Source organism: Zingiber officinale, chromosome 3A (assembly GCF_018446385.1).
Source record: "Zingiber officinale cultivar Zhangliang chromosome 3A, Zo_v1.1, whole genome shotgun sequence".
Lineage (NCBI taxonomy): Eukaryota > Viridiplantae > Streptophyta > Magnoliopsida > Zingiberales > Zingiberaceae > Zingiber > Zingiber officinale.
In genome coordinates, this window is record NC_055990.1 from 160,676,100 (window position 1) to 160,820,278 (window position 144,179).

General features: G+C 40.5%; 6 protein-coding genes across 13 annotated transcripts; 3 read left to right on the top strand and 3 right to left on the bottom strand.

Moving 5' to 3' along the window:
- Positions 1 to 11,585: 11,585 nt before the first annotated feature.
- LOC122050842 lies at positions 11,586 to 12,089 on the bottom strand. Its single transcript, XM_042611715.1, has one exon. The coding sequence runs from the start codon at positions 12,087 to 12,089 to the stop codon at positions 11,586 to 11,588; it is 504 nt and encodes a 167-aa protein (XP_042467649.1).
- Positions 12,090 to 14,219: 2,130 nt separating this feature from the next.
- On the top strand, positions 14,220 to 16,697 carry LOC122053126 (probable E3 ubiquitin-protein ligase BAH1-like 1). The gene is made up of 7 exons (XM_042615017.1): positions 14,220 to 14,312; positions 15,204 to 15,288; positions 15,394 to 15,638; positions 15,714 to 15,971; positions 16,055 to 16,189; positions 16,277 to 16,335; positions 16,415 to 16,697. Exons 1-7 carry the CDS (start codon positions 14,259 to 14,261, stop codon positions 16,521 to 16,523), a joined length of 945 nt encoding a protein of 314 aa, XP_042470951.1. The 5' UTR covers positions 14,220 to 14,258; the 3' UTR covers positions 16,524 to 16,697.
- A 711-nt stretch (positions 16,698 to 17,408) lies between these two features.
- LOC122053125 (protein RFT1 homolog) lies at positions 17,409 to 36,401 on the bottom strand. 3 transcript variants are annotated; one of them, XM_042615013.1, is made up of 12 exons: positions 36,170 to 36,401; positions 33,654 to 33,758; positions 29,840 to 29,958; positions 29,588 to 29,748; positions 29,392 to 29,466; positions 21,317 to 21,388; positions 20,427 to 20,564; positions 19,380 to 19,535; positions 18,306 to 18,358; positions 18,036 to 18,214; positions 17,811 to 17,922; positions 17,409 to 17,739 (listed from the first exon to the last, which is right to left on the bottom strand). In XM_042615013.1, exons 1-11 carry the CDS (start codon positions 36,326 to 36,328, stop codon positions 17,862 to 17,864), a joined length of 1,278 nt encoding a protein of 425 aa, XP_042470947.1. In that variant the 5' UTR covers positions 36,329 to 36,401; the 3' UTR covers positions 17,409 to 17,739; positions 17,811 to 17,861. The 3 variants fall into 3 exon arrangements, with proteins under 3 accessions (XP_042470947.1, XP_042470948.1, XP_042470950.1); XM_042615014.1 differs by having other exon boundaries at positions 33,687 to 33,758; positions 36,170 to 36,394; XM_042615016.1 differs by lacking the exon at positions 33,654 to 33,758 and having other exon boundaries at positions 36,170 to 36,360.
- A 147-nt stretch (positions 36,402 to 36,548) lies between these two features.
- LOC122053127 (probable E3 ubiquitin-protein ligase BAH1-like 1) lies at positions 36,549 to 37,450 on the top strand. 2 transcript variants are annotated; one of them, XM_042615019.1, is made up of 4 exons: positions 36,549 to 36,665; positions 36,831 to 36,883; positions 36,971 to 37,029; positions 37,109 to 37,450. In XM_042615019.1, exons 1-4 carry the CDS (start codon positions 36,650 to 36,652, stop codon positions 37,215 to 37,217), a joined length of 237 nt encoding a protein of 78 aa, XP_042470953.1. In that variant the 5' UTR covers positions 36,549 to 36,649; the 3' UTR covers positions 37,218 to 37,450. The 2 variants fall into 2 exon arrangements, with proteins under 2 accessions (XP_042470953.1, XP_042470952.1); XM_042615018.1 differs by having other exon boundaries at positions 36,765 to 36,883; positions 37,109 to 37,426.
- Positions 37,451 to 38,099: 649 nt separating this feature from the next.
- Positions 38,100 to 70,900, bottom strand: LOC122053128 (protein RFT1 homolog). Its single transcript, XM_042615020.1, has 17 exons — positions 70,669 to 70,900; positions 69,579 to 69,818; positions 69,418 to 69,497; positions 66,510 to 66,604; positions 64,251 to 64,411; positions 56,774 to 56,925; positions 50,402 to 50,520; positions 50,150 to 50,310; positions 49,954 to 50,028; positions 48,547 to 48,548; positions 42,004 to 42,073; positions 41,118 to 41,255; positions 40,071 to 40,226; positions 38,997 to 39,049; positions 38,727 to 38,905; positions 38,502 to 38,613; positions 38,100 to 38,430 (listed from the first exon to the last, which is right to left on the bottom strand). Exons 2-16 carry the CDS (start codon positions 69,685 to 69,687, stop codon positions 38,553 to 38,555), a joined length of 1,611 nt encoding a protein of 536 aa, XP_042470954.1. The 5' UTR covers positions 69,688 to 69,818; positions 70,669 to 70,900; the 3' UTR covers positions 38,100 to 38,430; positions 38,502 to 38,552.
- Positions 70,901 to 109,219: 38,319 nt separating this feature from the next.
- On the top strand, positions 109,220 to 138,325 carry LOC122053129 (thiamine pyrophosphokinase 1-like). Of its 5 annotated transcripts, none has more exons than XM_042615021.1 (5): positions 109,220 to 109,471; positions 109,578 to 109,674; positions 110,187 to 110,259; positions 110,608 to 110,709; positions 111,307 to 111,743. In XM_042615021.1, the coding sequence occupies exons 1-5, from the start codon at positions 109,342 to 109,344 to the stop codon at positions 111,379 to 111,381; spliced, it is 477 nt and encodes a 158-aa protein (XP_042470955.1). In that variant the 5' UTR covers positions 109,220 to 109,341; the 3' UTR covers positions 111,382 to 111,743. The 5 variants fall into 5 exon arrangements, with proteins under 5 accessions (XP_042470955.1, XP_042470956.1, XP_042470959.1 ...); XM_042615022.1 differs by having other exon boundaries at positions 111,310 to 111,743; XM_042615025.1 differs by lacking the exon at positions 111,307 to 111,743 and adding an exon at positions 138,266 to 138,325 and having other exon boundaries at positions 109,222 to 109,471.
- The last annotated feature ends 5,854 nt before the right edge of the window (positions 138,326 to 144,179 follow it).

Consider the following 144,179-nt stretch of genomic DNA (forward strand, 5'->3'; position numbering starts at 1 on the left):
AAAGTAACCAAAAGAAAGGGGTTGCTATTATAACTCTAAAAGAAGAAAAACTTATCATCATCAAAAAGTTATGAGTAATCATAAGTAGTCACGTTGTGAAGAAGACATTCAAAAAGAATAGAAACTTGAATTTAAGTGAGATCAAAACGATAAGGGCAAAAAAAAGTAAGAAAAGAGGTGCTTAAATGCTTTCAATATGACCAACAAGGGTACGATAGAGGCAATTGCCTAGAATTGAAGAAAGCTAAAGAAAAGAGAAAGAAGTACTATTGGAGAAGAAGAAACACCTTTCTTTGCGACCAATATAGATTCATACAACAACATCAAAAGAAAAACATAAGCAAAAACCAAGATGCAAATATGCAGCACTTGGCACTATAAATGATGTCTCTTCAAGTGACAAAGGTGATTCTAGCACAAACTAAGGTGGAGCATCGCACAACACCAATAAAGAGGTCAATCCTCCTCTTGTTGATAGATTATTAAACACAAAACCTTTAGAAAAGGCTAAGTGAAAAATAAACATTTAAAGAAATTAGTTAAAAATATCCAATCAACTAAATTGGTCCAATCAATTGGGGAGCCGACTGCATCATTCAATTGAGTGTTTGGTCGAATAAACCAAAGTTCCTAATGATATAATTACGTAGAAATCAACTAATGATATACACGTCCCTTCTAATTATTAAGGAAGTTGGATTCACTCACCCCTTTTCAATAGTTGTCACCAATTCTATTGTCAATGGTCGAAATACCCCTTTAAGTATGGTAGACTTACATCTTTTGGCATAGTCATCAACAACTTAATATTGTAGATCGTCGAATCACCCCTTTGGATGTCAACACAGACTTTTCGAGCAGGTTTATCCCTTCTGATAAAAGGCTTATGGTTAAGGCAAGGGTTGGACCCTTCTCTTTAAGATGATATTATTTGTCCATGTGCTTACTATTTCTTGACTAAGATCTCCCAATATATAACGACCTTAGACTCAAAATAGAAGCACTCAATTTTGAGTCCTGAAAAACTTTCAAAGCTTTGAAACTTTTTTGAAGAGAAGACAACAAGAGCTCAAGAGAAGAGAATCAAACTTCATCTGAAACGATCTAAGGCAAATGAGTGGCGATTTAATTTTAAGGGTAAAGAGAGGCCTTGTAATGGTGAAAAGCATTCTTAGAGTCCTTTTTGTATAAAAAATAAATTGCCATTAATAGGGATGTGATCCGGTGATAAGGACGGGGGACCCTCGTTGGCGGGAGGTCAACGGCACGTGGAGGTCAAAGGTCAAGAGATGCAACCCTGAGACATAACTGACCGGACGAAGCGGGCCGACCGACCGGACATTGCTGGCCAACCGATCGGACGAAGCAGGTCGTCCTTACATGAATCCCCCGAGCCGAATGAAAGATAACCCGACTAGGGGTCGGGTTTCCGATGCTCAAGGGAAAGAGGTTTCAGTGCCGAGCGATTGTCCGTTCGGCCACGGCACAAGGCAGCAAAGACAGGCATGAGCAATCTCATCCGAGCATACGACCGGGCAGAAGGGATGGGCCCGCCGAGTGGCCGAACCGCTCGGCCCTGGAACAGACAGGAGGCGCAAGAGGACAAAGGAGACAGGGGATAACATCATCCTCGAGACACCTGCCGCCGACAGACAGCATGGTTGGCGGTCGAGCCATACACAGGATCATACGGTGGAAGCTTCCACCGTCACATCCGGGATATGCTCGGACGATTGCGGAATGGTGTCAGGGGTGCTTTTCTGACAAAGGCGTGTTAAGGTATGTTTGGGGAAGCGTGCACGCATCGAGAAGCGTGCCCGCGCTCCCCCGGGGTCCTATATAAGGACCCCAAAGCTTCGTCGGAGGTATGCATACACATCTCTAGCTACAGTTACGCTGCCATTTTCATTCTCTCATTGCCTGACTTGAGCGTCGGAGGGCCGTCGCCGGGAAACCCCTCCCAGCTCGATTTCTTTGCAGGTTCGCCGGAGCTCCACACCAACAGTCGGAGACAGCGGAGCGTGCCACGTCCCCAGCATCCGTCGACTCAGCGCTCGGACAGGATCAAATTGGCGCCGTATGTGGAAACGCACCTGAATCCGAGCCTAGAAGATGGAAGAAGCTGGACGCCAACTCCTGGTAACGCTCTCTCCTGAGGAGCTTGAAGCGCTCATCCAGGCGCGAGCAGCAAAAATCGTGGAGCAGCAGCAGAAAGCTCAGGCTGATCGGGCAGCGCAGCCGGCAACATCAGCATCGGGGGCCGAGCGGCACCCGAAGAGCGGCCTGAGCAACTCTCAATCTGGGGGCAAAATAAAGGACCGACCGGCACCCAGATGGGGGCGTCGCCCGCCCCGATACCTTTTCATCGGGCTCTGTTCCAAACGCCCTCGGAGGTCACGCAAGCTAATCAGGACAAAGGATCTTCATCAGACGAAGCACCCGTCCGGGACGTCAAAAAAGGAAAAGCGCCCCGAGCGGACGCGTCACCCGAGCGGACCAACCGACAGTTCTCAGATGCCATCCTGCGTGATCCACTGCCGAGGCATTACGTGCCCCTTACGATCGGGGAGTACAACGGGACAACCGACCCAGACGACCATCTGGGTAAGTTCGACAGCACCACCACTCTGCATCAGTACACGGATGGTGTGAAGTGTTGAGTGTTCCTTACCACTCTCTCGGGATCGGCGCATCGGTGATTCCGGAGGCTGCCGGACGGATCCATCACCAATTTCAAGGAATTCTGAACGGCGTTCCTCTATCATTTTGCGAGCAGCAGGCGCCACCAGAAAACCAGCGTCAATCTGTTCGCCATCAAGCAAGGAGCGAGAGAGCCGCTCCGAGCGTACATCCAGCGCTTCAACCAGGTGGCCATGGACATTCCAACGGTCACCTCGGAAACAATGATGAACGCGTTCACGCAAGGGCTCGTGGACGGTGACTTCTTCCGCTCGCTCGTCCGGAAGCCGCCTCGGGACTACGACCACATGCTGCATAAGGCCAACGAATACATCAATGTGGAAGAAGCCCAGGCGGCGAGAAGAAAGGAAGCCCTGAGTGACCAACCGGCTTCCGCCGAGCGGAAACAGCCCGTCAGCCACCTGCCCCCAAGAGGACCACGAGCCGAAGTCGCCCGTCCTCATCAACACACTCGGTCGCACGCCGTCCAGCAAGTCGCGGTTGATCGACACAAGCCCAAGGGGAAGGTATGGACCCCAATGTTTTGTTCACTCCATCAGTCAGCTACTCACAACACCCGCGACTGTCGGAGCCTCCCTCCCATCGCTCATCCTGCGCCAAGAAGCTATCGCCGCCGATCACCTTCGCCATATCGGCGACGTCAACAACGAAGCCCCGTTCAAAGGATAGAAAGGAGATCCCCCAAGCGGCATCATCGTCAGCAGCCCGGAGACCAACATCGGGCGTCGCATGAACGACCTCGACCTTCTGCTCGGGAGGAGGAGAATAGAGGCAACACATCCAGAGGCGAGATCAACATCATCGCCAGAGGCCCAACCGGAGGAGACTCAAATAGGGTCAGAAAGGCACAGGCAAGGCAGCTAAGGATACATGCAGTCGGCTGCAGGCTGCAGCCAGGAGAGGGCGAGCGGACCCGAGATCAGCTTCGGGCCCAGGAACCTCGAGGGAGTCGAAGTCCCACACGATGACGCCCTGATCATCCGAGCGGTAATAGCTAACTATACTATTCACCGCATTTTCATTGACACAGGCAGCTCGGTCAACATAATATTCAAGAAGGCCTTCGACCAACTGCAAATCGACCGAGCTGAACTACTGCCAATGACGACCCCCCTCTACGGGTTCACTGGGAACGAAGTCTTGCCGGTCGACCAGGTCCGACTAGCTATCTCGATGGGCGAGGAGCCGCTCAGAAGGACAAGGACCACCACCTTCATCGTGGTTGATTGTCCTTCTGCGTACAACGTTATCTTGGGACGACCGGCTCTCAACGAGTTCCGGGCGGTCGTCTCTACCTTCTGCCAGAAGATCAAGTTCCCGGTGGAAGATCAAGTAGGGGAGGTGCGAGGAGACCAGCTGGCAGCTCGAAGGTGCTATGTGAAGAGGGTCCGAGCCGAAGCCAAGTCCGCTCGGAAAGTGCCACGAGTCGAACTAGAGTTGGACTTGATCGACGAGGAGCGAGCCAAAGCGTCCGTCCGGCTGATGGCCTACAGGCAAAGAATGAAGCAGAACTACAACCGCCACGTGATCCCCCGAGCATTCCAGGTTGGTGACATGGTCTGGAAGAAATTGAAGCCGGTCGGGGACGTGGGCAAGCTGGAGGCTCCCTGGGCAGGACCCTTCAAAGTGGTCGAGAAGCTCCGACCGGGAGCCTACTACTTGGAGGATGAGGACGGACGACGGCTACAAAGACCATGGAGCGCAAACCACCTCCCGCCCTATCGGGCCGGATGAAAGGTGTGCTGATGTAATATATTTCATGAATATTCCGTTCGGCTGTATCTTTTGGCTGCAGGAGTAAAAGTTATGAGAATAAGAAAAGGCATGAGCATTATGCGCCGAGCGGGTGGCTGCATGAAGGTAGGCGGAAGACCCCGTGCCGTTCGGCCGAGCGTATATTATCCGAGCCATCGGCTCGATGAGTAAAGACCCCGTGCTGTCCGGCCGGGCGTATATGATCCGAGCTATCGGCTCGATGATTGAAGACCCCGTGCCGTTCGGCCGGGTGTATATTATCCGAGCCATCGGCTCGATGATTGAAGACCCCGTGCCGTTCGGCCGGGTGTATATTATCCGAGTTATGCTGAATACCGTCGAGCTCCGACGTTAAAGCCTAGAGTCGAACCGGCGACTATAAACCCTCCAGCCTGAAGACCGTCGAGCAGCGACGTTAAATCTTAGAGTCGAACCGGCGACTATAAACCCTCCGGCCTGAAGACCGTCAAGCAGCGACGTTAAATCTTAGAGTCGAACCGGCGACTATAAACCCTCCGGCCGGAAGACCGTCGAGCAGCGACGTTAAATCTTAGAGTCGAACCGGCGACTATAAACCCTCCGGCCTGAAGACCGTCGAGCAGCGACATTAAATCTTAGAGTCGAACCGGCGACTATAAACCCTCCGGCCTGAAGACCGTCGAGCAGCAACGTTAAATCTTAGAGTCGAACCGGCGACTATAAACCCTCCGGCCGGGAGACCGTCGAGCAGCGACGTTAAATCTTAGAGTCGAACCGGCGACTATAAACCCTCCTGCCTGAAGACCGTCGAGCAGCGACGTTAAATCTTAGAGTCAAACCGGCGACTATAAACCCTCCGGCCGGAAGACTGTCGAGCAACGACGTTAAATCTTAGAGTCGAACCAGCAACTATAAACCCTCCGGCCTGAAGACCGTCGAGCAGCGACGTTAAGTCGAACCGGTGACTATAAACCCTCCGGCCGGGAGACCGTCGAACAGCGACGTTAAATCTTAGAGTACTCCGTAAACATCTAGCGAGAATCCCATTTACAAAAATGGATATACTCAGTCGAGCGGCTCAGCTATACAAAATAATTCATGAAAAATCCCTTTCAAACGTAAGAGAGACGGGATGAGAGGCGATTAACGAGGAGAAGCGGAGGAATGTGAACAACGGTGGTTCGTGAGCCGAGCGGACAGCACATGTATTGATAAGCAAAAGAAAAAGCAAGCAAAAGGATGACATATCATTAAAGGCCGTTAAGGCCGATCGGAACGGTTACAAAAAGGCCTTCATTCAAGGAAATCATAAAGGTCTTTCGGGATGGTACTGAGGAGTATCGCTTGGTCTTGGGCCGGGATGATGGCGGAATCGGAAAGTTGGCCCTTGGACTTCAGGTAATTTGTCGTGGCAGTCATGGCAAGCTCAAAGGCAGTGTACATCCGTTCGCAGACTTTCTCCGAAAATTCGGCCGAACGGATGTAATTTAGCCTCAAGGCGGTGACCCGGCCTGGCTCGGCCTCCTGGTATTCCTTGAGGGTCGCTCGGGAAGCATTGGCGGCCGCCTGGTGTTCTTGCAAGGCATCCTCGAGCTTCGTCACGTCATCCGATTGGGCAGTCTTCTCGCTAGCCAGCTGCTCCACCAACTCCTTAACCCGTTGCTCCAAGCCCCGAGCCTTGACATTTTTCTTCTCCAGATCGGCGATGACCGTCTTCTTCCGATCGGTGGCTAGGCTTATTTTCCGGTCGAGTGTCTTCACCTGTCTTTCGAGTTCGGCCAAAGTATAGGCCTGGTCAGCCGTCTTCTTTCGCTCCGCCTCTAACAAATCTTGGGTCTTCTTGAGCTCTTTCTGCAGCTCAGCGTATGAAGGGCCTTGGGAGCCGGACGGGCCACCCGAAGCCTTCAGTCTCTTTATTTCCTCCTCCGCCATAGCCAAGCGGTTGGCGGCAGCGATGTCCTCCACCCACCACTGATATAAGCAGGAATGTTAACAGCCGAGCGGAAAGACAGTGTTGAAGAGTTCGGAAGAGAACAAACTTACTCCCGTGGCCTGCTGCATTTGGTTGTTGGCTAGCTTCCCGAGCGGAATCAAGGCAACCCGAGCCCTAGCGTCGGCCCACATCTCGGCAAGGGGCCCCTTCATGGTGATCATATGCTCGGGCGCAGTTGGCTGATCGGACTCGGCCATAAGCTCCTCGGTAGGGAGATGCAGCGTGGCCCTAATCGTACGACTCCGGCCAGGAGTTGTGTAAGCAGACGCAGAACGATCGGAGGCTGGAGCGGAGAACTTGGATAAAATAGTCGAGCGTTGAACTCGGCGAGGCGCAGGAGGAACTGAGCTGACCGGCACTGCCTCGATGGGATCCGCGGGTAGATCCAGGTGAGATGGGGTCCGATCGGACGAGATCGCCTCAATCGCTGGGCCTTTGCCACGAGAAGCGTTTCCCTCTCGCTCAGGCGCCTGGATCGCGGAAGTGGTTGATCGAGGGGGGGTTTCCGGCCGGCGTCTTTTTCGCATGAGCGGGCGCTCTTCCTCCTGAATAGAGCCTTCCTCCCGAACGGAAGGCCCCCGGCTGGAAGTTGCGCCCACCGCTGGCTCCGGGGGAGAAGCCTGAGCGGTCGACTCCCCTACATTCGTTTCGCTCTCACGCTCGTGAGAGCCGACCGGATCTATGCCCTGCAGCTCCATCTCCTTAGCCACTGCGGCCTCGAGTGCCTCGACTTTCCTCTTCAAAATCCCAGCCATCACCGACTCCATGACAACGTTCGCTGCGAAGGAAAAAGACAAAAATCAGTTAGCAATCAAGGCAAGCGTACAAGTAAAATGCTTACCGAAGCTGCTCGGAAGAGGAGTCCGGATCGGACTCAGACCAAATATGTACAGCACGCCTTCGGGCAGAAACTTGTTGATGTCAAGCTTCAGACCGGCTACCAGATTCGCGGCCTGAAGATAGTCCGGTCGGGTCTTGAACCGCCATAACTCGGGGGAAGAAGGCGGTTCGAGAAGACGAAGATAGAAGTAATACTCCCTTCAATGTTTATTGGAAGAAGGGAGTTTATCAAAAAAGACAAGGCCGGGCCGGGCTTGGAACATATAAGTATCCGGTTCGGACTGTTTGGGGTAATAAAAATAATAGAAGATCTCCGGTCGGAGAGGAATGCGGTGTATCTTGAATAACACCACAACACCGCAAAGAAGGCGGAAAGTATTGGGAACTAAGCTTCCGAGCGGAAGGCCGAAAAAGTTACAGACATCTACGATGAAGGGGTGAAGAGGGAACCGCAGACCGGCTACGAATTGGTCGCGGAAAAAACAGATACCTCCGCGCGGCGGTTTGTTCGGCCGAGCGGAGGGTGAGGGTAAGACAAGTTCAAAATCAGAAGGAATAGCAAAATTATTAAATAAGGCCTCGGCATCACATCGATCGAACCGCGACTCCATGGTAGTATACCATGGGCCAAGAGCGGGGTCCTGGGGCTGAGAAGAACTGGCCATTGTCCGAACGGGCGAGCAAGCGAAAAGCGAAAAAAGGCCAACGACAGAGGGGAGAAGAGGATGAACAAGACAGCGACCAGAAGGCGAGAACCCGACAAAAAACACAAGGCTAAAGGTAGAAGAACCTTACAAAGAAACGGAGGATCGAAGGAAGGACGCCGGAGATCGTCGGAGAGCAGATAAAGTAGGGTCGCCGAAGTGCTGAGGGAGGAGCTGCGGAGCACGCGAAGGCAAAGATGCGGCAGGGGGAGGAGGCGAGGACTTTATAGGGTTAGGCCCGAGCGGCCTCAGCCGTGGGATGCAGGTCACAAGAACCGAGGCCTGCATCGAGCCGTCCATTTCAAACAGCATCCGTCCCATCGAAGGTAACGCCGCCGCTGTACGCTAACGGCAACGGAGATGCCACGTGGCGCCACGACAAGGGGCACATTTAATGAGCATCATTACGGCACGCAGTGCACGTGCTCGATCTTAATGGAGAGGATTTGCACGAATCCCGAGGAGATCCGAAAGGCGTCAGCGTTGACCGTCAACACGGCAGTAAAGCCAGCGCTTGGAAGGAGTTGAGCGGCCGAGGGAGGAGCATTCCAGAGTGACAGGGCGATGTCATTCATGCCGACCGGCAGTCCAATCAGTCGGACTTGGCGCCTCCTTCGACTAGACTTGAAGGGGAGGCAAGTGATCCGGTGATAAGGACGGGGGACCCTCGTTGGCGGGAGGTCAACGGCACGTGGAGGTCAAAGGTCAAGAGATGCAACCCTGAGACACAACTGACCGGACGAAGCGGGCTGACCGACCGGACATTGCTGGCCAACCGATCGGACGAAGCAGGCCGTCCTTACATGAATCCCCCGAGCCGAATGAAAGATAACCCGACTAGGGTCGGGTTTCCGATGCTCAAGGGAAAGAGGTTTCAGTGCCGAGCGATTGTCCGTTCGGCCACGGCACAAGGCAGCAAAGACAGGCATGAGCAATCTCATCCGAGCATACGACCGGGCAGAAGGGATGGGCCCGCCGAGCGGCCGAACCGCTCGGCCCTGGAACAGACAGGAGGCGCAAGAGGACAAAGGAGACAGGGGATAACATCATCCTCGAGACACCTGCCGCCGACAGATAGCATGGTTGGCGGCCGAGCCGTACACAAGATCGTACGGTGGAAGCTTCCACCGTCACATCCGGGATATGCTCGGACGATTGCGGAATGGTGTCAGGGGTGCTTTTCTGACAAAGGCGTGTTAAGGTATGTTTGGGGAAGCGTGCACGCATCGAGAAGCGTGCCCGCGCTCCCCCGGGGTCCTATATAAGGACCCCAAAGCTTCGTCGGAGGTATGCATACACATCTCTAGCTACAGTTACGCTGCCATTTTCATTCTCTCATTGCCTGACTTGAGCGTCGGAGGGCCGTCGCCGGGAAACCCCTCTCGGCTCGGTTTCTTTGCAGGTTCGCCGGAGCTCCACACCAACAGTCGGAGACAGCGGAGCGTGCCACGTCCCCAGCATCCGTTGACTCAGCGCTCGGACAAGATCAGGGATGCATAGGACCTAAGGTATTGTTCTGCTTTGGTTGACACGTACACACAAGTTCGGATTGACTAAACACGTGAACAATGTCCATTATTCTAATTCTCTTGTGGTGCTGATTTCCATTGGCTCGAGATAACATCCCCTATTTGTCTGATGGGGACATGGATCACGAGTGCAAGTGTAAGATTCAAGAGGTCGCCTGCATATCATTGCTTTTGAAACACAAGTATAATATGGAGGATGTGGTATGCAAGGGGAGCACATAGTTGTCAAGGTTTATGCAATGTCTATTGAGTGTGTGCATGCAATGCTAAACCCAGGCATGCCTTTATGTGTAGCCTTGACTCGCCTATAGGATGATAAATCCTATTGGCATCAAATTTCCACATTTTTGCATTGCATTGGCATGCTAAAAAAGGATAAAAAAGTTAGCTTTAATTAATCATTAATTGAAATTTCAATTGAGATTAAATTTGATCTATTGTTTCATCTCCATTTATCGCCCATTTTTAAGGATTTGGTCTCATGAGAATTAAAACTTACGCATACTCGAGTCAGTATTCATGTCTATGGACCACACTTTGTGTTCAACCTAATGCTTTTGTCCGATCAAATTGGAACAACCTTTATCACTCGAATAACCATGGCATTAATTTTTCATTCACAAGAAAAATTGATTTACAATAGTGTACTCCCAAAATAGTCGGTCCATGTCCTTATTTGAACAAGTTATTTCTCAATCACTCAACCATCAGATGACGTCATCTTTCATCGCTAAGTCTTTACTTATATGGATTTTTGGTCTATTTGGTTCACAAAAATAATCTACTATTCACCCAAATGTGCAGAAGGAAGCTGTTTTTCACAGATTGAAACATATTTTCTAGGATTGGCTGGTTTTGTCCCAACCCAAACTTCTCTTAGTGCTAAGCTTGAAGCATCGAGATCTACATTATATATTGACAAGGATCTATACAAATGAAGTGTATAATTTGTTTGCTACCTTGTTATTTACATCCTATATTGCTGCAGTTTTGTTATCAGTATGGATTAACTTTCAACCAGTCTGATTGTAGCTATTGTCTCCTAGTTAGTTTCTTCTCAGTTTCTTGGCACTCATGTTCTAGACTCTCTAAGTTATTTACAAAAACCTAAAGTGTCAATCCTCAACCAATTTTTGCCAGTCAAGAGAACAATAATGGGTGCACCCATTAAAAGTATAGACGCTGCTATACACGATTACTTCTTGATTCAAAATTGACAATGAGTGAGCACGTAAAGAAGCATAGAGTATGAATAGGGCCTTACAAATTTATGGGAACGGGACAAGACAACAGACAAAACTTATGCATCCTAACCAATGTTTTCCCACAGAGAGATAGTCACCATGAAAAGCCAATGTGGCAACGCCCACTTAATTCAGATAGTTCCGAAGCCACGGCCCCATCTTGAATTTGCAAATGTCTAATGCAATAGAGTTAATTGTGTAAATGCTAACCAAGTCAAAATAAAGGAATTTAATAGACAGCAATAGCATCGTGTAACAAGATAGAGAACTGGCATGAAGAAGTTTGATGCCCAGAGACTCAGGATCAGGATTAGAAAACTTCACCAACACACCCATATTTGTGTTCCCGGATGCTTGAGGAAAATGTTCCATATAGATTGAACATGTGAAGCCATCTTTATTATTAACAAAATACATATGCCATTTCACACTACTAACTAAGTTTCCCAGGTTAAACTTTCAATGTGCCTACCATACTAATAAGTTTCCCCCCTATTGATCCGTAAGCTTGGTTTACACATTAGACCTGAATTTGATGTGTTAGAATGGACCTAATAGGCACAGGGACCATACACAAGAAACAAAAGTGTGGCCGTCCTTTTGACTCCCAATACAATCCCCACAAATTCTTTCAAGTCAACCAATCATAGAAGCAATGCATAGAGAAAGATAATGAATTAGATCGAAGAAGTGAAAGAGTAATTATTATCAACAATCCGATCAAACACCTGGCCCTGTTTACTGGCTGAGATAATTGAAACTAAGAAGAAGCAAATCAATGCTCTGCCGGAGGAGATGAGTTGTCTCGATTGCGCACCTGCTTTGTTCAAAGGAGATGGTATTATCCTGTCTGTTCGACTGAAGTCCCCGCCCCCGCCGCGTACAGCCTCCTCAACCTGTCGACCACAGGGCGAAATCCCGCGCGGAGAGGCGCCACCGACGCCACTCGCAGGTGCTCCGCATTGCCCCTCCTCGACGGGTTCAGCGTCATCCGCAGCATCTCCCCTCGTAGAAGCTCGCCGGCCAGCTCCCTCGCTGAAGGTTGCGCCCCCAAGAAGGCAGCCCACTCGTCGGCGGAGCAGCCCATGAGCACCCTCGCGGCCCGGTCGAAGAACACGACCACTAAAACCTTGTCCACAGTGCCGACGGAGACGAGGATACGATACAGGCGCTTGGAACCGGGGTTAGGAGTACGGCGGCTGCAGAAGCGGCACTCGGTGTCGGAATCGAGGAGGGTTCGTTCGCAGACGGAGAAAACACGGTAGAAGAAGGAGCGAGTGTCGACGGCCACGACCGAGCAATAGGGAGGAGTCCACGGCTTATCTGCCGCCGGCGCCGATGCCATGGGAGCTTCGTGCCTGGTGCCTGTCCGGAAATTGTCCTTTTGTCCGATAAAAATAGCAAAATTTTTAAGTCGGCAAGAAGAAGGTCTTTTATACAAATTGTATTTTGCCGGGGGCAAAAATAGAAAGGGCGTCCAAATTAAAGAATTATTAAATGGGCATTTTATTTTAAAATAAAGTTAAAAGTGAAGGTAAGGTTGTAAATAAGTCGAGCCGAGCTTTGGGGTGTTCAAGTTTGTTTGATAAAATAATTAAGCTGAGCCAAATCGAACTTGAAATGAACCAAACTTTTGAAAGGAGTGTTCAAGCTTGACTTGGTATTTATTTATTTATTTTATTATATTATATTATTTATTTAGCATATTGAAAAGAGTTTTATTAATGAATATGGTTCATGAACGTTGTTCACGAATATTGTTCACGAACGTTGTTCACAAACGTTAACAAGCTGAATACATATATGTTCAAGCTTGTTTGTTTAGCTTAACGAGCTGTTCAAGTTTATTTGTTTAATTAATCTTATGTATATTGAACGAACATAAACAAGCTTGTTCACGAACGATTGATTCATTTACAACCCTAAGTGAAGGTGTAAGTTGTCACACCGACATCTGTATTTCAGATCTCCGATTACGATATATTAGTAAGAATTTTTTCTATAAATAGGATTCATAATCATATGATGTTAAATTTCTAAGTCACTCGTCATGAGTACTTTTCAATTTATACTAGCGGTTGACCAAAAATTTTCGTATGAGTAGACTGATCGTCTAGAATTTGATATTATCTGGTTCAACATTAAAATCATCCATCAACTCAGAGCTATGATGTAATGGCATACGCCTTCTTTACAATTTTTTATATTTAAAAATTAATTTTTAATTTTCGATCAATTAATAGATAAATTATTTTTAATAAATGGTTAAGGTAAGAATGTTATATTGATAGACTACCTATTAAAATGCTTCCTAATTTATTTTAATGAGGGATAGAAAATTTTTACAGGATGGATACTCCTTAAATTAATTAGCGTTGAATGTCTAGTAGCAATTAAAAATAATAATAATAATAAAATTATTCTCAAATATATTATTCGCTTAATATTCCTTATTTGAGCGTTGTAATGATAATATTCCTTATTCCAAATGCACACTTATTTACCTAATTACCCTTATTTCTTAGATAAAAAAATGAAAATGAGGTATAATTTTTTTAAATTTAGCAAATTTAAAGTAGAATCTAATATATTTTTTTATCAAATTGAGTATAATTCTTTTTTCGTTTGACCAATCGATTGATATACTCGATTCTAATTAAATGGTGTTGAACTTAGGGGTAATTATACCATTATTTTCATAGAACATAATCCCTTATTATTTTTTATAAGTATAAAAAATCTAAAATGATATATAATTACTTCTAAATTTGGCACTATTTAATTAGAATCAATTGGTCAAGCGGGAAAAAAAGTCAGACACAATTTAATTGAAAATATACTAGATAAATATGATGCATTTTGAACTTTTTATACTAAAAAAAATGAGGATAATTTGATAAATCGGTGTGTATTAGGGAGAATAAACCGAGGAGGAAGTTAAATTTACTATTAGGGATTTTAGTCCATTTACAATTAAATTTAATATGAAAAAAGAACTAAAATGTGATGTGCTATAAAAGGAAATAATTTGATTACGGAAATTGAAAACCCTTTCTCTTGTTTTTTCCATTTTCTTTTAATAATTTAAAGTGCCCACCCGACTAATTCCAGATAAACGACTTTCTCCTAATTAATTTATACCTACTTAAAAATCGACCTCCTAAATATTCGTCTTAAAATTTAAAATTTAATTTCTCATTCTTTTATTTATTTTTCTAAATATCTTACCACTCCACGTCTCCACCACAACTGTGAACCGGGCCAAAAATATTAGAATCGAAATATAAATTGCTTTCGAAAAATAAATCGGACTTTGTTGAATAGTTTAAAATTAGAAGGGGTTATTGAGAAAAAGATCAAAGTCGAGGGTGACGGTGAAGGCACGTATTCAATAAAGTGCCAAGTTTGGACCTTTCTCGTGCTGCTTTCGATGAAAGGAAAGGAAGAAGCTCTGTCGTCGTCGGAATCGGATGGTGGAGAAAAGATGATGTTTTGCAAGTGATACGAGGAGTACATGCGGGGGAGGGAGGAGGGGATGCCCTCCGTCGGACTCAAGAAGTTGAAGAAGATGTAGAAATTGAAATAGAACTAATTACTCTAATACAGTAATTTATAACTGCACCAATAAATGATGAACATGCAATAAACGTTAATAACAGTAAGGGTTAAGAAATTGTGTATCTCCGGTCGAAGCGTCGGACGTGCCGACTGTCTTTAGAGAATTGATTGTCGCCCACGGTGCAGAGGCTCTCCGGCAAAATCCTCCCAAGATCCGACAACCGCTCGCGTCGCTCGTAAGTGCACTCCAAAACGAGTGCCGCACTCGGACTCAACCTCAGATCGCGAACCAAGCCTCATAACTCAGAAAGAAGGAAGAAGAAGTAGAAAGCAAGGGAGAAGGAATGCTTTACTTTCTGGAGTGTATTGAGAAGGAGGTGAGGAAGTGTATTTATACACTTGAAGCAGCGCAGAGGAAGGGACGCACTTCCTCTTCTCACGCGCGGATGCGTTGTTTCGCATCCTCACGCGAGGTAGACAGAACCGAAGCGCTGCTTCGCTTCCTCGTGGACCAAAACCGAAGTCCGCGTTCCTTCCTCACACGCGGAACCAAACTCTGATTTGGTTTTGGTTCAGACCGAACCAGAACCGGAAACCAAACTAGTTTGGTTCAGACTAAACCAAACCAGCAAAAACAAACCGAGCCGCCCGTGAGCGCAAGGCTCACGGGCTGGGGATTTGCATCACGCACGTGACGCCCAATTTATGGATTTCTGGCTCGAACCCCCAAACTCCACTCGATTTGGGCTTGGCCCGCGCATGCGTATAGGCCCTCTTATCATTGCTAAGCAAGGATGGAAGGGCTTCCTATATAAGCCCTTCCAAGCTTCTCCACTTAGCAATGTGGAACTAAAAACACTACAAAAAATACTTTGAATTTAAAAACAAAATTCAACAGAAGATCCTCAAGAGATGCAGGATAGAATTCCACTCCCGGCTAGACCTAGACGGCGAAGGAGGCGCCGCATGCCCTAATAATTGTGCAGGTATTTATTATCCTCCGATCGATCAATCCCTTTCTAGATAAGATAAAGGCCTAGTTTGTTGTTATCTTTTGAAAATTTGATTTTGTGTTATCTATCGTGTTGTAGTTTGCGATGGCTCCTTCTTCTCCTCCCTATTGAATGAGATGTCGGCTGTTGTTGGGTGTTTTAATCAACGAGCACAAAAGCTGCTTGAATTGCATTTGGCATCAGGCTTTAAGAAGTATATATTGTGTTTTAGAGGTAAGTCTCTTCTGAGCCATGGAGAAATGATGCAAGAAGGGAAGGACCTAGTTGCTTATGGTATCATATACTCCATTGCCATGAGGAAGATATTAAAAAAGTATGACAAGGTATCACCACAATCTATCTATTAGAGTGCTTCCGACTTTCTCATCTGCAAATGAAATATTCACTTGCGATTTTAGATTCATTTCTCAAGGCAAGGACAGGCATTCAGATCTAAAGCTCCAAGTATGCATATTGAAATTCTTCAATCGCCGTGGCTCTGTGATCTGATGGCCTTTTACATTAACTTGAGGCGAAGTTCAGATAAGAACAAGTCGACGGTTGAATTATTTGATGACTGCTCTCTTACTTTTGATGATGAGGGTAAACCGACACTGTCTTGCGGTCTCTTCGACTCTTTGAAGATTGAAATTGATTTGACATGCTCGATTTGTCTGGTGAGTTGGTTGCTCTGTACGAGTTCTTTTGAAATTGAAATTGCTGATCATCATTTCCTGATATAACTTGTCTTTTATATGAGACTGTCTTTGACCCAGTTTCTCTCACATGTGGCCATCTTCTATGCTACATGTGTTGTTGTTCTGCTGCATCGGTGACAATAGTTGATGGCTTAAAGGCTGCAAACCACAAAGCAAAATGTCCTCTTTGTCGACAGGTACACATTACTCCCAATCTTTTCTTGTTATATGTATAGTAGAAAACCGAATTACTTGATGGATGTTGTTCGACTGATAAATTTCAGGAAGGAGTATATGAAGATGCAACGCACTTAAATGAGTTGAATATCTTGTTGAGCCACAGGTATGTTTCAGAAGCATGGCCTGCCTTTCTGCAATTCCTTTGCTGCTCGAGATTTTTCCCTAATTTGTATGTCAAACAGTTGCCGTGACTACTGGCAGAAGCGGCTTGAGATTGAAAGAGTTGAGCGAGTTCGTCTGACAAAGAAACACTGGCAATCTGTGAGACAGGATTTCCTTGGTTTCCAATGAACAAAACATTGTTTGTCAGTCAGTGATCAAATTGCTTTGATGGAATAACTCTTGTTCAAACCCCTTCTTACCTTCTTGTTTACAGTTGTAAGTTTTTGTAACCAGATGATTCGCGCGAAGTCCTCATAGGTCAAAGAATAATGTAAATGATGCTGTTGTGAAATTTTCTGAAAGTGTATGCTTGATAGCTAAACTTTAGGATGCTATACTGCTAAAAGGTATTTTCGTGGTTGCCTTGCTAGTAATGTTTTGTTGATGTATTACAATATAATTAAGTGCACTAACAATCCATTTTCTATCTCCTGTCGCAAAAAGTTAAATGAGGTCTCTAGCTAGGTGGTGAATGAATAAAAAATGAAAACACAAACAAACTAAACACCTGGATTTAACATGATTCGGCAGCCTCATCTTCTACGCTACTTATCGATTATTCAGTTGGATCACCTCCAAAATAGCTAATCACTTTGGAGTTTACAATGTAGCACAAAGAAAGTTAAAGAAAATTACAATGAAGTTCTGGAATGCTTGAAAATTTTCAGAGAACATTATCCTTCAATCTCACTTCATCTTCCTCTTTTATAGTTGCTAATCTCGATTGTTACCATTGTTGCCCAATGCTCGACAATCAACTGCCTAGTTGCCTCAAGTCGACATTTCTGCTCCATCAAATCCTGTAGACGTTCTATTTGAATTCCAGTTGACTGCACCAATCAACTCATATTTTCATATCAATTGGCTAGACACATTTAAGCCTGATACAAAAACTCATGGTTCATACAGATGTTCGAATTTTGAATTCTCTTGGTTCATACAAATGTTCTAATTTTGAATCCTCCTCACCTGTCAAAATCTATATTGAATGAATGCTGAAATTGACAAGACAACTAAGATATAGGCGTTGAATTTAAAATCTGAAAATTATAGACAAGACTGCCTTCAATATACAACAATAAATAGTAACTTCTCTTCCTAAAGATATCTGGCACTATGTGACACGAGAGAACATTACTGCAAGATATCAGAAATTTATCCCTCACCAGCCATATGAAGAAAACTCGGAAAGTCTGCCATTACTCTCGTTTTCTATTATTTGTCCAAGTACAAACACAACTTTACCGTGAAACTCCAAAGATCAAATGAACCTGTTGCGTTGGATCACATAGCCGATGTGATCTTACGAAGACAATCAGGAGAATCATGTCATTCATTGATAAGACTGCAAATGTAGAGTCTAACAGTTAGTATCTCATTCAAATAGAAATAAGAAGAAAGAAAACATGTACCCACATCGAAGCTACTTGAAGCAATAACCGGCAGAGCCAACATCATCTGTTTCTTTCAGTCAATATGCTTATGCATACCTATGATTTTCTTGATAAACTGCTTCTCGCGCCTATAACTGTTCCATCGATAATATTATGTATCATTCAATTACTCAAGTAGCACCACAGAAAGATGTGGTTTCTTTCAAGATCCACAGAAGGCATAAAAGGAGAAGGGGAAAACACGTACATGACTTTAGATGATATGCAGAAACATGTGAAACCAACAGCTAGGTGTGCAGGAAGAGTCTGCCAAAAGTTCTCCTTATCCAAGAGCACTCTCTCAGATACGAGTGTTATTATGCATGAAAGAAGTAAAATTTCCCATCCAGAAGGCAAGCACCGTGAAAGGGAGAATGAAGGCGAAACCTGTTCAATAAGTTACAAACGTGCATTTAATTGAAAACAAAAATTCTTACAAAAATAATGTCAGGCCAACATTTTAAAAGATCCCACAAACCTGGAAATAGTTGTTGATAAATACTAAAGAGTATATTATCCTTGAAAACATATCTTAGTGATGGTTAAGGGAAAAAAATTAATCCAGTTAATCCAAATGCACAAAGCAGTTCAATATTTTTATAGGACTAATTGGAATTAGTTGGATATTTGCTTAACATTTCATGAGTATAATGACTGAATTCCTGCATATACTTTGCAAATACAAAAAAAAATGAAAGATAACATCTTTTAGATAACATCGCTATAATGTTAGAAGCATCTTGTTACAGATCAGTCTATCCACATGATTTCACCACACTTAATAAGAAACTTATGGCTTAGGCAATATCTGCCTGGTAAAAAGAACTTGCCAGGGGATTCCTGTAGTAATGTACAAGGTTCTCAATAGCTAGTAAACTACAAAACTGAATTTTATAACTGCTACAGAATTAGAGAGGAACCTTTCTCACGCTAAGGCAATGCTGCATTATCAATCCTCTCACATCCCCCATTGGTCAAGCACCCTTTAAGTAAAACTGGCTCATTTGAGCAGTAAAAGCCTATATTCGTCTGTGCTGCCATGCAGTGCACCAGATTGCAATTTGAGCAGTATTATCTATATATATTAGTTACCATATTTGTATATATTAGTTACTATATATGCATATAATAATTACCATATTATTGGTATAAATTAGTTAATATATATGTATTAATTAGGCTAATTTGTAAATTAGCCTAATTATAGTTTCCTAATATGGTTCCTAGTTTGTATATAAATATGTCTTACTCTTCAATAAGAAATATAATCTTTTATCTCTAATTACAAGCAGAATATCCTTTTTCTAAGTCAGAACAAAAGTTTAAACTATGATCTCGGAGGGTATTCCTTCGCTCTTAAAAAACATCAGCATGGACTGCAATTGAAATTTACATGCATCATCTCCTAAACGAAAGTGGTATAGTACTGTTCAAAAAGGAACATTAACACATAATACGTAGCAACCTTTTGTCCATTTTACATTTGAATAAAAAGTAATGCATCCAAGTGAGCAAACTGTCATTGATGGAGGAAATTCGTTATGAAGGATACTTAATGAATTAGCAGCAATTAAGCCAATTGCTCCAGCAGATCGAACCATGATGATGTTTAGTGCTACATAAATACCAGAGAATACAAACATTAGATTGTTTGACTTCTGAATTTGTCTCTCATTAGCAATCGCATGAAGAAAAGCTTCCGATGTTCCTACAATATGAAAACTATAACCGTCAGCAAAATCAAGACTTAAGATACGAGTCTTAACAATATTTCATATACAGGTTACAAAATGTTGAAAGGTAAATAAAACCTTAGGTTGTGATGCTAGTACAAACTTTTGGTTAACGGTCAAGAAAAAGCACAGAAAAAAAAAAATTTTGAAACTTGAGCTGAGACATCTCTTAATAAATGCTCAATGAAGCTCACTGATGACAAAATTTAAGCAACCTTGTTATGTGCCACTGGTTTAACAAGAATTTGCATGTTTATAGTGCTTATAATTGACTTTCCAGATGTGATGATTCTTGTTGAACAAAAGCAATAGTTGTTGAACAATAATTATGGACTGTCTATCCTTGTGTGTTAATAAATATATGCTATGTGCAAATGATCATACTTTGTACTACTGGGTTCTAGAAAAAGACAAAAGAAAAGGAGTGAAAGGAATGCAAAACATTAAAGAAAAAAGTGCATAGCCACTTCATAATTAAAATAACTTAAAATTTCTATCGAAATTTGTTTATTTCAACAAGTACAATGAAGTATCAAACTAAATAAAGATGTAAATATATAACAGTCAACTCGCTAGTGTTAGGACTGTAATAGTCCCCGGTAAGTTTTGCATGTTATGATAGAGTTCCATCCAAGTGTTTAAGTTTAAATCCTTAAATATTTGTAATAGTTTCCTGTATGCATGAGAGACCTTCATCTTTCATGCTTTTGAGCTGGCAACATTTTTCTTTTTTGTTAAGTTCAGTTAAATTAGCTATCTGAGTTATGAAGAGCATAAGCGCAAGAAGTCAACGACATATAATATCACAGTCATCAGAATGTAGGAAGTGGAAACAATTTCATTTGTGTAATAAATGAATTACCAACCATTCATAGCTAAGGTAACAACATAAAGGAAATAATAACGGAGAGCAGCTGGTGCTTCTCCATCACTCCATTTGCTCCCATAGAGAAGTCTTATCAGAGTAAATGAATAGCTTGGACCAAATGCCATCACCAAAAGGCCTGCAACCATTAATAGAAAAACAAAATCGGCAGATAAGCACTACTAAGATCCAACTTAGCAGCTAAATTTGTAGTGTGGGAAAATTGAAGCACTTGACATGCAATAGATGCTAAGAGTTCGTAAAGTATGAGGATTGAGGAAGATTATATTAGCGTCCACTCTACTGTACAACAAGTGTTGTACGAAATAGGCATTCTAATTTTCAAAAAGCTTAAGTGTTGTCTTTGGAATCACTTTATGGTAAGCATTCATTTGATATTTGGACATGAAAAATGTGGTCCTTAAGCACATGGTAGAGATAAATTCACTTATTTGGATGGTTCATTTTTACAATTTCTCCTACAAATAAGGTTTCTGATTTTTTTTCTAAGACATTCAGAAAGGTTCATTCAATATCAACATTTTCAGCACTAGTATGGATGATGGCATCCACCTTAAGCTTACAAGTTGACAAAATTATATGTTCCTACGGTCTTAATATTGAATTCTTAATATTCCTTTATTTTACCTGGAAGATGAAAAAAGAATTTGATGCAAATACTAACATCAATCAGGTTAGCCTCGACTCCAGGAAGTGACAAGTTTTCCTCATTCAAAATAATAACTGCTTTAATTTGATTTTCTAAGGGAAAGGAAATTATCAACAAAAATTGGTCACAAACAGCATCAAATAAGCGTTAAACAATTAAATCCCAATACTAATCGGAGACTAGAATTCACAAAAAGTAGCTGCAAATGAACTAGACCATACCAATCAACATAACAAGCTTGAGAGCTTCCATCAGGGAATTTCCTAACCTGACAATCCTTTGAGATGACTCGCCTGTTAGTAAGGAAAGATATCTTACTGATAAAAAAATATAATCTTCTAATACAAAATTTAAATTCCTAAAAGTGCATAGAGACAATTAGATGATATGTAAATCAATTCTCTAAAAGTAGCACATTTGTAAATAGTGAAGTATGGATATAATCAATAGCATGGTTTGAAATTTCATATCATGTTGGGAAGGACAGTATTGACAAATTAACAAATTCAAATACATATCAGCATGGACAATTGCTTTGTGTTGATCATACCCAATGAGTATCATACCATATCCACATTCAGCATGCATCAAAATGCATTCAAGTAATATCTAGTATTTTTTTTTCAGCATGTTTATTCAAAATTGTTTGCATTAAAAATGAATTGTACTAGTGAAGGATGAGGAAATGAAGAAGCCATGGAAGAGCTATTTTTATTAATTTTTTAATGAAGATTTAGATGACTAACTTAACTTAGGTAATTTAAGCAAATAAGAGAAGTATTGAAATTTAAATTTTTATTAAAAAAATTCAAACTTCAAAAGTATTACATGAAAAAGTGATTGTGCTCGTTAAAAGAGAATTATCCAATACGACCGTGTTAAGCTGAATTAATATTAAGACACAATTATTAGAATAGATTTTATAAGATACTCTGCAATACAAACAGCTTCATCCCAAAATTTACACGGAACGAATGCATGATAGAGAAGAGCTAAGGCAGTTTCAACTATATGTCTATGTTTTCTCTCAGTAAAGAGTGTTAAGATAGGAGGCTCGATCAACAATTCCATAAATTTATTATTTTCATCTTTCCCTCTTTCTGTCCAATTACTTTTCTAACATGGTATCAGAGTCATAGCTCTTCTTCCTTCGCTGCATGCAACATCACCAACAATTAATCTCCTCTCTGTTTCTTTTTCTCAACATCCATCCCCTTTCCTTGCAGCCCTTCATCTCTGCACGGACATCAATCACTGCTCTCAAACTCGAGTGTGATCATCTTATCTTGGAATGGCTCAAATTTTGCTGTTGCAGTTTCCTTCACTTCTGAAAACTACTGTTTATAGTTCTTCCGTCGTCAGCAATGTTCAACAGGTTGGTGGAGTTGGTGCAGTTTTCCTTTTGACTTTTTCTCACCACATTATAACAGTCTCTATTTCTGATTTTTTTTTTTTCCCCTCTTCTTTTTCTTTCTTTTCCAGCAAGCAAAAAGGAAAAAAAAAAACTTTAGCCTTTGTTCTTTTTTGCTCTGCCTGGCTCTTCCTTTCTTCTCTCCTTTTCCTTTTGCTTTTATCTTCTCTCCTTTTCTTTTTCCCTTTTGCTTTTATTTTCGATATCAGATATTCGAAGATGTCAAATCTATCTCCAAGTTATTGGACATATTGGTATTCAATGTCCTAAAAGATTCGACACAACTTTCATCGGTGGTCCTTCAACTTTAAGACAATCAACTGTTTCATGTACTTATCCTAAAGTGCTATTGTCTATACCTATTCTTGGTAAACCACCAGAGTTTTTTATCTACTAAATCGTATATTGACACTGCAGCAACTCATCATGTCACATCACACTATAATATCCTTCCAAAAGTATTGTCGTACTATGGTTCAAATACGGTGCAAGCAGACAATGACTTAGGTTTACAAATTACTAATCTTGGAAAGACATACATTCATTTATCCAATCATACTTTTCACATGGGCAACATCTTTCATGTTCCATCTATTTCATAAAATTTGCTCTCCACACATCAGTTTTATCTTGATAACAATGTCTTTTTTAATTTCATCATAACTATTATCTTATAAAAGACAAAAGAATAAATACAACCGTATTTAATGATGGAATCAAAAATGTCCTCTACTTCAAAGTTCTTCAATTAAAGCTTTTATTGATGAACACAGAAATAAACCAACTTAGCATGCCCGACTTGGTCATCCTTCCCTTCATATTGTATAGTCAATCATAAATAAGTACGATTTACCTACTTCTTTACTTTCTCTACATCTTGTTCATGTAAGGTTTGCATAGAATCTGAAAGTCATAAATTACATTTCTCTTCATCCGACCGTGTTTCTAATTTTCCACTTGAAATAATTCATTCAAATATTTGGCGCCCTACAACTAATCTAATTGAAGTTTCCTATATTATGTTACCTTCATTGATCATTTTAGTAAATATACTTAGCTCTATTGTGATTTTCAAAAACAAGTTGAACGATATTTTAATTGCAAAATACTTTCTCTTCATTCTGATTTGAGAGGCAAATATCAAGCGCTTCATCATCATCTTGTCTCTTGTTGAATTATTCATCGAGTCTCTTACCCTCACATTCCAGAGCAAAATGCCTTAGCTCTTTTCCATCATGCATCAGTTCTACGTAAATTTTGGGATGAAGCCTACCCCATTACTCAATCACAAGTGTCCTTTGGAAAAACTACACTTTTCTTCAAATTTTTAGTTGTACATGTTATCCGTAGTTACGCTCCTATTCTAAACGCAAACTTGATTATCGTTCATCAGTATGTATTTTTCTTGGTTATAGTAATATGCATCATGGGTATCGTTGCTTACATATACCAACTAGACGGTTATATAATTCATGACATGTTACTTTTGATGAGTCTCTATTTCTTTTTTCAGCAGATTTTTCAATCTCTCCTCTAGATACAAGTGGCACATTTCTTTTAGCACCTAATATTGTACCAAATCTAAGACATCTGATTTGTTCAACTAGAAAAGATATTAAATCAGAAGTGATGACATCTTAGGTCCTACTCCAGAGCCCTATAATAATTCCCCTATACCATCCGAATCACCTCAAGTAGCGACTCCAACAAGAGCAAGATGCAACTCAGAAGCCTCACTAGTCAAAGATAATATGTTTTCCATTTCTGGATCCTCAGATAATGCAATTCCGTCGATCTACTTCATCATTGCCATTAACAAGTGACTCGGATGATGATGCTCCTTGTCGCATGGTTCCCTTAAGTGACATTTATGCATGATGTCCACCAATGGCAACCCAATATCCTCTTCCACGAGCTCTAGTAGCCTCTTCAAAATATGTTGAACCAACTTGTTTTTCACAAGCAAACAAGGATCCAAATTGGCGTAGTGCAATGACTACAGAATTTGATACACTTCTTCGTAATAGAATATGGAGTCTAGTTCCTCGCACTCCCTCTATGAATGTTGTGGACTCTAAACAGGTCTTCCGTCTTAAGCATCGAGCTGATGGTTCTCTTGAACGGTACAAAGCTCGACTTGTAGCCAAAGAATTTAGTAAACAACTAGATATTGACTTCAATGACACCTTTAGCCTAGTCATCAAAATTACATCTGTCAGATTATTGTTATCAATAGTTGTTAGTTCTAATTGACCTATACAACAATTAGATGTTTCGAATGCATTTCTTCATAGTCATCTTGACGAAATTGTATTTATTGAGCAACTACCTCGGTTTATTCATCCACAATTTTCATCTCATATTTGTCAACTAGAGAAATCTTTATATGATTTTTGATAAGCTCCTCGTGCATGGTTTTATAGGTTATCTAATTGGTTATGATCCGGATATGAAAGGGGCAGAGAAGAAATTAGGAGGAAAGTGGAGGGCATTTTGGGTAATTGGACGTTTAGGTTCTTTTTCTTGGTGATGAAGGCAAGCAGGAGGGGGGTTTTTTTTTTCTCGTGGTTGAGGAGGCCGCCGCCAGCGGAGATGAAGGGAGGTCTTCTTCCTCCCCATCGGGCACTGTTCGCCGGGGCCATCGCCGGCCGCCATCGCCTAGCCTCTTCTCCTCCTCCTCGCGTTGCCGGCTTTCGTTTTCTCTCGCCTGTAGAGATCTTCGGCCGCTGCTTCCCATCTCACGCACAACCCCCATGTGACGTCGTCTCCGCCGCCGGCGGACCTCCTGTCGCCATCTCCACACGCTACAGCCACTTCCGGTGGTCACTGTAGTTAGCAGGCGTCGCCGACTTCGAGTCCAGCGGGCGAAGCCGCCTCAGGCAGACGCCAAGGCTTCCTTCAGAGGCTTCCAGCGCCTCCCGCCGCTACCGTCGCCTCCCGCCGCTACCGTCGCCTCCCGCCGCCGCGTCCAGCGGGTGTAGCTGCCCCCGGCGAGCGCCAAGGTCTCCTCCGACGGCTGCCGGGGCCTCCCGCGTCTACTACCGCTGTGTTTATTGGATATCGTCACCTTCCAGATAGCCACAGCTCAGTACTATTTGGGTTATTCCGGCCATCGCGCCGAGATCGGGTTCGGCCATCGAGCCGAGGTTGTTCCGACCATTGAGTCGTTGGGTTTTACTCTGTGCATCTCTCTTATGATTACGAGCTATCTGTGTTATCCGGCCTGCGAGCCGTTGTGTCACAGCCTACATGCCGCATTCCGGATCCAGGCTGCATCGGATTCCGTGCCGCCACCATTAGATTTGACTTCTCAGCGGGTTCACACCCATCTACTTGTCACGACCGCGACGACTTGATCAGCACCACGACCAGCTCACTCATCCATCCGAGGGCGCCCCCCTGGGCCAGGGTACGTTCTCGTACTCGGTATCTGTTTATTTTATTACTATTCTATTATTATCTGGATACTCATACATTTGTGGGATTCGCCTCGAGCACCGAGGTACCAGAGACCGGGGGAACTCGGTCGCTGGATACAGGTACCGTTGACCGGAGGAGGACTCCAGACGACTTGGTCAACGTAGTGGACAGATCATCAACCGGGTCATGGGGATGCGGTCAACCTTCCAGACACGTCACACCGGCAGGTTCGTCTTCTCAGCTTCCAGACAGGATCAGGTTACATACTTAAGTATTTTCTGGATCAAAGACAGACTCTTCTCTATTGTACAAATATAATGATGGATCTGATATTTTTCTTATTTAGGTGGAAGATATTTTAATATCAATGATCACAAGGATAGCACAACTATATTAAGTCATTTCAATCAAAAATTTTCTATTCAAGATTTAGGTAATGCTCGTTTCTTCCTTGGTATTGAACTTATCCCACATGATAAAGGATGTCTCCTCACTCAAAACAAATATATTGGGCTTCTTCATAGGGCTAAAATGGATGGAGCACGTTCGGTCTCCACACCAATTGCTCTAAACAATTTTTCTGTATCTTCATCCTCTCCTGCTATGTCTGATCCCCAAATATATCGAAGCATTATTGAAGCTTTATAATATGTCACTATCACGCAACCTGATATTACTTTTACAGTAAATCGTGTTTGTCAGTTCATGCATACTCCTACTCAACAAAATTAGGAAGGTGCGAAGAATACTTCGTTATCTCAAAGATGGATATGCAATATTTCTGGGACAAAACCTTATCTCATGGCATTCGAAAAAGTAAAACCTACAATATGTCATTCAAGACTGAGGCTAAATATAAAGTTATAACCAATACAACGTCTGAAATTATTTGACTTCAATCACTTCTTTCTGAACTTGCGTACAAAGTTGTACTAAAAATTTAGTGTGACAATATTGGAGTCGTATATTTTACAGCAAATTCAATCTTTAATACATGTACAAAATATATGGAAATTGATTTTCATTTTGTTCGAAAACGTATGACAACTCAACAATTATCTCTTAGATTTGTGTAGAAGAACAAATTATTGATATCTTCACCAAGTCATAGCTCTTTCTAATAGAAGTATGGAATCATCTAGGGCAATAAGGTATTGAATGACTTATCAAATTATTAAACTTGATATTAAAAACGAAAAAAAAAATATCAGATTAGCAGAGGATAAGAACTTTTGTCCCCTATAAAAACAAAAGAGATCTACAAAATTGTATGAATTATAGGGTTATTAAGCTAATGAGTTATACTTTAAAATTTTGGGAAAGAGTGATCGAAAACAAATTAAAGAAGAAGACCAAGGAGACTAACAATCAATTTAGATTCAAGCATGAAAGGTCAACAATAAAAGTTATATATTCCCAGGCAACTAATAGAAAAGTATCAAAAAAAAAAACAATTGGAAGTATCGAGAAAATAAACAAAACTTACATATGATATTCATTGATTTAGGAAAAACTTAGGGTAGAGTTTCAAGAAAGATAATGCAGAGAACTATAGAAAAGAAAGATTTTAGCATAACATATATTGAAAATGAGGATGCAATGACAAAAGTCAAGACTCCAGACACATCAACCGAAGCATTTTTTATAAAGATAAGGTTTCACCAAAGATCAACTCTAAATTTATATATTTTTATACATTATAAACTCATTAGATTCATCCAAGATGAATTACCAAGGTGCATATTGTTTGTGGTTGAAATTGTTTTGTTTGGTGAGCCACGTGGAGTAAATGTTAAGCTCGAATCATAACAAAAAGCACTAGAAGTAAAAGAGGCTTAGTAGAGTAAAGAGTGAATATATAGAATTTATATTTAATAATATTAGACGTAGCAAGGAAATGGCTAGGATAAGAAATAATGAGTTAAATAAAATTGAGAACTTTAAGTATCTAGGATTGCTTTACAAAAGGATAGAGGAGTCGACATGAAGTTTAACATTAAATACAAGCAAGATGGTTGAAATGGAGAAATGTGTTAGGTGTTCATTGTGATTATAAGACACCTCCAAAACTTAATAGTTAAAAAAAAATAACGATTATGTAATATGAAGTTTAATATTAAACTATGAAGTGAGCACACTGGCAGATGATGAGAGTCACAAAAATGAGAATGTTAAAGTAGATGTTTGAACATACGAAATGGACAAAATAAAAAATGAGAACATTAGATGAGAAAATTGTGATATAAACATATACATAGGCAATCAATAAATGCTCCAATTAGATGATATACGACCATAATAAATACAGACATTAATCAAGAAAGAGAAAAATCAAAGAAGACTTGCTTAGCAACAATAAAATAGAGTAAAATTCTTTTAAATATAAATGAGGATTTAGTAGCGCGGATAGAATCTAATGGCGTAGGAGGTTTTATATAGCTGACATCACTTAATGGGATAAAGGTTTGATGGTTGTTGTGTATTCAAAATTGTTAAAGGCATATTTGAAGGTAAACAAGAGTGGATGAGGAATATAGGATTAAAACTTATTAGAGTTTATTTTGGAATCATGACAAAGTGTTAACACAACACAATATACAAATTATATTATTATAGTCATAAAGTAGCTCCAATACAGTATGAGATTTTAAACTTTGGTCAATAGCGACTAAAATATTACAGAAGCAGCAAAAAAAAACCTTGAGAATTGTCTATGTGACAGGAAGAAAGCTATGGAAGCCAAGGTTGGCAACAAGACCACCTAAAATTTTCATCTTACCGCAAAAACTAACAAGCTAGCGAGATAGAAACAATTATGGGAGCAAACTAAGTTATTTGTAAAAATCATTAACATAATAGTGATAAATTATAGTTGTGCAACAAACCAATATGTGCTCCAGATCTTTAGCACATCTTCATTATCAATGATATAAAATCGAAACTGACACTTTAATATCAATCATATGCAGTTCATGCATTTCTGAGTTGTCTTGCTGGCAGAGGCAAGGATAATGGATAATGTCATCAACTCTACTGCCCAATATAAGTGAATGAAAACAAAAAAGAATTAAAACTTGGAGGTATCAAATTATATGATCTTATACCATCTTTGGTTAGAGAAGCAAATAGTAGATGCTATAGTAGTATTAAATTAAATCCAAAGGACTGAACATGCACAATATGGAACTCCCATCAAAATGGGATTTAATGATCAAATATATGTAATTTCCTAAGGTTATTTCCAGAACACAAGGCCCTAAGAACCAAGGATCCATTCCAATAGAGAACTCTCAACTGGAAAAATTGATGAGGCACCAAGGAACCAACGGACAGTGAATAATATGATTTTTTGTTATATAAATCTAGATCATAGATAATCCCAATATAATGGGAAAAATGGTCATTGATGAGGTACTCCAGAGAAAAAAAAAATACAGTGACAATTTCAGTTTTGAAAATGCTGACCTGATGCCATCTTGGCAAATGTAGAAAAGGAGCTCTCCTCAAAAGGTAAAAATATCATTCGCACAACTAGACTTCCTGCATTATAGTTATGTTTAAAGGCAGCTTATATACTGATCTCAAATATTCAATAAAACTGCAATGGGTACTAGAGCTGCTTGTCAAGGAACTTAGTTGTTTTTATCAAGTAGATGAGTACCTAATTTATCAACTAGCCCATAAACAGCTTGGTTATATGGTGTATCCAACCATACTAGTACCATCTTTTCCCCTTCTTGTAGAATCAACTTTTGAAAAGATTGCCCAGTGAACAATAAGCACATCTTCAGAAGATATTTGTCAAAGTAAAAGTTTGAAATTCTGACAACATTTCATGTTAAGATTCAACAATTATTATATTTGAACAGACAATAATTATCAATAATAGAACTTGCAAATGAAAATGTCAAACCTAAAGGGAAAAAGATCAGAATATCTAACAGTGCGGGAGAGCAGAAAATAAGCCCAGTAGCCCAACAACAAGCAGGAACCATAGGAAGCTTGAGATAAAGCAAATACAATCCCCTTTTCCTGCAAGCATTAGCAAGAGCTTTCTTAGAATGTAAGGTGCATCAATGAGAAATAGCTATAAGGTACTTATCCTAAAATTGGTGCCAAGTCAACAATGAAAAATACCATTTGAATATGATAACTTCAAAGAAGAGGAAGAGAAACAAAAAAAATAGAAACATAAAATGGAAAATAGTGTAGGACCGAATCAGTTAAAAGGGGGTTAATAGATGGTTAACTTTTCTCATGATTTTTTGCAAGGCTCAAAACTTAAATATAATTGTCAAATTCAAGTATGCATGTGTCATCAAAATATGAAAGTCAATATAGATGTAGCTGAAATAAATAAGAAATAGACATAATGCTAACACAATAATATAATGAGGTTTCGAGACCCTGCTTCTACTCAGTCAATAATGCGCCAAGTGTGTAACTGTCAATTTTTTACTAAGTTCTATAAATAAGGCAATGTAGTAAGCCTCTACAAATCGAGTATGATACCTCACAAACTAAAAATCTTGACCAAATCAATGGGACTTCACTCAAAGATAAGACCTCTAAAGCTAGAGAACTCTTTATAATGCACAAACCAACATGGAAATGAAATAGAAGACTCAACAAGAATCACAAGATAAGCATGAGAGGTTAAACAACTCGTCACAATCTCCCTAAGAGATGAAATGAAGCAAGCGAAAAGGAACACAGTTATTGATAGAGCTTGAATAAATGAATTGAAGCATTGATCTTGATGTAAGCTCTCAGATATAATTTGAGAACTTGATAGCAAGAAGCACAACCAGAACCACTCTTCAAATAGTAACATTTTATTCCTCAACTAGCCTTCCAGTCAATTAGCACTCCAATGCAGTCTGGCAGAACCTTCGGTTAGTTTATAGCAAGGTTTAAAATTTCGACCCGTGCCGAGGTTTCGGTCTCGGACCGGAACGATACGGTTTCAGTATCGTATCGTCGTGCCGATATAGTTTCGGTATTTTTTATTTATCTATAGTAATTATAAGATAAATATATTTATGGTGTATATAAAAATAAATTGTATATTGATTTATTATAAGTTCTCAATTATTGAATAATTTAATATTGTTAGAAAAAATAATTTAAAATAGTTTTATTTAAATAGAATTGATATATCAATAATTTAAATTAAAATGGAAGTATCTATTATAATAATAATAATAATAAATATATAAATTAATACAAGATATTACTTTATATTAATAATAATTATATAAATTAATGATTTATTCATTTAATTAATTATTAATTAAATAATATATATTTTAAATAGCAAAAATATCAAGTAAAAATTTTAAAAATATCAGAATATAAATATATTTATTAGAATTCTTTTAAAAAAAAATTAGAATTTTTAATTTTTTTTAGAATTTTTATTTTTTTTTAAATTTAAATGAAATTTAAAATAATAAAGAAAATATTAGAATATAAATAAGAATTATTATATTTTTTAAAAAATTTAAATTAAATTTACAATATTAATTTTTTCAGAATATTAATTAATAAAATTTATTTTAATTTTAAATATACTTTTTTATATATTTTATTAGGATAATTTAATTAGGGTTTATAAAAGCCTCTTCTAAATAACCCACGTCCTCCTTAGGAATTGTTTAATTTAATTAATTAAATAAAATAAATAAATATTAAAAAAAAGAAAAAAAAATCGCGCTTACGCGAGATCGCCCGCGATGATCGCGGGCGATCCCGCGAGCGGTGTCCGGCGACGCCAGCAGGGTCGCCGGAAGCTTTCCGCGACGCCTTCGGCGCCGCCAAAGGCGTCGCGCGCGACGCTTTGGTGCCGAAGGTGTCGCGGGACGCCACCTGAGGCGTCCCGCGTCTCCTCCGGCGCCGCCGAGACAGGGACGCCTCCCGTGCCGGTTTCGGCCGCCCGGCGGAACGGTAAATACCGCCCGTGCCGGGCGGCACGGAATGGCATTTTACACACTGGTTTATAGCCACATAAGCTATCCTACAGTCTGAAAATAAAAATTGTCTGGAAACACAGCTAAGTCACGAGGCTTCAATAGAAATTAATCTCTAAGTAACTTAATATCTGCTTAGGCTATCAAAACATCAATCCATCTATCTACCCAAAAACAAACCCAAGGTTACAACAATACATTACATGGGTCTTGGGGTCTATCTTCAAGCTTCATCCACGAGTTCAAAGCTCCTCACGGCACCACCCAATCTATGAAATCCATCATTTCAATTTCTAAAATCTAATAATAGCCCTGTAAACTCAATTTAAATCATACAAAAAAAAATGTTATGCATCATTTTGTCAATCCATCAAAGATCATAGCTAGATCTAAACATCATTTTGTCTTAACAAATAAAATGTTATTATATATAATAGTAAGTCGATAACAATTAAGTATACCAGCATACTTTATATAGTTCATTATGTTTACTGCATATGTTATTGCATCATTATCTTCTAAGAAATCATCCAGAAGGAACTTCTCAAGATGTATTTTTTGAATTTGGAAATTATCAAACCTTGCATTAAGGTATAAGGTAACATTTCTGAAGTTATAATATCAAAACATAGTATTTACTAATATCATGATTGTTTAAGCATTTAAAAACATTGCCAAAGATCTAATTTGTGTAGGAAAAATCTTTTAAAGATCCTAGGAACACAAGTAAGACAAGCAGTAACATCGTGAGTAATACTCAAACGTCTTGTTGAGATCTATATGTATCATAGTTTCAAGTTCGGCATGGTCAAAATATACAATTCCACTAACTATGAAAACCCAATAGTGATCAACATGAATAATCTCTCATCTTGCTTAAGCCATCATACCGACACTCGACAAGCCTTGGCATATTTCGGCTAGGGTTGTAAATGAACCCAATGTTTGTCAACAAGCTTGAAGCTTGATGTTTGATTCAATAAAGCTTGTTTATGTTTGTCCAATAATAAACAAATATACAAAATAATCAAGCTTGAACACTAGTAAGCTTGGTTCATTAACGTTTATGAACAATTTATAAATAAACTTATTTTTAACTTCTGTAAAATTAAATTATGAATTTATTTCTTTTTTTATTTTAAATACATAAAAAATAAAGTTATCTATAAATTTTTATAATCTTAAATTATTCATAATATGTTAGTAATAATAATAATAATAATAATAAGTGCTTCTTGTATTAGACAAATGTTTAACCTAATTTATAAGCACAAATATATTGTAAGTTAAGTTTGATAAAAAGCTCGAGCAGCATGAGCTCGATAAGATTCTTAATAAACAAACTTAAACATAGCTAAGCTCGGCTCAGCTAATTCACACCCCTAAATTCGGCATGTGGGAAGATGAATAAATATAATTATTATTAATTTTAGCTTATTTCTCCAAAATTTTAATTTAATTTAAATTATATAATTTCAATTTTATAAGTAAACAAGTGTAAAATTACAAGAGTGAGCTTATATGAATTAATCTTTAACAAAGATTGAAATAAAATTGAGTAAAGTCATTTTCTATTTCAATTAAAAATTGATACAGCCTTATTAGAAGTACAAAATCTAAATGAAAGAGAATTAAAAACTAATCTTAAAACATGTTTAATACAATAAGATTTAATTAACCAAGTGTTAATTTTATTTTAACAAGTAAATAAACTAAATGAAGGGGAGCATTGATGTGATGGTAAAGTTGTTATATGACCTTGTGGTCACGTGTTTGAGTCGTGAAAACAACCTCCTGCAATGCAGAATGAGCTTGCGTATAATAAATCCAATGTGGTCCGACCCTTCCCCGGGACAGCAAGAGCTTCATGCACCAAGCTACTCTTTAAGTAAATAAACTAAATAAAAGAGCATTACAAGAATAAAAATGATCAAAATTCATCTAGGCATACTTTAATGTATGTCCCAAGTGCATTGAATATCAACACAACATAGTGTTAAGCTATACAATTCTAGCTAGTGACCAAAAGTGAGAAATAGAATGATACTTTAAACGTATGAGGCTATACAATTTTGCAGGTCTCATTTCAATTGAACATAAAACTTCAATGTTGAAGAAGATTTTAAACCTTGACGTATACATATATTAATGGTCTTAATGTTAGGACCTTTAGGAAATTGCTAGAGAGAGGTGAATAGCAATTGAGTTGCAAATTAAAACTTTCTGCTCTTGCAAATAACTTGATGACTTAGCCAGATCACACAAATACAATTAGCAGTGGAAATGACGACATAAGGCAAGTCAATGTATCCCAATGCTAACCAGAAGATATACATGGTTCAGAACCTTCGTTCTTACTCCACGACCTATGACTCATCGGTGAGTCACACTCGAATGTCTACTATCTTTCTCCTTCTCAAATACCCCTTCGGGAGGTAGTGGTGAATTTTTAAGGGCAAAAATCAAAAGGGCACCCCTTTTATTGGTGCCATCAAAAGGGTGCCCCTTTTTCAAAAACAATAAAGCAAAATAACACCACATCTAATATTTTATCCTGAGAATACCTTTATTCCAACATTATTGCAGCAACTACAGGGCATAGCTGCTACTACATAGACTTGATCAAAATCACCACTTTAATCAAAATCACTTAATATTATCGTAGCAGCTACATATCATAGCTACTACAATGGGTAGCAACTATGGATCATAATTGCTACCGCAGTATTTAAGCGATTTTGATTGAGTTGAAGCAATTTTGATCAAGTTTAAGCAATTTTAAGTGAGTTAGTAAATAATATTTTGATATAAAACTATTTTATGGGTAACAATTTTGATTAAGCTGGAGCAATTTGACCACGGTTTAATTTAACCAAAGTTGACTACCACACGTAGTAGCTGCAAGTCAGAGTTGTTACAACTTGTAGAAGTTATGTCTCACAGTTGTGACAAGAGTATTTTCAAGATAAAATATTGGATGGGGTGTGCTTTTGATGATAATGAAAAAGGAGTCGCTTTTGACAATTCCAATAAAAAGGAGCACCCTTTTGATTTTTGCCTCAGTGAATGTAATTTTCTCGTGAGATGGTATTAATTTAGTGTAGTTGATATTGTAGTCAAATATTGAAGGTGCTAAACCTTTTGTCAATATCTAAATTATTAAAATATAAAGAAGAGTTTACTAAAAATAGAGGGGAGACTTTGCTTAATTTATTTTAGAAAGGAGAGATAATGAAAATGGGAAATTGTGACATGGCTCAACAACGATTTTTTCCCTCAGAGGTAAAGGCACCCTTAGACATAGCACTAATTCACAAGAAAATTAATCCACTAAGAAGTCACATGATTAGAATCTTTGCCTCTCATGTAGAAGCAATTCACTACTCACATATACAAATACAAGTCACAACCTGGAACAAAGGGCAATAAGCACAAAAAAAGGTTTGTCTAAAGCTTACATCTATGGAGAATCCATGTCCAAACATGAAGCTAAAAAATTGAATACAACAATGTATATAACAAAGACTTCTCAAACTAATGGAGAAAGCAAGTTGGCTCACTTCAAGCTCCCAAACATATAAAGATATACCCAAAGTAACAACTCTCCTCTCCCTCTAATTCATAGCCTACAATAGTTGTTGGCTCACCATCTACCAATATTTGATGCAAAATAAAGTGAAAGCTAGATTTTATTGAAGGCGCAATATTGCACATATGGAACTGTAGGAAGCAAAAGTTCGTGCATGGCCCTAGTTAGTCATGCCTATGTAAGCTAGGTTACAATAGGGATGCAGCTCCTAAACATGTTTGGACACACTAACACTTGTGAAATGGAATGTGTGCTTAGGCCAACATGACACCCCAATGAACTCATCAAGCCCACAAAAGAAAAGGGAAAAAAAAGATAGGTGAGTATAAGAAAAGACGATACAAAGAAATGAGAATGAGTAAAAACAATCGGGAAAAAGGAAACAAATGAGTTTAATGTATTCTTCTCCATCTAAGTGAAAAGAAGCTTCACTTTGAATCAGATAAATCAGATAGAAAATAAACAAACCCAAAAGAAATGGATATAAATTGCATTTTAGGTTGCACCTCTGATAATGAAGTGAAAAGATTGAAGATGAGACAACTATCAGAAAAATTCTCTACAAAAAACAGCATGTTTGAAAGAGATACACACACATATAAATAATATTAAGTTCACATAATGTTTTTTCTAATACCTACATCTATAAATATTGTATAGGACAAGAGGAAAGTTATGACCTTACCAGATTAGGTTTTCTAAAAATCAGGATGTAGGTAGTCATACACCGTAGGAGAGTAGCTGCAGTTTCAACTATCAATCGTAGCTTAAGAAGAAGAAAATTTTGTGAAAGTATATATACAGGTTCCGACAATAACTCCAGAATACAGGCAAGTCCTGCCATATGGAAGATGTTCTTGTTAAAAACACCAGAAATAAGAAATCGACAGAAAATCCATACATCAAATGAATTTCATAAATTATGGAAGCTTGAAAAGATTGGATATGCACCTCTTCTATGTTAATAGAAATTGTTAAAAGATGTTTACCATAATAATCTTTGCTAGTTGGTCCACGAAATCCATACTTAAAAAAATAGAAACAAACTGAAATAAATTCTGAAAGTTGAATTATTTGATGACTGCTCTCTTACTTTTGATGATGAGGGTAAACCGACACTGTCTTGCGGTCTCTTCGACTCTTTGAAGATTGAAATTGATTTGACATGCTCGATTTGTCTGGTGAGTTGGTTGCTCTGTACGAGTTCTTTTGAAATTGAAATTGCTGATCATCATTTCCTGATATAACTTGTCTTTTATATGAGACTGTCTTTGACCCAGTTTCTCTCACATGTGGCCATCTTCTATGCTACATGTGTTGTTGTTCTGCTGCATCGGTGACAATAGTTGATGGCTTAAAGGCTGCAAACCACAAAGCAAAATGTCCTCTTTGTCGACAGGTACACATTACTCCCAATCTTTTCTTGTTATATGTATAGTAGAAAACCGAATTACTTGATGGATGTTGTTCGACTGATAAATTTCAGGAAGGAGTATATGAAGATGCAACGCACTTAAATGAGTTGAATATCTTGTTGAGCCACAGGTATGTTTCAGAAGCATGGCCTGCCTTTCTGCAATTCCTTTGCTGCTCGAGATTTTTCCCTAATTTGTATGTCAAACAGTTGCCGTGACTACTGGCAGAAGCGGCTTGAGATTGAAAGAGTTGAGCGAGTTCGTCTGACAAAGAAACACTGGCAATCTGTGAGACAGGATTTCCTTGGTTTCCAATGAACAAAACATTGTTTGTCAGTCAGTGATCAAATTGCTTTGATGGAATAACTCTTGTTCAAACCCCTTCTTACCTTCTTGTTTACAGTTGTAAGTTTTTGTAACCAGATGATTCGCGCGAAGTCCTCATAGGTCAAAGAATAATGTAAATGATGCTGTTGTGAAATTTTCTGAAAGTGTATGCTTGATAGCTAAACTTTAGGATGCTATACTGCTAAAAGGTATTTTCGTGGTTGCCTTGCTAGTAATGTTTTGTTGATGTATTACAATATAATTAAGTGCACTAACAATCCATTTTCTATCTCCTGTCGCAAAAAGTTAAATGAGGTCTCTAGCTAGGTGGTGAATGAATAAAAAATGAAAACACAAACAAACTAAACACCTGGATTTAACATGATTCGGCAGCCTCATCTTCTACGCTACTTATCGATTATTCAGTTGGATCACCTCCAAAATAGCTAATCACTTTGGAGTTTACAATGTAGCACAAAGAAAGTTAAAGAAAATTACAATGAAGTTCTGGAATGCTTGAAAATTTTCAGAGAACATTATCCTTCAATCTCACTTCATCTTCCTCTTTTATAGTTGCTAATCTCGATTGTTACCATTGTTGCCCAATGCTCGACAATCAACTGCCTAGTTGCCTCAAGTCGACATTTCTGCTCCATCAAATCCTGTAGACGTTCTATTTGAATTCCAGTTGACTGCACCAATCAACTCATATTTTCATATCAATTGGCTAGACACATTTAAGCCTGATACAAAAACTCATGGTTCATACAGATGTTCGAATTTTGAATTCTCTTGGTTCATACAAATGTTCTAATTTTGAATCCTCACCTGTCAAAATCTATATTGAATGAATGCTGAAATTGACAAGACAACTAAGATATAGGCGTTGAATTTAAAATCTGAAAATTATAGACAAGACTGCCTTCAATATACAACAATAAATAGTAACTTCTCTTCCTAAAGATATCTGGCACTATGTGACACGAGAGAACATTACTGCAAGATATCAGAAATTTATCCCTCACCAGCCATATGAAGAAAACTCGGAAAGTCTGCCATTACTCTCGTTTTCTATTATTTGTCCAAGTACAAACACAACTTTACCGTGAAACTCCAAAGATCAAATGAACCTGTTGCGTTGGATCACATAGCCGATGTGATCTTACGAAGACAATCAGGAGAATCATGTCATTCATTGATAAGACTGCAAATGTAGAGTCTAACAGTTAGTATCTCATTCAAATAGAAATAAGAAGAAAGAAAACATGTACCCACATCGAAGCTACTTGAAGCAATAACCGGCAGAGCCAACATCATCTGTTTCTTTCAGTCAATATGCTTATGCATACCTATGATTTTCTTGATAAACTGCTTCTCGCGCCTATAACTGTTCCATCGATAATATTATGTATCATTCAATTACTCAAGTAGCACCACAGAAAGATGTGGTTTCTTTCAAGATCCACAGAAGGCATAAAAGGAGAAGGGGAAAACACGTACATGACTTTAGATGATATGCAGAAACATGTGAAACCAACAGCTAGGTGTGCAGGAAGAGTCTGCCAAAAGTTCTCCTTATCCAAGAGCACTCTCTCAGATACGAGTGTTATTATGCATGAAAGAAGTAAAATTTCCCATCCAGAAGGCAAGCACCGTGAAAGGGAGAATGAAGGCGAAACCTGTTCAATAAGTTACAAACGTGCATTTAATTGAAAACAAAAATTCTTACAAAAATAATGTCAGGCCAACATTTTAAAAGATCCCACAAACCTGGAAATAGTTGTTGATAAATACTAAAGAGTATATTATCCTTGAAAACATATCTTAGTGATGGTTAAGGGAAAAAAATTAATCCAGTTAATCCAAATGCACAAAGCAGTTCAATATTTTTATAGGACTAATTGGAATTAGTTGGATATTTGCTTAACATTTCATGAGTATAATGACTGAATTCCTGCATATACTTTGCAAATACAAAAAAAAATGAAAGATAACATCTTTTAGATAACATCGCTATAATGTTAGAAGCATCTTGTTACAGATCAGTCTATCCACATGATTTCACCACACTTAATAAGAAACTTATGGCTTAGGCAATATCTGCCTGGTAAAAAGAACTTGCCAGGGGATTCCTGTAGTAATGTACAAGGTTCTCAATAGCTAGTAAACTACAAAACTGAATTTTATAACTGCTACAGAATTAGAGAGGAACCTTTCTCACGCTAAGGCAATGCTGCATTATCAATCCTCTCACATCCCCCATTGGTCAAGCACCCTTTAAGTAAAACTGGCTCATTTGAGCAGTAAAAGCCTATATTCGTCTGTGCTGCCATGCAGTGCACCAGATTGCAATTTGAGCAGTATTATCTATATATATTAGTTACCATATTTGTATATATTAGTTACTATATATGCATATAATAATTACCATATTATTGGTATAAATTAGTTAATATATATGTATTAATTAGGCTAATTTGTAAATTAGCCTAATTATAGTTTCCTAATATGGTTCCTAGTTTGTATATAAATATGTCTTACTCTTCAATAAGAAATATAATCTTTTATCTCTAATTACAAGCAGAATATCCTTTTTCTAAGTCAGAACAAAAGTTTAAACTATGATCTCGGAGGGTATTCCTTCGCTCTTAAAAAACATCAGCATGGACTGCAATTGAAATTTACATGCATCATCTCCTAAACGAAAGTGGTATAGTACTGTTCAAAAAGGAACATTAACACATAATACGTAGCAACCTTTTGTCCATTTTACATTTGAATAAAAAGTAATGCATCCAAGTGAGCAAACTGTCATTGATGGAGGAAATTCGTTATGAAGGATACTTAATGAATTAGCAGCAATTAAGCCAATTGCTCCAGCAGATCGAACCATGATGATGTTTAGTGCTACATAAATACCAGAGAATACAAACATTAGATTGTTTGACTTCTGAATTTGTCTCTCATTAGCAATCGCATGAAGAAAAGCTTCCGATGTTCCTACAATATGAAAACTATAACCGTCAGCAAAATCAAGACTTAAGATACGAGTCTTAACAATATTTCATATACAGGTTACAAAATGTTGAAAGGTAAATAAAACCTTAGGTTGTGATGCTAGTACAAACTTTTGGTTAACGGTCAAGAAAAAGCACAGAAAAAAAAAAATTTTGAAACTTGAGCTGAGACATCTCTTAATAAATGCTCAATGAAGCTCACTGATGACAAAATTTAAGCAACCTTGTTATGTGCCACTGGTTTAACAAGAATTTGCATGTTTATAGTGCTTATAATTGACTTTCCAGATGTGATGATTCTTGTTGAACAAAAGCAATAGTTGTTGAACAATAATTATGGACTGTCTATCCTTGTGTGTTAATAAATATATGCTATGTGCAAATGATCATACTTTGTACTACTGGGTTCTAGAAAAAGACAAAAGAAAAGGAGTGAAAGGAATGCAAAACATTAAAGAAAAAAGTGCATAGCCACTTCATAATTAAAATAACTTAAAATTTCTATCGAAATTTGTTTATTTCAACAAGTACAATGAAGTATCAAACTAAATAAAGATGTAAATATATAACAGTCAACTCGCTAGTGTTAGGACTGTAATAGTCCCCGGTAAGTTTTGCATGTTATGATAGAGTTCCATCCAAGTGTTTAAGTTTAAATCCTTAAATATTTGTAATAGTTTCCTGTATGCATGAGAGACCTTCATCTTTCATGCTTTTGAGCTGGCAACATTTTTCTTTTTTGTTAAGTTCAGTTAAATTAGCTATCTGAGTTATGAAGAGCATAAGCGCAAGAAGTCAACGACATATAATATCACAGTCATCAGAATGTAGGAAGTGGAAACAATTTCATTTGTGTAATAAATGAATTACCAACCATTCATAGCTAAGGTAACAACATAAAGGAAATAATAACGGAGAGCAGCTGGTGCTTCTCCATCACTCCATTTGCTCCCATAGAGAAGTCTTATCAGAGTAAATGAATAGCTTGGACCAAATGCCATCACCAAAAGGCCTGCAACCATTAATAGAAAAACAAAATCGGCAGATAAGCACTACTAAGATCCAACTTAGCAGCTAAATTTGTAGTGTGGGAAAATTGAAGCACTTGACATGCAATAGATGCTAAGAGTTCGTAAAGTATGAGGATTGAGGAAGATTATATTAGCGTCCACTCTACTGTACAACAAGTGTTGTACGAAATAGGCATTCTAATTTTCAAAAAGCTTAAGTGTTGTCTTTGGAATCACTTTATGGTAAGCATTCATTTGATATTTGGACATGAAAAATGTGGTCCTTAAGCACATGGTAGAGATAAATTCACTTATTTGGATGGTTCATTTTTACAATTTCTCCTACAAATAAGGTTTCTGATTTTTTCTAAGACATTCAGAAAGGTTCATTCAATATCAACATTTTCAGCACTAGTATGGATGATGGCATCCACCTTAAGCTTACAAGTTGACAAAATTATATGTTCCTACGGTCTTATATTGAATTCTTAATATTCCTTTATTTTACCTGGAAGATGAAAAAAGAATTTGATGCAAATACTAACATCAATCAGGTTAGCCTCGACTCCAGGAAGTGACAAGTTTTCCTCATTCAAAATAATAACTGCTTTAATTTGATTTTCTAAGGAAAGGAAATTATCAACAAAAATTGGTCACAAACAGCATCAAATAAGCGTTAAACAATTAAATCCCAATACTAATCGGAGACTAGAATTCACAAAAAGTAGCTGCAAATGAACTAGACCATACCAATCAACATAACAAGCTTGAGAGCTTCCATCAGGGAATTTCCTAACCTGACAATCCTTTGAGATGACTCCTGTTAGTAAGGAAAGATATCTTACTGATAAAAATATAATCTTCTAATACAAAATTTAAATTCCTAAAAGTGCATAGAGACAATTAGATGATATGTAAATCAATTCTCTAAAAGTAGCACATTTGTAAATAGTGAAGTATGGATATAATCAATAGCATGGTTTGAAATTTCATATCATGTTGGGAAGGACAGTATTGACAAATTAACAAATTCAAATACATATCAGCATGGACAATTGCTTTGTGTTGATCATACCCAATGAGTATCATACCATATCCACATTCAGCATGCATCAAAATGCATTCAAGTAATATCTAGTATTTTTTTTTCAGCATGTTTATTCAAAATTGTTTGCATTAAAAATGAATTGTACTAGTGAAGGATGAGGAAATGAAGAAGCCATGGAAGAGCTATTTTTATTAATTTTTTAATGAAGATTTAGATGACTAACTTAACTTAGGTAATTTAAGCAAATAAGAGAAGTATTGAAATTTAAATTTTTATTAAAAAAATTCAAACTTCAAAAGTATTACATGAAAAAGTGATTGTGCTCGTTAAAAGAGAATTATCCAATACGACCGTGTTAAGCTGAATTAATATTAAGACACAATTATTAGAATAGATTTTATAAGATACTCTGCAATACAAACAGCTTCATCCCAAAATTTACACGGAACGAATGCATGATAGAGAAGAGCTAAGGCAGTTTCAACTATATGTCTATGTTTTCTCTCAGTAAAGAGTGTTAAGATAGGAGGCTCGATCAACAATTCCATAAATTTATTATTTTCATCTTTCCCTCTTTCTGTCCAATTACTTTTCTAACATGGTATCAGAGTCATAGCTCTTCTTCCTTCGCTGCATGCAACATCACCAACAATTAATCTCCTCTCTGTTTCTTTTTCTCAACATCCATCCCCTTTCCTTGCAGCCCTTCATCTCTGCACGGACATCAATCACTGCTCTCAAACTCGAGTGTGATCATCTTATCTTGGAATGGCTCAAATTTTGCTGTTGCAGTTTCCTTCACTTCTGAAAACTACTGTTTATAGTTCTTCCGTCGTCAGCAATGTTCAACAGGTTGGTGGAGTTGGTGCAGTTTTCCTTTTGAATTTTTCTCACCACATTATAACAGTCTCTATTTCTGATTTTTTTTTTCCCTCTTCTTTTCTTTCTTTTCCAGCAAGCAAAAAGGAAAAAAAAACTTTAGCCTTTGTTCTTTTTTGCTCTGCCTGGCTCTTCCTTTCTTCTCTCCTTTTCCTTTTGCTTTTATCTTCTCTCCTTTTCTTTTTCCCTTTTGCTTTTATTTTCGATATCAGATATTCGAAGATGTCAAATCTATCTCCAAGTTATTGGACATATTGGTATTCAATGTCCTAAAAGATTCGACACAACTTTCATCGGTGGTCCTTCAACTTTAAGACAATCAACTGTTTCATGTACTTATCCTAAAGTGCTATTGTCTATACCTATTCTTGGTAAACCACCAGAGTTTTTTATCTACTAAATCGTATATTGACACTGCAGCAACTCATCATGTCACATCACACTATAATATCCTTCCAAAAGTATTGTCGTACTATGGTTCAAATACGGTGCAAGCAGACAATGACTTAGGTTTACAAATTACTAATCTTGGAAAGACATACATTCATTTATCCAATCATACTTTTCACATGGGCAACATCTTTCATGTTCCATCTATTTCATAAAATTTGCTCTCCACACATCAGTTTTATCTTGATAACAATGTCTTTTTTAATTTCATCATAACTATTATCTTATAAAAGACAAAAGAATAAATACAACCGTATTTAATGATGGAATCAAAAATGTCCTCTACTTCAAAGTTCTTCAATTAAAGCTTTTATTGATGAACACAGAAATAAACCAACTTAGCATGCCCGACTTGGTCATCCTTCCCTTCATATTGTATAGTCAATCATAAATAAGTACGATTTACCTACTTCCTTTACTTTCTCTACATCTTGTTCATGTAAGGTTTGCATAGAATCTGAAAGTCATAAATTACATTTCTCTTCATCCGACCGTGTTTCTAATTTTCCACTTGAAATAATTCATTCAAATATTTGGCGCCCTACAACTAATCTAATTGAAGTTTCCTATATTATGTTACCTTCATTGATCATTTTAGTAAATATACTTAGCTCTATTGTGATTTTCAAAAACAAGTTGAACGATATTTTAATTGCAAAATACTTTCTCTTCATTCTGATTTGAGAGGCAAATATCAAGCGCTTCATCATCATCTTGTCTCTTGTTGAATTATTCATCGAGTCTCTTACCCTCACATTCCAGAGCAAAATGCCTTAGCTCTTTTCCATCATGCATCAGTTCTACGTAAATTTTGGGATGAAGCCTACCCCATTACTCAATCACAAGTGTCCTTTGGAAAAACTACACTTTTCTTCAAATTTTTAGTTGTACATGTTATCCGTAGTTACGCTCCTATTCTAAACGCAAACTTGATTATCGTTCATCAGTATGTATTTTTCTTGGTTATAGTAATATGCATCATGGGTATCGTTGCTTACATATACCAACTAGACGGTTATATAATTCATGACATGTTACTTTTGATGAGTCTCTATTTCTTTTTTCAGCAGATTTTTCAATCTCTCCTCTAGATACAAGTGGCACATTTCTTTTAGCACCTAATATTGTACCAAATCTAAGACATCTGATTTGTTCAACTAGAAAAGATATTAAATCAGAAGTGATGACATCTTAGGTCCTACTCCAGAGCCCTATAATAATTCCCCTATACCATCCGAATCACCTCAAGTAGCGACTCCAACAAGAGCAAGATGCAACTCAGAAGCCTCACTAGTCAAAGATAATATGTTTTCCATTTCTGGATCCTCAGATAATGCAATTCCGTCGATCTACTTCATCATTGCCATTAACAAGTGACTCGGATGATGATGCTCCTTGTCGCATGGTTCCCTTAAGTGACATTTATGCATGATGTCCACCAATGGCAACCCAATATCCTCTTCCACGAGCTCTAGTAGCCTCTTCAAAATATGTTGAACCAACTTGTTTTTCACAAGCAAACAAGGATCCAAATTGGCGTAGTGCAATGACTACAGAATTTGATACACTTCTTCGTAATAGAATATGGAGTCTAGTTCCTCGCACTCCCTCTATGAATGTTGTGGACTCTAAACAGGTCTTCCGTCTTAAGCATCGAGCTGATGGTTCTCTTGAACGGTACAAAGCTCGACTTGTAGCCAAAGAATTTAGTAAACAACTAGATATTGACTTCAATGACACCTTTAGCCTAGTCATCAAAATTACATCTGTCAGATTATTGTTATCAATAGTTGTTAGTTCTAATTGACCTATACAACAATTAGATGTTTCGAATGCATTTCTTCATAGTCATCTTGACGAAATTGTATTTATTGAGCAACTACCTCGGTTTATTCATCCACAATTTTCATCTCATATTTGTCAACTAGAGAAATCTTTATATGATTTTTGATAAGCTCCTCGTGCATGGTTTTATAGGTTATCTAATTGGTTATGATCCGGATATGAAAGGGGCAGAGAAGAAATTAGGAGGAAAGTGGAGGGCATTTTGGGTAATTGGACGTTTAGGTTCTTTTTCTTGGTGATGAAGGCAAGCAGGAGGGGGGTTTTTTCTCGTGGTTGAGGAGGCCGCCGCCAGCGGAGATGAAGGGAGGTCTTCTTCCTCCCCATCGGGCACTGTTCGTCGGGGCCATCGCCGGCCGCCATCGCCTAGCCTCTTCTCCTCCTCCTCGCGTTGCCGGCTTTCGTTTTCTCTCGCCTGTAGAGATCTTCGGCCGCTGCTTCCCATCTCACGCACAACCCCCATGTGACGTCGTCTCCGCCGCCGGCGGACCTCCTGTCGCCATCTCCACACGCTACAGCCACTTCCGGTGGACACTGTAGTTAGCAGGCGTCACCGACTTCGAGTCCAGCGGGCGAAGCCGCCTCAGGCAGACGCCAAGGCTTCCTTCAGAGGCTTCCAGCGCCTCCCGCCGCCCGTGCCGTCAGCACCTCCGGGCAGTCGTTGTCGCCCACCGAGTAGTTGTCATTCGAGTGCTAAGGTATCGTATTATGCTTATATTTCGGCCTGCGAGCCGAGAGAGTGCCCGGCCTTCGTGCCGTTGTTGTATCCCGGTCTGTGAGCCGGTAGAGTGTTCGGCCTTAGTGCCGTTGTTGCATTCCGGCCTGTGGGCTGAGGTTGTAGTCGGACAGTGCATCATCCTACTGATCCATATCGCGTCCGGCTCCGAGCTATTGGAGCTAGCTACTCATCAGGCAGACATTTATCTACTATTCAGAGCCGCGACGACTCGATCGGCACCACGACCAGCTCACTCATCCATCCGAGGGCGCCCCCCTGGGCCAGGGTACGTTCTCGTACTCGGTATCTGTTTATTTTACTACTATTCTGTTATTATCTGGTTACTCATACATTTGTGAGATTCGCCTCGAGTACCGAGGTACCAGAGACCGGGGGAACCCGGTCGCTAGATATAGGTACAGTTGACCGGAGGAGGACTTCAGACGACTTGGTCAACGCAGCGGACAGATCATCAACCGGGTCATGGGGATGCGGTCAACCTTCCAGACACGTCACACCGGCAGGTTCGTTTTCTTAGCTTCCAGACAGGATCAGGTTACATACTTAAGTATTTTCTGGATCAAAGACAGACTCTTCTCTATTGTACAAATATAATGATGGATCTGATATTTTTCTTATTTAGGTGGAAGATATTTTAATATCAATGATCACAAGGATAGCACAACTATATTAAGTCATTTCAATCAAAAATTTTCTATTCAAGATTTAGGTAATGCTCGTTTCTTCCTTGGTATTGAACTTATCCCACATGATAAAGGATGTCTCCTCACTCAAAACAAATATATTGGGCTTCTTCATAGGGCTAAAATGGATGGAGCACGTTCGGTCTCCACACCAATTGCTCTAAACAATTTTTCTGTATCTTCATCCTCTCCTGCTATGTCTGATCCCCAAATATATCGAAGCATTATTGAAGCTTTATAATATGTCACTATCACGCAACCTGATATTACTTTTACAGTAAATCGTGTTTGTCAGTTCATGCATACTCCTACTCAACAAAATTAGGAAGGTGCGAAGAATACTTCGTTATCTCAAAGATGGATATGCAATATTTATGCGACAAAACCTTATCTCATGGCATTCGAAAAAGTAAAACCTACAATATGTCATTCAAGACTGAGGCTAAATATAAAGTTATAACCAATACAACGTCTGAAATTATTTGACTTCAATCACTTCTTTCTGAACTTGCGTACAAAGTTGTACTAAAAATTTAGTGTGACAATATTGGAGTCGTATATTTTACAGCAAATTCAATCTTTAATACATGTACAAAATATATGGAAATTGATTTTCATTTTGTTCGAAAACGTATGACAACTCAACAATTATCTCTTAGATTTGTGTAGAAGAACAAATTATTGATATCTTCACCAAGTCATAGCTCTTTCTAATAGAAGTATGGAATCATCTAGGGCAATAAGGTATTGAATGACTTATCAAATTATTAAACTTGATATTAAAAACGAAAAAAAAAATATCAGATTAGCAGAGGATAAGAACTTTTGTCCCCTATAAAAACAAAAGAGATCTACAAAATTGTATGAATTATAGGGTTATTAAGCTAATGAGTTATACTTTAAAATTTTGGGAAAGAGTGATCGAAAACAAATTAAAGAAGAAGACCAAGGAGACTAACAATCAATTTAGATTCAAGCATGAAAGGTCAACAATAAAAGTTATATATTCCCAGGCAACTAATAGAAAAGTATCAAAAAAAAAAACAATTGGAAGTATCGAGAAAATAAACAAAACTTACATATGATATTCATTGATTTAGGAAAAACTTAGGGTAGAGTTTCAAGAAAGATAATGCAGAGAACTATAGAAAAGAAAGATTTTAGCATAACATATATTGAAAATGAGGATGCAATGACAAAAGTCAAGACTCCAGACACATCAACCGAAGCATTTTTTATAAAGATAAGGTTTCACCAAAGATCAACTCTAAATTTATATATTTTTATACATTATAAACTCATTAGATTCATCCAAGATGAATTACCAAGGTGCATATTGTTTGTGGTTGAAATTGTTTTGTTTGGTGAGCCACGTGGAGTAAATGTTAAGCTCGAATCATAACAAAAAGCACTAGAAGTAAAAGAGGCTTAGTAGAGTAAAGAGTGAATATATAGAATTTATATTTAATAATATTAGACGTAGCAAGGAAATGGCTAGGATAAGAAATAATGAGTTAAATAAAATTGAGAACTTTAAGTATCTAGGATTGCTTTACAAAAGGATAGAGGAGTCGACATGAAGTTTAACATTAAATACAAGCAAGATGGTTGAAATGGAGAAATGTGTTAGGTGTTCATTGTGATTATAAGACACCTCCAAAACTTAATAGTTAAAAAAAAATAACGATTATGTAATATGAAGTTTAATATTAAACTATGAAGTGAGCACACTGGCAGATGATGAGAGTCACAAAAATGAGAATGTTAAAGTAGATGTTTGAACATACGAAATGGACAAAATAAAAAATGAGAACATTAGATGAGAAAATTGTGATATAAACATATACATAGGCAATCAATAAATGCTCCAATTAGATGATATACGACCATAATAAATACAGACATTAATCAAGAAAGAGAAAAATCAAAGAAGACTTGCTTAGCAACAATAAAATAGAGTAAAATTCTTTTAAATATAAATGAGGATTTAGTAGCGCGGATAGAATCTAATGGCGTAGGAGGTTTTATATAGCTGACATCACTTAATGGGATAAAGGTTTGATGGTTGTTGTGTATTCAAAATTGTTAAAGGCATATTTGAAGGTAAACAAGAGTGGATGAGGAATATAGGATTAAAACTTATTAGAGTTTATTTTGGAATCATGACAAAGTGTTAACACAACACAATATACAAATTATATTATTATAGTCATAAAGTAGCTCCAATACAGTATGAGATTTTAAACTTTGGTCAATAGCGACTAAAATATTACAGAAGCAGCAAAAAAAAACCTTGAGAATTGTCTATGTGACAGGAAGAAAGCTATGGAAGCCAAGGTTGGCAACAAGACCACCTAAAATTTTCATCTTACCGCAAAAAACTAACAAGCTAGCGAGATAGAAACAATTATGGGAGCAAACTAAGTTATTTGTAAAAATCATTAACATAATAGTGATAAATTATAGTTGTGCAACAAACCAATATGTGCTCCAGATCTTTAGCACATCTTCATTATCAATGATATAAAATCGAAACTGACACTTTAATATCAATCATATGCAGTTCATGCATTTCTGAGTTGTCTTGCTGGCAGAGGCAAGGATAATGGATAATGTCATCAACTCTACTGCCCAATATAAGTGAATGAAAACAAAAAAGAATTAAAACTTGGAGGTATCAAATTATATGATCTTATACCATCTTTGGTTAGAGAAGCAAATAGTAGATGCTATAGTAGTATTAAATTAAATCCAAAGGACTGAACATGCACAATATGGAACTCCCATCAAAATGGGATTTAATGATCAAATATATGTAATTTCCTAAGGTTATTTCCAGAACACAAGGCCCTAAGAACCAAGGATCCATTCCAATAGAGAACTCTCAACTGGAAAAATTGATGAGGCACCAAGGAACCAACGGACAGTGAATAATATGATTTTTTGTTATATAAATCTAGATCATAGATAATCCCAATATAATGGGAAAAATGGTCATTGATGAGGTACTCCAGAGAAAAAAAAAATACAGTGACAATTTCAGTTTTGAAAATGCTGACCTGATGCCATCTTGGCAAATGTAGAAAAGGAGCTCTCCTCAAAAGGTAAAAATATCATTCGCACAACTAGACTTCCTGCATTATAGTTATGTTTAAAGGCAGCTTATATACTGATCTCAAATATTCAATAAAACTGCAATGGGTACTAGAGCTGCTTGTCAAGGAACTTAGTTGTTTTTATCAAGTAGATGAGTACCTAATTTATCAACTAGCCCATAAACAGCTTGGTTATATGGTGTATCCAACCATACTAGTACCATCTTTTCCCCTTCTTGTAGAATCAACTTTTGAAAAGATTGCCCAGTGAACAATAAGCACATCTTCAGAAGATATTTGTCAAAGTAAAAGTTTGAAATTCTGACAACATTTCATGTTAAGATTCAACAATTATTATATTTGAACAGACAATAATTATCAATAATAGAACTTGCAAATGAAAATGTCAAACCTAAAGGGAAAAAGATCAGAATATCTAACAGTGCGGGAGAGCAGAAAATAAGCCCAGTAGCCCAACAACAAGCAGGAACCATAGGAAGCTTGAGATAAAGCAAATACAATCCCCTTTTCCTGCAAGCATTAGCAAGAGCTTTCTTAGAAAGTAAGGTGCATCAATGAGAAATAGCTATAAGGTACTTATCCTAAAATTGGTGCCAAGTCAACAATGAAAAATACCATTTGAATATGATAACTTCAAAGAAGAGGAAGAGAAACAAAAAAAATAGAAACATAAAATGGAAAATAGTGTAGGACCGAATCAGTTAAAAGGGGGTTAATAGATGGTTAACTTTTCTCATGATTTTTTGCAAGGCTCAAAACTTAAATATAATTGTCAAATTCAAGTATGCATGTGTCATCAAAATATGAAAGTCAATATAGATGTAGCTGAAATAAATAAGAAATAGACATAATGCTAACACAATAATATAATGAGGTTTCGAGACCCTGCTTCTACTCAGTCAATAATGCGCCAAGTGTGTAACTGTCAATTTTTTACTAAGTTCTATAAATAAGGCAATGTAGTAAGCCTCTACAAATCGAGTATGATACCTCACAAACTAAAAATCTTGACCAAATCAATGGGACTTCACTCAAAGATAAGACCTCTAAAGCTAGAGAACTCTTTATAATGCACAAACCAACATGGAAATGAAATAGAAGACTCAACAAGAATCACAAGATAAGCATGAGAGGTTAAACAACTCGTCACAATCTCCCTAAGAGATGAAATGAAGCAAGCGAAAAGGAACACAGTTATTGATAGAGCTTGAATAAATGAATTGAAGCATTGATCTTGATGTAAGCTCTCAGATATAATTTGAGAACTTGATAGCAAGAAGCACAACCAGAACCACTCTTCAAATAGTAACATTTTATTCCTCAACTAGCCTTCCAGTCAATTAGCACTCCAATGCAGTCTGGCAGAACCTTCGGTTAGTTTATAGCAAGGTTTAAAATTTCGACCCGTGCCGAGGTTTCGGTCTCAGACCGGAACGATACGGTTTCGGTATCGTATCGTACCGTGCCGATATAGTTTCGGTATTTTTTTATTTATCTATAGTAATTATAAGATAAATATATTTATGGTGTATATAAAAATAAATTGTATATTGATTTATTATAAGTTCTCAATTATTGAATAATTTAATATTGTTAGAAAAAATAATTTAAAATAGTTTTATTTAAATAGAATTGATATATCAATAATTTAAATTAAAATGGAAGTATCTATTATAATAATAATAATAATAAATATATAAATTAATACAAGATATTACTTTATATTAATAATAATTATATAAATTAATGATTTATTCATTTAATTAATTATTAATTAAATAATATATATTTTAAATAGCAAAAAAATATCAAGTAAAAAAATTTTAAAAAATATCAGAATATAAATATATTTATTAGAATTCTTTTTAAAAAAATTAGAATTTTTAATTTTTTTTAGAATTTTTAATTTTTTTTTTAAATTTAAATGAAATTTAAATTAATAAAGAAAATATTAGAATATAAATAAGAATTATTATATTTTTTAAAAAATTTAAATTAAATTTACAATATTAATTTTTTCAGAATATTAATTAATAAAATTTATTTTAATTTTAAATATACTTTTTTATATATTTTATTAGGATAATTTAATTAGGGTTTATAAAAGCCTCTTCTAAATAACCCACGTCCTCCTTAGGAATTGTTTAATTTAATTAATTAAATAAAATAAATAAATATTAAAAAAAAAGAAAAAAAAATCGCGCTTGCACGAGATCGCCCGCGATGATCGCGGGCGATCCCGCGAGCGGTGTCCGGCGACGCCGGAAGGGTCGCCGGAAGAGTCCGGCGACGCCAGCAGGGTCACCGGAAGCTTTCGACAACGCCTTCGGCGCCGCCAAAGGCGTCGCGCGCGACGCTTTGGTGCCGAAGGTGTCGCGGGACGCCACCGGAGGCGTCCCGCGTCTCCTCCGGCGCCGCCGAGACGGGGACGCCTCCCGTGCCGGTTTCGGCCGCCCGGCGGAACGGTAAATACCGCCCGTGCCGGGCGGCACGGAATGGCATTTTACACACTGGTTTATAGCCACATAAGCTATCCTACAGTCTGAAAATAAAAATTGTCTGGAAACACAGCTAAGTCACGAGGCTTCAATAGAAATTAATCTCTAAGTAACTTAATATCTGCTTAGGCTATCAAAACATCAATCCATCTATCTACCCAAAAACAAACCCAAGGTTACAACAATACATTACATGGGTCTTGGGGTCTATCTTCAAGCTTCATCCACGAGTTCAAAGCTCCTCACGGCACCACCCAATCTATGAAATCCATCATTTCAATTTCTAAAATCTAATAATAGCCCTGTAAACTCAATTTAAATCATACAAAAAAAAATGTTATGCATCATTTTGTCAATCCATCAAAGATCATAGCTAGATCTAAACATCATTTTGTCTTAACAAATAAAATGTTATTATATATAATAGTAAGTCGATAACAATTAAGTATACCAGCATACTTTATATAGTTCATTATGTTTACTGCATATGTTATTGCATCATTATCTTCTAAGAAATCATCCAGAAGGAACTTCTCAAGATGTATTTTTTGAATTTGGAAATTATCAAACCTTGCATTAAGGTATAAGGTAACATTTCTGAAGTTATAATATCAAAACATAGTATTTACTAATATCATGATTGTTTAAGCATTTAAAAACATTGCCAAAGATCTAATTTGTGTAGGAAAAATCTTTTAAAGATCCTAGGAACACAAGTAAGACAAGCAGTAACATCGTGAGTAATACTCAAACGTCTTGTTGAGATCTATATGTATCATAGTTTCAAGTTCGGCATGGTCAAAATATACAATTCCACTAACTATGAAAACCCAATAGTGATCAACATGAATAATCTCTCATCTTGCTTAAGCCATCATACCGACACTCGACAAGCCTTGGCATATTTCGGCTAGGGTTGTAAATGAACCCAATGTTTGTCAACAAGCTTGAAGCTTGATGTTTGATTCAATAAAGCTTGTTTATGTTTGTCCAATAATAAACAAATATACAAAATAATCAAGCTTGAACACTAGTAAGCTTGGTTCATTAACGTTTATGAACAATTTATAAATAAACTTATTTTTAACTTCTGTAAAATTAAATTATGAATTTATTTCTTTTTTTATTTTAAATACATAAAAAATAAAGTTATCTATAAATTTTTATAATCTTAAATTATTCATAATATGTTAGTAATAATAATAATAATAATAATAAGTGCTTCTTGTATTAGACAAATGTTTAACCTAATTTATAAGCACAAATATATTGTAAGTTAAGTTTGATAAAAAGCTCGAGCAGCATGAGCTCGATAAGATTCTTAATAAACAAACTTAAACATAGCTAAGCTCGGCTCAGCTAATTCACACCCCTAAATTCGGCATGTGGGAAGATGAATAAATATAATTATTATTAATTTTAGCTTATTTCTCCAAAATTTTAATTTAATTTAAATTATATAATTTCAATTTTATAAGTAAACAAGTGTAAAATTACAAGAGTGAGCTTATATGAATTAATCTTTAACAAAGATTGAAATAAAATTGAGTAAAGTCATTTTCTATTTCAATTAAAAATTGATACGGCCTTATTAGAAGTACAAAATCTAAATGAAAGAGAATTAAAAACTAATCTAAATTAAAACATGTTTAATACAATAAGATTTAATTAACCAAGTGTTAATTTTATTTTAACAAGTAAATAAACTAAATGAAGGGGAGCATTGATGTGATGGTAAAGTTGTTATATGACCTTGTGGTCACGTGTTTGAGTCGTGAAAACAACCTCCTGCAATGCAGAATGAGCTTGCGTATAATAAATCCAATGTGGTCCGACCCTTCCCCGGGACAGCAAGAGCTTCATGCACCAAGCTACTCTTTAAGTAAATAAACTAAATAAAAGAGCATTACAAGAATAAAAATGATCAAAATTCATCTAGGCATACTTTAATGTATGTCCCAAGTGCATTGAATATCAACACAACATAGTGTTAAGCTATACAATTCTAGCTAGTGACCAAAAGTGAGAAATAGAATGATACTTTAAACGTATGAGGCTATACAATTTTGCAGGTCTCATTTCAATTGAACATAAAACTTCAATGTTGAAGAAGATTTTAAACCTTGACGTATACATATATTAATGGTCTTAATGTTAGGACCTTTAGGAAATTGCTAGAGAGAGGTGAATAGCAATTGAGTTGCAAATTAAAACTTTCTGCTCTTGCAAATAACTTGATGACTTAGCCAGATCACACAAATACAATTAGCAGTGGAAATGACGACATAAGGCAAGTCAATGTATCCCAATGCTAACCAGAAGATATACATGGTTCAGAACCTTCGTTCTTACTCCACGACCTATGACTCATCGGTGAGTCACACTCGAATGTCTACTATCTTTCTCCTTCTCAAATACCCCTTCGGGAGGTAGTGGTGAATTTTTAAGGGCAAAAATCAAAAGGGCACCCCTTTTATTGGTGCCGTCAAAAGGGTGCCCCTTTTTCAAAAACAATAAAGCAAAATAACACCACATCTAATATTTTATCCTGAGAATACCTTTATTCCAACATTATTGCAGCAACTACAGGGCATAGCTGCTACTACATAGACTTGATCAAAATCGCCACTTTAATCAAAATCACTTAATATTATCGTAGCAGCTACATATCATAGCTACTACAATGGGTAGCAACTATGGATCATAATTGCTACCGCAGTATTTAAGCGATTTTGATTGAGTTGAAGCAATTTTGATCAAGTTTAAGCAATTTTAAGTGAGTTAGTAAATAATATTTTGATATAAAACTATTTTATGGGTAACAATTTTGATTAAGCTGGAGCAATTTGACCACGGTTTAATTTAACCAAAGTTGACTACCACACGTAGTAGCTGCAAGTCAGAGTTGTTACAACTTGTAGAAGTTATGTCTCACAGTTGCGACAAGAGTATTTTCAAGATAAAATATTGGATGGGGTGTGCTTTTGATGATAATGAAAAAGGAGTCGCTTTTGACAATTCCAATAAAAAGGAGCACCCTTTTGATTTTTGCCTCAGTGAATGTAATTTTCTCGTGAGATGGTATTAATTTAGTGTAGTTGATATTGTAGTCAAATATTGAAGGTGCTAAACCTTTTGTCAATATCTAAATTATTAAAATATAAAGAAGAGTTTACTAAAAATAGAGGGGAGACTTTGCTTAATTTATTTTAGAAAGGAGAGATAATGAAAATGGGAAATTGTGACATGGCTCAACAACGATTTTTTCCCTCAGAGGTAAAGGCACCCTTAGACATAGCACTAATTCACAAGAAAATTAATCCACTAAGAAGTCACATGATTAGAATCTTTGCCTCTCATGTAGAAGCAATTCACTACTCACATATACAAATACAAGTCACAACCTCGAACAAAGGGCAATAAGCACAAAAAAAGGTTTGTCTAAAGCTTACATCTATGGAGAATCCATGTCCAAACATGAAGCTAAAAAATTGAATACAACAATGTATATAACAAAGACTTCTCAAACTAATGGAGAAAGCAAGTTGGCTCACTTCAAGCTCCCAAACATATAAAGATATACCCAAAGTAACAACTCTCCCTCTAATTCATAGCCTACAATAGTTGTTGGCTCACCATCTACCAATATTTGATGCAAAATAAAGTGAAAGCTAGATTTTATTGAAGGCGCAATATTGCACATATGGAACTGTAGGAAGCAAAAGTTCGTGCATGGCCCTAGTTAGTCATGCCTATGTAAGCTAGGTTACAATAGGGATGCAGCTCCTAAACATGTTTGGACACACTAACACTTGTGAAATGGAATGTGTGCTTAGGCCAACATGACACCCCAATGAACTCATCAAGCCCACAAAAGAAAAGGGAAAAAAAAGATAGGTGAGTATAAGAAAAGACGATACAAAGAAATGAGAATGAGTAAAAACAATCGGGGGAAAAAGGAAACAAATGAGTTTAATGTATTCTTCTCCATCTAAGTGAAAAGAAGCTTCACTTTGAATCAGATAAATCAGATAGAAAATAAACAAACCCAAAAGAAATGGATATAAATTGCATTTTAGGTTGCACCTCTGATAATGAAGTGAAAAGATTGAAGATGAGACAACTATCAGAAAAATTCTCTACAAAAAACAGCATGTTTGAAAGAGATACACACACATATAAATAATATTAAGTTCACATAATGTTTTTTCTAATACCTACATCTATAAATATTGTATAGGACAAGAGGAAAGTTATGACCTTACCAGATTAGGTTTTCTAAAAATCAGGATGTAGGTAGTCATACACCGTAGGAGAGTAGCTGCAGTTTCAACTATCAATCGTAGCTTAAGAAGAAGAAAATTTTGTGAAAGTATATATACAGGTTCCGACAATAACTCCAGAATACAGGCAAGTCCTGCCATATGGAAGATGTTCTTGTTAAAAACACCAGAAATAAGAAATCGACAGAAAATCCATACATCAAATGAATTTCATAAATTATGGAAGCTTGAAAAGATTGGATATGCACCTCTTCTATGTTAATAGAAATTGTTAAAAGATGTTTACCATAATAATCTTTGCTAGTTGGTCCACGAAATCCATACTTAAAAAAATAGAAACAAACTGAAATAAATTCTGAAAATTTTACTGTTTCTATTTTAGTGATCAATTTGAGGATATATGTTAAATATTTTTTTTTTGTTGTGTCATTCTGCATCCTGTTCCTTCAAAAACCAAAGGCAAGAGAAATTCACACCATGAAGTATCTAATATCAAGAAAATCCATGCAATTTGATTGCTTTACCACTCACCCCAAAACTTAAGTGAATGGAAGATATGTAATTTAAAGGTTGATTTAACAGCCACTCATGATCGAACTGGATGCTTGAATTATGGCCCAAACGCATGGGGGATTGTGTTTTGATAGCTTGCCACTTACCTACTAGAAAACAACACAGTTTATAGATTTACACTTCAATAAATAAGCATAAACATACCAAACTATCAAAAATCAAGTTAAGGATCATGCCCATGAGCAAAGGCATGATGCTCACTGGAAGACAAAAGGATCGTGATGGGGAATTATTCTCAATGAACAACCTTAGCTTATCTCTCACTACATTATACAAATGTTATTTATAGAGTACAAAGTATTACAAACACACCCTCATCAATTATATATTTATATATGGATCCCAAGACTCTAGCTTCTTACAAATGCATTGATTCCTAAACCCTCTTAATGATTTGGTCAGCAAATTTGCAATCTGCTACCTGCTAGCTAACTGATTGATCATTAGAGCTGACAATCTCATTACATTGCACCTTTTCTTTAATTAAATAAGAATCAATCTTTATATGTTTTGTCCTTCCATAAAATTCAGGCTTCGAAATGATGTGCATAGAAGTTTAACTATCACAGTAAAGTTTCATGGCTTTATAGGAGTAAATTCTACTTGATCATAAGATGTTTAACCTAATAAATTTGTATATTACTAGGGTGATTTGTATATTCAAACTCTACACACAATCTTGATGCTACAGTTGCCCGATGCTTATTTTTCCAATAACCAGATACAGAACATCACTATGGGAGTCTTGACGAGTCTACATCTAATAGCCTACAATCTAGACATAACCTTGATCGCTAACAATAAGCATTTCCCTAGAGCACTCTTAAAGTACCATAGGATTTTTCTCTAATTTTCAATAATCATGACAGATTATCTAGAAACTAATCACACTAATACCTAATAAGATGTTAGATATGGTGACTAATATATTTTATCAAGTCAATGTATTTCCCTAGATCACTCCAATGACTCCCCTCCTATTCCTAATCTCGTGTTAGAATCTGATAAGCTCGTCAAGCATATCTAGTAGCTGCTTATGTTGTGAAATGTAAATGAGCAATTTTTAAACCCAAAAAGTAGATGAGTAACATCTAAATCCTTAGTTTTAAATTGCTAATGAAGAAAAAATTTCAATTGAGTAATTCCACTATATCACCAATACTAATAATGTCATTCACGTACACAATAAAAAGGATACACTTCCTTGAATAAGAGACAAGGTAGAAGAGTGAATGGTTTGTAACAATCCTATTTATGTCATACTAAAGGAGAGTTGAACTAAACTTCTGAAACACTCTTGAAAATTGCCACAATCTGTATAATGATTTCTTTAATTTACACAAGGTCAATCTCATCATACACATTAGATAACAATTAAGCTTAACTTTGAATCTCTTTGTCATTATCAAAACTAAGGTTCGATCGTCGGATGCTTCCCGCACCAACACACTATAATAAAAAATGTTAGCTAGATAATAGTTTTACACACCTGAATGTTAGTTTAGATATCTGTTGATGGTAATATATAGAATATATCATTATCTACGATGTTTTTAAAAAGATAGAATACAATTAGAGATGCATCTAATATGAAAATTAATAGATTTTTTTGCATGTTTCATAAGTGATAAATAAAAATAAAAGAAAAGTTAAAGGTCAACACACCTCTCAATCAGCTACTGATACTTATCGTGAGGATCCTAAGGGTCCTGAGTCTCCTGAGAGTCAAAACTATGCGGCATTTGACTCATTTGAGCTATGAATTCTCTCATTTCCTATCCAATTTGCTCATATCTCATTTGGGCTTGTCAAGACTCATCAAATTGTTTCTCTAATGTCGAAAGTTGATTCTTCAAAATTTGATTTCTTCCCCTAAAGCTTCTACTTTAGTAGATGATCTGTTGGGACGACCCTGGCTCTAGGAGTCATCATACGATCATATTGACTCTCGTCTGGCTCCCAAGACTATAAAGGGAGGAGGTCTTTTTTCTTCCACCAGTCATATCATAATAAATCTCATTTAACTAGTTGATGGATAGAGTCTCTGCCTCATTTCCCTCTATAGCAAGTTGAGATGCATGTGCAACTCTAGCAGTCATTTCATCCTATTTAAATAAGAAAAAAATCATATCAGATATACAATTGAAAAAACTATTCATTGTTAACAATTAAAGGTATTCAAATTTATATTCTTATATCTAATACCTCTGATCGACGATTGATAAATGTGTCATTATTTTTCTTATGTGTCTTACTAAATACCCTCCCAACAAGTAGAAGGTGGTTGTAGTTATATAATTAAAGAATAAAATTATATAAAAATAAACTCATTGATAAATAGTATGAAAAAATACTCATTGACGTGATTGACATAGTGGCATATGAGATATTATTTATGTTGAGTAATATCGAATTTTGGTATATTACCAATATGATATATTCCAATCATTTTGCTCAGCACAATATGAGATTCTAAGCCATGGAGAAAATTATTCCTTAACATCACCACTACGTAAAACTTTGATAAAAGTTCTAATCTAGTTATATGATTAGAATAAGTGAGAAAAGTATTCATTAACATCCTCACAACATAAAACATAGGTAAAAGTTCTAAACTAGTTAAATAGAAAGTGGAAAATATAGAAAACAATTCAAATCAATCTTTTATTACGAAAGACCATACCATTTGACAATAGTCATTGATAAAAAGGTAACAAAATAATTAAAAGCAAAAGTTGAATTGACAAAGATGGTGCAGAAACGTATTTATGAACACTCTTAGAAAAAGGATGACCTAATATGTTTACCTAATTGACAACACTCACAATCAAGGGATGAAAGACTAGAAATCATTAGCTTCAAGTGGTGGAGATTAAGGTGACCAATACGATTATAGATCTAGAGAGGGGCGGGTGTTGTTAAAAGACTTAATGAACGTGCAAACACATCCAACTAATAAAGTTCATAACGAACGTGCAAGCATTCCAACTAATAAAGTACATGAGCCTTATATTATTCTATGTCAATCACTTGGTCGGTCCTCAAATCTTAAATAGTAACTACTGTGACATAAAATATGATAGAACAATTTGTTAATACCCCAGGATAGTTTTGATGTGGTCAACTAAGTTCAGTTAAGTCATATTGAGTTTGATCCTTGTGTCTAAGTGTGCAGGAGCTTAAGAACACAAGAAGTCGAGCGGAAAATACAGCTAGCGAGAAGAATGACAAAGGAAGGGAGTCGACAGACTCGGTACATCCGAAGGACGAGATGCTGCGATAGAGTACACCAACAGACGAGAAGGACGCACGACAGTCCAAGGGACGAGAAGCCGGGGAGGAAGGCTGCTCCAGAAGAAGGTCGAAGTTGGGTTCGGGTGAGCTCAACTTCGGTTAACCGGAGAATCACCTACGTGAAGAGATCTGCTTTTCAGCTGAGTTGCCTTCCATGGCTGAAAGGTGCTTTCGATGAACAGTGCGAAAGCACCTTCCAGCCTATTGAAGGCGTCTTTCCTAGCTATTAGCCGAAGATAAAATTTTATCTTCGACGATAAGATTTGCCACATTGGAGGCGCCTTGCACCTTATTGAAGGCGCCTCCACCCTATTGAAGGCGCCTTCCAGCTTCGGATAGAATTTTCCAGGGGTTATAAAAAGACTCCTGGAGTTAGGAATAATTCAACAACTTAAACAACAAGTATTGTACACTTTCCTAGTCTTTCTTTTGAGCTATCAACTTCTGTAAGAGGCTTCTCCGCCTGCAACAAAGGAGAATTCTAGTGGAGTTTTCTTCAATGCCTTAGATTAACAACCACCTAGGTTATAACCAAGCAAATAGAATTGTCCTCTTATTTCCTTTATTTAGTTGTTCAATTAATTCATTATTATTGTGCTAGTCTATTGTAATCAAAGGATCAAGAAAGGGGTAATTTTTTTTAAAAGGCAATTCACCCCCTCCCCGCTGCACCAACAAAATTTAGTAAGCTTGCAAATAGATAACTAGTCCAATGAGAATTCAAGACTATAAAATCTGATATGCAAATGAAACATAGGTGAAAGGGTAGCATCATCAATGTATATGCTTAACTGATGAGTGAGACCCATTAGCTATTATGACACGGATAGGGAACTACATTGTTGTAGAAGTAGAGAAGATGGATGCATTACCACAAATATACTTAGAAACAACCAAGTTGAAGTTGGAGAAATCTAGCATACTCTTCAATGACTTGACTGTGATGGTTAAAGCCATCTGAGTTAGTTGAGGTTTACCGAGTTGAGCAGCATAGGTACTATATAAATCGAGTGACCAGGATAGAAATCATGCAATGAATAACTTGTATCCTTCTAATGCACAAACTTTCCACAATAGGTAGAAACGACCTAGGTGTAATTAGAATAGACTACCAATGACATCATAGCCTTGAGAAATTTCGCCTATATAAAGAATTCTCACTTGTATCCATATCTGGTATCTTGAAAGATAATAATGGAAGATGCCCATAAGACTACGATCAACTGACTACCATAGAAGAACCAATAGTTGGGCATCCATCTACTCCCATAAAAGGTGAATGGACTCAAGGATCTCTGCAGCTTGAGTAGTAAGGTGCTTTATCTGACCTTAACCCATAATGTACACATGACAGTCATAGTCTAAATCGTATAATTTCTACCATTGAACTTTTCTTATGTGCGAGGAATTCCACACTCGGGTGGTAGGTTGACTAAATTAGAGCACTTGTGTGATGGTCAATTTTGTTATTGAATAGAAGCGGTAGTAGTAGGATACATGGCAGCAACAATGTGAGTAGATGTAAGGAGAGTAGTCGCTCATGAGGAGAGAAGTCACTCACTATAGAGACATCAACGATGCAATGGGTCATTTGTGACACGAGGAACTACTTGTGAAAGCAAGTGCACAAGTAGTGGAGGGGTGTGAAGGATGTGCGATCTCACAGCTGTGTGAAGGTGAAGTGAAGGCAATGGGCCTACACTGGCATTATGGCGAAACGATTGAAATGTATCATTCCAGTAAATTATTGAACCTCGATACCACTCAATACAACAATGTCTCCTAATACTTCATCTCCTTCCTCCTTCAACCATCAATCTGTCACTGGAACATGCATTAAAACATTGGCACAATACCAAAACAAGTATCATTCCAGTAAAGTACAGAAACTCTAGCACGCTCGAGATTTGTTGAGCATAAACAAATACTCATGTAGTGGATGTTCAATGGGAAGGGATTAGTGATAGCTCTGATACCATGTGATAAGGGAATTATTCTCAATGAAACTATTTTATATAGATATTGATATAGAGTATTACAATCACACCATAATGATTTATGTATTTTTTCCAACCATAGCATTAAACATTTTGTGTCGGTTAACGTGAGTAAACCATCTCATTCTACCCACTAATCAATATGTGGAATGGTTGGAGACCGTGAAACATTCTTGAGAACCTATTCGCAAGGACCTTCATTCATAACGAATGCCTTGATTCTTCCTTTTTGCAACAAAGCCTCGATTATTCCTTATTCATGCCTCATTCTCCTCATCCACCTTCACCGGCGACGACCTTCATTTGCAAGCCTTGATTCTTGCATGTTTGCAACAAATGCCTCATCTGCAGCACACACCTCTCCTCTTTCTTGACCACAATGAACAAAGCCTCAATCCTTCCTCTCTGCCTTGATTCTTCTTTGTCCGCGACAAATGCCTCTTCTATGTCTGTGGCGAAGCTTAAATTATTCCTCATTTGCAATTCCTCTTTCTCATCTATAACAAACACCTCTTACTCATTTATGACAAAGCCTCAATTCTTCCATGACTACGTCCACCTTATTCATTTGCCTCGATTCTCTTCCTCCACCACGCCCCCCTCAATTCTCTTCTTCTTCCACTTCTTTGCTTACATAGTCACCGACATCGGCATAACTGGCACGTCTCGTTCTAGCTAGGGGTCAATACCCCAACTCATAATAAGATTTCAAACTTTAGTTCCAACAAAGGCAATTTTGTAGCTAAATATATTTTTGCAAAGTTTAAAATACCAATATATACCATTTCGACATATGAAATACTTCAAAAGATGGCTCTACTTCAGAATATCACCAAACATCGTCATGGTAGGTTAGCAAAAGAGTCTTTGTCCTAAGTATGATGGGATAAAACTAATTGATTTACGATGTTAGAGTATGTTCTCTTAGAAAAAGAAAAAGAAAAACATTTCAATGCCTCTTTCTAACTAACTGACCTACAATAGCAAAAAAGTGTACCTGCCAAGGCAGCAAGGAGCACTAAGCCTTGGTGAGGGATATGAGCTAGCATGAGACAACAGTTGGCATTTGTTTCAAAGACAAAAATGAGCTGACTTTAAATTTTCCACTGGTTTTAAGCTGGCTATGCTAACACCCTTTGCTACTCCCCTTAAATAGTGTCACAATACCAACTCATACTACCACAACTCATGGAGTCATTCCAGGCAGCCATCAATACTAAGCACCAGAATGGCATTTGGAATGCATATGTTTTGCCACATGGGCAGGCATCATCATTACTAAGTAACATAAATTATACTTCTAGTACTAGATTATCTAATAATGGACACAGAAACAAGATAATTAATGTTGTGTATTTGATGATTCAATTATCAGAATATAGAATACTTTTACACTCCACTAGCCAAAGATTTATAATGAACCATTATGTACAACCTTACTGAAGAAAATAAATCAACAGAAACTGCAAAGTTTGCAATAAAATCACTCAAAATAATGCCAATTTTACAGTAATAGAGTTGGCTCATAAAATCAGTCAACATCATCCAGGTACGAAAACAGTCAGTAGTTCTATGTTTTAAATGACAAGAAATACCATGGATCAATATAGCTTGTGCATATGCATCTGAAAAAGTGAGCTTCTGAAACCAAAAAACAAAGAGACAGGCTGCAGAAGTAAACAAGATGCCAATTGGGAATGTGAGCCACGCTACTTTCAATAATCTTGCAGCATCTTCTTCCATCGATGAATTATTGCTGTAATTTGACAGAGCTTTTATTTTAGGTGAACAAAATTTTAATTAGAAAGAGAGAGACTAAAAGGTAGGAACATTACATAACAATTCAAGATTTAGATATTTTTCTTTCCAAAAATTTCATTAGCTAGAGATTTTGGTATTCAATGAAGTATCATGAAAAACCTGACAGAAATAATGTAAATACACAATTTACTCTTAGATCTATACAAGTGACTAGGCGCCCTGCTTAGTTGCGCATGTTAGAGTCAACTATGGACCAACTTTAGCAGATGAAGATCAATAAGTGCAGAGTTTCACTTGTTAGTCAACTGAAGCAAAACACTACATACCAGTATCAAAAAACCTTAATCTTACATGACATGAATACTATCTAGCATGACCATCCTTTTATATAAAGAAACAAAATAAACTTAAAGCTAATGCAAATATGGTTAGCTGAGATAATATGGCATGGGGAAATTTAACAAGTTAAATATAGTTACATTTAATTGCAATAATAAGTGGTCTCTTTGTAACATCCAACAAAATTGGAATTCTTCAATCATCAGTAAATTCCAAATTGTAGACAATATGACATGAAAGAGATTGAGAAGGAAAGGATTCTAAGTTAAGGATAATTGTAGACGAAGACAGTAGCAATTAAGGATAAGTAGTTCAAAGCACTATCTCTACAATAAAGGAAACATGTTCACAGAATGGCCTGATGGAAGGAAAGGCAATCCATGAAATGATATTATATTTGTTAATTAATTATATGATGGCATCTTAACAACAGACATCGATGATTTCAGTTTGACAAGGTCCAAGCAGAGTGCCTGAAGTTTTAGAATAATGACAGTAGCAACATCCCATTCTCCTCCTCTATCTTCAAATTTTGTGGCTTCATAACATCCGCCTTTTCTTGAACTAAATGCATATCTTTAAGATTATCGAAAAGTTAATAAATTGTGTCTTTATTGATACAGAATCAATAATTTATTAATATAAAATTAAATAATACTAGATATTAATATATTATCTACTAATTTATTAATATAAGTTATTAATAATAGTAGATATCAACATATCGTATACAAAATAGAAAAGCAATCATAATATTGGGTTTCATCAAGAAGAGGTTTTTAGACCGTATTGATCAGTATTGTATTCTCTCTCAATCAATAGTAGCAGCTTTCGATTAACACTGAATGAAGAAAGCATGGATGTGTATTTGGTCTACTTACCGGTAGACCAAATGCACAATAGGATTACTTTTTAATCTCACGACAAATCTTTGGCAATGAGGAGCTAAGATATTTTAGTACATAAGAACAACAAGCACTATCTTCCTCTCCTATATGTTTTTGCAAGTATTCAAGATAAAATGTAGAAAGAGTTGGGTGGAATGGTTGAGTTTGTCAAAATCAACTTAGTTTGATAGAACCTCACCCTATTTTCACCCTATTTGATCGATTTCATTCATTATTTGACAAGTTTAAATCAATTTAATCTATTTGCAAATGCAGTTAGCTCATTTCTAATTAATTTCTTAGAAATTCTACTTTCTTCACCGATGATAGATGATTGAATTCTTGGGAAAGATTGAATTAATATATGCCGATACCAATCCAACTTAAGCAATCCATATATGTATTAGGCCATTTTTGACAACCATGCTCAAAACTATAAATGGGAGCAGATCCACCTCTCCAAGAGGGTGGAGTGAGGTCAAGACCAAGTGACAAACAAATATACACCATCACCTTCGGCAGTTCAATGATGCTCTCTCAATTAACAAATTGACATTTTTGAACAATTTTATGAGGCTAAAATGGCGACTTTGACTGCCATTGCATTTTACAAAGGCAAATATCAACTATTAGTGATTAACCTTTCTCTGCAACCTTACATGTTTTATCAATACATTTATAAATATTTCTTAGTTAAATAAAAAACCAATTAGATTGTTTCTGCTTTGCTTGGTGATTGCACTTAAATAATTTTACAGAATGAGACATGTTAAAAAAATGACTCCAAATTTATTTTTAAAAAAAACTTTGTTCTTTCATGAATATGATGGATTTGGTCAAGATAGATTTTGGAGAAGAAACAAGAACCTTCCAACATCAGTGCGCATGCATGCCCGTCGAAAACCTTCCCGACTTAGAAACAATATGGAGGTAACAAAAAGATGGAATTGCACTGCATAAAGCTGTAAAAAACATCATTAAGAAAAATTGAGCAAAAGAAAAGGACTAGATGAATAGGCAATAAAAACAAAAATTGAAACAATGGAGTAAGGTTGTTAACCATCGTACACATTCTTCTTGAACTAGACTATTATCCAATCAAGACAAAATAGAGGAAGATCACAACATTAAAAGTTTTCAACATTTTATTATATTAAGTGTTATTTTGTCATATACACGGGACATACATGTTTCTAATTGTAAAATTACATTAAAACACATAAATAAATGCTTGAAACTGGATATCTGATCTTTGAGAAAGCATAAAAATTAGAACAAGAAGAGAAGATCAAAAGGTATCTGCAAAAAGTAACTACTGGACCTTGTATAATTTACAAGAGAGCAAAAAGGCATTATCAGACATCACTTGCAGTATCACTCAGTGAGCTCTGACAATAGCTACCAAACAGAGTGCCAACATCGTAATGTATCTGATGTGAATGCCAAGGTTGACGCCTTTGTTGGACGCCGCTATAGTCGGAAGCAAATAAAACAAATTAGCTACTACCTAGCTACTGCTATAGTAGAAATAAATTAGCTAATGCCTAATTAGTAGAAAAAATAATTTCCTAATTTAACTACTGCTATAGTAGAAACAAATAATGGCCAAATTAATTTTTTTATTTTTGATTCCTTATTTCCTTTATGGGTTGGTCTTTCCTAAATCGTGTCATGTTTGACTTCTTATTATTAATAAAGAGAGGAACTGAAGGAAGAAAAATTGAATAATTGGATTCTGTCTAGGACGAGTCTTTTTCCCCCTTTCTTTCCCCCTTGTGTGTTACATGACCAAGTACGGATCCGGATCTTGACCAGTGACTCAATCCTACACTCGGAACCATAACAACTTGATATCAGAGCCGATCATGGGTGACACGAATCCTATCACATCCAAACTCGATGCTTTCGTGGAAAGATTGACCTCGCAATAGCAAGTTTTAATGGAGCAAATCACCTCCCGCCAGCGAGGACTAGAAGAGCTTATGGCCGAGTTATCGAGTATTATTCAAGAGACAATACGACAGTCGATGCCCACTGCAAACAGCCCTACTAGCGTGGAGTGTGGCCCTTCCAAAGCCTTGGAGATTAAACTTGAACCACCAACCAATGGCACCATGGTTCCATGGTACTCGAAGATGGATTTTCTCACCTATTCTGGAGAAGGGGATCCACTGGGCTGGGTTAAAATGTGCGACAAATTCTTTATCAACCAAAGGACCACAGAAGCCGACAAGGTTGGCCTTGCTACCTTCCACTTGGTAGGGGAAGCCCAACTTTGGTTTGATCAAATGGAACAGGAAGAACCAGATATGACTTGGAAGCAATTCAAAGGCCATTGTCATATCTGCATTGGGCCGCTTATGAGCAACAACCCTCTGGGAAAGTTGGCAAATCTAAAGCAAACAAGCTCGGCGGACCTCGGACCTCCGACCATGACAACAAGTTGACTTGTTCACTGCGGGGTTAGTCGAAGATCTTCATATCAACATCGAACTGTAGAAGCCTCAAAACCTAGGCATTGCGATGAATATGGCCAGAACATTAGAACGAAAGCAATGCTTCCATCAAGGTAGGGGGTCATTGCGCACGAATTGGAGCGGGACCACAACCAAGCTCAACACAGCAGTGGAGGTCCTCCTTTGGCAAAGACAGACATCAGCAAGGAGACTCTACCTGCTTCATTCTTTAGGCATCTGACTCGCACCGAGATGGCAAAACGAAGAGTCAATGGCCTCTGTTTTAACTATGATGAGTCCTACTCCACGGGGCACAAGTGTAAGTACGTATTCTGGATTGACGTGCCTGATGATGATAGGGAAGGTGAGGAAGAGGGGAAAGTGGACCCAGAAATTTCCCTTCATGCTATTAGTGGCATTACACCTCGCTTTCAAGCTTGAGGACAAGCACAGCATCGAGGGGGGAGTGTTGATGTGGACGCCAAGGTGGACGCCTTTGTTGGACATCGCTATAGTCGGAAGCAGATAAAACAAATTAGCTACTCCTATAGTAGAAATAAATTATCTATTGTCTAATTAGTATAAACAAATAATGGCCTAATTTTAGAAATAAATAATGGCCTAATTAGCTTTTCTATTTTTGATTCCTTGTTTCCTTAATTGGACTATCTAGGAAGAGTCTTTTTTCCCTCTCCCTTTCCCCTTGCGTGTTGCATGACCAAGTACAGATCCAGATCTCGACCTATGACTCGATTCTGCACTGGGGACCATAACAGTATCACATAAAATTCAGAAATCCAACAAGAAACATCTACCATTTCATATTAATTTTACTTTTGGTGATGCTTGAAATGCCTATGCAACTTAAAATGAAAAATCATCACCTTGCTTCAACAAGAGGAATCATTTCACTTCAGAAGGTACCAGACAAAGATAAACAGACTGTGCTAATGAAAATGCTCTATTATGCTTGCACATTGTTATTCCTTCTTGATGCAGTGGTCGTCTAAACTATAGTACTAGTGTCAATTTTCATCCATAAATTAAACTAAGCTTATCAATCTGTTAAATTAAGCATAAGTGCCCATGATTCAAAAGAACCAACTACATGAATGCCAAATTCCTCACAACATTGACTTTCTTATGCGGACATTTTAGTTAGTATTTCCTAGCTCATCTGAAAAGACAAAATTGGCTAGCATGAGAGGAGAATATACAGTGTGGTCGTCGGATTGAGTTGCTTATGCCCATGTCAATCTAAATAATAGTAATAAAAATAAATTAAATAAAAGAACTTGCATTAGGATGAGGAAAATTACAGCATAGTCCGCAACAGTAAGGTGTCTCACGATCAATGAATTGAATATAAACGGGATTCCCCTTGATAAGAACTGCGTTGCTGAAACAAAGGGGAGAACAGAATTTTAAAAAAAAATAAAATACGACATGGAATAAGAAAGGAGAGGATTAGGTGACGAACCCATTAGATACTTGAAGGTGCGAGCTAAGTTATGACGGGTGGGGTACGCGGTTGGGGCGGTAGCGCTTCCAAGTGCTGCCGCCGGAGATCCAGAGATGTCCTTCCCCATGGACGAGTGGAGGGAAGAAGGAGCGTAAAGGGGAGGCAAGCGACAGAGGCGATTTTGGTAGTGAAGCAATTGGGGTTTAGGGTTCGCTCTGGGTTGCGCATCTCATCTCGTCGGAGTTGTGTTTAAACGGACTACAAACGGGTTCATCAAAATATTATTATTGGAAAAAAATTAAATAAATCATCAAAACATAACTTTTAAGATATATTATCATTAGTCACCATGTGCATCCTAATTGATGAAGCCATGTGATTTGTATAGGATAAAACTATTGAAAAATTCTAGTAACAGAATTACAATAAATACAAAAGAAGTTTATAATTAACAAAATTATACAAGGACTAGTCTATTGAATGGAAAACTTACAACTTATAATAGCTACATAAGAACTATATTAGAAGTAAAAAAAAATAATTACCATTACATTTGATATTATCATTCATCTGAAAGCTATAACTATTAATGTAAAATAAATTGATTAATCATTCTTCTTACTGAAAAAGTATCTTACTTTGTTGAATGAAAGTGTGTGGGCAAAGGCAAACAATAATTTCATAGAAAGATGAAGGGAAGTGAGGCTAAATAAGAAGTTAGTTGATTATGTGAGGCAACCAACATGTATCTTTTCTGATTGATTTCATAGGTCATGGTTAGTTGATTATGTGAAAACAAAAAGTAATGTTCTTTAGGATAATTAGGAAGTCAAGGTTTCTTTTGATTATAACAAAGCCATTACCCTAACAACTTCTCAGTGTCCAAAGGAATCCGCCATTTTCATATAGTCATTCAAATTTTTTTTTAACATATCCAAATAATTTTTGAAACCATAAATTTAGAGTAATGGACAGAAATCAAACAAGAAATCAAAATAGCAGCACAAGGGCATAGTTTGATCTCACAAAATACCATACAGGAGATCTAAACAGCAAAGGGATGGCCACGGTCTACACACATCTTAAGAAACGAGAAGCGATAGCTTACTTGTAGCAGCCGTTGCTCGATGGGAAAGGCATGTGACTCACTGCTCACACGAGAAGAGGCATTTCCAACAGCGTCGGCTGTCGTGGAAGAGTGGCAGAGGCTAGGTCGCGGGCGACGTGGAGGAGTGGCGGAGGAAAATTGGTCGCGTGCGGAGAAGTGGCGGAGAAGGCTAGGTGCGAGTGGAGGAGTTTCGACGGATAGAGATGAGTTTTCGCTAAGAGGAGTTTTGGCCAAGGACGGCTAGGTTTTCGATAGAGCCGTCAATTTGGGTTGGGCCCGTCGGGTTGGCCCGCCCCGCCAAACAATTTAAGCGGGTTGGGTTGGAATTTTATCAACCCAAGTCCGCCGTGGGCCGACCCGCCTAGGCCCGCGACCCGCGCGGGTTGGCCCGCTCGGGCTTGGGTTGGCCCGCGGATTGAAAAACACATGTAAGATAAGTTTTAGGCCAATTTATTATCATTCTGTGTTATAATTTTGAAATAAAAATAATATTTTTCATCCAACATTAGTACTCGTTTGTATTCATTTATATTTAAAATACATGTCTATGTATACATTTAATTGTAGAAAACTTTTTTGAAGTAAAATGTCGAAGATATGAAATATTTTTTAATTTTTTTAAAAATTTTTGATGGGCCCGCGGGTTGGCCCGCCAAACCCGCAACCCGCCTTAGAATGGGTTGGGTTGGAAATTTCCCGCCAAATGGTTAGCCCGCCACGGGCCGACCCGCCCCGCCACGGGTTGGCCCGTCTGACAGCTCTAGTTTTCGATAAGAAGTGTTTTAGAAGGCTTTTCATACCGTTTTGGCAGATATCAACTCATAAGCAATGTTTTTTTTTTTTTTACTTGTCTTTTACCCTAAAAAAATATTTTATTTAAAAAAGATATTATCATTAATAAAAATAAAAAATTTATACAATATTTTCCACTAAAAGCATGATAAAAATAAAAAGATAACATTTAAAAAAAAACGTTACCTTTAGACTGTTGTTAAATTTCAATTTTCTTGTAGAGTTTGGTCGACAAACTATAAGTTTTTCATGTAACATTAACAATTTTGTTACTCTAATTCGAGATAAAATAAAATCATTCCATGACAGTTAAGCTTTCGGCACAAATTAATTATCGAACACCTCTATACTAATATAGCATAGGGATGACCCGAGTCCAGTACTTGGAGAGGAGGAGAGGCTGACCGGGAGGATGGAGGCGGTTCAGTGAGGTGCGGTGGTGGAGGGAAGTGTCAGCGAAGAAAATAAGCTCAAGGTTGAATAGTGGCAACTATTATAAATATATGTAGTTTATTCAGCTCTCTCATTAGTATTTTTTTTCAATTATCGCTACTTGGATACTTAATTGTGTGTGCTATGTTATGGCAAGTGCAATTTATCATATACATTAAACTATTTATTATCCTAAAATATTCTAGTTGTGACATGAGTTCACCACTATTTTCCCCCAAATGTGGATTCAGATCTGTAAGGGATTTTAGTCCAAACAATCAAAAGCATTCTACTTATTTAGCGTAGGTTTAATGTAGTGTGATTGTGATAATATTAGTACTTTGATGGCTTAGAAATTTTAATCGTTAATAGCACTTCTTTCTTTGGTCATCTTAATTTGTTATATCAAAACCACTACCGATGATTAGCATGTTATTGACATACATGCATACTATTATGTGTTACTGCAATCATGCGTTAAGTGGTCATGTTGACTGTATAGTTTGCTGTGTTTAACAAAGGGTATAAGCTAGCCCTGCCTATGTTTTTAATATGTGCATTGAATTGTGTAGGGGATTCACACAAAGGTTAGATCGATGGCTCAAAGTCCGTTGGAGATTGGAGAAGAACGAAATGCGTCATCCAAGGGATCGTATGATGAGGAGCATCGAGGTTGCAGTGTTGACAACAACTGGAAGGAGACAAACTATGCAAGTGAAGCGTAAAGGATGGCATGAGAGGTAGTGAGCTTGGTGCACCTGTACTTTAGTAAAAGATGGTCCAGTAGTGAAGTCAAACTGCATATGGTAATTCTTAAATGAGTTGTGAAAGTCAAGTGACCTATACTTTAGGGTTCAGGTAGATTCTTATTTAAACGTAAGATTCGACAAAAAAAACATGTTTCGGAGTTGTAGTCCAGATTTAAGTCGATTGATGGGCTGAGTCGACTAAGTTGTTGAATAAGACTTGATTTGATGTTAACAAACTGTTTTTGTTTGTTTTCTAATTGGGATTGGATTGCCAAAGAGCTGACTAGATGAAAAAGTTGACAAATATTAATCCATGATCTCAGTTAGTATTAATGCAAAATATCTATTGAGGCTTAAAACAATACAATAAGGCTATCATTCTCTGAGATTCCACAGCTATGCTACATCAAGTTTTATTTTCTTTATAGGTTATTATTTAGAGTTTAAGGTTTATACATTTAAGCTCATGCATTTGTACAAAATTTCTCTACATCTAGAAGGATCTGAGAAGGAAAAAAAATAATGGACTTTTCAAGGATTTCTCACCTTAAGAGTCCATAGACCGTGGAGTAGGAACAGGGCTCCTAACCACGTAAATTGCTTTTGTTAGCATTTGTGTTCTTTCTCATTTTTGTTTTAACTATTAATTACACTTATCTTTTGTTTGAAAAAGAAAATTTCAGATTAAGAGTTATTCATTCCCTTTCCCCTCTAGCATATAATCTATTATTCTAAACCTATTCAATCAACATGTGGTATCAGAAGGTTCGCTTTCGAAGGGCTAACTACCAACAAAGTTATGACTGAAATTTAGTTTGATCCATCAAATTTCAAAGGAGAGTTCAGAACATGGAAAGATTTTAGCATAACCCCATCTCATAGAGAACCAAATTTGATTTTTTATAGTGCGGAACATAAAATTCAAAAACTCAAGTGAGATGTTAGGATAGTGAGTGGTTCAAAATGTTTTTTATAGCACATCTAGTTGAGCCAAATGTCATTAAGTTAAAAAGAATCAATGAACCTGACCAATCATGGAAAAGGTTTATGTACAAGTCATGTACATATGACTCATTGATCATTATTGAAAATTTTCTTATAATATAGTTTAAAATGTTTTTGAAGTTGTTGGAATGTATATTTCATATTGGATTCATAATTAATACAAAGTTGGATTGAAATACTAAGGTGGCGTTTGGAGAAATCAGAATGGAAATGAGAATTATAATATTGTGGAATGGGAATGAGTATGAGCATGGATATCTCTCTTAAAAATAATATTTGATTAGTTGAATATTTTTTATTATAATAAACCAAAATTTTCTTTGCTATCCTTAGAGAAAAATAAATGAAAAAATTTAGATGTGAGAGAATGTTGAATGTGAGAGAAAAATATGATGAGAGAGGATGGTAAAAGAGAAAGTATGATGAAAGAGAAAATGTGATAGGAAAGAATAAAGAGAGGGAAAGTGTGATGAAAGAAAATGACGAAAAAGAGTATGATGGGAGAGAGCATGAGGAGAGAGAAAATATGATGAGAGAGAGTGTGTGATGGGAGAGAATGAAGATAGAGAAAGTATTATGAGATAAAATAAGGAGAGAGAGAGTGCGATAGGAGAGATTGAGGAAAGAGTATGATAAGAGAGAGCATGATGAGAGAGAAAGTGTGATGAGATAAAATAAAAAAAATAGTGTAATGGAAGAGAAAGAATGGTTAGAGAGGATGAGGAGAGATAAAGTGTGATGGGAGAGCATGAAGAGAGAGAAAATATGATGAGAGAAAATGAGAAGAGAGTGTGTATGATGGGAGAGATTGATGAGAGAGAAAGTATGATGAGAAAATGAGGAGAGAGAAAGTATGATGATAGAGAACAAGGAGAGAGAAAGTGATATGATAAAAATAAATAAATATATTAAGGGTATTTTCGTCTAAAACTTAATTCTCATTCTCATTCCCATCAAAACCTAAGAGAGGAGGTGAGTTTCATCAATACCCAAGTTTTGGGGTTTCATTCTAAATTTTAATTCCATTCTCATCAACCAAACACAAGATTTGAGAATGAATTCATTCCCTCATTCCCAAATCCCTAAATCAAACGCCACCGAAGTTCTTCAATGCATTCCATCTTTGATGAAAATATAATAAATTTTTATTAAAAAACTCATTTTTCTCTTATAAATTATGATATAACATGTCTATGAATTTTCATAATGTTTATACATATATAGAATTGAAGAGGAATTTTGGCACAAACTATTGTCGTATGACCAGGTGGTCACTGGTTCGAGTCGCAAAAATAGTCTCTTGCAATGTAAAGTAAGACTATGTATAATAAACTTTTTTCAAGGACCCCACATTGGCAGGAGTTTAGTACATTGGGCTATCTTTTTTCTATATATCTATAAAATTATTAAAAAAAAATCGGTTGATACATACTTACATAACACAATTGACTGAGCTAGGGATGCTAATCAGAATCACTATGGAGTCAAGTGACTCTTTATTTAGTCGATTTGAATCTATACTTGAAACTTTGAGTTTATTTACCACCAAAAATTATTCAAACCCAAACCACTAAAACACTTAAGCAAACATTAGATTTCAAGTTTTAAAAATTTTAGGAGGCATTATTGGTTCAAATTGATACTGTCAAGGGAGAATATTGGATTAAGGGGAAGCAAAACTCAAATTTGAATTTTTACTCATGGTTAAAGACTTGATACTGTGTGTTTGTTTCCTTCATGAGTTAGTATTAAGTTATTTTTTCCAAATCAGTGTATAGTTGTATTTTCTATGTGCTATTTTGTTAAAATTCATTTAAAATCATAGAAATAAAAAGTTGAAACCTTGATCCTTGGAAGTGCTACAAGTCATTATACCTCGATCATTTAATTGAAAATACAATTAGTCTGAAGCAAGCTCAAGGATTGAGCATTGTGAATATTGCCTTAATAAAGAGGGAGAAACTAAACCATTATAAGAAATGCTAGAATTTTTACTATTTTTGAATGTACGGGAGAGAAGTGAGAGGGTTAACTTACGAATAAAAGTTCAAGTTAAGAGATAAAAAATAAAAAATAGTCCGGTGCACGAAGCTCCCTCCATGCAAGATCCCGGGGAAGGATCCATTGTATGCAGTCTTACCCTATTTTTTACGAAAGACTATTTCCGGGATTCAAACCCGTGACCTTTTGGTTACAAAATAATAATTTTACCGTTACACCAAAGTTCCCCTTCAGAAGTCTAAGTTAAGAGGAAAGTTATAATTAACCTAAGAAGCAGAAGTTAATTGCAAGTTCAAATAATCCTCTAGAGAGAAATGAGTCAATCTAAAAAATAGGTGTGGTTGGAAGTGATCATTTAAATCAGTTGAAAATTAAAACTTTCTTAAACTTGAAAAATGTTTTGTAGAATTTTAGAATATATCAAAACATATTGCTACATGAAAATCATTTTTATAACTTAAACGGTGGATTGCCAAACATGAAAAAAAAAGAGATAGTTAATGCACTCATGCTCATTTTTGAGCAAAGGTTTAAGGCAGGACAATATTGTGATTACAAATATAGTGCCTAAACTATATATATGCGAACTCGCTCCTGCACAACCTTACGGACCTCGGGCATCTAGAATGAATCTAGGCATCTGGAATTGAATCCAAGCACCTGGATTCAAGCATAATATTTTTTTTTATTTTTTGGGTATTATATGTATTTAGGGTTCAAAATTTTGAAAATTTAGGAGCTAAGTTATAATGAATTTGAGTCAATAAAATTTTTCACTAGGGTATCATGCTTCCATCTTGGATTATAATATTCCAAATTAAAAATTTTAGATATTCACGGAGTATATTTTATGTATTTAGGGTTTTAAATTTTAGGATTTAGTAATTGAGTTATAATGGGTTTAAGCTAATAAAATTTTATCTCTAGGATTTAGGCTTCCCTCACGAGTCACTTCCCCCTAGATCAAGAGCGATCTAATTTGTGGATTACTTTTTAATTTGTCAACCAAAGGACTGCAGAAGCCAATAAGGTTGGTCTTGCTACCTTCCACTTGGTAGGGGAAGCCCAACTTTGGTTTGATTAAATGGAAAAGGAAGAACCAGATATGACTTGGAAGCAATTCAAAGACCATTGTCATATCCGCTTTGGGCCGCTTATGAGCAACAACCCTCTGGGAAAGTTAGCAAATCTAAAGCAGACAAGCTCGGCGGACCTCGGACCTCCGACCATGACAACAAGTTGACTTGTTCACTGCGGGGTTAGTCGAAGATCTTCATATCAACATCGAACAGTAGAAGCCTCAAAACCTAGGCATTGCGATGAATATGGCCAGAACATTAGAACGAAAGCAATGCTTCCATCAAGGCAAGGGGCCATTGCGCACGAATTGGAGAGGGACCATAACCAAGCTCAGCACAGCAATGGAGGTCCTCCTTTGGCAAAGACAGACATCAGCAAGGAAACTCTACCTGTTTCATTCTTTAGGCATCTGACTCGCACCGAGATGGCAAAACGAAGAGTCAATGGTCTCTGTTTTAACTATGATGAGTCCTACTCCACGGGGCACAAGTGTAAGTACGTATTCTGGATTGACGTGCCTGATGATGATAGGGAAGGTGAGGAAGAGGGGAAAGTGGGCCCAGAAATTTCTCTTCATGTTATTAGTGGCATTACACCTCGCTTTCAAGCTTGAGGATGAGCACAGCATCGAGGGGGGAGTGTTGATGTGGATGCCAAGGTGGACGTCTTTGTTGGACAACGCTATAGTCGGAAGCAGATAAAACAAATTAGCTACTCCTATAGTAGAAATAAATTATCTATTGTCTAATTAGTATAAACAAATAATAGTCTAATTTAACTACTGCTTTAGTAGAAATAAATAATGGCCTAATTAACTTTTCTATTTTTGATTCCTTGTTTCCTTAATTGGACTATCTAGGAAGAGTCTTTTTCCCCCTCCCTTTCCCCTTGCGTGTTGCATGACCAAGTACAGATCCAGATCTTGACCTGTGACTTGATTCTGCACTGGGGACCATAACAATATCACATAAAATTCAGAAATCCAACAAGAAGCATCTACCATTTCATATTAATTTTACTTTTGGTGATGCTTGAAATGCCTATGCAACTTAAAATGAAAAATCATCACCTTACTTCAACAAGAGGAATCATTTCACTTCAGAAGGTACCAAACAAAGATAAACAGACTGTGCTAATGAAAATGCTCTATTATGCTTGCACATTGTTATTCCTTCTTGATGTAGTGGGCGTCTAAACTATAATACTAGTGTCAATTTTCATCCATAGATTAAACTAAGCTTATCAATCTGTTAAATTAAGCATAAGTGTCCATGATTCAAAAGAACCAACTACATGAATGTCAAATTCCTCACAACATTGACTTTCTTATGCGGACATTTTAGTTAGTATTTCCTAGCTCATCTGAAAAGACAAAATTGGCTAGCATGAGAGGAGAATATACAGTGTGGTCGACGGATTGAGTTGCTTATGCCCATGTCAATCTAAATAATAGTAATAAAAATAAATTAAATAAAAGAACTTGCATTAGGATGAGGAAAATTACAGCATAGTCCGCAACAGTAAGGTATCTCACGATCAATGAATTGAATATAAACGGGATTCCCCTCGATAAGAACTGCGTTGCTGAAACAAAGGGGAGAACTGAATTAAAAAAAAATAAAATACGACATGGAATAAGAAAGGAGAGGATTAGGTGACAAACCCATTAGATACTTGAAGGTGCAAGCTAAGTTATGACGGGTGGGGAACGCGGTTGGGGAGGTAGTGCTTCCAGGTGCGGCCGCCGGAGATCCAGAGATGTCCTTCCCCATGAACGAGAGGAGGGAAGAAGGACCGTAAAGGGGAGGCAAGCGACATAGGCGATTTTGGTAGTGAAGCGATTGGGATTTAGGGTTCGCTCTGGGTTGCGCATCTCATCTCGTCGGAGTTGTGTTTAAACGGACTACAAACGGGTTCATCAAAATATTATTATTGGCAAAAAATTAAATAAATCATCAAAACATAACTTTTAAGATATATATATGCGAACTCGCTCCTGCATAACCTTACGGACCTCGGGCATCTAGAATGAATCTAGGCATCTGGAGTTGAATCCAAGCACCTGGATTCAAGCATAATATTTTTTTTGTTTTTTGTTTAGTTTTTTTTTTTTGGGTATTATATGTATTTAGGGTTCAAAATTTTGAAAATTTAGGAGCTAAGTTATAATGAATTTGAGTCAATAAAATTTTTCACTAGGGTATCATGCTTCCATCTTGGATTATAATGTTCCAAATTAAAAATTTTAGATATTCACGGAGTATATTTTATGTATTTAGGGTTTTAAATTTTATGATTTAGTAATTTAGTTATAATGGGTTTAAGCTAATAAAATTTTATCTCTAGGATTCAGGCTTCCCTCACTAGTCACTTCCCCTAGATCAAGAGCGATCTAATTTGTGGATTACTTTTTAATTTGTCAACCAAAGGACCGCAGAAGCCAACAAGGTTGGCCTTGCTGCCTTCCACTTGGTAGGGGAAGCCCAACTTTGGTTTGATCAAATGGAACAGGAAGAACCAGATATGACTTGGAAGCAATTCAAAGATCATTATTATATCCGCTTTAGGCCGCTTATGAGCAACAACCTTCTGGGAAAGTTAGCAAATCTAAAGCACGGGTCACAAGTGTAAGTACATATTCTGGATGGACGTGCCTAATGATGATAGGGAAGGTGAGGAAGAGGGGAAAGTGGACCCGGAAATTTCCCTTCATACTATTAGTGGCATGATACCCCGCTTTCAAGCTTGAGGACAAGCACAACATCGAGGGGGGAGGGGGGGGGGGGGGGGGAGTGCTTTGGACGTTGAGGTGGACTCTTTTGTTGGACATCACTATAGTTGGAAGCAGATAAAACAAATTAGCTACTGCTATAGTAGATATAAATTAGCTATTGTCTAATTAGTATAAACAAATAATGACCTAATTTAACTATTGCTTTACTAGAAATAAATAATGGCCTAATTAGCTTTTCTATTTTTGATTCCTTGTTTCCTTAATTGGACTATCTAGGACGAGTCTTTTTTCCCTCCTCCCTTTCCCCTTGCGTATTGCATGATCAAGTACAAATCCAGATCTCAACCTATGACTCGATCCTGCATTTGGGACCATAACAGTATCACATAAAATTCAGAAATCCAACAAGAAGCATCTACCATTTCATATCAATTTTGCTTTTGGTGATACTTGAAATGCCTATGCAACTTAAAATGAAAAATCATCACCTTGCTTCAACAAGAGGAATCATTTCATTTCAGAAGGTACCAGACAAAGATATACAGACTGTGCTAATGAAAATGCGTTGTTATGCTTGCACATTGTTATTCCTTCTTGATGCAGTGGTCGTCTAAGCTATAGTACTAGTGTCAATTTTCATCCATAGATTAAACTAAGCTTATCAATCTGTTAAATTAAGCATAAGTGCCTATGATTCAAAAGAACCAACTACATGAATGCCAAATTCCTCACAACATTGACTTTCTTATGCGGACATTTTAGTTAGTATTTCCTAGCTCATCTGAAAAGACAAAATTGGCTAACATGAGAGGAGAATATACAGTGTGGTCGTCAGATTGAGTTGCTTATGCCCATGTCAATCTAAATAATAGTAATAAAAATTAATTAAATAAAAGAACTTGCATTAGGATGAGGAAAATTACAGCATAGTCCGCAGCAGTAAGGTGTCTCACGATCAATGAATTGAATATAAACGGGATTCCCCTCGATAAGAACTGCGTTGCTGAAACAAGGGGGAACATAATTAAAAAAAAAACGACGTAGAATAAGAAAGGAGAGGATTAGGTGACGAACCCATTAGATACTTGAAGGTGCGAGCTAAGTTATGACGGGTGGGGAATGCGATTGGGGCGGTAGCACTTCCAGGCACGGCCTCCGCCAGAGAGCTAGAGATGTCCTTCCCCATGGACGAGAGATGGACGAGAGGAGGGTACAAGGAGCGCGGAGGGGAGGCAAGCGACAGAGGTGATTTTGGTAGGGAGGTGATTGGGGTTTGCTCGGTTGCGCATCCCATCTCGTTCGAGTTGTGCTTAAACGGACTCCGAACGGGTTCATCAAAATATTATTATTGGGAAAAATTATATATATATATATATATATATATATATATATATATATATAAATGCTCTCTTGTAGAGTCACTATCGCATAACCTTACGGATCTCAGGCGTCCGGATTGAATCTAGGCATCCGGATTGAATCTAGATGCCTAGATTCAAGCAGGATATTTTTTTATTTTTTATTTTTTAGGTATATTATATATGTTTACTATTCAAAATGTTAGAATTTAGGAGCTAAGTTATAATAAGTTTAAGTTAATAAGATTTTTCCACTAAGGTTCATGCTTCCCTCTTGAATTAGAGTATTCAAAATTATAAATTTTAAATACTTACAGGATATATTATATGTATTTAGGATCTAAAATTTTAAGATTTAATGATTGTATTATAATAGATTTTTCTCTCATGATTCGCTTCCCCCTAGACCAAGAGCGACCTAATTCACGGGTTGACGACAATTACTCACTCGATTACCCGATCCCATATTTGGCAATCCAAAGTAGTTATGCCTATATTTTAATGAAAAGAGAAGAAACTATTGAGTTGTAGATTCTTGGATCTTATTGTGTACTCTTGAAGCAATATTGTTGTTGGAAAAATATGAATGGAAAAGTGGTAGATGGAAAGAGATTCTATCGTGAATGAGATACTATAACACCGAAAAGTGTAGGAAAAATAGAAGGTAATATAAGACACTCTCGATCGTCACCCCTCTATGAAATTCATCAAAGAGTTTAGAGAAATAAAAAGAAAATAAACCTTCAAATAAGTTTAGAAGTTTATAATATATTTTACTCTCAAAAACATCCTCTCTCCAACAATACAAAAGACTTGGAACAACCCTTCAAGATGAGTTTAAATGTATTAAGTGAGATCTATATTTCCTAAGACTTTCACTAAACTAGATTTATATTTCCTAAGGTCTTGATAATAAAAAGTGAGTTTAATAATAAAAAAAACATGTGGTGGTATTAAACATTCATCAGCATTTTCAAGTTCAAAGAAAATCACCAAGAATACTAAAAATGGGTTGATTTTTTCAAATTCCCAAGTAGCATATTAATCTTTAAATTATTCATCTTTTCTGAGTAGATTAGTCTTCCCAAGTACCATTACAAATGTTTCCTAAGTAGATTAATTTTTTCCTAAGTACCATTACAAACCTTTCCTAAGTATATTTTTAGCCTAACAAATTCAGTTTAAAACAACCATAACTTTCTATAGAAATATCATTTTTGAGTATCAATTTTTTTTTAAAAAAAACTAGACATCTGTGACTTTCCAATGATATATGACTTATCCTGTAATTTGTTTCCGATAAAAGCATATTAATAGTTAAAGTTGACATAAAAATCAAATGGCTTTTATAATTTTTCTATGTAACATTAGTCCCACATTATGAGTTGAGTGACATTAAGGCTAATATATAATCACAACCGTGGAAATTGTGGGTGTGTGTATGCTTACAGGAGGGGTACAAATCTAGGACCAGGATTGCATTAACCTAGATGACTCTTGTGTAAGCACTACCTATACACTTCTGGACCAGTTAGGGCAAAATTTATCTAAGCAAATCAACCAATGTTTTCTTTTTGTTTGCTGCTTATGTGTAATAGATGTATTAATGTGCAATTAATAGTGAATCTATAGCCATCCGAGTGAAACGACTGTCTGTTGATGGTACTAGCGTTTCAACTCGAATGAGTAATGGCGATAAATGACCTTTGTTCAGCCATTTACTACTATGAAGGTATGAAGCTTTTATATAAAGAGGTCATGACCTTGAGTAAGTAGACGAAGATGCAAGAGAAAGGAAACTCCATCCATCTTTGTTTCCCCTCATTTCTTCCTCTTTGTTGTGCATTTTGCTTCGCAGTCTGCTCGTGATAATATTTGGGTACAAACTCGATTCACCGTGATTGGCCCGTGCTTGATGGTGATCGTGATTTGCTATTGTATCTTGAAAAACAGATGCCCACCATAAGCTCAAAGCACTGTTAGAGGGGACTAATCTATTTTAAGAAAATCGTGTCAAATGCATGTCTTGACGTCCTTTTTTTCCTAACCAGGCAGCTCATTCAGCACTCAACCAACTCGGCAGCTTGGGCACTCAGACTCAACAGCTCAGCACTCGGTACTCAATCAACTCAACAGCTCGAACACTCAAACTCAACAGTTCGAGCACTTAGACTTGGCGACTCGGTCAACTCAGCTACTCAATACTTAACCGACTCAGTAGCTTGGCACTCCACCAACTTAGACTTGACACTAGATTGAATTGGCAAGAGCATTCGACATCCCAACTTGGCAACCTACTGGGACAACACTCAACTTGCCACTTGGACTTAAGAAGAACTCAAGCAGTTCAGATCTCGCGGCACTCGAAACCACTTTGGAGCATTTGACCAATGCCATCCTACTCAAACTCTAGAAGTCCAGATTGGCCTGATCATCCCAGGCTGACAGCTTGAGATTATTAGCTCAAGTCATATCAATAGATAAGTCTTGTTGTTTTTCCTATAATTCCAATTTAGAAAATTCATATTGTAAGTACCCTGGGTAAATTTTGATGTGATCAACTGGGTTAAGTTGGACCTTGTTGTATTTAATCCTTATGTCTAAGTGTGCAGGAACCTAGGAATACAAGAAGTCGAGCGGAAGACGTAGCTAGCGAGAAAGATGACACGGGAAGTGACTCGACAAGCTCTGTGCATCCGAGGGACAAGGTGTTATGAAAGAATATACCAGCAGACGGGAAGGATATGCGCGACATTTCTAAGGGACGAGAAGCCAAAGTGGAAAATTGCTCTAGGAGAATAAGCCCCTTTCTCGATCCTTTGATTAGATTAAACTAGCACAATAATAATAATGAATTAATTGAACAACTAAATAAAAGAAAGTAAGAGAACAATTCTATTTACTTGATTACAACCTAGGTGGTTGTTAATCCAAGGCGTCGAAGAAAGCTCCACTAGAATTCTCCTTTGTTGTAGGTAGAGAACCCTCTTATAGAAGTTGATAGCTCAAAAGAAAGACTAGGAAAGTGTACAATACTTGTTGTTCAAGTTGTGTTCTATTTTCTAACTCCAATAGCCTTTTTATAGCTCCTGAAAAATTCTATCCGTGGGTGGAAGGCGCCTTCAAAAGGGTTCAAGGCGCCTTCAAGTGGATAAAGTTATCCATAACTCAACGACAACAAACGGTTACTTGCGGCTGGTACTTTTTACTGAAAGCACCTTCTAAGCCTTTGAAGGTGCCTTCGGTACTGTTCATGGAAGGCGTCTTCCAAGTCTTTAAAGGCGCCTTCGACAATGTTCATCCAAAAATAGTTAACTTCCCTTGTTAACCATTTTTCGCTCCGCTCGCTTGGATGATGCTCCGACCGTTTGGAATTGAGCTCACCCGAACCCAACTTCGGCCTTCTCCTCGAACAGCCTTCCTCCTAGGCTTCTCGTCCCTCAGACGGCCACTCATGTCCTTCTTGTCCGCTGGTGTACTCTTCTGCAACATCTCATCTTTCGGATGCATCAAGCCTCTCGACTCCCTTCCCGTGTTATCCTTCTCGCTAGCTGTGTCTTCCACTTGACTTCTTGTATTTCTAAGCTGCTGCACACTTAGACATAAAGATCAAATACAATAGGACTTAACTGAACTTGGTTGACCATATCAAAACTACCCTGGGGTACTTACAATATCCCATTTTTGATGTGCATCAACTCAAGTTCAAGTTAGTGTTAAAAATATAATAACATAACTAAAGTAGATAACAAATTGCTTGCAAAATAAAAAATTCTAAATCAAGAAAAAAATCCTAACTCCCCCTGAACTTATACCTATTTTTCCCCCTCTGATCACATAAAAAATAGGGAAAATACAATAAAGTATTAAACAAATATTTTTAAGGGTACATTATTAGCAGGCTAATATTTTTTAGAAATAATTTTCAAACATATTCTATTTTTAATAATAAACTTCCATTTTGACACAAATAATATAAAAATTACTTTTCTATTTCGAAAAAATCTTGAAAATATTTGTCTAATCTAAATAGAATAAGTTAGATTAATAGAAAATTTTACATAAAGAAATACTTTCTATTTGGAAGGAAATAAATTATTTCAGTATAGAAACTAATTTTTAAAAATTAATCTTTAAAAATATTTTTTCAATTCTAAAAATTATATTATTTTTCCTGGATGTATGTGACCATTGTTTAATGGCAGAAAAATAAAATTTTTAAAATTTAAGTATGTGAAATACATTTAAATTTTAAAGTATCATTTTTATCAATAATTTTATAAAAAATAACTCGACAGTAAATAAAATTTGAAATAATTTTGTTTATAGATTAAATCAGTAGATAGCATAGAAAAAAAATTCAACTTAAAATACAAACAGAAAAACTTTTAAAAAATATTTTACTAATTGAGATAATTGTTATCCTAATAATTAAAAAAATTAGAATTTAATCTAAAAAAGATTTTAGAATTCAATATAGGTTCATACCAACTCAATTCACTAAAAATTTGAGAGGCACATAATTTTTAATATTTTTCTTAATTTATCCCTGATTATTTCTAATATACCAGTTGATTCTATCATATTTTTTAAATTTTGATTTTTTAAAATCGTTTGAACATGCATGGTTATTTTTCAACTTTTCAATTTTTCATTTTCTATCTTTAAATTATCAAATATATCTAAGGGACATGAATTTGCTAAGTTTAATTTTAACCTAGCATTCTCTCTATCTAATTATACTATATTCTTAGATAACATTTTGATAAATTCAAAAGATTATTTGGGAGATAGCGCACGTACCTCACTTATCTCGTGTTCTGATGCTCCCCTTTTATCACAGCTTTCCTCTGATGATCCTCCCCCTTCATCGATGTTCATCTCTGAGTTGCTTTCATCTTCTCCTTGGTGGTCTGCCATTAAAGCTAGTTCGATGTAAGCTTCGATCTCATATTTGGAGGACGTCGATCTTATGTGGACTTCAGATTCTCGTGCTTCGATCTTGTTAGTCTTTTTCCCTTGTCTTTCTTCTTCTTCTTTAGTTTAGGGCAGTCATCCTTGATGTGCCCTTCTTCTTAGCAGTTAATTATAACACTGAACCTTCCTTTTGCTCCGAAAGTACTTTTTCGCCTATTACTTATTAATTTATTAGATTTAATGAACTTACTAAATTTTCTTACCAATAAGGCTGCTTTATCTTCGTCAATTGATTCTTCGAAGTTTGGATCCGGTTTGCCTTTCTGGTTGGACTTTAGAGCTATGTTGTGGGCTGTCTTTTCTTCTTTATTTTGTAAATCTACACATCTTGATTCATAGAAAACAGATTTTCTAATGAACTAACTTTGAGATCTTTAGATATATAAAATGAGTCGACTATAGATGTCCACTCGAGTGTCCTAGGAAATGCATTAAAGCGTATCTTAAGGAATCTTGGTTCGTTACCTTTTCTCCTAGACTCGTAAGTCCAGTGATGAGTTTATTGATCCTTGAGTGCAGATGTGCGATTGTTTCACCTTCTTCCATCTAGAGGTTCGTTAGTTGGTTCCAGAGCAGGTCTCGTCTCGCGAGCTTTGCTTCAGACGTTCCTTCGTGTAGCTCCAGAAACTTATCCCAAAGTTCCTTTGTTGATTCATAATCTCTGATCCGATTGACTTCCTGGGGTGAAAATACGCTTAGCAGGTGGAACTTGGCTCATCCGTGTAAGAACCCCCGTGATGGTTTTGATGTGATTAACTAAGTCAAGTTAGGTTATGTTGTCTTTTAATGCGTTGTGTCTAAGTGTGCAGAAACTTAGGAGCACAGGAAGTTGAGTAAAAAACGCAGCAAGCAAGAAGGACGGCAGGGAAGAGAGTAGACGGGCTTAGTACATTTGAGAGATGAGGCGCTGCAGAAAAGTATACTGGCGGATGAGAAGGAAGCACGAGGCGGTTCCGAGGGACGAGAAGCCGAAGTGGAAGATTGCTTGAGAAAGCTAGAAAATGGGTTTTGGTGAGCCCTATTCTTGATAGTCAAAATCATCCAAGCAACTGGTGTAAGGAAATATGTTGCTAAACACGCTAAACACGCAAACGCGCAGCGAAAAAACATATTTCCTCCAAAAGATCCATGTGAAGGGAAAGAAATAATTCCTACATATACTAAGTTTTTCTAACATGATGAGATTATACCTTTACAGCATGCTCGTGGACTCCCGATAGCTCGGATCACAGCACGATCTCACGTTCGCGCCTCTACGGTATCCACACAAATAAACGTTCGTTTGTCTCACAAACTCACAAAAGGAGAAAGGTTGTGCTAGCAACCTTGAAAGTGGATTTCGGCCAAGGAGGAGAGGAGCTAGGAGAATGAAGATTAATTCCCAAAATGAAGAGCAAAAAGCTTAAGTATTTTCATCCAATGAAAATACTTAATTAGCATTAATGGCCTTAATGAGTATTTACACTCCATTAAGGATTAAACTTATAACTCCTCATTTCAAATTCAATTTCAAAAATTGAATGAAATGATTCATTGAATATAAGCAATGAGTGACATCTAGCAAGGCATCATTGCTACCCAAGTGACGAGAAAGTCAAGATCCAACCTAACATGTCCGTGGCTATTATCTTGTATGATTTGGTTCCTCTATCCTTGATATCTAGATTGATCAATGAGGCATAGATCGTGTCATCCTCTTATCAACCTTTGTGTTTCTTGATCTCTAAGTAGACACACTCAAACAAATAAGCTCAATATCTCATATTGACTCATTTGAGCACGATCATGCTTTCTTTGTGTCCTACTAATCAAGGGGTCCACAAATATTGCTTCCATCATATAGAAGGGATAGATCACATCTACATCACTCACATTCCTCCGTATAATTCATTGCATACCCAGTGATCGACTTTATTATCCACCTTGTTACAGGTGACGTTTGCCGATATCAAAGTACACAACTCTTTATTTAGGAAACCGCAGTAACTTCAGGTCTAAGGACTATTCATACTAATAGTCATATGAGAATGTTTATGACACTCATATAACGATTCATGAAACATTCTCATGACGAGCCATTCAGTATATATTCTCTAATATATACTCATGTGTCAACCTGATATCTCATATCCATGACTTGTGAGATTAAGTCATCCATTGACCTACATACTAGTCTCAACGCATTAATATTATCCTTGTATATTAATGCTTAACTAGGAATAGTTAAGAGTAGTGTTCTATATATATCTACATATCTCACTATCAATTCAACTAATTGATATGTTGTAGATAAGAACCTACTACCCAAGGATATTATTATATTTATTCAATTGATACTGAACTGAAATAAATATAATAACCAACTTTGTCTTTTTATTAATAATGATGTATGATATAAAATGAGTCATTTACAACTATCTCATAATTGGTGCTAGGGTTAATACTAACAAGCGAAGCCGGAGCAAAAGCTTGGATGAAAAGACAACTTGCTGTTGACTTTGGTCCGGGAGCCTGGATCTATTCCAGGTGCCCGGAGCTTGTCCGGGTGCCCGAACTAGTTCGGGTGCCGAGGGCGCCCTCGGCTGCAGATGAAGTTTGATCGGGTCCGAGCGCTAAAAGCGGGTTCAGGTGCCCGGACCACAAAACTTATCTCTCGCTGTGTTGTCACGATCCGTTGTTATGTGGATAAAGTTTTGTCCACGTTTAGGCACCCAGACCCGTTCTAGGCTCCTAGATTAGAGCTATAAATACAACCCTGATCCCAGTAGTTAAAATACAACACTTGTAGATAATCTTCTTTTCTTTTTAGCTTTGTGATATAATGCTTTAACTGCTGTAAGAGGCTTCTCTGCCAGAAGAAGATTTTAGTAAGCTTTCAACATCTTGGATTATCAATCTCCTGATTATAAACCAAGTAAAAGATTTGTCTCTTCTTTATCTTCTTAATTAGTTTATGATTATGCAAGTGTTTATTAAATTAGCTTGAAAAATTGAGAAAGAGTGTTCATGTTTTTTCAGGGATATTCACCCCCCTTTAGCCTACCGTAAAGGGACCAACAATCTATTCGCTATGAAGTTGGCTTAATCCTTTCTAGTACTCTTCTTTTTCGACTTTGTGTTGGTTTTTAGGGGCTACAAAATCGTATTTAATAATTAAGAGCAATTCAAAGTATGTTTTGAAAAGTACCTCCATACGTTTTTTCTATGTCACAAAATCCCCCTAAAACTTCGGTGGATAGATTGTCGGTCTGGCCATCGTCTCGGTGCTTCAGTCTACAGTTAGTCCTTCTGTGGCATTCTAGCTCTGATATCACTTGTTGGCGCAGTGTGGTCAGTAAGAGGGGGGTGAATTGCCTAAAAAAATAAACACATTTCTCGATCCTTTGATTATATTAGACTAACATAATAATAATAATAATGAATTAATTGAACAACTAAATAAAAGAAAGTAAGAGGAAAATTCTATTTACTTGGTTATAACCTAGGTGATTGTTAATTTAAGGCATTGAAGAAAGCTACACTAGAATTTTCCTTTATTGTAGGCGGAGAAGTCTCTAAAAGAAGTTAATAGCTCAAAAGAAAGACTAGAAAAGTATACAATACTTGTTGTTCAAGTTGTGTTTTATTTCCTAGCTCAGGGCCTTTTTATAGTTCCTGAAAAATCTTATCCATGGGTGGAAGACGCATTTAAAAAGGTTCAAGCCGCTTTTAAGTGGATAAAGTTTTATTCACAACTCAACGACAACAAATGGTTACTTGCGGCTGGTACTGTTCACTGAAGGTGTCTTCGTACTGCATAGAAGGCGTCTTCCAAGCCTTTAAAGACGCCTTCCAAGCCTTTGAAGGTGTCTTTGGTACTGTTCATGGAAGGCGTCTTTCAAGCTTTTGAAGGCGCCTTCAATATTGTTCATCCGAAAATGGTTAACTTCCCTTGTTAACCATTTTTTGCTCCGCTCGCTTGGGTGATGCTCCGACCGTCCGGAATTCAGCTCACCCAAACCAACTCCAGCCTTTTCCTCGAGCAGCCTTCCTCCCCGACTTCTTGTCTCTCAGATTGCCAGCACATCCTTCTCGCCCATAGATATACTCTTCTGTAGCATCTCGTCTTTCGAATGCACAAAGTTTGTCGACTCCCTTCCCGTGTCATCCTTCTTGCTAGTTGTGTCTTCCGCTCGACTTCTTGTGTTCCTAAGCTCTTGGACACTTAGACACAAGAATCAAACACAACAGGACCTAACTGAACTTGGTTGACCACATCAAAACTATCCTATGGTATTTACATGCGCCTCACTATGAAACATTCTAGCACTGGGAATGGAGGTGCCTCAGTGCTAATGGAGGCACCTCCCTGCCAAAAGACCCGTTGCGACAAAGCAGCGTTTGAGGCATTGCAAGAGATAGGATTTACTGACATGGAGGCGCCTGTATGCCAATTAAGGCTCCTTGGTTGCCATGTTAGCCAATGGTAAAAAGTGTTCTAAGCACTATAAATAGAGGGTATGTCCTCTAGCTAAAACACAACTTGAACAACAACTTTTGTAATTCACTCCTAGTCTTTTTCTGAGCTTTTAAAGAGTGTAAGAGGTTTTTCCTCTTTTAAAGAAGGAAATCTTTTAGAGCTTTTTTATCTGTCTTGGATTAACAACCACCTACGTGTAGGACTGTTGCGGCCGGCTAGAAGGTGGTTGATGGATATCCTGTAAACACAAAAAGAAACAACCATTCTCAAAATCTTTAAGCTAACACTTGCATAAATAATAAGCAGAAAGTAAATAGAATATTAAAAAGAATGAGGCACAGGGATTTACTTGGTTACAACCGATGTAATTGTTAATCCAAGGAAGATTAAGCACTAAAACTCCTTCAGGCGGAGAAGCCTCTTACAACGTTGAAGCGCAGAAACAGAAGCTTAACTACAACTAAAGCGTACAAGTGTTTGGAAATGAAATGCTCGTGATTTTTAAAAAGCTTCTGGACCAAGGTTATATTTATAACCTTGGTCGGGGCGCCTAGAAGGGTTCCGGGCGCTCTGAGGGGATAAAACTTTATGCCACAACGTTCAGAACACGAATGACGTGTTCTGGTCAACAATACTGGTCCCAGCGCCCGGAGCCATTCCGGGCGCCCCGGACTGCTCCGGGCGCCCCGGGCTATTCCGGGTGGCCCGGAGCCCAAAGTCAACAACTGTTGACTTTTTCGTCCGGGACTTCTTCTCTGGTTCAATCCTGCCTCGGTCCAATTCTTCTCCTCCTGATCCGCTCGCTTGGGTGATCTTTGCCATCCAGAAAAGGGCTCACCCGAACCCAACTTCCGGTCTTCTCGAGCAGCCTTCCACTCCGACTTCTCGTCCCTCGAAATCGCCGCGTGTTTCCTTCTCGTCCACCAGCGTACTCATCCGCAGTCTTCGTCCCTCAGTCGCACCCCGTGTCGACCTTCTTGCTAGCTGCGTCTCTTGCTCCCCGAGCAATCTTTCGCTCCGGCTTTCGTCCCTCGGAACCACCGCACGCTTCCTTCTCGTCCACCGGGGTACTCTTCCGCAGCACCTCAGCCCTCGGACACACCGCGTGCCGTCCTTCTCGCTAGCTGTGTCTTCCGCTCGAGTACCTATGCTCCTAAGCTCCTGCACACTTAGACACAAGGTTAAAACAACACAGGACCTAACTTAACTTGTTGATCACACCAAAACAACTTTGGGGTTCCAACACTACATTGTAACCAAGTAAATTATGTAGCCTCTTTCCTTTTATATTATTATTTATTTTAATTATTTGTACTTAATTAATTGTGCATCCTTGTTAAAGTAAAAACAAGAAATAATTTTTTAATTGTAAGCTATTCACCCCCTCCCTCTAGCCGATCTCTCCGGACCAACACATATATCTCCGATGATATATCCAAGAGTTGGAATAGTCGTGTTTCTCCACACAAATCTATAGAGCCCTCTCCTTTGATAAATTGAGTGGTGTGTAAGGTGCTCCCAGGGTGTAGCACAGACGGTGGACACATGACATCTCTAGCGTAATGATTAGTGGTCGATTCTCAGGAACTGACGACCTGGGGTTTACTCCACCATGCGCCTGACGCCTGTGTACCTGCATGTACCTCCCTCCATATCCGTGGGGACGACATTAGGGGAGTCGTTAATGTAGCGGATCTATATTGAGTGGTGTGTAAGGTAATAAAGGCTTCAAGAGATTGACTCAAGAATGACGGGTGATATTCTACCGCCTTTCCCCCATCTTGATCGTGTGGACAACACCTTCTATCCAGGCCATAATCATTGCACCTCCTCTAGGTTAATAGTTTCTCTGCTCGATTGAGGAGCTCATTATAATTGCACAGAGGTCTCTTCACTAGGGACTAAAAGAAATCCTCTCCTCTAAGGCCTATAAGAAGACACTGGTTAATATCTGCTAAGTTGGTGAGGGGGACCCTGAATTCACCTGATTGAACTATTGAATATACTCCTAGAGAATCTCCTGTCCTTGCTACTTCAAGTTGAAAAAACTGAAGGGAGTTTGTTAATATTATTTGCAACGGGCAAAATGCCCCCCTAATGCTTAAGACACCAAGAGTAGTTTGAGAAGAAAAAGATAGGTGTGTACAAAATTGAGAGTTCAAAGTAGCTTTATTCTTTGTGTACCTCCCATTTCATAAGAAATACTGTAGGTATCAGTTACTCTGTCATTATAGGTTATGAATCAATACATACAGGGGCCCAATATAGCCAACTCAACAAGGGATTAGGGTGATTATCGAGTTAGGATAGATGAGTCCAATCTATTTTAAATAGCTAAAGTGTCATATTACACAGAGACCCCGAGTGGTTGAATCACACGAGAGATTTGGTTAGCCGAGTTAGCAGGGGAGTTTGAGCCATTGGAGTTGATGAGGTGATAAGGTGCTAATGTGACTAAATGCCTAAGCATCCGAGCTAAAGTTCTCGGCCAAGCTCGACCAAGAATTGAGGTGCTCGAGTTGTTGAGTACCTTACATACATGCTAATGTCTCTAGGAGCCACATATGCTTATGCTTAGATTTATTGACATGGTCAAAGATTATTCTCTCCGTATCATACCTAAAATAAAAATTCCAAAATTATGCATTTTTGGATAGAAGCTCCTATTTTGATAATCGCTTTTGAATACAATCTCCTCACTTAATATAAATGTTCATCATTATTCTTAATTAAATGGGCACTCTTTTCCATTATTCAAATGTGTACATTTACTTAAGGCTGAGTATTCGGTCAAAACTAAACTGACCGAACCGAATAGATCAAAAATCAAACAAATCAAAATTTTTTCAAACCAACTGAATTTCTCTACGAAAATCAAACTGATCGAACCGATAAAATATCGATTAATTCGGTTTTCAATCGAATTAATCTAAATTTTAAAACCTAAATCAATTTTAACTAAAAAACCAAGATTTTATTTAATTAATTATATTTTTATTATGATTTCAAATAAAAATTAATTAAATTAATATTCTTATTCGGTTTAACTTAATTATAAAATTTAAAATCGAAATTGAACCTAATTAACTAAAAACTAAACTGATTTTTTTTAAAAAAAATAAAAAATTGAATTAACTAAATCGAATTTCTAAATTCGGTTGGTTCGGTTAATTTGATTTTACTAAATTTTTGCTCACCCCTACATTTGTTATGGTCGAAATGTAGCTAGAGGGGGGTGCATAGCTCGTCGCGCTTCTCTTGCTCTTCATTGTTTGCTTCTTGATAATGATATGCAGCGGAAAATACAAGAAACACAATTACAACGCTAACACAAGGATTTACTTGATATCCACCTCAAGAAGAGGTGAATAATCTAAGGATCCACGCACACGAGCACTCTCCATTATGAAAAACACTCCTTTATGATAACTACCTAAGGCGGAGAAGCCTTGTATAAGACTCACACACACATACAACTCAAAACAAGAAGAAATACAAGCACAAACCTTACAAGTTTTACAACACTTTCTCTTCTTGTTTGGAAATGTCTCTTGATGCTTGGGAATGCAACTGCAATTCACTCCAAGACCCTTCAAGAACTGGTGTGTGTCGCTGAGCTCTGTAGAGAAGAAACCCTAAAAATCGTCGCTATTGCGTGGAGAAGAAAGCCGAAGAAGAACTGCCGCAGAAATCGCTTGCTAACGGCTATAACCTGCGCAACAGTCGGATCCCAATCGATTGAATAACTCTCAATCGATTGGGGAGGCTTTGGATTGATCGGTCGATCGATCCAGAGCATCTCTGTGCTATCTGGAAATCGCTTGAATCAATTGCCCGATCGATTCAAGGCTTCCTTTACGATTTCCAGCCTCTGCGCGCAATTTCATAACCTCCCAATCGATCACCCGATCAATTGGAGGCTCCTAATCGATTGAGTGATCGATTGGGAGTGCTTCTGTGCGACGGAGTCGCTCTCCCAATCGATCCACTGATCGAGTGGGAGAAGGCTTTGTCATGATACCCATCCAATCGATCAACCGATCGATTGGACTAGGTTCAATCGATCGGTTGATCGATTGACCCATTATAGACTTGCCAAATCAAGTCCACAAGACCTCAAAACCCAACATCTGGTCAACTATGACCTGTTGGGACATCGTGCCTCGCATCTGGTCACCCTTAACCTGCTAGGACTCCCTCACCAAGTGTCCGGTCAATCCCTTTGACCCACTTGGACTTTTTCTCCTCGTGCCAAGTGTCCAGTCAACCTTGACCCACTTGGACTCAACATCAGGTGTCCGATCAGCCTTGATCCAGCTGGATTTTTCCGTGCTTGGCTTCACTCACCAGGACTTTAACTTCTGCCTAGCTTCAGTCACTAGGACTTCACATCTGCCTGGCTTCACTCACCAGGACTTTCACTTAGCTTTACTTACTAGGATTTTCCCACTGCCTAGCTTCACTCACTAGGTCTTTCACCTGGCTTCACTCACCAGGATTTTTCAACTGTCTGGTTTCACTCACCAGGACTTCCCAGTCAAGTAATCGGTCAACCTTGACCTACTTGACTCTTCCTCCTACCAATCTGGTTAAACCCTGACCAGAGGGGAATTGCTCCAGCAATCTCCCCAGTTGGACAATTATCAGTCTCCATGTATTGTCAAACATCAAAACCCAAACAACAAGATTCAAGCTTGAGCCAACTCAAGCTTAATCAAACTGGTCAACCTTGACCCAAGAGATATTGCACCAACAACATTTACTCTCATGTCCTTCGATATTGTTCCAATTATTATCTCTCATCTAAATTTTCCATCTAAATTATGAATTGGTCGGATATGTTATAATAGTTATGAAGTCGTAGCTATTACATATGTTACATGTGTAGCAGCTACGATTTCATATTTGCTACAACATGAGTGGCAGGTGATCTGTTTTGTAGCAGCTATGAAACTGTAGTTACTAAAATAATTATAGCAATAACTATTTCGTAGTTAGTAGGTAAACATAATTGTATGCATGTTGTAGCAGTTATGAAATCGTAAACCGCTATAATGTGAATAATTTTTAGCATGTTAAGTATACGCTATAACAACTATGAAATCAAAACTGCTATAATGCGCTTGACTGATTTAGAACTTAAACAGTAGATAATAATGGGAAAATACTATAAGGTAGCAAAGTAAATGTATAAGGGAGTAGCCTTTTTTTTATTTAAAAATAAAATAGGATGTCATTTGATAATTAAGAAAAAATGTTAGGCTAGGGATGTAAATAAACCAAATGGTTTGCGAGTTATTCAGAGCTCGATTCAGTAAAAAGCTTGTTCGAGTTCATTCATTTATCTTATTGAGCCGAGTTCGAGCCCGATTTTGAGCTCAATAATTTTATCAAGCCGAGCTCGAGCTCAAGGATATTCGGCTCGTGAGCTCGCGAATATGTTCGTTTATAGGTTCGCGAGCTCGAGCTCATCTTGTTTAAAGAGCTTGAGCTTGGCTCATTTAAAGGGTTTGAGAACATGTTCATTTATAGGCTCGTGAACTTGAACTCGAGCTAGACTCGTTTAAAAGGCTCGAGAACATGTTTGTTTATAGGCTCGTGAACTCGACTTCAAGCTCGACTCGATTAAAGGGCTCTTGAACATGTTCAATGATGTGTTGAGTTTGGAATTTAATGTAGTAGTTTGGGATGTTCAATGATGTATTGAGTTTATATTATTTTAATTGTTAGGTTTGTTGAATATTTATTCAAATGAGTTTTTGAGCTCGCTTAACAAACTTGCAAAACGAGCTCTAAAATGAGCCTTAAAACGAGCTCTAAAATAAGCTTGAGTTCACTTAACGAGTTAAACTCCTTAACTATGATAATTGAGCTAATAACGAACTGAGCTCGAACTGTTTGGGAGCTTGGTAATTCCAAAACGAGCCGAGCTCGAGCCTTGTGATAAAAGTTTGATTCGAGCTCGAGCTAATACTGTTCGACTTGGTTCGACTCGTTTACATCCTACGTTAGGCAGACTTCTGACTTTTGCCTATATCTAAAATGGATAATACTAAACGGTTAGAATCTAGCTCGCTAGAATGTTTTTTTAAAAAAAAAATTTTAGGGTCATTATTAAAGATGTCTAAGTAATATTATATTTTCATATTTAATTCTAAAAATAATACCTAATTAATTTTTATTCATAATATTTAATTAAATTTTTAGTTAGATAAATTTATTTTCCAGCACGCCAGATTCTAACCAATTAGATTTATCGTCTAAACTCTAAAATACACATCGTGTAAAAGTTATTTCCTTCTAGTTAAGGCATCTCTAATGATTAGAGCTCTAAATGAATTTTTTTTCAAGATACCAATATGTTACATCAATAATATAAAAGCTCATTGAAATATCTTCAATGGTTAAAACTCTAAATGAGTTTTTTTATGATCCAATTCATAACATAGTTGCATGACTTTATGCATATTGTATCAAATTTAAGATAAAAAAGTAGATTTACGTTTTCACTACTATTCTTAAATTATAAAACTCAAACCTCATCTCTATAATTATTCAAGACTTTTCATTTAACTTTTTAAATTTTATAAACCTCTTGTAAACTTTAAGGGTGCGTTTGGTTCAAGTTATTATGTATAACCTTGGTTATATGATTACCAGGTGATCCGGCGGTAAGAATGGGGGACCCACTTCCTGAAGGGTCCCAGCCTGAGGACGGATGGAGGGCTGACTAAGCGGGTAATGGCCGCGTCAAGCAGTTGAGCAGGTCCGAGCGGAGCCAGAGATAACCCAGCCATAGGCTTGGGTTTCCGACGCCAAGGCGGGAGGACTGAATGGCCGAGCGGGTGTCTGCCCGGCTGGAACCGAAGGGCCGAGCGGGTGGTCCGTTCGGCCAGGATAAGGGCGAGGATACAAAGGTTAGCCGAGCGGCCTATTCGTTCGACTCAGGATATGGGATGTCAGCAAAGGCAAGTCTGATGATTATGCCGTACACAAGATTTCACGATAGAGGGTCTTGCCGTCACATCATGGAGAGGTTGATACAGTAGTGGTATGGCCTTATGGATGCCCTTCTGACAGACCCATACCTGGGCATGGTCGAAAGCAGGTGATTGCTTTGATTGACGCGCCCAGGCTCCTTCGAGAGGTCTATATAAGGCCTCCACTTCTTCAACCGAAGGCACGAGAGTCCTCATCCTGCAGCCACTTTTTTCATTTATTCCCTCGCCTGACTTGATCGTCGGAGGGCCGTCGCCGGGACACCCCCCAGCTCGGTTTTGTTGCAGGTTGGCCGGAGCACTCGAGGATCCAGCCGGGAGCGCCACATCCCCAGCGTTCGTTGACCCCTGGTTCGGACAGGATCAATTTGGCGCCGTCTGTGGGAACGCACCTACATCCGAGCAGAGGCAATGGACGAGGCTGGAAGAATACATACCGTGGCAATCTCACAAGAAGAGTTGGACGCCATAGTCGAGGCGAGGGCAGCCAAGATAGTGGCGCAGCAAAAGGAGAAAGCACAGGCTGAGCGAGCGCAACAGCAAACCTCGGCTTCAGCAGGCCGGGCGGCGTAAGCAGACCGCCCAGAATATGTTTCAACAAGAGGGTTCCCTCAGGCGCTCTTCCGTACTCCCCCAGAAATCGCGCCCGCTCATGGGGAGCAAGGATCTTCATCTGATGAGCCTCCCGTTCGGGATCATAGGAAGGGCAAAGCTCCCCGAGCGGACGCACCGCCCGAGCAGGTTCACCGACAGTTCTCTGAAGCCATACATTGGGATCCGTTACCAAAATACTATACACCACCGCCGATCGGAGCTTACAATTGGACGACCGACCCCGACGATCATTTGGGGAAGTTCGATAGCATCGCCACCTTGCATCAGTACTCTGATGGCGTAAAGTGCCGGGTATTTCTCACCACTCTATCGGAATCTGCACATAGGTGGTTTCGGAGGTTGCCGGACGACTCTATCACTAGTTTCCAGGAGTTCCGAACGGCATTTCTTCATCACTTTGCGAGCAGCCGACGTTATCAAAGGACAAGCGTTAGCCTGTTCACCATCAAACAAGAACCAAGAGAATCTCTCCGGGCGTATATACAGCGATTTAATCAGGTAGCGGTGGACATCCCCACAGCCACCTCGGAGACAATGGTAAACGCCTTCACGCAAGGCCTCGTGGAAGGGGACTTCTTCCGCGCGCTCATTCGCAAACCGCCCAGAGACTACGACCACATGCTACACCGGGCGAATGAGTATATAAACGTGGAAGAGGCGGAGGCTGCCCGACGGAAGGGAACTCATGCCGAACGTCCGGCCCATGCCGCTGCCCATCAGCCACCAAGAGGACCAAGAGTTGAGGCATCTCGGGCACATCATGCGAAGTCCCCGGTGGTCCAAGAGGTAGCGGCCGAGCGGTCAAAGATGAAGAAAAAGAGGGTATGGACCCCCATGTTTTGCTCTTTCCATAATACTGACTCCCACAACACCCGCGACTGTCGGGGCCTGCCTTCAATCACCCATCCCGTACGACGGGGTGGCCCGCGTCGACCGCCTTCGCCCGACCGCCAGCAGCGGCATCAAGAGTCCGGTCGGTGAACATATAGGAGATCTCCCGACCAGCGCTTCCCTCCAAGGCATGAAGATCGTTCTCGGTCCAATGAGCGACCTAGGCAGTCCGCTCGGGAAGAGGAGAACAGAAACAACACCTCCCGGGGAGAAATCAATATTATTGCGGGTGGGCCGACCGGAGGAGATTCACAAAGGGCAAGAAAGGCAAGCGCCCGGCAGCTCAGAATCCATGAGGTGGGTTGCAGTCAAGAAAAGGCGAGCGGGCCCGAGATCAGTTTCGGGCCCAAGGATCTTGAGGGAGTTGAAGTGCCGCATGATGATGCCCTTATCATCAAAGCGGTGATAGCCAACTACACCATCCATCGTATCTTCATTGATACTGGCAGCTCGGTCAACATCATCTTCAGAAAGGCCTTTGATCAACTACAAATCGATCAAGCCGAGTTGCTGCCCATGACAACCCCCCTCTATGGGTTTACGGGCAACGAGGTTCTCCCGGTCGGACAGGTAAGACTGGCTATCTCCTTAGGGGAAGAACCGCTCCGAAGAACAAGGACAACAAACTTTGTGGTGGTCGACTCCCCTTCATCCTACAACATGATACTGGGGCGACTGGCGTTAAGCGAATTCCGAGCTGTTGTGTCGACGTTCTACAAAAGATCAAATTCCCGGTCGAAGACAAGATCGGTGAAGTACGAGGAGATCAGTTGGCCGCTCGGAAATGCTATGTGGAAATGGTCCGAGCCGAATCCAGCGCAGCGCGAAAGGCTCCACGGATCGAGGTACACGCCATAACCGAAAAAACCTCCTGCTTTAATTTATGATGAAAAGGAGGAGGTTCAGATCCATCCGAGCCGATCGGAGGCTACAACCTTTATTGCCGCCGACCTGGAGGATGAACAGAAAGAAGAAGTGGTCAAATGCCTCCGGATGAATCATGACGTCTTCGCCTGGTCGATGCATGAGCTGCCCGGTGTCTCCCCCAGCATAGCCCAACATAAGCTTCACGTCCGGCCGGACGCTCGGCCAGTAAAACAAAGGAGAAGAGATTTCAGCGCCAAGCAGAATATTATCATTCGAGCGGAGGTAGAAAGACTCTTAGAGGCCGGCCACATACGGGAGGTTCAATTCCCAAGCTGGTTAGCAAATGTGGTGCTCGTCTCCAAGCCGGGCAACAAATGGAGGGTGTGCATCGACTTCAGAGATCTGAACAAAGCTTGCCCGAAGGATTTCTACCCTTTGCCCCGAATCGACCAGCTCGTAGATTCTATAGTCGGATGCGAGCTTATATGTATGCTGGACGCCTACCAAGACTATCATCAAGTGTCGCTCGCTCCGGAGGATCAGGAAAAAGTTAGCTTCGTTACACCGGACGGGACGTATTGCTATACGGTGATGCCGTTCGGGCTGAAGAATGTCGGAGCAACATATCAAAGATTGATGAATAGGGTCTTCCACGAGCAAATCGGACACAACCTGGAGGTCTATGTAGATGACATCCTCATCAAATCCTTCCGAGCGGCCACTTTATGCAAAGATATGGAAGAAACCTTCCGTACACTCAGAAAATACGGGGTCAAGCTAAATCCTCATAAGTGTTTGTTCGGCGCCAAAGGAGGACGTTTCTTGGGCTATATTGTGACCGAACGGGGTATTGAAGCTAATCCTAGCAAGGTGAAGGCTCTTCAGGACATGCCACCGCCCAGAAACACAAGGGAAGTACAGAGGCTGACCGGTCGGATTACAGCGCTATCACGCTTCATCTCCAAGACTGCCGATCGGAGTCTTCCGTTCTTCAAAATCCTCCGCAAAGCTGCAAAGTTCCAATGGAATGAAGACTGCGATCGGGCTTTTGAAGAATTGAAGACGTACTTAAACTCCCTACCTGTGCTGGCCAAGCCAACTGTCGGCGAACCGTTGTACATTTATTTATCCTCAACCGAGCAGGCAGTGTGATCAGCGTTAGTCCGGTCGGGAAGTGAGGAGCAACCTGTATATTTCCTTAGTCATATCTTGAAAGATGTTGAAACTCGCTACACCGGACTCGAGAAGTTGGCCTTTGCTCTGATCCTTGCCGCTCGAAGACTTCGTCCTTATTTCTTGGCGCACACGATTATCGTCAAGACGAATAGCCCGTTGGGACGAGTGCTTTTAAATCCAGAAGCTTCCGGACGGCTCATCAAATGGACAACCGAGCTAAGCGAATTTGATATCCAATATCAGCCCCGCTCGATCATCAAGGCACAAGCCTTAGCCGATTTTGTGACGGAGGTGCAGGACCCGGAACCCGAAGCTGTGTGGAAAGTGTTCGTGGATGGATCGTCCACTAGACACGGGAGCGGAATTGGCATAGTTTTGCTGTCCCCACAAGGAGAGCGGATGCAGCTCTCCGTCCGGCTAGATTACCGAGCGACCAACAACGAAGCAGAATATGAAACCCTTATTGCTGGATTGCAGGCCGCTCGGCATGTTGGAGCCGCCCGGGTCATCCTCTATTCAGATTCCCAGTTGGCTGCTCAGCAAATCTCGGGAATTTTCGAGATAAATAGTACAAGGCTCAAGCTCTACGTGGAGGCCATTGAAAAACTTAAGCTCAACTTTAGGGAGGTGATTATTCAGAAGATCCCCCGGGCGGAGAACCAAGTGGCGGATGAATTGGCCAAGCTGGCAAGCGCGTTATCCCCGGTCGGCTATCAGAAGCCGATCGAGCAAGTATCTTTAGTAGCACATGTCGATCGGATTGAAGGCATCACATACCCGAGCGACTGGAGGACAACTATTGTGGAGTTTTTGCGCTCGGGAGCTACCCCCTCCGACCGGGAGGAAGCTCATTTGCTGAAGAGAAGGGCTAGTCGGTTCACCCTCGTAGGAGATCAACTCTACAAGAAGGCCTTCTCCCGTCCGCTCCTAAAATGCGTCAGCTGGGAAGATGCCGAGTACATCCTTCAAGAAGTGCACCAAGGTGCGTGCGGTGGACATCCAGGCGGGCGGTCCTTAACCAGGAAGATTTTGCTAGCTGGGTATTTTTGGCCAACACTTCAAAAGGATGCTGCCTGGACCGTTGCAAATTGTCTATCCTGTCGAAGTATCACAGCATGTCCCACCGACCGGTAGAGGAGATGAAAGCATCAAATGTGGCCTGCCGTTCGACCAATGGGGATGGACATCGTGGGACCCTTCCCCATGGCTACCTATTGGTGGCGGTCGACTACTTCTCAAAATGGGTAGAAGTCGAGCCACTTGCAAAATATCCGAGCAGATGGTTAAAAGTTCATATGGCAAAATATCTGCCGCTTTGGCATCCCAAGATGACTCGTCTCCGACAACGGACGTCAATTCACTGGGAAGCTGCTCGGGAAGTGGTGCGAAAGTTATGGCATCGAGCAGCACTTCACATCGGTGGCATACCCCCAGAGTAACGGTCAAGCCGAGGTAACCAACCGGGAGATTCTCAGAATTTTACGGGCTCGGCTCGACCATGAAGGAGGCAGCTGGGTAGACGAGTTGCCGGGCGTCCTATGGGCTCTCCGCACGACACCAAAGGAGGCAACGGGCGTCACTCCATTTCACTTGGTATATGGAGGCGAAGCAGTCATCCCGATTGAAGTTGGGGTGGAGTCCGTTCGGGTACAAAATTATGATGAAAATAACGCCGAACGGAGGAACATGGAGCTAGACTTCGTCGAAAAGGAAAGAGCTAAAGCGCCCGTCCGGCTGATGGCGTACCGGCAACGTATGAAACAGAACTACAACCGGCGCGTGATCCCCAGAGCCTTTCAAGTAGGCGATCTAGTTTGGAAGAAAGTCAAGCCAGTCGGAGATGTCGACAAGTTGGAAGCTCCCTGGGCAGGACCCTTTGAAGTGGTGGAGAAGCTCCGTTCGGGCGCTTATTACCTCAAGGATGCGGAAGGTCGGATGCTGGATCGGCCATGGAGTGCAAATCACCTTCAGCCATATAGAGCTGGGTGAGAGGTGCACTTTTGCTCTATTTTGTGTAAATTCAAAATAGCTGTACTCCTTTTATCGCAGGAAACAAATTATTCGCAAGGCATTCTATGTTCATAGCCGAACGGTTAGTTCTTCGAAGGCCCCGTGCCGCTCGGCCGGAGGTAAATTATCGGAGCCGAGCACTCGACGACGAAGGCCCCGAGCTGCTCAGCCGGAGGTATATTGTACGAGCCAAAGGCTCGATTCCGAAGACCCTGTGCCGTTCGGCCAGGTAAACGTTGTCCAAATTAGGCTTAAAAGCCCGACGAGCTCCGTCGTTAAAAATCGAGAGCCGCGCCGACCGACTATAAATATCCGCGTCGTCGAGCTCCGACGTTAAAGATCGAGAGCCGCGCCGACCGGCAAAAAATATCCGCGCCGTCGAGCTCCGACGTTAAAGATTGAGAGCCGCGCCGACCGGCTATAAATATCCGCGCCGACGAGCTCCGTCGTTAAAGATCGAGAACCACGCCGACCGGCTATAAATATCCGCGCCGTCGAGCTCCGACGTTAAAGATCGAGAGCCGCGCCGACCGGCTATAAATATCCGCGCCGTCGAGCTCCGACGTTAAAAATCGAGAGCCGCGCCGACCGGCTATAAATATCCGCGCCGACGAGCTCCGTCGTTAAAGATCGAGAGCCGCGCCGACCGGCTATAAATATCCGCGCCGTCGAGCTCCGACATTAAAGATCGAGAGCCGCGCCGACCGGCTATAAATATCCGCGCCGACGAGCTCCGTCGTTAAAGATCGAGAGCCGCGCCGACCGGCTAAAAATATCCGCGCCGACGAGCTCCGTCGTTAAAGATCGAGAGCCGCGCCGACCGGCTATAAATGTCCGCGCCGTCTAGCCCAGATGTTAAACCGTAGAGACGGGCCGACGTCTATAAACTCTCCGAGCGGAAGACCGTCTAGCCCAGACGTTAAACCGTAGAGACGAGCCGGCGTCTATAAATCCCCGAGCAGAAGACCGACGACCGACGAGCTCCGTCGTTAAAGATCGAGAGCCGCGCCGACCGACTATAAATATCCGCGCCGACGAGCTCCGTCGTTAAAAATCGAGAGCCGCACCGACCGGCAAAAAATATCCACGCCGACGAGCTCCGACGTTAAAGATCGAGAGCCGCGCCGATCGGCTATAAATATCCACGCCGGACCCGCGACTGTGAACTTACTGGATGGAACTAAGGACGCCAAATAACGAGCGTTCGCAAGTACTAAATTAATTAAGTCCGATCGGCTATCGGTTTGCCAATACTTCGCATTCACTGAATGCAAACAGTATAGCCAATCGCTAAACGATTTCAAGGAAATCGAGTCAATTAATTGACCCGATCGGTCGTCTAGTGGGGAACACGTGGAGCTTAACTGACTCTACGAATAAGCACCAAACAGACAAAAGAAGGGCAATGAAGAGCAAACAAAAATACAAGCAAAGGAACACAACTATGCCGAACGACGCGTACAAAAATTTTACATCCGCAAAGCGGATGAAATACAGAAAGTACTTGGAAGAACTCGCCTCACTCCGGGTCTTCAAAGTTAAAGAAACCGTCCGGGATGTCGTCTATCATGGTCGCCAGATCGGAGGCGGGAATGTGCATTTCCGCCGGGAGGTGGCCACCCTTCTTCAAGTACGCCATGGTGACCTTGACCGCCTCGGCGAAAGTTGAGGAGACGTTGCCACCGAACTTTTCGCCGAACCGCTCCGAGCGGAGGTATTCTTGGCGCGCTGCTGCTAGGCGACTCGGCTCCCCCTCCTTGTACTTTCTGAGCGCCGCTCGGGAGGCAATTAGTGAATCTTGGAGAACTTTTTGGTCCACCTCCGCTTTAGTGCGTTCAGCTGAGCGCCCATCCCGTTCGGCAGTTAATTGGGCTTCCAGATCCTTAGATTGCTGATCTAGGGCTCGGACTTCAACTTTCATCTTGTCCAGATCAGCAATCGCCCGCTTCTTCCGGCTACTGGCGCGCTTCACGTCTCCGTCGCGCTTCTTCACCAAGTCTTCAAGTCGGGCCACCTCTATAGCCAGGTCGGCGGACTTCTTCTGTTCGGCCTCGAGGGCTTGTTTCTCCCGCTCGGCCGATGGACCCCCCGAGACTTGGAGTTTTTCCATGAGATCCTCCAGCTCGGCTAGCCGATGGCTAGTGGCGATTTGCTCGGCCCAATGCTGTAAGGGAAATAATAAAATCAGGAACCAAACAGTAACAGGGCACAAGAAGAAAAATGAACCTACCTGAGTGGCCTGTTGCATGTGGCTATCGCCGAGCTGCTTAGGCGTCATGAGGGCCACCCGAATCTGGGCGTCCTCGAAAAGTTTGGCAAGCGGACCCGTCAAGGTTATTTCATGAACGGGGCTTGATGGCCGATCGACAGACAATAAATATTCCTCCGATGGGAATCGAAGGGTAGTCTTGACGGTCGGGTGGCCGGCCGGCACTTCCTCAGCCGCAGTCGCCTGGCCCGAGGACTCCCCTATGGTTGATGTTTCGCCCAACCGTCGTAAGCGACGACGAGTCCGAGGAGGAGAGCCAGAGGGTTGTGCGGTGGGCGAGGCCACTGAGGTCCCGATCTGCGACGGCGTGCGATCTGGCGAATCGACCTCGATCGGCGCCTGTGGTTCGCCCTCTTGGGTCGGCGGAAGGCTGGGGTCTCTTCGACGTTTCCGCCGAACTTCTAGTGGTGAATCCCCGGCCTGGGGGACTCCCAACTCGGCTGGAGCAGAGGAAACAGGATCCGCCTCAACCTCCGTTGAAGCGGATTGGGTAACTTCTGTTTCAGGGGCGGACTGCGTCCCCCCCTCTCCTGTAGCTGCCGGGCGGCTGGGGATTAGACCCCGCTCGGCGAGTTCTTTTTTGGTAGCCGCCTCAATTTCCACGGCTTTCAATTTCAGATGATCAGTAGCCTTGGAGCGCCACATGACTTCAGCTACAATGGAAGAAATTAAAATCAGTTAGACAAAAAAGGCGAAGAGAGTAAAAAGTCCTTACTCATGCGGTAGGGGAGATTGGCCCGAACGGGAGATAATCCAAAAATGTACAACACCCCCTTGAGAAGCAACTGGTCGATTTTGTACCGCTGACCGGACAACCAGTTCGCCGCATAAAGGTAGGCCGGATTGCTTCTGAATTTGCCGAGCTCCGGCTGGGTCGGCACAGCGGTCTGCCATTTGGTTCGGAATGCTTGCCGCTCGGGAAGTCGTATGTAGAAGAAGAACTCCTTCCAGTGCTTGTTAGAGGTCGGCATATTATCAAAAAATTTGAAGCCTATTCTACTTTGGAAAATAAAAGTGCCCAACTCGGATTGTTTGGGGTAGAAGAAGTAGTGGAATATCTTGGGGTCGAGGGGGATACTGTGCAGCCTAAAGAGGACGACCACCCCGCTCAGTAGCCTAAAGGAATTCGGCACAAGTTGGCTGAGCGGGATACGGAAATAATTACAAACTTCCAAAATAAACGGATGGGTAGGAAATCTAAGGCCGCCCTGGAATTGGTCCAGAAAAAAACAAATGGTACCGATCGGCGGGTTATGGGGCCGGTCGGTCGGGTCGTCTACCACTATTTCATGGTCGTCCGGGATCCCGTACGTCCGAACAAGACGCCGAGCGCGCTCCTTATCAAATTTACTCTCCATGGTCATATACCAGGGACCATGAACCTCAACAGCGGGTACGGAAGTGCTCGTCATGACTAAAGTACCAAGAAAAAGAAAGAAGGAAGCCGAAAGAAACTCGGAAACGGAGGACAGATAAAAGTTCGCAAGCAAGGGGACGAAAGGAGTTCCCCGCGAAAGGGAAAGGCCGAACGAAAGGAAGGGAGAAGCTTACTGAGGGAAGATGAACGGAGAGGATCACCAGAAAGCCGAAAACTACCAAGAGGCAAGAACTAGGACAGTCGGAACGATGCAGCCGTGGGCACCTTCGACGGAGGACGCGCAATTAAACAGAGAATGCGGCGTAAGGGCGAAGACGAAGGCTTTATGCGAACGAGGCTGGTCGGCCTCGTCCGTCGGATGCAGGTCACGAGAGACGAGGTCATCATCTAACCGTCCATTTCAAAACAATCGGCGTCCCATCGTACGGATCATCACCGCCACGCGAGAAGAGCCACGTGGCGCTCTGTCACCAGGCACAATTAATGCGCCCATACCGCGCATGCTTCGACTTAATGAAAAGGATTTGCGTGATTTTCGAGAAGATTTAGACAAGCAAACATCCACGTTGAGTGCCAAGACATCCAAAACGAAGAGCCGAGCGGCTGAATTTGGCATAAGGGCCGAACGGCTCAAGGGATATTATAAGCGACGGTAAGGCGACGATCGCCCGCTCGGACACATAGTCAGTCGGACTCATTGCCTCCTTCGACTAGACTCAAGGGGAGGCAAGTGATCCGGAAGAATGGGGGACCCCATAAGGGTCCCAGCCGAGGACGGATGGAGGGTTGACTAAGCTGTAATGGCCGCCAAGCTGAGCAGTCCGAGCGAGCCGAGATAACCCACCATAGGCTTGCTCACCCAAGGGAGGACCGAATGGCCGAGCGGTGTCTGCCTGGAATCGAAGGGCCGAGCGGGTAGTCCGTTCGGCCAGGATAAGGGCGAGGATACAAAGGTTAGCCGAGCGGCCTATTCGTTCGGCTCAGGATATGGGATGTCAGCAAAGGCAAGTCTGATGATTATGTCGTACACAAGATTTCACGATAGAGGGTCTTGCCGTCACATCATGGAGAGGTTGATACAGTAGCGGTATGACCTTATGGATGCCCTTCTGACAGACCCATACCTGGGCATGGTCGAGCAGGTGGTTGCTTCAATTTAAGCGGGTTGGGTTGGAATTTTATCAACCCAAGTCCGCCGTGGGCCGACCCGCCTAGGCCCGCGACCCGCGCGGGTTGGCCCGCTCGGGCTTGGGTTGGCCCGCGGGTTGAAAAACACATGTAAGATAAGTTTTAGGCCAATTTATTATCATTCTGTGTTATAATTTTGAAATAAAAATAATATTTTTCATCCAACATTAGTACTCGTTTGTATTCATTTATATTTAAAATACATGTCTATGTATACATTTAATTGTAGAAAACTTTTTTGAAGTAAAATGTCGAACATATGAAATATTTTTTAATTTTTTTAAAAATTTTTGATGGGCCCGCGGGTTGGCCCGCCAAACCCGTAACCCGCCTTAGAATGGGTTGGGTTGAAAATTTCCCAACCCGCCAAGTTGGCGGGTTGGCCCGCCCCGTCCCGCCAAATGGTTAGCCCGCCACGGGCCGACCCGCCCCGCCACGGGTTGGCCCGTCTGACAGCTCTATACCTGGGCATGGTCGAAAGCAGGTGATTGCTTTGATTGACGCGCCCAGGCTCCTTCGAGAGGTCTATATAAGGCCTCCACTTCTTCAACCGAAGGCACAAGAGTCCTCATCCTGCAGCCACTTTTTTCATCTATTCGCTCGCCTGACTTGATCGTCGGAGGGCCGTCGCCGGGACACCCCCGGCTTGGTTTTGTTGCAGGTTGGCCGGAGCACTCGAGGATCCAGCCGGGAGCGCTACATCCCCAGCGTTCGTTGACCCCTGGTTCGGACAGGATCACCAGGTAATCACATAACCAAGGTTATGGGGAATAAAATATAACCAAATGTTGTTTGATTCAACATAGGTAATGCAACAAAAACTTGTTTGTTTGAAGGTTTTAATAAATACTTTAGTTTAGGGGGTGTTTGGTTGATGGGTTTGGGAATGAGGGAATGGAATGATAGTAAAAGATGGTGTTTGGATTGTGGGTTTGGGAATGACAATTTGGGAATGATTTCTAGATTTATGGGAATCAACCAAACCCATATAACTAGGTTGGTTTCATTTCCATTCCCATTCCCATTACACCTTACTATCAAACTCATACCCATAGTCATTCCCATCATTTCCATTAATATTTTACTGTATTACTCTTAGTTACAAAATCAACTATAAATATTATTATTATTATTATTATTATTATTATTTAATTTTTTAATGTTTTTTTTTACTTTTTCTTTTTCCTATATATATTTTTAGGTTTTTATTTTATTTTTATTTTTTTTAACATTTTTCATATTTTTAATATTTTATTTAATTTTTTAATTATTTTAATTTTTTTTTTTAAATTTTTAATGTTTTTTTTCATTTTTAAAAATATTTTATATATATATTTTTTTCTATATTTTTTTTGTCGGAGTATATTTTTAGTAAAAAATTCGTTAACCAATAATTATGAATAAATAACTAAAGTTATCAAATTGTAATGGGAGATGCGACAGCGTGTTCTCTTTTGAAAAATTCAAGAAGGCACAATTTATTTATTGAGAGAATAGAAAATCATCATTACCAAAATAATAGAGACAACATAATTGAACGAGTCAAAGCATTTGGATAAAGTAATTAATAAATATGAAAGAGGACATGAAAAATAATTGAACAAATCTCGCTGCTTCGGCTTCTTCCGGCGAGAGACGCGGTCGTTCAAACAAATACACGGCCGCTGCGCAAGTTCGCGGAAAGCCGGTCGGTCATGGAGGCGATGAGGCACGCCTCCACTTTCCTTCGCTTTCCTGCGCCGCCCGACATCAGCTCGCCTTCCTACGCGCTCGTCGTTCTAAACCAGCGCCTCCCTCGATTCGCGCCCGTACTTTGGAGCCACGGTGAGCTCCTCACCCCTTTGCCCCTTTGCTTCCTCTTTCTTCTCCCTGGGATTCCGTTGGTGTTCGTATTATTATTATTATTACTATTTTTTGTATGTGTGATCAGCAAAGCTCCGTGTTTTTGCCGATGGAGGGGCGAATCGTGTGTATGACGGCATGCCCAATTTATTCCCTGAGATAGATCCGACGGAAGTGCGGCACAGGTTAGGGCTTCATATATCAATCCTTTCGAAATTTTTTGTTTCAGGTTCAAACTTTCTGTTCAATTTATGCCAATTAAATCTTCACTTCCTGAAAATCTGGTCTTAGTTAGTCTTAGACCAAGATCTAGCTTGGTAGCTCAAGTGAAAGGCTTGTAGTTTGAAAAGAAATAGTTCGTCGCAGAACTTAGTTGAACTGAATAGTAAAGTACATTATCCTGAATAATTGGGCATACCTCTTTTAAGTATGGCCATTTATTTGTCTTCTTCCCTTTGCAGCCATTTGTCTTTTCTTCTGAATCTTGGCCAAGTCTATAAATCTCAATTCTCAATGTCAAGAATAAGGCACCAATGCCCTTGCTATGATTCTAATGGTGATATAAGCTTAGATAGTTGGAAGAGTGATTTTTCCTCTTTCTATATTATATACTTTTCCATTTTCGCTGCACCTCTACCTTAGCCAAAATTTCTTCAATTTTAACTAAGTTATTGACATTTTCTATTTCATTTTGAAGGTACAAACCAGACATAATTAGGGGTGACATGGACTCAATAAGAAAAGAAGTGAAGGAATTCTATGTTAACCTGGTAAGCTCTTTTAAGGTTGTCATATCATGGTTGTTAACATTTTATCACTACTGAAAGATACTGAACCTTCTGTTTATCATAGGAAGCTCTAGTTAAACATTATAATGCACTTGTGTTGTTTGGAATACAATATATCTAAGCATAATGACTCTTAAAATTCCAGGAATCTGATACTGATTTTATAATTAAACTACAATGCCCTATAAATTCAAAACAATACATATGAGTATACAGAGATTCTATTTTGTAATTTCGTTCATGATTCCTCTGTTGCATAGTTTAGCATAAGAACTCCCTGCAGAGCTAACAAATGTTACTCAATGACATTAAAGTGTGTTTGTTTTATAGGGTGTCAAAGTAGAGGATGTATCACATGACCAGGCCACCACAGATCTACACAAATGTGTTAATTATGTTTGTGATTCCGTGGACGAATTGGACAAGTCAAATGTGAGTAGCCAGCATGCCTAATTCTTTTCTTATTTCCACCTATTTTAGCTGATGATCATAATTGTATCACAAATTACTATGATTAGATGCTTGTTCATTATTATGATTGACAACTTGATGCATCAATTAGTAAATGTCTAGCACATGCTGATGAATTCATGTTTTGAATGCTAACCACATGCCTTCCATAGGCAAGGAATGAAATAACACTTTTTCTCTGAGCAAGTTCACCACATATAAGAAAACAATAAATTGAATACATCACTGGGAAATGTTAGAGATATTAAATTAAAAGTGTTACTGATTCAGTAAGCTTAGTCCCACATCAGTAATTCTATATTTAGTATCTTATTGTGATACTATGTATATCCAAATAACAGTTACCACATGAATACGATAAAAAATACAATATTTAATGTCTCAAATTTTGCCACATACTAAAGCCATCTTTGAGAATAGTGCCTTCCTAGAGGGTGGGTGAATATTGCCTTTTAATTTTTGAAAATAATTTTTTCAAAACCTTCGCAATTAAAATAAAATATTTAAAATCAGAGTATAGAAAAAGGGACATAATGATATTTAACATGGTTCGACCAGCAGGTTTCTATTTCACGCCCTATTGTTTCTATACCACGCTCTATCTCGTCAACTGATCATGGCTCAGTTCTCTGATGGAAAAATTCCAATCGACTATGTTGTAATGCTAGCATGACTCACGCGTTTGATGAGATAATGGTTAGATATGTTGATGATAAAAGCGGAAAAGTAGATGGTTGAAGAATTCTAATCAACTGCCACGGATCGAGCAACAAAACAATCAAACCAAAAGCTATAAAAGAAGTTAGAGCGGGATTGAAGGCTAACATTCTTGGAGACATTCTAAGCAAATTCTCAAGATCTGTTGTGTAATCCTTTAGTTTCGCTTATGTAATCATTCTCAAGTGTAAGACTTTCTTTGTCCATCTTTGACATTCCTAGACCTATTCTAGGCATGCGCCTATCTTTCTTGGATTACTTACCTAGGCCCTTTTTCACTTGCCTCTTCCTAGGTAAAGTAGTCCTATCATGAATTCTAGTCCTACATATATTGTAAAATTTACTTAGCCTATCGTGATACCTAAAGTCAAAATTATGCATGGGTAAATGCATATAAGTATTACCCGTACATAGAAGAATTTGAATTCAAATACAAATTAGGAGAGTATAATTTCTCCTTTACCTTTGATCTATATCTTAGCACGAGTCCATTCTTCTTCCATCTCCTTGTTTCTTCTTTCCCTCACCTTTCTTTGGGCACTTTGTATGGTAATGCCCCTCTTCTCCACATGTGAACCAAATGATATGGTTCTTCTTCTTCTTCTTCGAGGCATCTAATTTAGATAGCACAACTCCAAGGAGTGGAGGAGCCCAAGGAGAAGGGCTCATTGGTCCAAGAAGAGAAGGACCAATCCGATGTTGACACTGTTGGAGTGTATACCAAAAGCTTAGCTTTTGTAAACATTTATTTGTTAAAATAAAAGAATCACATTAATCAATATCTATATTTATTTATTAAATGTAATTGTTCAATTAATTTATATAGTAGACAACATGGAGTGTGGTGTCACACTCAGAAGATCATGTTGTCGGTTCTCTATAAATTATAAACAGTTGCTCGCGACTAAGATAGAAAGGAACAAACTATCAGTATAGTCGTAATGTAATTAAGTATTAGTTTATCTTGACTAATAAATTACACTGATACACTTTAAGTGTATTGAGTAGGATCATTTAGGTATATTCTTTTTGTACTGACTTAGTAAAAGAACAAAACCTTAGTTACTATGGGGCTTATTGATTTATATCATTTAGGTATAATCAACAATACACACTATAAGTAATATCATTTCATAATTTATCGGGCTTATTGATTTATCGAGCTAAACCTCACCCTTTGATAAGTCAAAGAAATAAATATTAAATATATGTGCTTGTTATTATATTAGGATTAAGAGTACACACTTCCATAATAACTAAGGTCTAGTTCTTTTATTAGAATTCTAGTATTACAACATAGTCGATTGGAATTTTATTAGAATTCTTGTAAAATTTTATATAAAAAATATTTATTTCTTTCTCTTGTGGGGGTCGGCCAACCTTGCTTGGTGCCCAAGCAAGGTGGCCGACCATATTAAAATAATAAAATCATCATCCAATTAATTTTGGTGATTGATTCAATCAAGAGGAAAGAAAAGGAAAAATAAAAGGGAAAAGGAAAAATTAGAGGAAGATTTTAATTTTTGTAAAAATTCTTCCCTTATTTGCCTTGGGCAAGTAATATAAAAGAAGGGGTGAGGAGGCCTTATGTTACAACAATTCTTATTCTCTTGTTTGGAGACCTAGGTGTGGCCGGCCCTCTCCCTTTCTTCTCTCTTTTCCCTTTTGCTCTCTTCTCCTTGTGGTGGTGGTGGTGGCCGGATTTTACAAGAAGAGGAAGGAGGCTTTTGGGTGGTGTTCATCTTGGAGGATCGTCGCCCACACGACGTCCAAGGCGATGCGAGGAATACGGTAGAAGATCTCGAGGTCATTAGCATACAAAGAGAAGGTATAATTAGCAATTATTTTCCGCATCATGCTAGTTTTTCTCTTTGTAAGAATTCTAAATACAAGAGGCAATTAGATCTAGTTTTTCGAATTTATTTTTCGAGTTTGTGTTTTCTTCTTTTTCGAACTTGTGATTCGATTGTTTCTTTTGGTTAACCTAGAGTTATTTAAGGAAACAAATATTAGCTTTCCTTAAAAGGCTTTGCCTAGGCGGTGGTGGTTACTCCCATATCCAAGAAGGCCATGTGCCTCGTCATGCAGTCCTGGAAGCTAATTTTAGAAATTAATATTTATGGAATTAATAACTTAGGTAGATTTGAATCAATAGTGTTAAGTTTCGCTTGCGATTCAAATCTAAACCATTAAGAACAGATAAGTTAAATTTGGAATCAATGATGTTAAGTTCCGTCTGCGATTCCTAATTTAACTTCTAAAGAATACAATAGGTTATTTAAGGAAAGGTTCGACACTTGTACAAAAAATTTTTGTATAGTGGAACCGGTATGTTTTCCTAGGACTAACCAACAGACACAAGGTCAACATTCGAGGAGAAGTATGAAGAGGAGGAGAAGGAAGAAGATGAGAGATCCTCTACATCTTCAAGAAAGAGGTGGAAGCATCCACATCCTCAAGAGTTGAAGAGGTGGGAGCACCCACACTCTCAAGAGGAGAAGAAGAAGAAGATGATGCAACCTCCACAATGCAAGCTACATCAAATGGAGAATCAAGCATCATCCCTACAAGCAAAGGTATAGGAACTTCAATTGCAAATAATAAAAATCATATCATTTACTTTGATATAGGGAACATGGACACTATAAGAGCAAGTATCCAAAATTAACCAAGAAGAAGGGTCAAGTGACAACCAAGGCTAAGGAGAAGCCTAAAGTGGTTGGTCCCATGGAACACAAGAGCAATGCAATCAAAGAGGACATTATAGAAGTCAATGTCCTAAAGGGAATAAGTCAACTAAAGTCAAAGGAGGAAACACAAGTTTAGGGGGAGCTTCCAAGGTAAAAAGCAGGGTATCTTTTAATGAATCTATTCCTTTGACACATGATAAAAAGTATGTTAGAAATAATTCTTATCATCTTAATGCTATTTATCATGAGAGTAGGAAGCATGATAGTTTTAAGGATAAATACATTCCTCCTCATGCTAGAACTACCACATCTCAGGTTAGGAAGGTAAATAACAATTTAGGCAATAACTCTAAGGATTATAGATATATACCTAGACATAGAAATGCTCATAGGGGTCAAGAAAAATCCAAGTCTATGGATTTCATGACGGAGAACCAAGTCTTGAGGTTAAGACTTGATAATCTAGAAAGGACCTTAGTAAGAATGGAAAACATGTTTAGGGGTCAAATGAGCACAACCTAGGAAAAGCTAGACAAGAGTCATCCAATGACTATAGAGGTTTGGGATACAAACATAAAGCCAAGAAGGATGTGACTTCCTTTCATAGGATTCCATATAGTTATGGGACCAACCCTAGGTCTAGTGGTCAAGCAAAAATTACTAGGGAAGTCATCCTTAAGAGTACTTTTGTCAAGACCAAGGTGACTAAAGCTCCAAAAAGGCCAATAAAGTCACAAAGAAGGTTACCAGGGAAGTTATCCCTAGGAGTAACCTAGTAGAAATGACCAAGGCTTCTAAGAAGCCTAAAAAGGTCCTTAGGAAGATATCTAGGGAAGTTATCCCTAGTGAGTACCTAGAGCACCCAAGGAGCACCAATAGGTTTTGGGTTCCTAGGAGCATATTCTCTACACCCTAGATGAGTTTAGAGAGTGTCAACTCCAATTGGAAAGGTAGTTAACCCAACCTTGGTAAAGTTGACACTTGAGAGCATTTTCAAGGTAATTGTTAACCTTTGAAAATGAAAAAGGATTATGATGTTACTCTTTGGAAGAGTAAAATATGTCAAAATTTGAGAAGTTAAATCTAATTTAAATTGGCACACTTGAGAGAAGTAAAAGAAATGTCAAATTGGGAAGTTAGCATCTTCTTATAGAATTAAGGGAAATATAAATCTTAATCCAAATTGTCACTCTTAGAAAGAGTAAAATGTGCCAAAGGTTGAGGGTTTGATTTTGATTTAAATTGGCATAAATATAAAAAGAAATACCAAATTAGAAATTTGGTATTCTCTTAAGGGGTTAAGGGAAAATTTAAACCTTAATCAAATTAATTACTCCTTGGAATAGTAAGTTGTGTCAAACCTTGAGAAATCACATCTAATGTAAGTTGGCGCACTTGGAAAAAGGATAAGAAATGTCTAATTGAGATCTTAGTATATTCTTAAGAAACTAAGAGCAAATCTAAGTCTTAAATCTCAAAGATTAATCTTTAAAAGGAGTAAAATGTGCCAAATAAAATTTGAGGAGTTAATTTTTAATTGTAACTTGGCACGTATAGAGAGAGGAAAGAAATGTCAAGTTGGGTTTTGACATTTCTTCAAGAAATGGGCAATCTAGGATTGAATTTTAAGGATTAACTAAGAGTTAAGGATAATTAGGTAGATTATTTAGGTATATTTTATTTATGCTAAAATGTCATAATAATTGCCTATTATATGTCATGACATCATATATTGCATTCATTTTTATTATGAAAAACACAAAAATATCATGTCATGTCATACATACATCATGTAGTTATAGCATGTTTTTCTTTTAAAAATTACTTTCTTTGATGTATGCCATATAACATCATGCATTATGTTAGTTTTCTTGTAATTAAGGACAAAAGATATTTATTATAAATGGTAAATATCCCAACAAGTGAGATTATACCAAATGACATCCTAGGTGGATGATCATAAGTCTCATAATGTCTAGATAGATATGCATAATCCCTTAGTTTAGGGCAAAACCAAATTTACATCTCACAAAAATCATAAGATGACTTGTATGTGTTTTAGTACACATTAGATACAAGTGAGATGTTAGGATGGTGAACAAAACTCAAGATGTTGATTTAGTGCATCTTGTTGAGTTTTAGGTTCATCAAAACACATAGTTATGTATTTTCCAATCATTGGGAAAGCTAATGTATAAGTCATGTGCATTGAGCCCAAAGAACATGGTTGGATGTTGGTTTTGAAAATCATTTTAAAATACTTTTAGAAAACTTTGATGAAGACTATCTTTTGATAGTAATCATTATTGGAAAGGTAAACACAAACTAGGAGAAAACATTGAAGTTTTCAAGAGTTTTCAAATTTGTGTCAATCTTTGAAAATAGGAAGTATTTTCATAGAAAACTATTTTTCCTTGATAGAATATACCCTAAATAATGTCTACATGTATTTTCATGATTTTTAGAGTGTTGTAGAATTTTTGGGGAGTTTCTGAATTTCGCTTGATCCGGCAGTAAGAATGGGGGACCCCATTTAGCCGAGTCAACGCCACGTGGAAAGGTAAAAGGCCGAGCTGATTATGATGGTGACGACCGGCTGAAGCTTCCGAGCGGAAGCGAGGCACCCCGGCGGGGAGTCGGGGTTCCGACGCTCATGATGAACAGTATAATAGTGCCGATCGGATGGCCCGCTCGGCCGAAGGAATGAAGTATCAACACTGCGAACAGTCCCGAGCACGCGACCAGGAAGTTCCCGAGCGGATCAGCACGTCCGACCGGTCGGACGCTCGGCATGGAGACAAGGACAGAAATATCCTCTGACAGCAGGTGATACGCAGGATCTTAGGGCATGGGCTCACTGTCCCATCAGATACGTGCTCGAACTGTAGCAGTAAGGGGTCAGGCAAGCTCATCTGACAAGCCCATACTAAGGTATGGCACAGAACACGTGTGCACCTCGGTGTGAGTGCACATGCCTCTTCATAGCCCTATATAAGGGTCCTCACCCTTCGCCGGAGGTACGCTCTCTCGCATGTTGGAGCCTCATATCTGCTGTCTGCTTGCCTGACTTGAGCGTCGGAGGGTCGTCGCCGGGGACCCCTCCCCGGCCCGACTTCTGTGCAGGTTCGCCGGAGGTCGGTGCAGATGGCCGAGCGCCCGTCGATTCAGCGACTCGGACAGGATCAAATTGGCGCCGTCTGTGGGAACGCGCCTGTATCCGAGCGGAATAGATGGACGAGGCTGGATGACCTCACACCGTGATGCTCCCCCAGGAGAAACTTGACGCTCTAATGGAGGCAAGAGCAGCTAAGCTCGTGGAGCAACAGAGACAAAAGGCTCAAGCTGAGTAGATATCCGAGTGACCCAGGAGGACCGACCGGAGAAACATTAAAAATGGGGGCAAAATAAGGGTCCGACCAGCACTCAAGTGGGAGTAACTCCTGCCCCGATATTGGTCTGACAAAGGGGTCTTCATCAGGCGAGGCGACTGGCCAATAAGTTTCGACAAGTATAACGTATACTCCTCACTCCACGGGTATTCGGGAGTTGAGAAATTGGGTCCTAGTCGTGCCGATCGATAGGTCAGTTCTTTCAATTACCTGTTGCTCATAGATTGGTAGTTTAAGTAAAAATTCCCGTGCCGCTCGGCCGGGAGCATATTAACCGAGCCCCGAGCTCGATGGGAAACCCGTGCCGCTCGGCCGGGAGTATAGAAACTGAGCCAAAGACTCGATGGAATAAATCCCGTGCCGCTCGGCCGGGAGCATATTAACCGAGCCCCAAGCTCGATGGGAAGACCCGTGCCGCTCGGCCGGGGTATAGAAACCGAGCCCCGAGCTCGATGGGAAGACCCCGTGCCGCTCGGCCGGGAGTATATTAACCGAACCCCGAGCTCGATGATCGAAGGCCCTGTACCGTTCAGCCGGAGGTAAATTATCCGAGCAAAGCGCTCGAGGAACGAAGGCCCCCGAGCCGATCGGGCGGAGGTAAAATTATTCGAGCAAAATGCTCCAAATCGAAGGCCCCGTGCCATTCGGACGGAGGTATATTATCCGAGCCAAAATACTCGATGAAGTAGATCCTGAGCCGTGCGGCCAGGAGGGCATTATCCAAGCTGGGGGAAAGGCAAAGAGCTACGCCGAACGGAATAAATATCCGCGCCGCCTAGCCCAGACGTTAAACCGAAGTGCTACCGACCGGCTATAAATATCCGCTACCGACGAGCACCGTCGTTAAAGATCAAGAGACGAGCCGACGCCTATAAACCCTCCGAGCGGAATACCGACGAGCACCGCCGTTAAAATCGAGAGTCGCGCCGACCGCTATAAATATCCGCGACCGACGAGCACCGCCGTTAAAATCGAGAGCCGCTACCGACCGGCTATAAATATCCGCTACCGACGAGCACCGTTAAAAATCGAGAGCCGCACCGACCGACTATAAATATCCGCGCCGACGAGCACCGCCGTTAAAGATCAAGAGACGAGCCGGCTTCTATAAACCTCCGAGCGGAAGACCGACGAGCACCGTCGTTAAAATCGAGCGCTACCGACCGGCTATAAATATCCGCGCCAACACCGTCGTTAAAGATCAAGAGACGAGCCGACGCCTATAAACCCTCCGAGGAAGACCGACGAGCACCGTCGTTAAAAATCGAGAGCCGCGCCGACCGGCTATAAATATCCGCGCCGACGAGCACCGTCGTTAAAGATCAAGAGACGAGCCGACGTCTATAAACCCTCCGAGCGGAAGACCGACGAGCACCGTCGTTAAAAATCGAGAGCCGCGCCGACCGGCTATAAATATCCGCGCCGACGAGCACCGTCGTTAAAGATCAAGAGACGAGCCGGCGTCTATAAACCCTCCGAGCGGAAGACCGACGAGCACCGTCGTTAAAGATCGAGAGCCGCGTCGACCGGCTATAAATATCCGCGCCGACGAGGACCGTCGTTAAAGATCAAGAGACGAGCCGGCGTCTATAAACCCTCCGAGCGGAAGACCGACGAGCACCGTCGTTAAACATCGAGAGCCGCGCCAACAGGCTATAAATAACCGCGCCGTCGAGCACCGACGTTAAATATCGAGAGACGACGATCACCCGCTCGGACATACAGTCCAGTCAGTCGGACTTAATCGCCTCCTTCGACTAGACTTGAAGGGGAGGCAAGTGATCCGGCAGTAAGAATGGGGGACCCCATTTAGCCGAGTCAACGCCACGTGGAAAGGTAAAAGGCCGAGCTGATTATGATGGTGACGACCGGCTGAAGCTTCCGAGCGGAAGCGAGGCACCCCGGCGGGGAGTCGGGGTTCCGACGCTCATGATGAACAGTATAATAGTGCCGATCGGATGGCCCGCTCGGCCGAAGGAATGAAGTATCAACATTGCGAACAGTCCCGAGCACGCGACCAGGAAGTTCCCGAGCGGATCAGCACGTCCGACCGGTCGGACGCTCGGCATGGAGACAAGGACAGAAATATCCTCTGACAGCAGGTGATACGCAGGATCTTAGGGCATGGGCTCACTGTCCCATCAGATACGTGCTCGAACTGTAGCAGTAAGGGGTCAGACAAGCTCATCTGACAAGCCCATACTAAGGTATGGCACAGAACACGTGTGCACCTCGGTGTGAGTGCACATGCCTCTTCATAGCCCTATATAAGGGTCCTCACCCTTCGCCGGAGGTACGCTCTCTCGCATGTTGGAGCCTCATATCTGCTGTCTGCTTGCCTGACTTGAGCGTCGGAGGGTCGTCGCCGGGGACCCCTCCCCGGCCCGACTTCTGTGCAGGTTCGCCGGAGGTCGGTGCAGTTGGTCGGAGATAGAGGAGAGCGCCAGGTGCCCAGCGCCCGTCGATTCAGCGACTCGGACAGGATCATCGCTGAAATTGAATTTCAGGAAAACAGAAACCCAATCGATCAGCCGATCGATTGGGATGGGTTCGATCGATCAGTTGATCGATTGAAAGTCCATTCCCGTGAACAGAAAGTTAGTGAATCAATTAGCCGATTGATTGACCCAAGCTGGATCGATCAATCGATCGATTCAGAGGGAATTTTTACAAGCATTAGCTTGCGGAATCGATCAATAGATCGATTGAAGTGATTTCAATCGATTGAGTCCCAACTTCAATCGATTGGAAGTCTGATTTTGGCTTGAAAAGGATGATTTATGCACTTCAAGTCACTTTGAGTCCCAATAACCATTCTTAACCCCTTGAAATACATTTGTATACATTTAGAGGCGTTTTCTTGATGAAAATAAGTATGGATTAGTTACGATAAATCAAAGTGAAGTTTAGGATGGAGTTTAGTCTCAATTTCGAATTTTCGGAACCTTAAAACTTCAAGTTTTGATTTTCAAGGGCCAATAACCATTCCAAACCCCTTGGAATACATTTATATATATTTAGGGGGAGCTTTCATGATGAAAGCAAGTATGGATTGGTTAAGAGAGACTTGGGTGAAGTTTAGGTTGAGGTTTAAGTTCATTATTGAATTTTGAACCTCAAAACTTCAAGTTTTGGTTTTCCTAACTGTTTAGGAACTCCAAGTCATTGTTGGTGCAATGATAGACGTTTGACCATACTTTTAGGGGGAGTTACTCTTTGAAAACATAAAAATCTTTTCAAAAACCTTGGAAGGTGGGTTAAACCTTCGTATTGGATAATACTCAGGGTCGACTATTGGGAAGCAATGGAAGATTGGTTATCTTCGTTGCTAGGATGATAAATGCTCTTGGATGAGCATTGAGAAAAAGATTACTGCTCAAGGGGGAGCATTGAATACAATGAATGAGAGTTTCATTGGGAAGTTGATGCATGCTCTAGGATGAGCATTGTGAAGTGAAGTAGAGCTCCAGGGGGAGCTTTGGCAACAATGAAGAATATGAGATCTTCATTGTGGGATTGTTAACAACTTGTGAGATTGTAAATAACGTAGTGTTTACTCTTATGGAGAAGAGTTTGTTTTATGGTTTTGATGCATGACAAAGAGGGAAAATTGGAGATAAGTTAGGCTTTCATCTCAAGAAGGGGGAGTTTACCCTCTAGGAAAGGGAGAGAATGAAGGAAACCTTCATTCATGCTTTATCATGGAATTAAGGCTATGAGATTTAGCCTTGTGATAAAGAAAATGTTAAGGCTATGAGATTTAGCCTTGGTGTAAAGAAGAGATTAAAATTATGGGATTTAGCCTTGGAGTAAAGAAGAAGTTAAGGCTATAGGATTTAGCCTTGGAATAAAGAAGAGGTTAAGACTATGGGATTTAGCCTAACTTAGAGGTATTGTCAAACATCAAAAAGGGGAAGATTGTTAGGGCAATTTCCCTTGGTCAAGTTTGACCAATTTGACTAAGCTTGAGTCGGGATTTGAGTTTTGATGTTTGACAATATAAGGAGATTACTGGAGCAATCATCCGGTTATGGAGATGGTCAAAGGGTTGACCAGGTTGATGAAAAGACAAGTCAAGTAGGTCAGGGTTGACAGGAGACTTGACTGGGTAAGTCCTAACTGGAGGTTAGGTGTCTGGAAGTCCTAACTAGAGGTTAGGCAAATTGGAAAGTCCTAGTGGATCTAGGCAAGGGAAAGTCCTGGTGAGGAGCCGGGCAACGGGAAAGTCCTAGTGAGAAGCTAGGCAGGAGAAAGTCCTAGTGAGGAGCCAGACAATTGGAAAGTCTTAGTGATAAGCTAGGCAGGAGAAAGTCCTGGTGAGGAGCCAGGCAATTGGAAAGTCCAAGTGTGATCTTGGCAAGGGAGAAAGTCCTGGTGAGGAGTCAGACAATTGGAAAGTCCAAGTGTGATCTTGGCAAGGGAGAAAGTCCTGGTGAGGAGTCAGACAATTGGAAAGTCCAAGTGTGATCTTGGCACAGGTTGTAAGTCCAAGCATGTAGTCTTGGCAAGGTAAGTCCCAGTGTGACTTGGCAAGGAGAACCCAACAACTAGGATGAGGCCGAAGGAAGCTCTTGAAGGCAAGGCGTGAAGGATGGGGAGATATCCGAGGGACGCAAGGCTGATGGAGGAGACTAGAAGGCTAGTTCGAGGTTAGTTGGGTGTGGTGGTATAATCCGACAACTAGGATGTGGCCGAAGGAAGTTCCTGAAGGCAAGGCATGAATGATGAGAGATATCCGAGGGACGTAAGGCTGATGGAGGAGGCTAGAAAGCTAGTTCGAGGTTGGTCGGGTGTGGTTAAATACTAGGCATGGAGACCCAATAGGTCACGGTTGACCGAGAGTTAGGTTGGAGGCTTTGGACTTGAGTTTGAGTCAAGTCCAGGCTGGTCAATCGATCAGGCGATCGATTAAACCAGGGTCCAATCGACTAGTTGATCGATTGGAGTGTGCTGCGATTGTGGGAAGGCCCGATCGATCAGTCAATCGATTGAGATATGAAATCGCGAGCACAAAAGCTTTCCCAATCGATCGGGCGATCGATTGGGAGCTTCCAATCGATCAACCGATCGATTGGGTAGGGAAGTTCTCGCGCGATCACGAGAACACAGAAAGCTTCTGAATCGATCCACCGATCGATTCAGATGTTCCCAATCGATCAGTCGATCGATTGGGAAGTGACCGTTGCGCAGGATGCAGGTGATGGATAGCTGAGATGGAGCAGTGTTGACGTTGCAATCGATTGGAGATGAATTGGATCGATTGGGAGCACTGTTTAAAGCCTGGGCAGAGCGTTTTCTCCGCAGTTCTTTGCAAGCTTTCTCCTACGATTTCTCAGCGAGCTTCTCTGACTTTCACCGCCAGTTCTTGAAGGCACTTGAGTGTGTTCTCTCAAGGTTCAAGAGGCAACAACAAGCACAAGTAAGTAAGAAGAGAGTGTCTTTACGTGTATTTGTATTTCTTCTTCTTGTATTCGTGTTTGTATTGTGTGTGAGTTTGTACGAGGTTTCTCCGCCTCCGGCTACGACCGAGAGGAGTGTTTCATAGTGGAGATAGTGTGTCGTGTGTGGATCCTTGGATTAGTCACCTCTTCTTGAGGTGGATACCAAGTAAATCTACGTGTTAGCGTTGTGTGAGTCTTGCACTTTATTTCCGCTGCATATCATCATCAAGATAAAGCAAACCGACGAACACGCGAGGAGCCGCTATTCATCCCCCTCTAGCGGACACAAAGGTCCCTACACTTAGGTCCTAGAGAGAGGTAACCCTAGGTTATGGAAAGTTTTAACTGTGGTTAGGCAACGAAGTCCTGGTCTGAAGGGCTGGGAGAAGTCTTGACAAGTCAAGGACTTTGGGTGAAATCCTTGAGTCGAGGACTCTAGGTGAAAATCCTAGTAGTCGTGGACCAGGTGAAAGTCTAGATGGGTTGTGGAGTGGACGTTCAGCATGAAGTCCTGGAGTCTCAAATGCTAACCAAAAGTCCAGACTGTCTTAAGGACCGATCTGGAAAAAGGTAATTTCTCTTGAGAAGAGTAGGTGAGGACATGTTCCCCGAAGAGGGAACAGTAGGCGTCGATCCGACCTAAATTTCAGCGAAACTCAAAGTCAAGATCGGATAGTCCGAAAACTATCAAAACTTATATTTCATTATATATTATTGCCCGAACTAACCTTTTTTTATAGGAAAATGAAGTAGCAAAATGAGAGGGTCAGGGCACCCGGAGTTGGTTCGGGCGCCTGGGAAGATTCCACCCGGGCAAGGCGTCTGGGCAAGCGCCTTCACGGTCCGGGCCCCCAAAGCTAGTCTAGGCACCCGGACTGCCAAATTTCATTTGTTAGCCAAGCTGGAGAGTGCTGATTGGATGAGCCTACATCACGTTCCAAGCCCCCGCAAGGGATCCAAGTAGTCGGAACAACCTATAAAAGTAGCATTCGACCAACACCTCATATACAATATTCCAAGCAACTTTCGCTTCTTCGTGTTACTGTGAAAACACTTCCTCAACGCTCAAAAGCTGCCCCGACGACCACCACATTGAAGATTTGAATTTTTGAGTCGTTGATATTCTTTAATTTTTCTAATTACTTGTAATCATTTAAAATTGTACTTATACTCTTTACAATTGATTAGTGATTGCCAACGAAAGCACTTTCACGTGCGGGCCTTGGAGTAGGAGTCGTCACAGGCTCCGAACCAAGTAAATCCTAGTGTTTGTTATTATTTGTTGTGTCTTTCTTTTCGCTACCTTTACTCTTTCGATTGTTTTTAAACGAACGTGAAAGCTACAAGCGCTATTCACCCCCTCTAGCGTAACGATCCTACAAATAGCATGCAAGTTAGAATTAAAACTAATCTTTTGTTTTCCTCTTTAGCAAAGACAACACGCGTTAGTTAGTCAAAAATAATAATAGCATAAACAAAATAAAGAAGAGGCAGAATTTACTTAGTTTGTAATCAAGAAGGTTGCTAATGCAATGTAAAGCTCCACTAAAGATGTCCTTTTGACAAGGCGAAGCAGCCTCTTACAATGATGAAAGTTCAAACTTTAAAACACAAATAGAATTCGAGTATAGAGTGTGTTGTTTACAAGTGTTATATGAACTAAAAGGACCAGGACTCAATTTATAGCCCACTAGTCATTTGATGACGTAACAAATTTTGGGCACCTAGACCAAGTCCGAGCGCCTCCACTAGTCGCCTTAATCCACTTCCCAACAACTTCGTGATAAACTCCTTATCGGTACCCGGGCGCCTGGACTGGTCCAGGCGCTTGGAGGCTGCTGATGTGGACTCCAAATTTGATCCTTGCTGTAACGACTCGACGAGGGGCCTATCCTTGGCCCAAGCTTGTCCGGGCGCTTGGAGTTAGGGCGCTTGGAGTCCGGGCACCTGGACTTGGTCCAAGCGCCCGACAGCTTCTCTGGTCTCTTGGGTGATTCTCCGGCCATACAGAGTTGAGCTCACTTGAACCCAACTCCGGCCTTCTCCTTGAGCTAACTTCCTCCCCGGCTTCTCATCTCTCAGAAGTGTCGCATGCTTCCTTCTCATCCTTTAATGTACTCTTCAGCAGCTTTTCATCTCTTATATGCACCGAGCCCGTCGATTTACTTCTTGTGTCATTCTTCTGGTCCGTTGCATCTTCCGTTCGACTTCCTGTGTTCATAGTCTCTGCCCACTTAAACATAAGGTATCAAAAAAATACAGAGTCTAACTTAACCTGGCTGATCACATCAAAACCAACCCAAGATACTTACAAAAATCACTGTCGGTTAGGCTGCCAGATGTCGATGTCACCTCGAGTGGCGTTATCACGATTTTCTTCTTCTCGAGTCGATTGACACTACGGCTCAGTAGGACTTGAGCTGGGAATTGGTTGTTTTGTTGATGGGATCGCTGTTGGTTCCGGTCGACATTACCAGGGCCTCTCCCCAGCGGTTAACTCAGTCATTGATAACGCTGATTGTTGGGAGATAGTGAACGCTGGGAAACCCTTGGTTGGTTACTCGGCACATCTCCAGGTTATACTGGTAATAGTCTTCAGTATTGTGGGTTCCCAATAGATAATAAGTGCAGAATGGTGGAGTCCATCAGTGGAGCTCAGGGAATCACATCCACTCAACTTCCATATGGTGAACTGCATTCGGCCTCTGCTTGTGTGATGTGATGGATGGCCCGATTAGGGTCCTTTGTGTGGTAGAGGAGGGAGAGGGGTTCAATGCTCTAGGACGGAAACAGGAGCAGACGTGGTCACCTCCTTCTTCCAAGCAGGTTGTACCTCCGCCACATTTATGTACTTGGTTGTCCTTCCTAGCAGATGGTCAAAATCCCTAGGCGGCTTCTTGATCAGCAATTGGAAGAAATCCCTATGATTTATCAGCCCCTAGGAGAAGACACTTACTAGAATCTTCGGGGTGGCCGAAGAGACGTCCATGGCCACTTGGTTAAACCATTTAATATATGCCCTCAGCGCCTCCTTGATCCATTATTTGAGGAAGAATAGGCTTAGCATGGTCTTATGGTATCATTGGCTACTAGCGAAGTAGTGGAGGAATGTCTTACAGAAATCCTTAAAGCAGAAAATGGAGTCAGCTAGAAGTCGATTGAACCATCTCTGCGCTGAGCTTGAAAGAGTAGTTAAGAACACTCGACACTTAACACCATCCATATATTGATGAAGGATAGCAACATTCTCGAACTTGAGCATATGGTCTTCTGGATTGATCGCTCCTCCATATTACCCAATCATTAAGGATCGGAAATGACTCGACAGTTTGTCTTCTAATATTTCCTAGGAGAATGACGTGCTTATCTGCTAGGGGAGCCATTGGCGACAGGAGCCTTCCCCTTCTGCGGATCTCGAGCAAATGGGTTTCCTGAGGATGATCCTTGGGGCCTTTTTGCATGACACATGTCATCAAGGGGTGTAATTGGAGATCGTGGCACAAAAGGAAATCCACTCGGCGGTACAGGTACCTAATTAAAACTGACCTGCGGAGGGATCGGGGGAAACTCCAATGTTCATTTTGCCTTGGTCCTCCACTCGGTGTGAGGTTTTGTCACTGAGAATGTCAGGTCGTTTGGCAAAGGATGCCCGATGGCTTGTTGTTGTTGTTGCAACTGTTGGATCGAAAAGAATTTAGATATCTCCACAATGACATGATATTGTCCACTTTGGGCCTAAGCCCTCATAGTTTTGCTCTTGGGCTCTACCCAAAAGGCCTCATACCAATGGAGATATCTTTCTCTTATAAACCCATGATCTTTCCCATGTGTTTTCAATGTGGGACTATGTTTGCAACCTTGCAACCCCAACAATCCCCCCTCAAACAAAGGACCACAGGCTTCCCACGTCCGATCCTCGACCCACCAGGTCTTCCAGCCCCTCGATCCACCCGACCTACTAGGACTTCCTTACCTAGTCGCAACTAGGACTTCCTGCCTGGTGCTGGTCCTCTTGATCCAAACATAGGAGCCCCTACTTTCTTTGTTCGAGGTCAATATTGTACCCACATGGCTCAATCAGACCATAGCTTTTGTGCACAGTCAGCGGTTAAACCTTTTGGCAGTCCAGACTCTGATACCAATTGTTGGATCGAAAAAAATTTAGATATCTCCACAATGACATGATATTGTTCACTTTGGGCCTAAGCCCTCATGGTTTTGCTCTTGGGCTCTACCCAAAAGGCCTCATACCAATGGAGATATCTTTCTCTTATAAACTCATGATCTTTCCCATGTGTTTTCAATGTGGGACTATGTTTGCAACCTTGCAACCCCAACAGCAACAACCTTTGTGCTTGTGCGACCACGAGCAACTCCAGGTTCTCTTGTGACAAAGTAATAGTTGTAAATCATCCAGCTTCTTCCATCTTCATGTTCCAAATTTAGGCAAAGTTCTCATATATGATACCAAATTTGATCCTATCTAACTAGGGGAATATGGCACGCTGGTTATAGGGTGTTGATGTTGACCATGAGAAGACTCCAAAAAATAGGGACGTAGCATAGCTATTAGACCCGTGTACCACAGAGAAGAGCTAGGGCAAAAAATGTCAGTCATGGGCCAGGGAGAGGTCCCCGGTGCAGGAACTCCGATGCTCAAGTTAGGCAAATAGTGGTAGAGAAGATAAAGAATAGTGATGAAGAAGAATGAACTCTACTAATGAAGCCTAAAAAAAAAAAATAGATCCGCTATCTTAGCGGCCCCCTAGTGTCGGCCCCATGAATATGGAGGGAGGTTTATGCAGGTACACAGGTCATAGACGCATGGCGAGATAAACCCCAGGTCATTAGTTCCTAAGAATCGACCTCTGGCCATTACGCCAGAGATACCATGCGTCCACCGTCTGTGCTAAGCCCTAGGGGCACTAATGAAGCCTCAAGTACCTACGTATGTAGGTGAATACCCCTTATATAGTAATACTTTTACTCTCTGCATGAATCTCAATGCATTACCAAAATAGAAACCAACAATTATGACATTTTGACACCTTTCCTAGAATAAGCTTGCAATTTCTACACTTTGCAAGGTAGAAGCTTCTTGTGTACAACTTGCATAGGGAATATTCCTTTAATTATCTAACAACAGTTATGTAAGATGCCAAAAAGAAATATTAGGCCGTTGATCTAAGAGACCCTTAGTGCGCTTTGCTAGTAGGCCAGCTGAGTTCTCTTTAATGTCCATTTGGGTCTTGTTCTCGAACGGGTCAGGTTAGCTAAGCAATGCTGAGAATCCCAAGGACTTGACTCAGGATTCCGTTGAGCCGGACAAACTCGGGATCCGATCTGAAAAAAGGTCTGATTGGGGACCCTTCTGAAGACTTGGCTTAGGATTCCGTCAAACCAGACGAACTCAGGATCCGATCAAGAAAAAGATTCGATTGGCGGCCCTTCTTAAAACTCTGCTAAGAACTCTACTTAGGATTCTATCGAGTCGGATCGACTTGAGAATTCAATCAAACTAGAGCTTCGATCAACCAAAATATTTGGCCAAATCACACGTCCATACTAATCTCGAGTATTTACTAAACCTTAACTTTAACTATCATGTTTGATCCTATCCGAGTGATGAGTAGATGGACGCTGGGAACGTGGCGCTCTCCTCTGGCTCCGCCTGGTGATGTGGATCTCCGCCGAACCTGCAAAGAAGCCGAGCCGTGAGGAGTTTCCCGGTGACGGCCCTCCGACGCTCAAGTCAGGCCAACGGTAAGGAAAAAATGGTGTTGAGAATCAGAGATTGCATACCTCCCTCGGTGAAGTCTGGGGGCTATTATATAGAGCTCTAGGGAGGCTTGTGCACTCCCATTGAGGCTTACACGTGTACCTTACCTTACCTAGGTATGGGCTTGCCAGCAGAGCATGTCTGACACCATACTGCTACAGTCCAAGCATCTCTTTGATGGGACGGCAGACCCTTCCGTCGTAGGATTCTACGTATGGCCTGGTTGTAGAACATGCCTGTTGTCAGTGACAGGGATTTTTGAAGATGATGCTCCAACTGTTCCATTTGCCGTTTGGTATCCTCTCTCCGCGCCTAGTGTCCAGCTGTTTAGCCAGCACATTACTCCCGTCCGGGCGTAGGTATTGGTCCGACCGGGAAGATTCCCAGTCGCGTGCTCGGACGAGCTTATTCCCGCCCATGCTGCTTTATGCCTTGGCCGAGCGGACTACCCGCTCGGCCCGACTACCCTTTTTACCTTGAGCGTCGGAAACCGGACTCCTGTCAGTGGGGTTATTGATTTCGCTTGGACTCGCTAGGTCGGTCGGCCTGTTAACCCTACTCCTATCCGATCGGTCAGACCTTAGGTTGACCATTTTGCCTTTTGACCTCCACGTGGCGTTGACTTCCCTCCAGAGGGGGTCCCCCGACCTTACTGCCGGATCACTTGTCTCCCCTTCAAGTCTAGTCGAAGGAGGCGCATAGTCCGACTGACTGGACGCCCGTAGTGCCGAGCGGCGCATCCAAGAAACCATCCTCCTCTCGGCCCGTGTGGAGGTAGCTACGGCCTCAGTCAACGCCACCCTCCCTCGGATCTCCTCAGAATTTGCGCCAATCTCCGTCATTAAGGCCGAGCACGCGCTCATTAAATGCACTCCAGTAGCCAAATGCCACGTGGCGCTGCTGCCGTCATCGTACGGCGATGGCGTGGTGTACGACGAGACTAAGGCGGTTTAAAATGGACGACCCGATGCGTGCTTTGGTTCTCGTGACCTGCATCCGACGATGGTGTAAAGCCCGAAAAATTCCCGAATTTATTTTAGAAATATCCTACGATTTCTCTAGATTTTTAGGATATTTTTACATAATTTTTGGAGTACAGGAAGTAGCAAAAAAAAAAAAATAATAAATAAGTCGCAAAATAGCTTAGGCGGGAATCGAACCCGAGACCTATGGGTTAAGGGATAATGCTAGTAACCAGTTGAACCCAGCAGGGCCGTGCTGAAAGAGAAGGGAAACATTTATATTTATATTTGTTTTGGGCCTAGTTACCCACTTAATATAAATATAAACTTAAGTAGGTTTTGGTTTATTTTTGGGTTCGGCAATCTCTCAACCCTCACCACCGAAACCTCACCGCCACTTCTTCCCCTCTTCCTCACGCACGGCACACCAAGCAAAGGGTCAAGGGAACATCTTCCGGCGACGACTCCAACACGAAAAAGGTTCTTCTTCGCGAGAGGAACGCGAGGACATAAGCGGTTCGTCGAACGGAGCAGTTTTCCGGAAAACCTAGCGGTTAGAATCGTAAGAAAACCTTGCGATTGAGGTAAGAAACCCCTCACCTGCAATATAATTGCTCTCGCTTGTTAGTTTTGGCATTAGTTCAGTAGTTTTAGGGTGTGCTTTTAGTGCACACCAAGCATTCGGTAGAATGCCCAGTTCAGAAGGATGCACCAGTAGGCGTCCTAACAGCACGTAAAATGTATTAGAAACATTTTATTCAGCTTATTATCAGTTATTACAGCTAAATTGATCAGATATTCATTGGGTGGGCTCCCACAGTAGCCTCTAGGTTCAGATAACCTAGAACAGCAAAGTAAAATAAAACAGTATTCAGTATTTTACTTTTATTCAGTTGGCACTGTATTTGGATCAGATATCCATGGGCTGGACTCCCACAGTCGTCCCTAGGTTCAGATAACCTAGACTAATTCGGAACTTGCAAACCCGGATCTCGTAGGGATCGCGCACAGCAAGTACAGATGCTGGGCCCCAAAGAGCATGTTTAGTATTTTCATCTATTATATGTATAGTTTTCAAATTTGAAACCAGTGATGAGAACACTAATTTAGCTTTCAGTTCAGTTCAGGTTCAGTTTACATGATTTGAGTTCATGTACAGATTTAGATATATGCATGACTAGTTCAGTTTCATGCTCAGCTTATAAGTATGTCATGTTCAGTTTAAAGCATGTTCAATCTATATGCTATGCCATGTTTCAGTTCCAGTTTAGGCTTTTGTATGCCATGCCATGTTGCCATGCTCAGTTCAGTTTTCAAATAGCATGTTTTAAAAGTCATGAAATGCATCGTTGCATGTTTTTGTGAGGTAGATGGTTTCTTACTAAGCTTAAAGCTTACAGATACTATTTTCCTTATACTGCAGATATAGGAAAAAAGAAAATGGATTAGCAGTGGAGGCTGGAGGTCAATGCAGATGAGGATGTGTGTGGAAGGAACTGGAATAAAAGACCCTCTAGGGATTTAGCATTTACCTTAACACTTTTCAGTTATTTGATTTAGTTTCATGTTTTAAGCAATTAGAACTTTTAGAAATTCATACCTTCATGCACTTTAAGTTGTTAAAATGTCGTGAACCAGTAAACCTTGCTTTAGCTTAAGTTTAGAATTGTTACTACATGTTGCTAGAATGTTTATTATGCATTAGATAGTGGTAGTGTGAGGTTTTGGCACGAATCAGTGCTGGAAATCAGGGATTCTGATTTCGTTTCAGATTATCAGAACCTGGATCGGTCAGCAGACCGATCCAGTGCCATTCCTTCTCCTGGATCGGTCAGCCGACCGATCCAGATAGATACAGTAGCCTACTGTATCTCCCTGGATCGGTCAGCCGACCGACCCAGCATCGAACAGAAGACAACCCAGCGTTTCCAGGTGCCTGGGTCGGTCTGCAGACCGATCCAGACACACCTGGATCGGTCTGCCGACCGATCCAACCTCTGCTGGATCGATCCGCAGACCGATCCAGCGGGGTACAGAATCGCGGTAAGTTTGATCGATTCGCGGATCGATCAATAGCTAGCTGGGAAGTTAGATTTGAGTTCCTAGCTCAGATGGGAGGTCAAGTATCCTCCTTAGCACATGTACACCAACCGGAAGGGGCCCTGAATCCTTCCTTATAACAGCATGGGTGTGTCAGTTGTCAGATCAACAGAGTCAGTTAGTGAAATTTTTATTTTACCCAGTTTTCCGCACAGTACGGCATAGTAGCTTCAGTAGTTAATGTAGCGATCCGGCTCACAGCTTAGTACCCAGGAGTCGGGTCGTTACAGAGTGGTATCAGAGCAAGTTCCTTACTTCCTACACACGCATCAGCATTGTGCCTACAGCTTCCAAGTAAGAACATCTCTCACCTAGTTTTGTTTTCAGCTTTCATATCAGTTATATGTGCTTCATGTTTGCTCTCATGTTGGTAGTTAATTAATTCATGTTTACAGTAATAGTATTTAATATGTTACCAGTAGTTAACTATAACATGATAGCCTAGTTATATATATGTGTTCTCTGCTATTTAGAAAATGGTACGAGGACGTCCAGCTAAGAAAGCATCAGCGGCTGAGCCCCAGCATGAGGCAGGCAGTTCAGTGCCTCCCCCAGACCTTACAGCATTAGTGGCTCAGCTACAACAGCAGTTAGCTGAACAGCAGCAGGAGATAGCCTCCTTAAAGGCTAACCAGCAGACTACTCCCCCAATCACTCCAGTACCGAATCTCACGACTCCAGTAATCACAGAGGTTGTACCAGCTCAGCCTGCAGTACCAGTCCCAGTAGCCCCAGTAGCAGGGGCTAAGAGAGAAGCTTACCTTATCCAGTGGCAGAGAATTAAGCCCGAGAACTTCTCAGGCACCAGCGAACCATGGAATGCTCAGGCATGGTTTAAAACACTGGAAAGCACGATGGAGCTTCTAGACTGGCCAGAGCACGAAAAGGTGAAGTGTGCCTCCTTCTGTTTAACAGGAGACGCACGCATGTGGTGGGAGCGGATTAAATTGAAGTGGCCAGTAAATCAGATGACATGGGCCAACTTCGAGAAAGAATTCTTCGAGGAATTCTTTCACATGCAAGTCACGAACCGACACTATGACGAGTTTACAGAGTTTCGTCAGGCAACCTATCAGTTCAGGAGGCCGTGAAGAAATTCAACAGGTTGGCCCGTCTATGTCCAGAACTAGTCAGCTCAGAGAAGGAGCGACTACGGTTGATGCTGAAGATGCTCAGACCAGAGATCGCAATGAATGTGGCTGGTGGCGTTCATAGGCCACAAACCACAGAGGAGCTAGTGAGTAGTGCTCTGATCACCGAGCACTATCAGCACAGCATCACCCAGTAGAAGCAGGTTTTCACAGAGCCCAAGGGGCTCAGGTACTAAGCGAAACAACAGGACATAGCTCCAACTGGAAAGGGAAACGTAAGGCAAGCAGTGACCCAAAAGAGGACCAGCTGGAAAACATTCCAGACATCCCAAGTGTGCTACTTGTGGGAAACATCATCCAGGAGTTTGCCGCAAGGGCACGCGAGGTTGTTTTGAATGTGGATGGAAGGGCACATGGCTAAGCAAAGGTTCGAACAAGAATGCCTTCCTCACCTCACCGACATAAAGATGGAGCTCACCAAAGACAAATACACCGGATGTATGTCGCCTTAGATGATCCATGATCGTCAGGCATTAGAAGCCCCACAGCCTATCCCGAATGTCGATTTTCTCATCGACCGCAGAGGACGAATAAATGCCTCGGCTTGTCACAGTCGATCAAGATTTTACAAAGATAATGCAACTGCCTTATTCGATACTCGGGCAACCCACTCTTATGTATCCGTGGCATTTGCCGAGAAATTAGCAACACCTCCAGAGGTACTCAATAGTCGGTTTCAACACTACCCTCGGGAGACATTATGGCATCTACACACTGGGCCAGTCATTATAGCAGACAGAGAACTTTTGGTGATCCGATAGTGCTAGAAATGATCGACTACGATGTCATCTTCGGAATGGATTTTTCGATCAGATACGGTGCTTCTATAGAGTGTCAAAAAGTCATATTCCAACCTGAAGCAGAACAGTTTGAGTACATGGGAAAACCAAAGAGAAAAGCCTGAAGTTTCTCTCAGCACCGAAAGCCCAGACTAATGGATTCAGATGCATGGGATCTTTAGCAAATGTAGTCAACACCACCAGACAAGAACCAACACCATCGAGGTTCGAGTCGCTTCAGGACTACCCAGCCTTCCCGAAGAGCTACTAGGCTTAGCACCGACATGGAGATTGAATTTGAGATAGAGCTCATTCCCAAGACAAATCCAATTTCCAAGGCACCGTACCGCATGGCTCCAGAAGAAATCAAGGAACTTCAGGAGCAATTGACAAGGGTTTCATACGCCCTAGTCACTCACCATGGGGAGCACCTATGTTGTTCGTGAAGAAGAAGGATGGAAGCATGCGCCTATGCATAGACTACCGTGCCTTAAACCAGGTCACAATTAAAAACAGGTACCCTCTCCCCAGGATAGATGACCTGTTTGATCAGCTAAAGGGAGCCACAGTGTTCTCTAAAATTGACCTCAGATCAGGATATCACCAGGTTAGAGTCAAGAAAGGTGATATATCTAAAACAGCTTTCAGGACCAGATACGGACATTATGAGTTCGTAGTCATGCCTTTCGGCGTGACAAATGCTCCAGCTACTTTCATGGACCTCATGAACAGAGTATTCAGAGAATACTTAGACAAGTTTGTCATCGTGTTCATCGATGACATTCTTATCTATTCAGGCACTCAGGAGGACCATGCAGAGCATCTGAAGAAAGTTTTGCAGATCCTTCAGCAGAACCAGCTGTACGCCAAATTCACGAAATTTGAATTTTGGCTAGACCAGGTAGCCTTTCTCGGTCACATCATCTCCAAGGATGGTGTTATGGTAGATCCCAGCAAGATAGAAGCAGTAAATAACTGGAAGAGACCCAGGAACGCCAGTGAAATCAGAAGCTTTCTGGGATTAGCAGGCTACTACAGGAAATTCGTAGAGGACTTCTCCAGGATAACCTCCCCACTGACAGCTCTCACCAGGAAGAACAAGAAATTTCAATGGACAAAGGACTGCGAGAACAGCTTCAGCGAACTAAAACGGAGATTGACCAGTGCTCCTATTTTAGCTATACCAGAAAACACAGACAGCTTCGACATCTACAGTGACGCCTCTAAATTGGGATTAGGAGCAGTACTGATGCAGCAGGACAAGGTGATCGCCTATGCCTCCAGACAACTCAAGGATTATGAGAGGAACTATCCTACTCACGACCTTGAGCTTGCAGCAGTGGTGTTCGCTCTCAAGATTTGGAGACATTATTTGTACGGAGCTCAGTGCAGAGTGTATACAGATCATCAAAGTCTGAAGTATTTCTTTACTCAGAAGGATCTGAATATGCGACAGCGCAGATGGTTAGAGCTGGTCAAGGATTATGACATAAATATCCTCTACCATCCAGGGAAAGCTAATAAGGTAGCAGACGCACTCAGCAGGAAGTCCAGTGCTACCTTATTATCTTTAGCAGCTATGTCACCACCCCTAAGGAAGGAGATTACAGCTTTTAGTCTCGAGCTTATAGTCAGGTAGCTTTCCGCTATGTCCTTAGCATCTACCTTGCTTGATGATATCCAGACCGCAGAGCATGATCCCGAAATCAGAAAATCAAGCAAGGGTTAGCGTAATCGAAAGTGGAGAGTTGAGTGTCCGCTGGGTAGTGTACTGTGGTGATGACTTTGTGTTCCGGATCGGGAGGAACTACGAAACAGATTCTAGACGAGGCTCACAGACTCCTACGCGATGCATCCTGGTTCCACCAAATGTATCGGGATCTAAAGAAACGATTTTGATGGCCTGGATGAAGCGAGATATCGCCAGACACGCCAGCATCTGCCTAACCCTGTCAGAGGGTTAAGGCAGAACATCAGCGACCAGGAGGAGTTCTGCAGCCGATTCAGATTCCAGAATGGAAGTGGGAGGATATCTCTATGGACTTCATAGTGGGATTACCCCGAACCACGAATGGTTTTGATGCCATCTGGGTAATAGTCGACAGGTTGACTAAATCAGCCCACTTCTTAGCTATCAAAATATCCTATTCCATGGAGCAGCTAGCTCAGTTGTATCTCAAGGAGATTGTCAGGCTGCATGGAGTCCCACGAACCATTATATCAGACAGAGACAGCAGATTTACATCACACTTCTGGAAGTGTGTACAGTCAGCTATGGGCACCCAGTTAAAATTCAGCACAACCTTCCATCCTCAGACAGACGATCAGACGGAGCGAGTAAATCAGGTACTCGAAGATATGCTTCGGGCTTGTGCCCTAGATTTAAGGGAAGTTGGTGCAAATATCTGAGTTTAATAGAATTTGCATACAACAACAGTTATCAGGCCACTATCGGCATGGCACCTTATGAGGCACTCTATGGGCGGAGGTGCAGATCACCAATCTGCTGGTATGAGAGTGGTGAACAGAAGGAACTAGTGCTTCAGACAGATCTAGTAGCAGATACCGCAGCAGCCATACAGCAGATTCGCCAGAGGATAGAGACAGCACAGAGCCGTCAGAAGAGCTATGCTGATACACGACGCAGACCCCTAGAGTTTTCAGTTGGGGATACAGTTTTCCTCAGAGTAGCTCCCATGAAGGGAGTCATGTGCTTTGGGAAGAAGGGCAAGCTAGTTCCCAGATATGTGGGACCATACCTTATCACGAAGAGAGTGGGCAAGGTAGCATATGAGCTAGAGCTACCTCAGGAGATGTCAGCTGTCCACAACGTATTTCATGTCTCCATGCTGAAGAAGCATATTCCAGACGCCACCCAGGTGATTGAGCCCCAGTTGGTACAGGTCCGTGATGATCTCAGCTATGACAGTCGGCCTATTCAGATAATAGACCGAGCAGTAAAGAAATTACGGAACAAGGAAGTACCATTAGTCAAAGTCAGCTGGTAAAATCACACAGCAGCAGAGGCGACTTGGGAGACAGAGGCCAGCATGAGACAGAAGTACCCAGAATTGTTTTAAGTTCGGGGACGAACTTTTTATAAGGTATGAGGGATTGTAAAGCCCGAAAAATTCCCGAATTTATTTTAGAAATATCCTACGATTTCTCTAGATTTTTAGGATATTTTTACATAATTTTTGGAGTACCGGAAGTAGCAAAAAAAAAAACAAAAAAAAAACAAATAAGTCGCAAAATAGCTTAGGCGGGAATCGAACCCGAGACCTATGGGTTAAGGGATAATGCTAGTAACCAGTTGAACCCAGCAGGGCCGTACTGAAAGAGAAGGGAAACATTTATATTTATATTTGTTTTGGGCCTAGTTACCCACTTAATATAAATATAAACTTAAGTAGGTTTTGGTTTATTTTTGGGTTCGGCAATCTCTCAACCCTCACCGCCGAAACCTCACCGCCGCTTCTTCCCCTCTTCCTCACGCACGGCACACCAAGCCAAGGGTCAAGGGAACATCTTCCGGCGACGACTCCAACACGAAAAAGGTTCTTCTTCGCGAGAGGAACGCGAGGACATAAGCGGTTCGTCGAACGGAGCAGTTTTTCGGAAAATCTAGCGGTTAGAATAGTAAGAAAACCTTGCGATTGAGGTAAGAAACCCCTCACCTGCAGTATAATTGCTCTCGCTAGTTAGTTTTGGCATTAGTTCAGTAGTTCTACAGTTTTCAGTTTTAGGGTGTGCTTTTAGTGCACACCAAGCATTCGGTAGAATGCCCAGTTCAGCAGTAGGCGTCCTAACAGCACGTAAAATGTATTAGAAACATTTTATTCAGCTTATTATCAGTTATTACAGCTAAATGGATCAGATATCCATTGGGTGGGCTCCCACAGTAGCCTCTAGGTTCAGATAACCTTGCTCTAGGTTCAGATAACCTAGAACAGCAAAGTAAAATAAAACAGTATTCAGTATTTTACTTTTATTCAGTTGGCACTGTATTTGGATCAGATATCCATGGGCACAGTCGTCCCTAGGTTCGGATAACCTAGTAACCCTATTGGATTCGAACTTGCAATCCGGGTCTCGAGGGATCAGCAAGTACAGATGTTGGGCCCAAACAGATGTTTAGTATTTTCATCTATTATATGTATAGTTTTCAAATTTGAAACCAGTGATGAGAACACTAATTTAGCTTTCAGTTCAGTTCAGGTTCAGTTTACATTATTTGAGTTCATGTACAGATTTAGATATATGCATGACTAGTTCAGTTTCATGCTCAGCTTATAAGTATGCCATGTTCAGTTTAAAGCATGTTCAATCTATATGCTATGCCATGTTTCAGTTCCAGTTTAGTTGTTTGTATGCCATGTTGCCATGCTCAGTTCAGTTTTCAAATAGCATGTTTTAAAAGTCATGAAATGCATCGTTGCATGTTTTTGTGAGGTAGATGGTTTCTTACTAAGCTTAAAGCTTACAGATACTATTTTCCTTATACTGCAGATATAGGAAAAAGGAAAATGGATTAGCAGTGGAGGCTGGAGGTCAATGCAGATGAGGATGTGTGTGGAAGGAACTGGAATAAAAGACCCTCTGGGGATTTAGCATTTACCTTAGCACTTTTCAGTTATTTGATTTAGTTTCATGTTTTAAGCAATTAGAACTTTTAGAAATTCATACCTTCATGCACTTTAAGTTGTTAAAATGCCGTGAACCAGTAAACCTTGCTTTAGCTTAAGTTTAGAATTGTTACTACATGTTGCTAGAATGTTTATTATGCATTAGATAGTGGTAGTGTGAGGTTTTGGCACGAATCAGTGCTGGAAATCAGGGATTCTGATTTCGTTTCAGATTATCAGAACCTGGATCGGTCAGCAGACCGATCCAGTGCCATTCCTTCTCCTGGATCGGTCAGCCGACCGATCCAGATGGATACAGTAGCCTACTGTATCTCCCTGGATCGGTCAGCCGACCGACCCAGCATCGAACAGAAGGCAACCCAGCGTTTCCAGGTGCCTGGGTCGGTCTGCAGACCGATCCAGACACACCTGGATCGGTCTGCCGACCAATCCAGCCTCTGCTGGATCGATCCGCAGACCGATCCAGCGGGGTACAGAATCGCGGTAAGTTTGATCGATCCGCGGATCGATCAATAGCTAGCTGGGAAGTTAGATTTGAGTTCCTAGCTCAGATGGGAGGTCAAGTATCCTCCTTAGCACATGTACACCAACCGGAAGGGGCCCTGAATCCTTCCTTATAACAGCATGGGTGTGTCAGTTGTCAGATCAACAGAGTCAGTTAGTGAAATTTTTATTTTACCCAGTTTTCCGCACAGTACGGCATAGTAGCTTCAGTAGTTAATGTAGCGATCCGGCTCACAGCTTAGTACCCAGGAGTCGGGTCGTTACAGGTGGAGGCCGCTCGGGCTCAACCCTATAAAGCCTTTGCCTTCTTCCCCCCCCCCCCCCCCCGGCGCATCTGTGCCTTCTCGTGCTCCACAGCTTCCTCTGGCGTTTCAGCATTCCGGCGATCCCGCTTTTCCATTTCCGGCGATCTCCAGCCTCCTCCTTTCGATCCTCAGCTTCTTTGTATGGTCCTTACCCCTTCCTTCTCTGTTATCCTCGTGTTTTTTGCCGAGTTCTCGCTCTTTGGTCACTGTATTGTTTGTCATCTTCTTCCTTCTATCATTCGCCTTTCCTCGCCTTTTGTGGTTTCGCCCGTTCGGACAATGGCCAGTTCCTCTCAGCCCCCGGATCTAGCTCTCGGCCCATGGTATACTACCATGGAGTCGCGGTTCGATCGGCGCGACGCCGAGGTTTTATTTAATGATTGTGCTATCCCATCCGATTTTGAACTTGTTTTACCCTCACCCTCCGCTCGGCCGAACAAATCGCCGCGCGGAGGTATCTGTTTTTTCCGCGACCAATTCGTGGCCGGTCTGCGGTTCCCTCTTCATCCCTTCATCGTGGATGTCTGTAACTTTTTGGCATTCCGCTCGGAAACTTAGTTCTCAATACTTTCCACTTTCTTTGCAGTGTTGTGGTGTTATTCAAGATACATCGCATTCCTCTCCGACCGGAGATCTTTTATTATTTTTATTATCCCAAACAGTCCGAACCGGGTACTTATATGTTCCAAGCCCGGCCCGACTTTGTCTTTTTTGATAAACTTCCTTCCTCCAATAAACACTGGAGGGAGTATTACTTCTATCTTCGTCTCCCCGAGCGGGCTCCCTTCTTAACCAAATGGCAGGTCGGACCGCCCACTTCTCCCGAGCTAAAGTGGTTCAATACCCGACCGGATTATCTTCAGGCCGCGAACCTGCTGGCCGGTCTGAAGCTCAACATAAATAAATTTCTGCCTGAAGGCATGCTATACATATTTGGTCTGAGTCCGATCCGGACCCCCCTTCCGAGCAGCTTCGGTTGGACGTTTGCCTTGATTGCTAACTGATTTTCTTCCTTTTCCTTTTCAGCGAACGTTGTTATGGAGTCGGTAATGGCCGGTATCTTGAAGAGGAAAGCCGAGGCGCTCGAGGCGGCAGCCGCCAAAGAGATGAAGCAACTGGGCAACTCCGGTCGGCTCTCACGAGGATGAGAGCGAGACGAACGCGGAGGAGTCAGCCGCTCAAGCCTCCCCCGTAGAGGTAACGGGAGGCAACACTTCAAATCGGGAGCCAGCTCTGCTAGAGGAAGGCTCCGGTCAGGAAGACGAGCGCCCGCTCAGGCAAAAAAGGCGTCGAACGGAGACACCGTTGCGCTCAGCTAATTCTGCCGTTCATGTATCCGAGCGGGAGGGATCCGGGTGTCGTGGGAAAACTCCAATGGTGGAGGCAGTATCTTCCGATCGGACTCCGTCTCAACTAAACCTTCTTGCCAACCCTATTGAGGCTGTGCCGGTCAGCGCTCTTCCACCTGCTCCTCGCCGGGTCCAGCGCTCGGCTATTTTGTCAAAGTTCTCCACCCCGGCCTCTGCTCCCTCCGCATCTGCTCACACGTCTCCTGGCCAGAGCCGCACCGTCAGGGCAACCTTGCACCTTCCCACCGAGGAGCTTTTGCCTGAGTCTAATCGGCCAACCGCATCCGAGCATATGATCACCATGAAGGGGCCCCTCGCCGAGATGTGGGCTGATGCTCGGGCTCGTGTTGCGATGATTCCGCTCGGTAACTTGGCCAACAGTCATATGCAGCAGGCCACTGGGGTAAGTGTGTCTTCTTTGAAGTCCTTTACGCATTCTCTCCGATCGGCTATCGATATTCCTGTTTCTGTCAGAGGTGGGTGGAGGAGATTGCTGTCTCCAATCGTCTGGCCATGGTGGACGCGGAGCTAAGGAGGCTAAAGAGCTCGGGCGGCGCTCCGTCCCAGGGTTCCTCATACGCCGAGCTGCAGAAAGAACTCAAGAAGACCCAGGATTTGTTGGAGGCGGAACGGAAGAAGACGGCCGATCAGGCCTATACTATGGCAGAACTTGAAAGACAGGCGAAGACACTCGATCGGAAAATAAGTCTTGCCACCGATCGGAAGAAGACGGCCATCGCCGATTTGGAGAAGAAAAACGTCGAGGCTCGAGGCCTGGAGCAACAGGTTAAGGAGTTGATGGAGCAGCTGGTCGGCGAGAAGGCGGCCCGGTCGGATGAGGTGACGAAGCTTGAGGCTGCCTTGCAAGAACACCAGGCAGCCGCCGATGCTTCCCGAGCGGCCCTCAAGGAATACCAGGAGGCTGAGCCAGGCCGGGTCGCCGCCTTGAGGCTGAATTACATCCGTTCGGCCGAATTCTCGGAGAAAGTCTGCGAACGGATGTACACTGCCTTTGAGCTTGCTATGACTGCCACAACAACCTACCTGAAGTCCAAGGGTCAGCTTCCCGACTCCGTCCTCATCCCGGCCCAAGACCAAGCGACGCTCCTCAGCACCATCCCAAAGGAGCTTTATGATTTCCTGGAATGAAGGCATTTTGTAACCACTCCGATCGGCCTTAACGTCCTCTAATGATATGCCATCCTCTTGCTTGCATTTTCTTTTGCTAATCAATACGCGTGTTGTCCGCTCAGCCCACCAACCACCGTCGTTCACGTTCCTCCACTTCTCCTCGTTATTCGCCTCTCATCCCGCCTCTCTTGTGTTTGAACGGGATTTTTCACGAAATATTTTGTATAGCTAGGCCGCTCGGCTGAATATATCTTGTTTCGCAAATGGGATTTTCCCTAGATTTTTACGGGGTACTCTTGGTAACCCGCCCGCTTGCACACTTGGTCAGCCGGACTCGCTTAGTTGAATACATGCATAGCTTTAACTAGAATTACCGCTAAACAGCATTACTTCCGGCCGGAGGGTTTATAGTCGTCGGTCCGACTCTCGATATTTAACGTCGGAGCTCGACGGTCTTCCGGCCGGAGGGTTTATAGTCGCCGGTCCGACTCTCGATATTTTACGTCGGAGCTCGACGGTCTTCCGGCCGGAGGGTTTATAGTCGCCGGTCCGACTCTCGATATTTAACATCGGAGCTCGACGGTCTTCCGGCCGGGGGATTTATAATCGCCGGTCCGACTCTCGATATTTAACGTCCGAGCTCGACGATCTTCCGGCCGGAGGGTTTATAGTCGCCGGTTCGACTCTCGATATTTAATGTCGGAGCTCGACGGTCTTCCGGCCGGAGGGTTTATAGTTGCCGGTTCGACTCTCGATATTTAACGTCGGAGCTCGACGGTCTTCCGGCCGGAGGGTTTATAGTCGTCGGTCCGACTCTCGATATTTAACGTCGGAGCTCGACGGTCTTCCAGCCGAAGGGTATATAGTCACCCGACCCTCTTGGCCCATTTGGCGACCTCTCATGTCGTCGACCGTCGGCCCTTATGTCGTCGGCCCATTTGACGACCTCTTGGCCGCGTCGTTACTCACTAGGACTTTCCACTGGTTTCCTCCCAGGATTCGAACTCTAAACCTCCGGGCTTAAGTATTAGAGTTTATGAATCACCGTAACCAAGTGAGATGATCTCACTTGGTTGCCAGATTCATAAACTCCAATACTTAAGCCTGGAGGTTTAGAGGGGAGTGAAGCCAGGTGAAAGTCTAGTGAGTGAAGCTAGACACAAACGACATTAGAGGTCGTCAAATGGGCCGACGACATAAGGGCCGACGGTCGACGACATGAGAGGTCGCCAAATGGGCCGCCAAATGGGCCAAGAGGGTTGGGTCGTTACAATAGTCGCTGGTCCGACTCTCGATATTTAACGTCGGAGCTCGACGGTCTTCAGGCCGGAGGGTTTATAGTCACCAGTCCGACTCTCGATATTTAACGTCAGAGCTCGACGGTCTTCCGATTCAACTGACGATTCCCTATACTTGCGCTAATTTTCTGATTTTTTCTCCTGCATTTCAAGTATACAGCCGAACGGAAAGTATACAGCATACATTACATTTGCGCACCTTTCACCCCGCCCGGTAAGGCTGGAGGTGGTTCGCGCTCCATGGTCGGTCCAGTTGTCGTCCGTCTTCATCCTCCAGATAATAGGCACCCGAGTGGAGTTTTTCGACGACTCTGAAGGGTCCTGCCCAGGGAGCTTCGAGCTTGCCCACATCTCCGACTGGCTTCAATTTTTTCCACACCAGATCGCCGACCTGGAATGCTCTCGGGATCACACAGCGGTTGTAGTTCTGCTTCATCCTTTGCCTGTATGCCATCAGTCGGACGTTGGCTTTGGCTCGCTCCTCGTCGATCAGGTCCAATTCCAGCTGCCTTCGCTCGGCGTTGCCCTCGTCGTAGTTCTGTATTCGAATGGACTCCACATTGACTTCCACGGGGACAACCGCTTCTCCCCCATATACCAAGTGGAACGGTGTTACTCCCGTTCCCTCTTTAGGGGTCGTGCGGATGGCCCATAGGACACCTGACAGCTCGTCCACCCAGCTTCCTCCCATATGGTCGAGCCGAGCCCGAAGAATGCGAAGGATCTCCCGGTTGGCTACTTCGGCTTGACCATTACTTTGGGGGTACGCCACGGACGTGAAGTGTTGCTCTATGTCGTAGCCCTCGCACCACTTTCCGAGCTGCTTTCCCACGAACTGCCGTCCGTTATCAAAAATGAGTCAACGTGGAATGCCGTACCGGGAGAGGATGTGTTGCCATATGAATTTCTTGACCATCTGCTCGGTTATCTTCGCAAGTGGTTCGGCCTCGACCCACTTGGAGAAGTAGTCGATTGCAACTAGCAGGAATCTCCGCTGCCCGGTTGCCATGGGGAAGGGACCTACAATATCCATACCCCACTGGTCGAACGGGCAGGATACCGCAAACGCTTTCATCTCCTCCGCCGGCCGATGAGAGAAGCAATGAAACTTCTGACAAGAAATGCATGTTGCGACAGTCCGAGCGGCGTCTTCTTGCAGGGTTGGCCAGAAGTACCCGACCAGCAGGACT

What these genes read in the sequence shown, in the direction of transcription:
- LOC122050842 (XM_042611715.1), bottom strand. Translation starts at nt 12,089, where the DNA reads ATGGCATCGGCGCCGGCGGCAGATAAGCCGTGGACTCCTCCCTATTGC.
- LOC122053126 (XM_042615017.1), top strand. Translation starts at nt 14,259, where the DNA reads ATGCGGGGGAGGGAGGAGGGGATGCCCTCCGTCGGACTCAAGAAGTTG. An exon ending in TATTAAAAAAGTATGACAAG is followed by an intron (nt 15,639 to 15,713) that starts GTATCACCACAA and finishes TTGCGATTTTAG; the next exon opens with ATTCATTTCTCAAGGCAAGG. An exon ending in AATGTCCTCTTTGTCGACAG is followed by an intron (nt 16,190 to 16,276) that starts GTACACATTACT and finishes GATAAATTTCAG; the next exon opens with GAAGGAGTATATGAAGATGC.
- LOC122053125 (XM_042615013.1), bottom strand. Translation starts at nt 36,328, where the DNA reads ATGGCAGGACTTGCCTGTATTCTGGAGTTATTGTCGGAACCTGTATAT. An exon ending in TGGGCTAGTTGATAAATTAG is followed by an intron (nt 29,467 to 29,587) that starts GTACTCATCTAC and finishes ACTATAATGCAG; the next exon opens with GAAGTCTAGTTGTGCGAATG. An exon ending in TGCATATCATCTAAAGTCAT is followed by an intron (nt 17,923 to 18,035) that starts GTACGTGTTTTC and finishes TCGATGGAACAG; the next exon opens with TTATAGGCGCGAGAAGCAGT.
- LOC122053127 (XM_042615018.1), top strand. An exon ending in AATGTCCTCTTTGTCGACAG is followed by an intron (nt 36,884 to 36,970) that starts GTACACATTACT and finishes GATAAATTTCAG; the next exon opens with GAAGGAGTATATGAAGATGC. An exon ending in AATATCTTGTTGAGCCACAG is followed by an intron (nt 37,030 to 37,108) that starts GTATGTTTCAGA and finishes TATGTCAAACAG; the next exon opens with TTGCCGTGACTACTGGCAGA.
- LOC122053128 (XM_042615020.1), bottom strand. Translation starts at nt 69,687, where the DNA reads ATGGGGAAGGACATCTCTGGATCTCCGGCGGCAGCACTTGGAAGCGCT. An exon ending in AATTGCTGCTAATTCATTAA is followed by an intron (nt 39,050 to 40,070) that starts GTATCCTTCATA and finishes ACCATCACTAAG; the next exon opens with ATATGTTTTCAAGGATAATA. An exon ending in TGCATATCATCTAAAGTCAT is followed by an intron (nt 38,614 to 38,726) that starts GTACGTGTTTTC and finishes TCGATGGAACAG; the next exon opens with TTATAGGCGCGAGAAGCAGT.
- LOC122053129 (XM_042615021.1), top strand. Translation starts at nt 109,342, where the DNA reads ATGGAGGCGATGAGGCACGCCTCCACTTTCCTTCGCTTTCCTGCGCCG. An exon ending in GCCCGTACTTTGGAGCCACG is followed by an intron (nt 109,472 to 109,577) that starts GTGAGCTCCTCA and finishes ATGTGTGATCAG; the next exon opens with CAAAGCTCCGTGTTTTTGCC. An exon ending in AGGAATTCTATGTTAACCTG is followed by an intron (nt 110,260 to 110,607) that starts GTAAGCTCTTTT and finishes TTTGTTTTATAG; the next exon opens with GGTGTCAAAGTAGAGGATGT.